The 139,517-nt window shown below is 41.3% G+C and overlaps 2 protein-coding genes across 2 annotated transcripts; one reads left to right on the top strand and one right to left on the bottom strand.

The window, feature by feature from the left end:
- The first annotated feature begins 18,587 nt into the window (after window positions 1-18,587).
- Window positions 18,588-25,997, top strand: LOC117393817 (toll-like receptor 13). Its single transcript, XM_055220995.1, has 4 exons — window positions 18,588-18,619; window positions 21,004-23,541; window positions 24,338-24,455; window positions 25,476-25,997. The coding sequence occupies exons 2-4, from the start codon at window positions 21,045-21,047 to the stop codon at window positions 25,723-25,725; spliced, it is 2,865 nt and encodes a 954-aa protein (XP_055076970.1). The 5' UTR covers window positions 18,588-18,619; window positions 21,004-21,044; the 3' UTR covers window positions 25,726-25,997.
- A 2,756-nt stretch (window positions 25,998-28,753) lies between these two features.
- nav2a (neuron navigator 2a) lies at window positions 28,754-81,717 on the bottom strand. Its single transcript, XM_055220990.1, has 29 exons — window positions 81,614-81,717; window positions 79,417-79,542; window positions 65,474-65,603; window positions 62,566-62,815; window positions 61,071-61,364; window positions 60,622-60,928; window positions 58,000-58,123; window positions 57,112-57,497; window positions 52,803-52,954; window positions 52,301-52,528; window positions 46,085-46,137; window positions 44,005-44,028; window positions 43,263-43,337; window positions 42,526-42,609; window positions 42,039-42,225; window positions 41,300-41,541; window positions 37,733-37,902; window positions 37,173-37,326; window positions 36,042-36,225; window positions 35,680-35,774; window positions 35,500-35,595; window positions 34,701-34,878; window positions 33,990-34,225; window positions 33,765-33,913; window positions 33,326-33,397; window positions 32,966-33,162; window positions 32,554-32,672; window positions 32,234-32,428; window positions 28,754-31,699 (listed from the first exon to the last, which is right to left on the bottom strand). The coding sequence occupies exons 1-29, from the start codon at window positions 81,628-81,630 to the stop codon at window positions 31,580-31,582; spliced, it is 4,644 nt and encodes a 1,547-aa protein (XP_055076965.1). The 5' UTR covers window positions 81,631-81,717; the 3' UTR covers window positions 28,754-31,579.
- Window positions 81,718-139,517: the final 57,800 nt, after the last annotated feature.

Below are 139,517 nucleotides of genomic sequence, written 5' to 3'. Positions count from 1 at the left end.
TGAAGATGACTGAATCCATGTACGCAGTTCAACTTCCAGTTACGTCTAACACTGTTCTTCTACACTCCATGAAAATAACAGCCTTTTTCAGACTTGATGATTGACTTGATGACTTGTGATTCGAATTAGGGTATAACGATAACGAGTAGTAAACTGTTATTTTTTTGACTAGGCATACTATTATTTCGATTGTAAACTGTAAAATGTATTATCTACCAAATTAAGATAAAAAATACTATGATTAAAGGCTTCTAAATTGATACTGACATCAACGGTCTCTGGAGGTGTGATGCTAACTGTAGACACTTGTTAGACTTTAATCTGAGCTTTGTTTTAACACAATCTGACCCTAAAGACCTGACTTAGTTGGAACTACAACAGGTGAGATGATTTGTGCTGTTGAAGTCCTTCTCAAAATTACAGTCACAAGCTAGCTATCATTACAGAACTTTTTTCAGTTGGTCACTCTCACTTTTTGTTAAAAATCAAACCCTTAAACAGGACCATGAACACTCATGTTAATCACAGGCTCCTGAAAATGTGCTGTTTAAATCCAGCTTGTGTTTTTAATTGAGTTTTCAGACAATCTAAAAACTTATCACGCTAATATGTGCATTATGTCACCATGATAACTGATAAACCTTCCGCCATAGACATACATGAAAACACCCCCAGTGTGATGTTACTGCAGAGTAGCAATTTTAAATTGAGAATTTTAAACACATTATCTACCAAATAATAGGGATGTAACAATAACCGAAATGTGATATCGTACTGTCAAAAGTCTCACAGTAATACTGTGGGCCATCACAATATATCAAATTACAAGCTCCTTTACTTAAATGCTTTGTAAAGAGAAGGTAAAAGTAGCATATTTACAATTGTGTTAGCCTCTCCAAAATATCACAATAAATATCGTACTGTATATCATGATAGTACTGTTAGATTTGGATATTACATTATATATACATCCCTGGATATACATCACAACCAAATAAACATTTAAATATGGCAACTGAAGGCTTCTAAATAAATCACATTTATTTTTAAAATGAGAAATTATTCTTTTTTGACATTTTGATTTTAATAATGCCACTGTCTTTGTTATAAAAAGGTCTTTTCATGTGTATTTTAGAGTCTGTCCACATAACAATAATAATTATCAAATACACATATGCTTCTTTTTATTTATTAATTTTTTTCATAATTTTTGTAGTCCTAATTCAAATATTGTTTACAGAACACAACCAGTTTCAAAACGCCTGTCCTAAATATCAAGCCCTCAAAATGAAATACATTTTATTCAAATTAATAATGAGACTTTACAATAAATCAACACATAACTATAGAATAGAAATGAAATGTCTTTGTTGCCAACATTAAATTAGCAAATGATGTCTTTAAATCAGAGTATTTGTTATGCATTTATTGTTCGGCCGATTATCGCATTATCATCATTTATTAATCTTGTTTTGAGCGGTTAGATTTATTGCAGCACTGATCTAACGTTAGACTAAATGTAAGGAAGAGAAGAAAAAAATATTTAACTATTAGCTACCGTTAAGTGATTTATTATGACAGTGGAAAGAGGTAACTAGTTAGCTTAAAATAAATTCGGGTATTAAAGAAAAAAGACTGAACAGTGAAAATAGCAGACAGATTCGAGTTGGCACCGACAGCTGTGCCGGTTCCAGCTCGTTTACCGGAGCTGTCATGCCCACATAACGGTCCATAAAGCTCCACTCACCGCAGACAGAGCGCCGTCCTCTCGCTGCACACCGCGCTGCTCCGCCCGGGTCCGTCAGCTCCTTCCGCGGGGTCCTGAGCGTGTCACAGCCGCGGGATGGGCCACACAGGTCGGTGACGGTCCGTGAGAGCCCGTGGAGCTGCTGGAGGTGGGTGTAACCCCGGCAAAAAGCGCTCCTCCTCTGCCCGCGGTCAGTGCTCCAGAGGCGGCTGTGCACGGCCCGAGACACCGCTCCACTTCGTCGCCGCCATCTTGGAGCAGCTGCTGAGGGAGGTACGGAGCGCCGAGAGAGACAAAAATGGACCAGCGACTTTCACCTGAAATACACCTGCAACTGGGAATGACTTAGGCCTATTTTATAATGATTTTTTTTTATTATTATTAGAAAGAGGAATTTTGTCATCGTTAGACTTCTGTTTAAAACATACACTATATTCCCAAAGACCTTAATTTTATAGGTGCATTCTAACTTTTTGATGGAAGGTCCCCATCCTCCTTGTCTCCATGGAGGCTTTAACTGGAATATCCCACAGTACTGCATTAAATTCTATCTCCATGGGCATAGATAAGACCGGTCCCCACTCACAGGGAAAATGTATTAGTTCATTACAAGGTGTTTTTGATCAGAAAAAATCCTGTTAAAAAAAAGCAATGTAAGTAAGATAAGTTTAGTTCCATAGGAATGGAACATTCCAGGCAAAGCAATAACATGACTTGTAGAGACAAGCACAGAGAGGATGCTCCGTCAGAAATGTTGAAGTGGCTGAAGATATTAGGCTTTAAAATACTTACTAAGTGCAGGGTTGACCACCTGCTTGTACATGGAGATGTTATTGTTTTTGGGGAATAATCTAAATAAAAGATACATTTGTTTAATGCCATACTGTGTAATATTCCAGGCAAAGCAGCATTATTAATATTTCAATGCTAACAAGCATGTAGAGGAAACTGCACCAGAAAAGTTTGCCTACATAGTGCATCTTTAAAATGACACAAGTCAAATCAGCTCTCTTGTGAATTTTTTATAAACAAACTGCCAGTAGAAGATCATCCTATATGTTTTTGCCAACTCTCGCCATATTGTTGCAGTTGCTGGATTTTCAGGATATTCTGACTCAAATTTGTAGCTGGTATGCTTTTAGTTTATGAGATGTAAGAGGATAATGGAAGTTGTCTGTATGAGCTCCATAAAGACACGCCCAGGCTTTGTGTGTGTGGTCTGCAACATGGGACCACTGGATCATGTGACCTGTTCCTGGAAGAGCATTGATCTAAACCATAAACCCTCTCCTCTGCTTCCTCTGCTCCCTCTGACCCTCTTCTCTGCATCCTCTACTCCATCTGACCTTCTCCTCTCTATTCTTTGCTCCTCTTACCCTCTCCTCTGCATTGTCTGCTCCATCTGATCCTCTCCTCTGCATCCCCTGCTCCTTTTGATCCTCTGCTCTGCATCCTCTGCTCCATCTGATCCTCTCCTCTGCTCCTTGGACCCTCTCCTCTAGATCCTCTGCTCCCTTTGACCCTCTCCTCTGCATCCTTCGCAACATGTCTAGATGTCTTATGTATCAGCCACTCCCTTCTCTGGCAAGCCAATACTGCAGCAACATCCTGTATTCTCCCTCTCACCAGGAGGTTGTGGGTTAGACTGTATAATGTGTATGTATGTATGTATGTATGTATGTATGTATGTATGTATGTATGTATGTATGTATGTATGTATAGTTAAGTATTTGAACACCCTGTGATTTTGCATGTTCTCCCACTTAGAAATCATGGAGGGGTCTGAAATTTTCATCTTAGGTGCATGTCCACTATGAGAGACATAATCTAAAAAAATCTGGAAATCACATTGTATGATTTTTTAAATAATTTGTCTGTTACTGCTGCAAATAAGTATTTGAACACCTGGGCAAATCAGTGTTAATATTTGGTACAGTAGCCTTTGTTTGCAATTACAGAGGTTAAACGTTTCCTGTAGTTTTCACCGGGTTTGCACACACTGCAGGAGGGATTTTGGCCCACTCCTCCACACAGATCTTCTCTAGATCAGTCAGGTTTCTGGGCTGTCGCTGAGAAACATGGAGTTTGAGCTCCCTCCAAAGATTTTCTATTGGGTTTAGGTCTGGAGACTGGCTAGGCCACTCCAGAACCTTGATATGCTTCTTAAGGAGCCACTCCTTGGTTATCCTGGCTGTGTGCGTCGGGTCATTGTCATGTTGGAAGACCCAGCCACAACCCATCTTCAATGCTCTAACTGAGGGAAGGAGATTGTTCCCCAAAATCTCGCAATACATGGCCCCGGTCATCCTCTCCTTAATACAGTGCAGTCGTCCTGTCCCATGTGCAGAAAAACGCCCCCAAAGCATGATGCTACCACCCCCATGCTTCACAGTAGGGATGGTGTTCTTTGGATGGGACTCATCATTCTTCTTCCTCCAAACACGGCGAGTGAAATTAAGACCAAAAAGTTCTATTTTGGTCTCATCTGACCACATGACTTTCTCCCATGACTCCTCTGGATCATCCAAATGGTCATTGACAAACTTAAGACGGGCCTGGACATGTGCTGGTTTAAGCAGAGGAACCTTCCGTGTCATGCATGATTTTAAACCATGACGTCTTAATGTATTACTAAAAGTAACCTTGGAAACGGTGGTCCCAGCTCTTTTCAGGTCACTGACCAGCTCCTCCTGTGTAGTTCTGGGTTGATTCCTCACTTTTCTTAGGATCATTGAGACCCCACGAGGTGAGATCTTGCATGGAGCCCCAGTCCGAGGGAGATTGACAGTCATGTTTAGCTTCTTCCATTTTCTAATAATTGCTCCAACAGTGGATCTTTTTTCACTAAGCTGCTTGGCAATTGCACCGTAGCCCTTTCTAGCCTTTTGGAGGTCTACAATTTTGACAGTTCTTTGGTCTTGGCCATGTTAGTAGTTGGAGTCTTACTGATTGTATGGGATGGACAGGTGTCTTTATGTAGCCAACAACCTCAAACAGGTGCTTCTGATTTAGGATAATAAGTGGAGTGCAGGTGGACTTTTTAAAGGTGGACTAATAGGTCTTTGAGGGTCAGAATTCTAGCTGATAGAGAGGTGTTCAAATACTTATTTGCAGCAGTAACATACTAATAAATTATTTTAAAAATCATACCATGTGATTTCCAGATTTTTTTTTTTAGGTTATGTCTCTCGCAGTGGACATGCACATAAGTTTCAGACCCCTCCATGATTTTTAAGTGGGAGAACTTGCAGAATCACAGGGTGTTCAAATACTTATTTGCCTCACTGTATGTATGTATACAGTCTATGGTTAGACTCCTGATCTCTCTGAGTGGACTGTGCATGTCCCGGTTGACATAAGGATTCCTTGGATTTATTGTACAGTTAATAATTGATAAAGTGAGTGTTTTTTGGTACAGACCCATTTAAATCAGCTGTAGACACAAAATGGCAGTTCACTTGCGCAGCTCTGTCACTCTGTTTTGCCTTTTGAATCAAGGTAAAATTATTTCAGAGATGTCCTTTACAAAGTACATGTCTTAATTCACAACATTTATCTTTATTTGAGGAGTTCATAGGATTCATTTTGTTAGAGCTTCAAGATTTTGTTTGTTCTGAGTTCACTCTTTATTGTGGACTTTGAGTTGCTATTGGAGGTAGAAAAGTGCCATAGATTTAAAGATCCTATATTACACAAAATTGACTCCTGTGAGCTTTAAGATATGTTAGCCTGGTGTTCTGTTTTATTCACACATGTTCGAGTGACCCTTTATTATTAGTCTGTCTACATTTCCAAATGCTCTGTTGTACCTTGTGATGTTGTGTAGTTTTCAATTTAAAATCTACCTTTTACCTTTAGTTCAGTTTTAGTTTGGCAATTCTGGGGTAATATCCAAATGATTGTAGTAAAGGCATATGCAGTTTAATAACACAGTCGAGGGCTCCCTGTAGTACCACTCAATGACATCACAAGGTAAACGGTGTGTGTTTGAGAGAAGAACTGTGTGTTAAACATGTGTGAATGAAACAAAACACAACTCCAGGTATGTTTGTGATGAGGAAACAACATTAAGAACAGATCAGCGTAATTTCTATCCTAGTTATGTCAAGTTTTTAAATTTAGTGATGTTTATAGTTTTTCTTCCTGGTTGGCCACGGGCAGCAGGTAGGACATATGTAGAGGTAATTCCATAACTGTTACCTAGCAACCGTAATGTAAAGAAGGGACAAAAACTTGCCTAAGTTACACAATTCAATATTTATGATTACATTAATAATTATGGATAGAGGATGGAGTTTTCTGTGTTGGTGACATAGGCAGAGAGTACTAACTCAGTTCTTCTTCCTGTATTTGTGTACTTTTCTTACTTTCACTTAACTGATGTAAAACTATGATAAATATGTAGGGACAAAAAGTGTGTCCTCTGCATTTGAACCATCACTGAGTGTCTCTGAGTTAAACCTGTCAGGAGCAGTGGGACACCAGATCATGACCTAATCTTGCTCAGGATTACCTTGGGTTGATGGAGGAAATCCAAGTGCCCAGAGGAAACCCACGCAGACACAGGGAGAACATACAAACTCCACACAGAAAGGCTTGGGCTATTAAATATGTATTGTGTATAAATAACTAAATGTTTTAGCTTTAATTGAAAATTGAAAAAAGTTGTAGAATGTGATGATGTCATAATCATAAGATGGAGGGTGGGGTCTATATAACTCCACAGGAGATTCACTGTTTTTGAAAAAAATCTCTAAACTTATGACCCACAAATGTTGAATCTTGTTATATTTCATTAAGGAATTGCCCCACATATAGTAATCTTATGGCTTAAAGATACAGTATGTAACTTTCTGGAGGTGGCACGTCACCTGCATGATTCCATGGAAAGAAAAAGTTAAAACCATACTTCGGAATATTCTCCATGGACATAGATATATTTTATGCCTTAATGTGGAATATTTTAGACAAAGGAGCAAAATTTCCATGGAGACAAGCAGCAGTCTTTTCCAGGACAAATAAGAGTCAGGTTTGTGAAAATGCAAGCCCACTTAGAGTAAGGACAGATGTTTTGTAAGTGCAATAAACACCACCACTCCTTTCATTTTAGTACCGATAAATGCTTTGGCTAAAAGAAAGTTACATACTGTGGCTTTAAAGCTTTAAATCACCACTAGATGAAGAAGCTTAAAGGCCAGGTGAGTTGAGAGGCCAGGTTTTCACAAGCTTTAAACTGAAACTAAACACTTAATCCACTTTAGTCACAACTAAACTGTATATGATGCTTTAATAGCATTATTTACTCTTTCTCTTCATTTTTAAACAACATTAGTTTGAAGTTTGTGCTTCCTCCATATGCCTCTGCAATTTCTAGTTGTTGGGGAAGTCACAAAAGTGGAGTTTGAAGTGTGGATACCTGTTGGACCAATCACACTGTTCCTTACACCTCCAGACCCCGCCCCTCCTCCCCCTTTAGTCCTCCACACCCTGCCCTTCCTCCCCCCTCATTCTCCCCTTTAGTCCCAGTTTATCAGCTTGATTTGAAATGCGGTTGTGTGTGGAGTTTAGGTGTTTCGTCTAATTCTTGTTCATCACAGTAATCTTACCTCCCGAGACATCCTTGAGTGTCTTGAGTGTCCTGTGCCTTGTGTTTTGTGCAGTGGTGGAGTGTCCAGACCTCACAGTCCTGGAGAATGGGACTGTTTTTCTGGCACAGCTCCAGTACCTTTATAAAACGCAGATCACATACCAGTGCTCCTCTGGGTTTTCTTTATATGGTCCCGTCAACCGCACCTGTCTCAAGAGCGGCAGGTGGAGTGGGCCGCACCCCGTCTGTCGGTCGGACTGTAAGAAGCAAAAACAAATTACACAAAACATATTAGGCTGTTTCGAATCATACACTACCACATAAATAATTTATTCATATTTTGTTCACTGTAAACCATCACATGTCTTTAAAGGGCTCATATTACTCTATGTAAAACACAACTCCAGGTATGTTTTTGAGGAGGTAACAACATTATAACATTGCTTAAATCTCACAAGAGTCTATTTTGCATAATACAGGACCTATAGGAGTACAAAAATACAGAATCCCTCTACCTATGTCAACAACATGTAAAACTCCATGCAAAATACAATGACAATTTATGCACAACAAAGGCATTTTTAAACCTTCATTTAACTAAATAAAGGTGTTGTCATTTATTTTTAATTTATCAAATCGTAACTACTACACTAACCTCTATGTATGTCACATCTGCAGCCCGTGTCCAACAAAGTTATGAACTTCATAAAAAAAATAATAAAATAGAAAAAAAAATAGACAAATGTTTTAGTAAATCTTAAATATAATGATGTTAACTATATGTTTTTGTGAAAAGAGTCTAACCTGTCATATGCACTTAAATGTATTTGTGCCATTCATTTCCTGTGTCCTGTCATCTAATTGGCTCGTTCAGCTCTGGCTTTAGTGCACTGCCCAGAGCTGCCGGTGCCCCCTGGTGGCTCAAAGGAGGGTCCGCGGGTCCCGTTGCCTGGAGACAAAGTGAAGTACAGCTGCAAGAACCAGGGCATGATCCTGATTGGCTCAGAGGAGAGGGTGTGTCAAGCGGATGGCCAATGGGAGGGCAGTCAGCCGAGCTGTTACTGTAAGACTGTTGAGTACTTTGAGCATTGACCTTAAGTTAATTTTGTTTTCAAATACAAATAATTCAATATGTATTTGTATTTATTTACCAAAGTAAATGTTTCGGCATATGTACGAAGGGGGCACAGTTCCCACAGCCTTATGTAATAAGTTAAAGTCTCTGTACCTATTTTTTACTGTGTGAAAAACATGAAAAATAGAACTAGTTCATTTTAAGCGGTTTGCAGTGGTCCAAAGTTATTCCTCACCTTATGCATTCAGAGCATCCTAATTATTGAATTTGATGAGTTTTTTAACACTTTTCACAACTCTCCAAAACCAAAGCTCCGAGACCAGAGTTTTGCCATCACGATAGTGCTAACAGCTAGCATGCTAACTGCGTGCTTCCTGATTATCGGACAATGAAATGCTATAGATGCAGACAGGACACTGGACTTATCTCTCTTTCTGTGTTTCAGACCCACACACTCGAGACAAGCCTCTGGAAGTTTCCATGGAGATCAACTATAAACTACAGCAGCACCTAGCAGAGAGAGAGGGTGAGAGGGCAAGAGAGCAGTCTGCTGTATGGGAGAACGAGAGAGAGAGAGAGAGAGAGGGTGAGAGAGCAGTCTATTGTATGGAAGAGAGAGAGAGGGTGAGGGTGAGAGGGAGAGAGAGCAGTCTACTGTATGGGAGAAAGAGAGAGAGAGGGGGTGAGAGGGCGAGAAAGCAGTCTACTGTATGGGAGAACGAGAGAGAGAGAGGGTGAGAGAGCAGTCTACTCTATGGAAGAGAGAGAGAGGGTGAGGGTGAGAGGGAGAGAGAGCAGTCTACCGTATGGGAGAAAGAGAGAGAGAGGGGGTGAGAGGGTGAGAAAGCAGTCTACTGTATGGGAGAGAGAGAGGGTGAGGGTGAGAGGGAGAGAGAGCAGTCTACTGTATGGGAGAAAGAGAGAGAGAGGGTGAGAGGGCGAGAGAGCAGTCTACTGTATGGGAGAAAGAGAGAGAGAGTGAGAGGGCGAGAGAGCAGTCTACTGTATGGGAGAGAGAGAGGGTGAGAGGGAGAGAGAGCAGTCTACTGTATGGGAGAAAGAGAGAGACAGAGGGTGAGAGGGCGAGAGAGCAGTCTACTGTATGGGAGAAAGAGAGAGAGAGTGAGAGGGCGAGAGAGCAGTCTACTGTATGGGAGAAAGAGAGAGAGAGAGAAAAAGATAGGGCGAGAGAGCAGTCTACTGTATGGGAGAGAGAGAGAGGGCGAGAGAGCAGTCTACTGTATGGGAGAGAGCGAGAGGGTGAGAGGGCGAGAGAGCAATCTACTGTATGAGAGAAAGAGAGAGAGAGAAAAAGAAAAAGATAGGGCGAGAGAGCAGTCTACTGTATGGGAGAAAGAGAGAGAGGGTGAGAGGGCAAGAGCAGTCTACTGTATGGGAGAAAGAGAGACTGCGAGAGAGAGGGTGAGAGGGCGAGAGAGCAATCTACTGTATGAGAGAAAGAGAGGGAGGGAGGGTGAGAGGACGAGAGAACAGTCTACTGTATGGGAGAAAGAGAGAGGGTGAGAGGGCGAGAGAGCAGTCTACTGTATGGGAGAAAGAAAGAGAGTGAGGGAGAGGGTGAGAGGGCAAGAGAGCAGTCTACTGCATGAGAGAGAGAGAGAGAGAGAGAGAGAGAGGGAGGAAGAGAGGGTGAGAGAGCAGTATACTGTATGGGAGTATGGGAGGGAGAGGGTGAGAGATAGAGGGAGAGAGCAGTATACTGTAATGGAGACAGAGAGACTACTGTCTCTCTGTCTAAGGCCTGCCCATACAGTCTACTGTATGGGAGAAAGAGAGAGAGGGGGAGAGAGCAGTCTACTCTATGGGAGACAGAGAGAGAGCGAGAGAGAGGGCGAGAGAGCAGTCTACTGTATGAAAGAAAGAGTGGGAGGGAGGGTGAGAGGGCGAGAGAACCATGTACTGTATGGAAGAGAGAGAGAGAGAGGGTGAGAGAGCAGTCTACTGTATGGGAGTATGGGAGGGAGAGAGAGAGGGTGAGAGAGAGATAGAGAGAGGGAGAGAGCAGTATACTGTAACGGAGACAGAGAGAGAGAGAAAGGGTGAGAGGGTGAGAGAGCAGTCTACTGCATGAGAGAGAGAGAGAGAGAGAGGGAGGAAGAGAGGGTGAGAGAGCAGTATACTGTATGGGAGTATGGGAGGGAGAGGGTGAGAGATAGAGGGAGAGAGCAGTATACTGTAATGGAGACAGAGAGAGAAAGAGGGTGCGAGAGCAGTCTACTGTATGGGAGAGGGAGAGAGAGAGACAGAGAGAGAAAGGGTGAGAGGGCGAGAGAGCAGTCTACCGCATGAGAGAGAGAGGGAGGGAGAGAGGGTGAGAGAGCAGTATACTGTATGGGAGAGAGAGAGAGCGATGCATAGATAAACAGATAGAAACAGAGGTTAAGGTTAAAGTTAAGGTACATTTTTGTCCCTTAACCTTGTGTCCTCTACATTTGACCCATCTTTCAGTTTCTCTGGGTTAAACCTGCATTTGACCCATCCCTCAGTGTCCTTCAGCATTTGTTCCATCCAAGCAGCTGTATAATGTCGAATGTTTTGTTTTACAGATGAAAGAAGAATTTCTTTCGGAAGAATTTCTTTCAGAAAACCAACATTTGTTTTGTACGTGGCAGTGGACATGAGCCTCGACCAACCACATTCCAACAACTGTGTCAATGCTCTGAAAGAACTCATAGTTAAGGTACATCCTGTCCCCTCATCTCAGTAACGAGTTACAGGTTAGACTGTGTTCTTTAAAACCACAGAGGAGCACTAAATAAGCAGGATTATACCAATTAATGAATGATGTTTTGTTATTCTTGTTGACAGACTCTAAGCTCTTCTGGGAGTGCTGACTATGTCATCACCTTCTTCACGTCCTCACACTTAAAAACTGCTGTCAGCTCTGCATTCGGTCCTAACAGTTTGTCCATTCTTGATCTTGTAATGTTTCTGGAAAGTGAAAGTAAAGGTGAGTCAAATATAACAATGTTTTAGTATTTCATTTATTCAACTTGGATCCATAGGGACATAAAGATTCAAACTTTATTTTGATACTAACAAATGGACTTGATACTCAATACCAATTCCGTTAGCACAATAATAATAAAAAACACTCTTTAGTTAGACAATAGAATGTGATTTTCAACATTAAATGGTAGTACTTTCTTTTATATTTCCACGTGTCCTTCCATAGTCGTAGTGTTTTTTGGCAATTTTAGTGCAAACTTTTGCAGCTTTCTGGTCAAAAATCTAAGTGTGTGCTGCCTCCAGTGGCCACTGCAATTTCAAGTACTGTGTGACATCATACATGACTGCCTTGATAACAGCTAGGTCTTTCTGATTGCAAACTGACATTGGCATTGGAAAACTGCAGTGTCCAATCGGAGCTGACCTTGCCATATTTATTTATTTATATATTTATTTGACAGGGACAATGCAATCAGACATAGTTACAAAATGAACATTGCAGCTGATGTGATGCATACAGAGTTTATAGCAAGAGCTAATTTTCAACTCTCGTTCCTGGTTGGGCTTTTTTACAATTTACTAATATGCAAAGTATATTAGAACACTTATCCCTTCAAATAGTTACATCAGTGCCCAAATATACATTTAACACTCACACTTTCTCTCACTCACCAACTGTCATACTACTTATTTACAAGTGGGTACAGTTTTGACTCATTTTCAGCCAGTTCTTAACCCTAGAGGTGAACATTTTTAACTCAGAAATGTTCTTTATTTCAATGGGCAGTGAGTTCCACAGTTTGCAGCTCTGGTATGAAAAGGCGGACTGTCCAAAAGAGGTTCTGCGTTGTGGGATTTTACAGTTCTTATTTACAGTGCCTCTTGTCACTCTGGTGCTGTTTAGTCTTTGTATAAATGTACTGAGTGATTCTGGGGCCAAGTTATGAATACACTTAAAACATAATTTAAGAAAACATAAACTAGTAAAACTTTCGAAACTTAATAGATTATATTTTTTAAGGATGTGACAATGATGAAAACTTTGTAGCTGAGGGAGCTGCCTGGGCCCATGTTGTCATGCAGTAGAAGATATGACAAAAAATCATACCATGGATGTACAGCAGGGCTGCCTGATTTGGAATATATTGTCTTATCAATTTAAAACAATTTAGATTTCTTTGTATTGTTTTGGCTATACTCTTAACATGCTTATCAAATTTTAGTTGGGGGTCTAGGACCAACCCAAGATATTTAAAATCGTTAACTACTTGTATTTTATCATTTTGCAAATTTATTTGAAATCTTTGGTCTACATTTAATTTTTTAATAGAAAAACACATAGAAACAGTTTTTGAAAAATGTAGAGTCAGCTTATTTTGAGTTAGCCACTGACTAACCTCAGCCATGCATGCGGACAAAACATCCGCGGCCTGCTCTGGTGTCTTGGCGGGTGCATAAAAAAACTGCGTCATCCGCATAAAGTTGGCAGCGGACACCTGGGCATATCAAAGGCAAGTCATTTATAAACAGACTAAACAGCAATGGTCCCAATATGGAGCCCTGAGGTATGCCCATGCGAATATTTGCAAATGAAGATTTATTTTCGGCCACTTTAACACACTGTTTCCTATCCTGAAGGTAAGAGGCAAACCAACAAATTGCCTCAGGGGCGATTTTGAATAATGTAATTTTTGATAAAAGCAAACTGTCATTAACAGTTTCGAAGGCTTTTTTTAGATCATAAAAGTCGTCACACTAGCGAGTAGCCGATTTTTCTTCAAAATGATTACGTGACGTTGGCGAATCCCAGCTGCCTTAATCACTGATTAAGAAAATAAAATTGGAGAAGGAAGTGTATATGTTACAGTGGGCGTGTACCGGTGGAGGTGAAAATCCACGTAGATCCGAGCAATGACATTTTAAATACAGGAGAATAAAGATTAGTCAAACATGAATCACTCTAAATACAACTTGGTGTGGATAAATGATAAGAGAAACAACGTTAACATGGTAAATAGCTCTGAAAAGTTGATTTTGCAAAATAGGCCTGCTTAAAAAAAACGTTTCAGACTGATATTTTGATATTTGACATTCACCGGCAGTGTGTTGACTGTGTGTTTTTATACTGTGTGTTTTTATACTGTGTGTTTTTAGAGAGGTTACAAACCCACCCAGGGATAGATCTGCACTCGGCTCTTACATCGTTTCTCATAAAAATGACCGCCCTTCAGACTGTTGACTCCAGGAATTTTTCAAAGTACCGACACATGATTCTAGTGTTTTCAAGTGGTGAGATGATTTTTAAGTTCTCTTAATAAAATGTGCTTTAAAGACATGGAAGAGTTTGATTTTAAATTTAAGAAACATGACCTAACTGTGTCTCCAGATCCGAGGTGAACGTGCCCAAATTAAATGCAGCTTTTACTGATAACAATTGTAACGCTGATTTATTCTTGATTCCAAAAAACATTGGACATGATGGACAAGTTATTTATGTTATAATTTGGTGTTTTGGTTCAAGACGATTATCCAGGCAGAAAGCAGAATGAGCCTCACATGAGTCTCTTATTTGTGTTGCCAGTTTCAATACTGAAATCCTGTTGGTTTAAACCTAAAATGCCTCTCTCTGATCTGAATGGTCACTACCTAAACCCCAGCACCTGCAGCCAATCATGAATCAGTGCTAGTGCAGCCTCTGCAGCTCAGTGGGTGAATTCTGGAGGTTCAGAGCTTTCACATAAGGCCTGTCCATAAACTGAGAATGACACACAGTTGTATGTGTCTCTGTCTGCAGGTTAAGGCTCTGGACACACAGGTTCAGTGGTGATTAAAATACCCTTTTAATAAAACTGTAAAAATGCAGACTACAAACTGTTCCTTTAAGTTTGTGTAATTTTCAGGTTGTATGAACTCAGGAGGTAATCCACTGACAGCACTGGAACAAATAAAGTCACTCATTTATATGAATCAACCAAAGGAACGAGAGGAACTGCTAGGTAAATATCTCATAGACTTCTGCTCCTGTCTGCTCCTCTGGCTCTGCTCCTCTGGCTCTGCTCCTCTGGCTCTGCTCCTCTGGCTCTGCTCCTCTGGCTCTGCTCCTCTGGCTCTGCTCCTCTGGCTCTGCTCCTCTGGCTCTGCTCCTCTGGCTCTGCTCCTCCGGCTCTGCTCCTCCGGCTCTGCTCCTCCGGCTCTGCTCCTCCGGCTCTGCTCCTCCGGCTCTGCTCCTCCGGCTCTGCTCCTCCGGCTCTGCTCCTCCGGCTCTGCTCCTCCGGCTCTGCTCCTCCGGCTCTGCTCCTCCGGCTCTGCTCCTGTCGTAACGGGTGAGTGTAGCGGACCAAAGGATGCAGACTCGGGGAATATTTATAGGATTTATTGTAAGGATAGGACAAGTACAAACAGCGGGTGATCCGGAGGTGAGCAGGTGAGCAGGAACACAGGAAACACAGGGACCGGGGACATGAAGGGACCACAGGACGACAGGCAGACCAGACGGGCGTAGGACAGAGCGGGCAGGAGACATCCAGGACCGGAGCACGACAAGAACACAGGGACGACAGGAACGCAGGCAGGAAAGAAGTGACACGACAATGATCTCGCACCGAGTCTCTTCTCCCAGCTCCTTTTATCCACAGCAGGTGTGTTGATTGCGCTGATGGGCTGCAGGTGCACGCAGGAGGAGCCAGGAGCCCAGCCCAGATCTGGCAGGTGAGGGAGGGAAAGAGCAGGACAGGAGTAAAACCAGGAGTGGACAGTGCGGATCATGACAGTACCCCCCCCTAAGGGCCACCTCCTGGTGGCCCAAAAATTTATACGGGTGGGCGGAGGGGAGCCGGATGGAGGGCTAAGATGTCACCGGTTCGGGCTGGCAGACTGTCCAGTGGGGCAACAACGGTCCGGGAAACGGGCGGACGACACAACGAGGTCCCTGGACGGAAAGCTGAGTCCAGCGGAGCTGCGAGGGTCCCACCGAGGGGGCAGAGGACACGAAGAGGTCCCTGGACGGAGAATGATGTCCAGCGGAGCTGCGACTGTCCTGACGAGGGGCAGATGACCCGAGGAGGTCCCTGGACGGGAAACGTGTCCAGCGGAGCTACCACGGTCCAGGCGAGGAGAGGACAGGTTGGGAGTGGACTGGCTGGTACAGGACGGCCAATGGGGAACAGGCCCGTGAACCGGAGACAAACAGGTAAGCAGGGTGGGCTAGTAGTCTTGTCCAATGAACCCCGAGTCCGCTTGGTCCATGGTTGGCGAGATCATTTTGTCGTAACGGGTGAGTGTAGCGGACCAAAGGATGCAGACTCGGGGAATATTTACAGGATTTATTGTATGGATAGGACAAGTACAAACAGCGGGTGATCCGGAGGTGAGCAGGTGAGCAGGAACACAGGAAACACAGGGACCGGGGACATGAAGGGACCACAGGACGACAGGCAGACCAGACGGGCGTAGGACAGAGCGGGCAGGAGACATCCAGGACCGGAGCACGACAAGAACACAGGGACGACAGGAACGCAGGCAGGAAAGAAGTGACACGACAATGATCTCGCGCCGAGTCTCTTCTCCCAGCTCCTTTTATCCACAGCAGGTGTGTTGATTGCGCTGATGGGCTGCAGGTGCACGCAGGAGGAGCCAGGAGCCCAGCCCAGATCTGGCAGGTGAGGGAGGGAAAGAGCAGGACAGGAGTAAAACCAGGAGCGGACAGTGCGGATCATGACAGCTCCTTTGGCTCTGCTCCTCTGGCTCTGCTCCTTTGGCTCTGCTCCTCTGGCTCTGCTCGTCTGTGTCTGCTCCTCTAGCTCTTGTCCTCCGGCTCTGCTCCTCCGGCTCTGCTCCTCCGGCTCTGCTCCTCCGGCTCTGCTCCTCCGGCTCTGCTCCTCCGGCTCTGCTCCTGTCTGCTCCTCTGGCTCTGCTCCTCTGGCTCTGCTCATCTGGCTCTGCTCCTCTGTCTCTGTTCCTCTGGCTCTTGTCCTCTGGCTCTGCTCCTCCGGCTCTGCTCCTCTGGCTCTGCTCCTCCGGCTCTGCTCCTCCGGCTCTGCTCCTCCGGCTCTGCTCCTCCGGCTCTGCTCCTCCAGTTCTGCTCCTGTCTGCTCCTCTGGCTCTTGTCCTCTGGCTCTTGTCCTCTGGCTCTTGTCCTCTGGCTCTTGTCCTCTGGCTCTTGTCCTCTGGCTCTGCTCCTATCTGCTCCTCTGGCTCTGCTCCTTTGGCTCTGCTCCTCTGGCTCTGCTCCTCTGTCTCTGCTCCTCTGGCTCTGCTCCTCTGGCTCTGCTCCTCTGGCTCTGCTCCTCTGTCTCTGCTCCTCTGGCTCTGCTCCTCTGGCTCTGCTCCTATCTGCTCCTCTGTCTCTGCTCCTCTGGCTCTGCTCCTCCGGCTCTGCTCCTCTGGCTCTGCTCCTCTGGCTCTGCTCCTCTGGCTCTGCTCCTGTCTGCTCTTGATCATTTCTTCTGTTTTAGATGTTTTTGTTCTTGGTGTTGGGGATGAGATCTGTGATGAGAATCTTCAGCCTCTTGCTGTTGGATCTGGGGGCAGACATTACTTCAGAGTCCAGAGTGAGGAGCTGAGTCAGGTGTTTCACTCTGATGGTGAGTGCACTCTGAAAAAAATAACATAAAAACGCAAAAGGGGGTATTATGTAAAATTGACTTTGTGGATCTTTCTACCATGTTATAACATTGCTCCCTCGTCAAAAACATGCCTGAAGAGGTTTTATATGTCATCCATGTATATTTGAGTCATCTAGCTCTCCTGGGCCCTATTTGAACCTTCCTGTTGTTGTGAGATCAGCTAAAAGCATTTGTGATCGTTTCTCTTCAAACTCCTCTCTCTCTGCTTCATTAATAGACTATAATGCTTATGATGATACACGAATGTACAGTTTTTGAAGTTTTTCGTTATGAGACGATGGTTGAATCAGTCAAATAAAGACGAGCTTTGTAAATCCGGTATTGGGCTCAAACTTTCTTCAACCCTTTCTCTGAAACTCTGATAAAGCCCATTACGGCCGACGAACCGGTAGTTAGTTTATTTGTGAATTCTATGCTTATACTGCCAGTCTGGAGTTTGGACGTGGACACTGGGATTGCATTTGGACAACTGCAGGAGCTCTATAAACTGTTTCTTTTCAGGCCGATCTGCCTCCCCTGCACCATGGAGACAAACAGAGCCTTAAGACAAATGTTGACCTGCAAACAGCAAGGTGAGAAAACATGATCAGCTGATTCATTAAGACCATACAATCAGACGCCGTTAAACCCTGCAGTTTTAAAGCAGATATGTGGCAAATAAAAAATACAAATTTATTTATATTACCTTTCGAATGAGATCCATAATGAAACAGCTGCCGGTGACCATCCCAGACAGTGGTTTCTCTGTTGTGGTTCAATGTCAGAGCGAAAGATGGCAAAGTGGGCAGGGCTAACAGCTCATTAAAGATGACCTTATGCTTTTGTAATAATCTATGACCATTACTTTATAGTTTGAACATTTGAAGCAATATTGAAACTTTGCATCAGCATTTTCTGGGGTTGCCTTTTAAATAACATTACAGTCACAAGCCAGTTAGCATTAGCCAACTGTGTTTCAGTTAGTCACTCTCACCTTTTATTGTTGAAAATCAAACACCTAAACAGGACCATAAACGCATTGATCACAGGCTCCTGGTAATGTGTCGTTTAAATGCATTTTGTATTTTTTCTCGAGTTTTCAGACTTAATCTTAAAGCTTTTTGGCAGTGTTTGCTAATGTGAGCATTGTGTACCATGGTAACTGCAAACATTCCTCCATACACATACATGCAGACCCCCCCTTCCCCCAACTTGATGTTACTGCAGTCAAGACATGGTGGCCTCAGCTGTTTAAAAATTTAAAGATTATCACTTTGTCGTTGCAGAGGAGCTGCTGATTGGACAAAATGAAAGACTGATGTTTGTGACATGGAAAAATACAAAAACTGTCGAGAAACACATTCAGGTGAAGCTCGGAGCTCAGGTGAGACTCACTGGAGAGGGGCGTGATGGGAGCCGCTTCATCAGTTCTGGTCAGATCACCGATGGACTCTGCCTTATATCTGTCTGAAAGGAGGAGACACTTTCTGACCCATATCTGAAATTCTTTGGTATTCTCAGTGAGAAGTTCCAGCTCTCACTTCCTAAAAAGAAAGGTTTCAGTTTGAGTTTAGTCCAAAGAAGAGGACAGAGGGAGAAAACCACAGATAACAGTCAGGCAACGAGTGATGTCTGAGGTGAGTGCGAGTCCACCACATTCTACACTATACTATCTGTGTCATGTACAACTCTATGGAACATGTACTGTTTGTGACAGAGGTGGGTAGTACATTTACTCCACTTCAGTATTATTTTTATTGAAGTAACGTGCTCTTACTTGAGTAAAAGTTGTGGTGACTCTTTCCACTGTGAGTAAATTTACAAGAGACAAAAGCTTTATGTGAACAATATGAAATGATTTGAACATTTGTGTTTCTTGCACCTCCCTCAGTTATGATTTAGTTTGTCTAATTTTTTGTGTCTGTCTTTTGTAAATATCAGATTTTTTGAATTATTTGATATTTGGTTTATTATGTTAACTTGAAATTATAAATCATATGTTCCTCCTGACAGTTACTCTTCAAGTTACTCTTACTTGAGCAGTAGTTTCACCAAATACTTTTTTACTCTTGAGTCATTTCTTGGACCATTGCTTTGTACTTCAACTTAAGTAATATTGTATGGAAGTAGCGCTACTTGAATACAATTTTTGGTTACTCTATCCATCTCTGGTTTGTGAAAGAAAAAGTCAAAGTTGAACTTTATTATTTTTTGGTGGGGAAATGGCTCCACTATGGTAAGGTATACTTTCAAGTGGGACTAAACACTAAATCTACTTCATTATCACTACTAAACTGTGTATCTGTCATTTTAATAGCACTGTCTACTATTTCTAGTTATTTTGGGCAACTTTAGTGCAAACTCTGTAAATTTGCAGAGTGTGTGCTGCCTCCAGCGGCCACTGCAATTTCAAGTATAAAGTGACATCACATAGGATTGCTCTTATTAAAGGCTTCCTGTAGCTCAAAGAATAGACTTTAAAGCAGCTCTGCTTGTGTATAAGTCTCTCCATGGCCTAGGTCCAAAGTATATCTCCGACATGTTAGTGCCATATGAACCATCTTGCAATTTGAGGACTTCAGGGACCGGCCTCCTGCTGGTGCCCAGAGTCAGGACTAAACATGGGGAATCAGCATTTCAGTTTTATGCAGCAAAAACGTGGAACAGTCTTCCTGAAGATGTGACACAGGCCTGTACTTTGATTTAAATCCAGGCTCAAAACGGTTCTGTTTATCTGTGCATACGACTGAAAGGTTTTTATTCTGCACTCTTCTCCTTTAATGGTAATTTTGTGATGATAAAAGAAACATGGACTGATGGACTTTTATTAGACATAGTAAAGTAACAGGAAAGTATTTGAGAAGTGACAGGAAAGTTTTTTGTAAAGTAATGGGAAAGTTCTTAAACTGAGCAAGACTGTGTTTAAAGAGTGCGAGAGAGAGTTTTTAAAGAGTGCAAACGAGTGGGTGAGAGAGTTGCAGATTGGGTGATTATTTATGTTTTGATTTGTGTGATTTTAATGTCTTTCTTATTCTGTAAAGCACTTTGAATTACCTTGTGTATGAATTGTGCTATACAAATAAACTTGCCTTGCCTTGCCTTAAAGAGAGGTGTTTGTAATCAAAAATAATAGACTTTGGGGCGCAGTTTGAAGTGTGGATTCCTGTTAGACCAATCACACTGTTCATTATAACTCCAGACCCTGCCCCTCCTCTCCCCTCGCTCTCCTCTCGCTCTCCCCTTTAGGTACGACCCAATTTAGCAGTGCTGTCTGAACTGCGGTTGTGGGCGGAGTTCAAGTGTTTATTCCCACTTCAATTAACTTATTTGATTTGCCTGGAAACTTAAGAAAACTTAAGCAAAAACTTGACTTCATTTGTGCTGAGTTTAGAACAAAATTGAACAAATAGAATTCTGATCTATTCATATTCATCAAAGTCTTAATATCATGCACAATTACACTGTGATCTGTATTTCTATGAATAATAACCACAGTATAAAGAAGTGGTCTGAGGTATTCGGCTCATTGAGGTTAGCAGTAATAGAGGTGAATTTTGAGCCGAGTTCCATATTTGGAATTCCGACCACAAGTATCATAGCAACCAAAGAGCCAATCTGGAGCGAGACTGTTGATGGTAACTCCCCTTCCCACCTACACCGCTGGTTTAACAGGGAGTGGGTGCTTAGCAACATTGTCAGTCTTGATAACGCTAGCAGGAGTGACCTCAGGAAAAGTTATCTTTTATTATTAGTTTGTCTACATCTCCAAAGCTCAAAATGTGATGTCATGTAGTGGTAGTTTTTAAGTTAACAGCTCCTTTTACCTTTAGTTCCACAGAGACTGGCAATTCCAGTGATGAAATGATCCAAATGATTGTACTGAAGGTGGAGCACCTCCTGTATTTGAGAGCTTAAATATGCAGGGTTTGTGTGTTAAATGTGTAAATGAAACAAAATACCATTCTGACAAAGAAAATAGCAGTCAAGAGTTTTCACTTCTCTTTCCTGTGTTGTGTTGTAGGAGTAAAGTTGAGACTGTGCTGTCTGTCCAAAGGGCCCTGCATGAGGCTGCTGAGAGCTCATATGAGAAGTGATATGGAGCATGTTGTTTACTTCCTCCTCTTGAGTTACTTCAGCCACAGCGTCGGAGCGTTTTCACTGCAGAGATGCTTCCTCGCCGGTAGAACAGCTATTTGTTCCAATCACAAACTGAGCCAAATCCCCACAGACCTGCCTCACTCTGTGCGCAGCATTGACCTGAGAGGCAACAACATCTCAAACATACAGCTCTCAGACTTTTCAGATTTCCCCAACGTCACTTCGCTAAATCTAAAACACAACGGTATCTCGCACATCGGCAAACTCACTTTTTCTAAACTGACTTCACTCAGACAGCTGATTCTGAGCGATAATAGAATAGAGATACTTATAGAGGAAGTATTTCATGGTCTGTCTAAACTGAAAGAGCTACTGATTGACTCAAATCACATCCAGAGCGTAGAGCCGAACGCCTTTAGACTCCTGAGCAGCCTTACGTTTCTCAATCTGTCCAGCAACAACCTCCGCACCATCTCACAAGTTCATTTACGCCACATGCCTCTTTTAAATCAACTCATTATACGAAACATTAGCATAACTACGTTTAGCTCACCAGATCTGGCAAATACCTCGACTCAAATTAAGTCTCTGGATTTGTCCAGAAACCCGCTTGAGAAGTTTGAGGTATCAGCCGACGTATTTCCTAAACTAAATGAACTTTCCATTGGGGAGCCGACTTTAAAGCCCATCCTGCGCTGGAATGTGCAAAACAGTAGTGTGCTGAGTAATGTGACCACCCTGGACGTCACCGGGATTCGAATGGCTTCTAACAACGAATGGATAAAACTATTTTCAACTTTCAACTCATCCGTAACTCTCCTAAATTTAAACAAAATGAGATTCATGAAACCCGATGTCCTCATAAACCTGTCCTGCTCCTTATCGAAGCTACAACAACTGAAGATACAGAAAAACAGTCTCATAATTGGGCCCAACTTATTTCACACGTGTCATAGTGTTACAAATCTTAACCTGCGTGACAACAATATCAAACGTATAAACGATGGCTCCTTTAGCAGTTTTCGTCGTTTACAGATCCTCATCCTCAGTTATAACAGAATACAGAGAGTCCCATTAGCAACACAAAAACTAACATCCCTGCAAGAACTCGATCTTTCATTTAACCACATCAAAACAATCGGATGTCACGATTTTACCGGACTGGAGAATCTGAAACAACTCGATCTTCAGCAGAACAAGATTACAGTTTTGAGTAACTGCTCCTTCCTCAAAATGAACAAGTTACAAATTTTGAAATTACAGGGAAATTTGATAGCAGAATTTGGTAGTGTGTTCCAAACCAGTTTACCAAATCTCAAGTTGCTTTACTTAGATCGGAACAAACTCACGGAGATAACCCGAGATGTGTTCAGCGGTTTGAAATCGCTCAGGGACTTGTTTTTAGCTCAAAATCAGATCAAAAGGCTGCATAAAGGTTGCTTCTCTGGTCTGACAAAACTGATGGGTCTACAGCTACAGAAGAATGAACTCAAAGACACTGCATTCAACTCTCTCTATTTCGAAGATTTGTTGAATCTGAGGAGACTGGATTTACAAAATAATAACTTTAAAGTCGGGCAAAACTCTCATATAAAGACATCTCCATTTCAAAACTTATCTCGTTTAGACAGTTTACTGATTTCAGGGCGGAGTTCTGCAGGACATACCATTTTGCCTTCAAACTTCCTTCAGGGGTTAAAAAGTTTGTCAGCATTTTCTTGCAAAAAATGGGGACTTTCGAACTTTTCTGAAAACTTCTTCCACCACACGCCTCGTCTCATCTCTCTGGACATCAGTTCCAATGACCTCTTCGAAGTACCTGCAGAAGTTTTCGCTCCAATTCCAAATCTACAGAAACTCCAAATCGGTGACACAAACCTGGGCTCCTTGGACTTTCTGATCAACGCAAACCTGACGAAGCTGACGTTTCTCAATGCACAAAAAAATTCCTTCTCTGTGATCAGCGAGAACATTATCAAGTCTGTACCAAGTCTGCAGGAGTTGGATTTGAAACAGAACTCTTTTACCTGTGACTGTGAGAATGCGTGGCTTGTGAGTTGGATTATAAACGATGAACAGACGCAGGTGAGGGATGCGCATAGCTTCAAGTGTAAGTACCCTCCAGAGCGTAAGGGCTCCACACTTCTGCAGCTAAACGTACAGTCGTGTTTGCTGGATGTAGGCTTTCTCTGCTTCATCTGCAGCTCGTGTTTCACCTCACTGATCCTCGTGGCCACCTTCATTTTCCACTTCAGCAGATTTCAGCTGATGTACGCCTACTACCTCCTCATGGCATGGCTCTTCGACTCAAGAAAGAGGCAGAAGCACGCGGAGTGCCTGTACGATGGTTTTGTGTCGTACAACAGCAAAGACGAGGCTTGGGTGTGTGAGCAGCTGGTGCCGAAGCTGGAACAGGAGCAAGGGTGGAGGCTCTGTTTGCACCACCGAGACTTCCTCCCAGGTGAGAGAAGATAAACCTTTATTTATCCCTCTGTATCTCTAAATTACAGACAGAGGTGGGTAGAGTAACCAAAAATTGTACTCAAGTATTACTCAAGTAGAAGTACAAAGTAGTAGTCCAAGTAAAGTATTTGGCAAATGTACTACTCAAGTAAGAGTAACTTAAAGAGTGACTGTCGGGACCTAGTGAATGTCAGTTTAATGACAAAACATTAAATAATCCACAGAATCTTGTATTTTCAAACACATGAAAATTAACTAAATTAACTAAATCACTAAATCATATCTGATCAAATGTTCAAATAAAATTTCATTTTGTTAACATAAAGCTTTTGTCACTTGCAGACTTACTCAAAGTGGGAAGAGGAACCAAAACTTTAACTCAAGTAAAAGTACTGTTACTTCAATAAAAACAGCAGCTAGAAAAGTATTCTGAAAAGTACAATTTCTTTAAAAAGTTTGCTCAAGTAAATGTAACTGAGTATTATCCACCTCTGATTACAGGTACATCCTCTTTAACAGTAAGAGAGTTAAGCAGTGTGGACATTAAAATCATGTTGCAGAACTGTAGTGATGTGTTTTACAGCTCATAGTAAAGGCGTAATTATATCAAATGAACCAAAAGCTTTTCACAGTGAAACTAATACACCCTAGTTCTTTAGCATACGCAGTATCTGTTATTATTTAAGCCCATTGAAATACCTTCTGTACCATGTGACCTAATGGGGACTGTACCATGTGACCTAATGGGGACTGTACCATGTGACCTAATGGGGACTGTATCATGTGACCTTCAGGGAGGCCCATTGTGGAGAACATCGCTGAAGCTGTTTACAGAAGCAGGAAAACCATCTGTGTGGTGAGCCGCCGGTACCTGCAGAGCGAGTGGTGCTCTAAAGAGTTGCAGCTGGCCAGGTACTGTTGAGCTCAGTGTGTCACCTCTCCACAGTTCTGACTTGTAATTTGGCCCAGTGGCATCACCTATACTTGAAACACAGCAGGCAAAGCAATAATATCTTTGTGGAGACAAGCAGACAAGCAGGCCCTCTACCAGAAATGTTTTGCACACGTATTTCACCCTACGCACGTGTAAAAAGTGCATGTTTTGCACTGCATTAAAAGTGAGTGGATGGTTACAGTGTCCTGTGGAGCAGCACGTCCCACACGTGTAGATTAAAAAAAATAGAGTCCAACCTATTTTTGACTCTTGACACGAGCGCAGGGCACGTATCCTGTTCAAAATACATAGAAAGCATCTGGTGTTGGCTTTGTCCAGTTACCACCAGCAACTATTCCTGGGGCAGTTATGTATTGTTCTAAGGGTCCCAGGTTCAGAAAGACTCCATTTGTGCTCCTGGCATTTGCCGTGGTCTGCCTGTAGAGCCAAATGAAGCCAATTCAGGCTAGCAGTTATACCGGATAGTTTGGCGCCGAGTGCATATATCATGGCAACAAAACAGCCAATCAGGAGCGACAGTGTTGAAGGAACATGCCCCTTCCCTTATCACCGCTGTCAATGACACCTGTGGGAGCGACCTTGGGAAAAGAAGGCATCTGATTGGTCTGTTATTAATGTCCATATCTTGTTTACAGAAAAAAATGCGAAATACAAACACCAGGATCATGTATAGCAGATTAATATGAGCATTTTAATGTCAGAATGATGACCCGGACGGCATCAGTTACAGAGAGAGGGGCGACAGTTTTTCAATAGAAAGTGAATTGGAGTCCATGGAACCACAAACCCACCCATGCTTACTTCCTATTTGGAACATGGCAACTAGCGGGTTAGATACGTCCAGAGATGTCCAGGCTATGGAGCTTACACATGTAAAGGCTGTGACGTACAATGTGTTTGGAACCTAAATATGTCAAATAATGCATGTATGTATGATGTATGATCTGATTAGATACATATCTTTGTGTACGTTGTAGTTTCAGGTTGTTCGATGAGCGTGAGGACGTCTTAATCCTTGTGTTCTTGGAGGACATCCCCTCGTATCATCTGTCCCCGTTTTACCGCATGAAGAAATTGCTCCAGAGACGTACGTACCTGAGCTGGACCCGCGCCCAGGACAACCCACAGCTGTTCTGGGAGAAACTACGGCAAGCGCTAAGGTCCACTAGCACAGGAGTGGAGGAGGAGAGACTACGACTCACTGCTAACTCCTTGTGCAGTGAATGAAGAGTCCTTTTACTGATATCTTGATTAATCATTATTGTGTCTTGTACAGTCATTTAATATGTGATTATAGCATTTTCAAAACAATCAAAGGTAACATGGTGATCTAAATGTGTTATGTGTTAGCAGTAGTGTGTATCAAATGCTCATGAGCAACTTTTCTGTAAGTAATTACCATCAAAAAGTTGTGGGGTCCAGATTATATGACTGCATGTATGTCTAAGAATTTCAGCTGTTACCGTCGTGACGCAATGCACACATTAGCAAACACTGTCAAAAAAAGTAAAAAAATAAATAAATACAAAATGGATTTAAGCAACACGTTTGGATCAGTTACACCAGTTCTATCGGGAGGAATGGAGGATCCCGAGTCATACTGTTTAAAGGCAATGGTACCAAATAACCCTAACCCTTTCCTATTTTACATTGAGATTTTTTTACTAAATAAAGTTTGAAATATGGTGACTGACGTCCTCCAAAATGATACTTTGAGGTGAGGGTTAGGGGTGTTCTACATGTATGTATATGGTGGAATGTTCAGCATTTACCATGGTGACAGAATGCGCATATTAGCAAACAGCCAAAACGTTTTTGACATTTTCAGGAGCCTGTGATCACTATGAGCATTTATGGAGCAGTTAAGGAGGAACAAAAAGGTCAAAGTGACTAAAACTGTTATTGTTACTAAAACAAAAAGGTAAAGCTGTTGCCTCATGCTAGCTAGCTTGTGATTGTAATGTTATTTGAGAAGACTTTGCTAACAGTAAAAATGAGCTTACCTCTTGTAGTTTCAACTAAGTAAGTTCTTTCTGATCAGACTGTGTAGAAATAAAGCTTAGATTAACTAACAAAGCCTCAGACAGAGCAGTGTCTACAGTTAGCATCACACCCCCAGACAATGTTGATGACATCAGCTGCAAAGTATCAATATATATATACTGACAAGCCCAGGCGATACTCACTGTACTGAGCTGTAGTCTGTCTCCAGGTTTTTTTCAGTCTTGACCAGCTCGAAGTTCAGCAAAGCTTCAGAACATGACAGAAACAATCACATATATGAAGTTTACCTGAAATGCTGAAAATTTGTTATGTTTCCATGAGATCACTATTGAGATGACCCTGATGCCCTCCCATCTTCCTATATCCCTGTGTGTCAGAAACAGAGGAAAGGGTCAGAGGAGGATGCAGAGGAGAGGGTGTTTTTAATAAGTGACAAACACAAATTGCCTTATAAATAACGCTCATTTATTAAATCAGAATAAGTTAAGACTACACAGCGATGGGGCCAGTTCAAGTAACAAACGTCTCTACAAAAAGTCCCCAAAATGTCGCCACGATTTTCCAAATATTTACACAAAATTTTACAAATCAAAATTACAGTTTGCAAAGACACATTCATGTAGTAATGCTATGGACAGGTCCTCGAAGGTCACCGTTTAGTTGTGCTTTTAAAAACACATTAAACTCTATGAACAGCCAGGACCATGGTTCATTTGCATAGGACTGAACACTTTCACTGCACACCTGTTCAAAAGTCCCCTCCTCTCAATCGTATGGTTTAAAATCATTTATTTCATCTATATATTTTTATTTTTAACATTTGAGATTCGACTACTACTACTGATGCAACCACAATGTATTTATCATAGCAGTAATTATACCCGTTACTACCAAATATTTAAAATCTGTCAGTAGAAGCAGTAGAAGCAGCTGGTAGTAGTAGTAGCAGTAGTAGTAGCAGTGGTAGTAGTATCCATAGAAGTAGTAATAGTAGTAGTAGTAGTGATAATAGTAGTGGTGGTAGTAGTAGTAGTTGCATTAGAAGGCAGTAATATAAACAGTAGTGGTAGAAGTTGTAGTTGTGGTAGTAGTTATCATAGTGTAGTATCTATAGAAGCAGTGGTGGTGTTATTAGTAGTTGCATAAGTCCCATTAGAAGAAGCAGTAATATAAATAGCAGTAGTAGTAGTAGGCCTCAGTTGCAGCAGAATTAGTAGTAGTAGTAGTAACTGCAGTAGTAGTAATAGAACATAACAGAGGACTTTTGAACATGGAATAAATCTCGCAGCGCCCTCCAGTGTTTTTACTCTAAAACTGTATTTTCCTCAAAAGCCAAAGAACCGTGTGCAAAAAACAATATTATTCAATCAATCATAATTTTTTTTTCCCACTAAAAAAAAAAAAAAAAAAAAAATCCACAAAGTTTGGCCCTAAAACTTCTACACATCAGTATGATACAACATAAAAATACACACAACTGGATAACATGAATTTCGCAAAATGAAAAATGTAAATAAAAGTTAGGGCAAAATATGACATCGTTATTAAAATGAGTCACACTTTACCTGCTACCATTAATACTGTACTACTTTAATTTTTTTTCTCCGTCACTGTTATCTGTTTTAAATCAAAAAATTAAAATAAAAAAATAGACACATTGGCAAAATCTGACCAATTTTTAACAGGATAAAACTGTAAATTTGACCATTATAACTTAGGACCAAAAGTTTTTAAGGCTGCACAAATGACTAAATAACTAAATTTGGCATTTTGAAATGAAATAAATAAACTTTAATATGTGAAAATGAAATACTGTTGATCTATTTTTTAACACAATCGCACAACACTAGAGGGCGCTGTAGTGAACTATCTTTAACATTTTACAATTATGAACCAAGAAGACTTTTTTGTTAGACCATCCGACACTTTAAACATACTTTAAAACTGTTCTTATACTTTCTCACAATGGAACATCCAAAGCAGCGCAGACAGACACAGGACAACATGAGGTAAAACGACTTCTCAAAAATCGCCTTTTTCATTCACAAAAAGCACCAGACGACACAGCGCTACCGTCTCTTTAAAACATGCACCGTGCACTGCAAAAAACACATCTGCGTGAGGCAACAGGACTTCAAAATATTGTTCTGGAGGAAATTTAAAGGGAACTGATACTGATAAGTACACAAAAAGTCGCCACACACTGATATTTCATTGGACTGCCTTGGATAGCATTATCTACTGTTTGTAGTTATTTTTTGGCAACTTTGTAGCTTTCTGGTCAAAAACACCTAAATATAAGTTTGTGCTGCCTCCAGTGGCATCTACAATTTCCAGTAGTTGGTAACATCACTAAAGACCAAGGAGATGGATGAGTTTTAAGCCGTACTGTGGAAGATTATAGCCAAAAGAACATTTCCATGGAAACAAGCAGAAGGAGCCCAAGTAATGTCAGGTTTGTGGCTTTAAGTTTTTCATATATATATACTTATATCCTATTTTTATCTTTGAGTGTCTAGAAAATCATTGTGAATACATATTATGTAAGAAACGCCTTCAAGTATCTAGGTTAGTAAATACATTTTGGTCAAAACAAAATCAGTCTTTCCCTTTCAAGTCTTTTGAACTCATTTAGAAGTGTGTTTTTTGCAGTGCACCCCTCAGCTCAGTAGAAACATCACTATATTAGACTTTATAATGTTAATAATTATAAATGTGTTTTTTACATGTACAAAGTGGAGCCCTGTTCAGAGACATAAAGCACGTTGTTTAAAATAAGGCAAAGTCTGTTCAGCACAGAGATAGTTTTAGAGTTTTAGAGTGTGCTACGGGAGCCTGCGTGGGACAAAACATGTGTGAAACATGGAGAAAAGTCAAAACAGCTTGATATGTGCTTTAACAAGGGATATGACGAAATGTTTTAATACAGAAGCATATTACTGACACAAATTCATACGTTTGATATATTATTATAATTAAAATTAGACAACTTTGCAGTACCTAATTAAAGAGGGGTACTATGCAAGATTCACTTTTTGGAGCTTTCTACCATGTTATAATGTTGTTCTCTCATCAGAAACATGCCTGAAGAGGTTTTATGTCATCCATGCATGTTTGAATAATCTAGCGATCTCTCTTGGGCACTATTCAAACCCTTCTTATGATTAACAGTACGGGCCTGCATAGGACTCCGCCCATGAGTCTACGTCACCAATGCCACTCATGCTCCCACGAGCTGATTGTGTTGTGATGTCACTCTGAATGGGGAGTGACTTAGCACAGGGAGCAAAGTGAGGGTGTCAAAAAGTACCCCATAGAAGTGTAATACCCCCTCTTAAAAACACATTGTAATGTTTTACACCTGTGCTTTAGGCTCTGTGTGCTTCTATTTGGAACTAACTTGTGCTTGTCTGATCAATACTTGTGCCTCAGTGTTAAAGTATGTGATCAATGTGCTGTTCAAAACAGAAAGTTCATCTTCCACAAAGTTTACTGATCCACCTGGTAAATTTCACAGTTATTACATAAATCTAAAACGTAAAGGTCCTATATAAAACAAAATCTATTCTTTTGAGCTTTTAGCCATGTTATAATGTTGTTACCACCACAAAAACAAACCTTCACTGACACTGTTTAAGTAACTCTGCACTTATTAGTCTAGCTACATCTCCAAAGCTCAAAATGCTCTGTTCCACCTAGTGATGTCATTTAGTGGTAGTTTTCAAGTTAACTACCTTTTAGCTTTAGTTCAGTTGAGATTGGCATTTCCAGGGTTGATATTATCCAAATGATTCTCGTGAAGGCGTATGAAGTTTAAAAACTCAATAGAGCACTTCCTGTATTACCACATGACATCACAAGGTGGAACGAGTGTTTTTCCATTTGAGAGTACTCAGCCCAAATGATATGTTTTTGATGGGGGAAACAACGTTATAACAGAAAGCAGTGCAATGTGGGCCATTTAAACATTGGAATTATATTTGATGTGTGAGTAATATGCTTGGTTTGACCACATGGGGGCAGTATAGAGATGGAGGCTGGTGTTAGGGCGATGCTGTTTGAAAATGGCTGGTTTATGAGTTTTATAGAAATCTGATGCAATGATCTTCAATATGCGCTTCGTAAAAATCATTGGGTTTATAAAGACTCCAGGGCCACAGCGGTGAAACTTACAGCAGTTGTATCCAAAGAGGGTGACCTGCACCCAAAACTCTGAGCTTAAATAACTTTTTCTAGTATTATTATTTAAAAAACGTCTAAAACAGTTCAACATTTGTACTCTGGGATCACAACAAGTCCAGGTCTGAACCAAGACTAAAGAAGGACCATCAAAACCTGCTTCAAAGTCTGTTTCAATCAAAGAAACTAGAAAATAGGACCATTGGTAAGGTAGACGTTTAAAGGAAATCTGCCCTCTGCATTTGACCCATTATTCAAGCAGTGCCAACCCAGATCTGAGCCTGGGTCGTGGTTAGGACGACCTAGCTGGAGGATTATTGTGCATGTTCTAGGTTACGGGAGAACCCAGACGAATCCAGACACAGGTAGAACGTTCAAACTCCACACAGAAAGGCCCACATACTCCGGGAATCAAACCCAAAACCTTCTTGCTTTGCGCCTTGATAGTTGACCAGTTCTTCGTTCATTGCAATGTATGTTTAACAAATCACGCTTGTTGAAGAACACACGTGCAATTGTCTCCAGTGAAGAATGTGGATCTAAACCAGGACTAGACCAAGACAACGAAGTCCAAAGTCCAGCACCAAACCAGATCTTGTCCAAAATAAAGCCACAGTTGACCACAGGGTGTCACCTTATTATTTTAGTTTTAGCTTTGACCATGAAGTAAAGTTGAGAGACAGCGAGAACTTGGAGTAGAGATGCTGCTCGTACACATTGACAAAACAGAGACAAGACAAGATCCTGCGTGTGATTGGCTGATTAAAACAGTTTAAATTTCAAGCTGCTTAGATTAGTCAGTTTTAAAGTGTGGACTCCAGCGTTTCGTTGAGCATGTCGCTGAGGTGGGTGTTGTGATTGGTTGCTTTAAATTTTCGGTTGCTGGGATTGGCCGGTTTTAAAGTGTGGACTCCAGCGATTGGTCAAGCAGGTCGTCGTGGTGACTGGTGCTGTCGCTGTCGTAGCTCTGAGGACTGGAGGAGGTGGCGGCTTCTTTCAGACGCAGCAACATGTTCATCTGAAAAACAGACAGAGTTTAAACGCAGGAAGGGCCCATTGTAACAGAAGAGGTAGTCGTCTGGGCAAGATTTTAAAGGTTCACTATGTAACTTTTCTCTCTGTATTAAATTATAGGTGATTTATTGCTCAAAAATTGATACTTTGCAGTGACATCATGCAGCGCGTGTTCTACATGTATCTATATCTATTCACACGTTTGAGCAATCCTTAATTATTAGTCTGTCTACATCTCAAAAGCTAAAGATAAAAAGGGCCTGAAATCATCCAAATGATTCTAGTGAAGTTTTCTGGAGCTTAAAAACCACATGACATCACAAGGTGGAACAGAGTGTTTTCTGTTTGAGAGAAGTACTCTAAATATGCAGTTTTTTTTTCTGTTTATTGTGTGTGAATGAAACAAAACACAACTCCAGGTCTGTTTGTGATGAGGAAACAACATTATAACATATCAGAAAATAGCTCAATACAGGGCCTTTAAGCCTTGTCTGTCGCAGTGCAGATGAGATAACTCTTGTGTATACTCTGGTCTCACCAGGGGGTCGGGCTCACTGTCGCTCTGTGGTGCCTCCTTTCGGCTGCTCTCTCTGGGGGCGCTGTACCCATCGAAGCCCACGTCCTCTGGTCTGAGCTGGAGCAGAGGAGGCCAGTCCGACGGAGCAGACGCCCAGGGATAAGTGTCCATGACCCAGGCACAAGGGTCCTCCCACACTGCCCTCCGACCATACAGCTGTGGAGGAGAGAGGGTTAAACAGGACAGACCAGGACTGACCCAGGACTAAACCAGGACTAAGCCAGGACTAACCCAGGACTAAGCCAGGACTAAACTAGGACTAACCCAGGTCTTTGTCTCACCTGTAGTCCCTCTCGTACTGCCTCTAGCATATATGGGATAATGGAGTAGTTCCATAGGTCGGTGAACCAAACCCGAGACCCTTCCACATCCATGGGACAGGATAGGAACAGACGGGGGCCTACAGGGACAAAAAGCATATTTTTTAATCACATTTTACATCTAAGAGAATCCTGTCACATTTCAGAACATGTCTGTAGAAGTCTAAGATTCAGGATTAGCAGATTTTACAAATAATAATAAAAATGCCAATCTGCACCATCAGCCCCTCTGACCACCAACACAAGACAACATTATGCAAATCATACCAACCTCTAAAGCACAGAGCCTAAAATGTTGTATTTTTATAATTGCATCCATTCATATAGTAATTTCTTGTGTTCTTTCAGCCCTATAAGAATATTCTGTTCTTACCGATGGTGACGTCGGAGGAGCTGTGCGTCTCCAGGAAGCGGTTGAGGTGGTGCCAGACCCGAGGGATCCAGTCCACGATCCGGACCAGATCAGTGTCTCGGGTCCGGCTCTGGATCTCGGTCTCCAGGAGCTTCCTCCGGAGAAATCTGCCCAGGAAGCCCTTCACTGGCTCAGTGTGGTTTGCACACAGCACCCACCTGAGTGAAAATAATATGATCAAGAGTGAATATTAATATTTTATCAGGCTTTTCTTTTTTTTTTCAGAAATTTCAGTTCAGTGAGACAACCTCAAACTCAAAATAAATAATAAATGTTATATCACCCAAATCCAGGCTAACACATCAAGAGACAGAGCTGTACCTGAAGTTGTGGTGTAGCTGCAGATTTGGAGCAGAGGACGTGGCCTGACTCATGGTTCCAATGATGTATGGACTAAAACAGAAACAGTATTTTCGGATAAAGAGATGAAGAATCACTCTAACTTTACATAACAGTATAACATTATATAGAGAGAACCTTTAGCATTTTAGTTTTGTGCATAAAAGAGGTTTGGCATCATACTAAGTTTTTAAATAATTAATATTGTAGTGCAACGTTTAGATCCCATAAAGGAGCCAAAAGTCTCATCACTAGTATGAAGTGAACAGAAGAAGCACCTTAACCCTAATCCAGACTTAGTTTCCTCATCAGGGCAATATAAACAAACTTTAACATGGATAATGATAAAAATCTAAATCATGATCTGGCTCCAAGAAAATCATGATAAAACATAACTAAATCCCTGTATAAAAGTAGTGACCTGTGCTGAGAGCTGCAGCTGAACACTCCATTGAAGATCTCGCCCAAAGAGCTGACATGGTGCAGGTTATCCAAGATCACCACCAGGGGGCAGTCTGCCCCTGAGCCACTGCACTGCTCAGCCAGACCAGACAGGTACTGACGCAGCTCCTGCAACAACAGAGGGTTTAGACCGGGTTTAGACCTTGTTTAGTTCTGGTTCAGTCCTAGTTTAGTGAGTTTATACCTTTCCGGATTTATGGTCGACATTGAAAGTGACAATGGTGTTGGGGGTCAGAGGTTGTTGCTGTAGTAACACCATGAATCGAGCGAGCTGATTGGCCAAGTGGGTCTTGCCTGTTCCACTGGGCCCAGACAGAATGATGCGTCTGTGCTCCTTTAAGAGAGACACAAAGCGCTGCACCATCGGCTTAGGAGTGAGAGAGTCAAACGAGAGGGAGTCCACACTGCCACAAGAGACACCTGAGAGAAAGAGAGAGAGAGAGCGAAAGAGAGAGAGAGAGAAAGAGTTGTACAAAGAACATTACATCATTATTCTAGGGACGCCTGCTCCTTCAGTTGGACCATACACTGTATATACATAGAAGTGGGAATGTGACATCACAGAGCATTTGGCTTCAGTCAAAATTAGCCAATCAAGCCAAATCGCACCTATGCTCACTTCTTGTTTTGAACGCAGCAGGTTCGAAATAGGCTAGCAGGTTAGATATGTCCATTTATACATGTAGTGTCAACCTGCAGCACCAACAGCAGTAGTCATAATTGCATGAGCAGCAGAAACAATGGTTGTAACAGCAGGAGCACCAGGTGCAGTAGAAGTAGCAGTAGTAATAGTAGTAGTAGCATTAGTAGTAGTAGTAGTAGTAGTCGTTGTAGTAACAGCAACAGCAGTAGTGGCAGCTGTAGTAATAGTATTGTAGTAATTGTAGGTGTGTACCTTTGAGCTGGATGTTGATGTGGTTGTTCTCTCCCACCAGATACCCACAGGGGAGCAGCTCTGGAGGGGGAGAGTCTGTGGAGGAGCTGGGTCTATGGACGTCTCCCACACTGTACCCCCCCACACTGTCACAGCCCAGACCCAGCTGAGACACTGGGTCTATGTGACTGATGTACTCCTGAAAGAGTAAAGAGAGGAGAGTCAGATGCCCTCCCACATTCCTGTAGCCCTGTGTCAGATGCCCTTCCACACTTCTGTATCCGCCCACACTGTCACAGCCCAGACATGGGGTCTATGTGACTGATGCACTCCTGAGACAGCAGAGGGAAGAGTCAGATGGCAGGGCATCTGACACACAGGAATCCTTAAATGAGGATATTTCTCATCAGCCAGCCTTCTATGCTTTATAAAAATGTTGTATATTATTTTTTACCAGTGTGCCAAAATTTACATTTAATCTTAAATTCAGCATTTTCAGATATGTAATAATGACAAAGCAACACCATGCAACTTTCTGGAGGTGGCACATCACCTGCATGATTCCATAACAGCAGGAAGTTAACACCATTCTTCGGGACATTCTCCATGGAGATAGATTAGTTTTATGTCATACAGTGAAGGAACAACATTTCCATGGAGCTAAATAAGAGTCAGGTTTGTGTAGATGCAAGCCTGCTCACAGGACGCATGTTTTCTATGTTTTTGAGTACAATGACAAAACACCAAAAAACAAGCTTTTGCTTTAGTGTACTTGGCTAAAAAGGGACTCAGTGAGGCTTTAGCAAACTTTGGTACAAACCTTAAAAAGTCTCCTGACCACTCCGTCCAGAACATCCCATTTGGTTTTCCCGCTCACTCCGATACAGCCAATCAGAAAGCTGCGCCCTCGCCCATCCTGTGGCATTATGTTTTGTTTTAAAATTACATTTAATTTGAATAATAATTAATAATTGAACATTTTCCACACTTTTCCTCATACCTCAGTCCACTTTGCATCTTCATCTAAAGTGACATAGATCTTCACGTGACGTCCCTCTTTCCTCAGACTCTCTCCAGTGTCATCCAAAAGCATGTCTGAAATATCAAGACGCAGAGTTAGATACAGACAAGGACAGTAGTCATTACACACCAGAATACAGGACTAAAGCTCATACTGTTGTTAAAGGTGTACTATATTTATTTGTTAAATATGGGACAGTGCAAATTGATTAACATGTATTAGTACAGCACAGACATAAACCACAGATAATAAAAATAAACAAACAAATCAATAAAAATATCTGTAGCTAAAAGACACGCACAAAAAACTACAAAATTATTCTACATGAGTGAGTGTGTTACCCAGACTGGTGGACTCGCTGGTGGTTAGGTTGATAGTCTGACCCCCAGCTCCAGGCCCCGCTGTGCCCAGAGAAAGGCTCTGTGCTGGGGGAGACGAGGAGATGGAGGCCTGGGAGCCCGTTCTGCTGCTCTGATTCTCCAAACGCAGGCGGTCGTTTTCAATCTTCAGTTTCTCGATCTCCAACTGAAAACACCAAGGCAATTCATTTAGGATATAAATATAAGACACATTCCTGACTGTTGTCCAAATATGAAAGCACAGCACAGAACAGAAGTGTATGAATGTGAAAGGGGAGTTTGGAGTGGACTTTTACTGCTGCTGCTTCACCTGACCACAACAAGAGCAAGTGTAAACACTGATCACACGCTATATGGAGGTTCGCCTTTTGTAGCCTCGTTGTTTCGCAGATTTTTTTAGTTCAATTTTGCATGCTTTTTTACAGCGTATGAATGTGTATTGTCTTGTATTTCCTGATTGCCTGATTCCGTGCTGTGTCTCCTGTGCAGTACAGAAAGCGTTTGTGCCAAATTTACATAAATGTTCGATCAATACTACAGAGGCACGGTCAGAGGAACTGTGAAATACACGTGAGTCACTATTAATTAAACAAGAGAGAAATGTGAGAAAATGTTAATGCCTGTCTGACAAAAGTTTATAAAGTTTGTGGTGAGGGGTTTTACAGCCTTAAAACATTTATAATAATTGTAAAAAATAAAAGTTTGCCTATTGCGGGTTATTTTTAGAACGGAACCATCATAAAATAAAGTGAACATATGACAAACTTTTCTGGCCAGCTACAACCAGTAAATTGTCTTATTTCATCAATTATATGTCCAACTAGGATATCGACTGAACCAATATTTGTAATCTGATACCAGAATTGGTGCCGATATCTGATACCAGATGAATCGGTGCATCCCTAATCCTTAAGCAATATTGTAGTAGCACTAGTCGTAACAGCAGTGGCAACAGCCCTAGTACTATTTCTTGCCTGACGTGCATGAGGTTTATAGCCTCTCAAAGTGTCTGGAGTAGTAGTGGTACTGGTAGCAGTAGTAGCAGCAGCAGCATTAGTAATAGTAGAAGCAGTAGTATCACTAGGAGTAGTAGTAGCAGTGCTTATATCTGACCTGCATGCGGTTCATGGCCTCTCGCAGCTGGTCGAGTTGGTGGGCGGAGCTCAGAGCCTCCAGTCTGATGTCGGTGAGTTTCATTTCTTTTTCTCTGAGCTCAGAACGTAGCTGCATCACCGTCTCTGCCTCTGAGTCCAGACACTCCGACAGTCTGCAGGGAAAGAAAGGAATATAAATCACAATCTCACACACAGAGGAGGAGTCTAACCCACAACCTGACACTGAGAGGAGAAGACAGGACTAAAGCAGGAATAAACCAGGGATGAACCAGGACTAAACCATGAACAAACAGGGTCTGAACTGTGACTAAACCAGACCCAAGCCAGAACCAGAACTAAATCTTAGCCAGATATCTCCCTGATATATATTAGGCTAAATCAGAACTACATCAAGTCCAAGTTAGGACTAAACCAGGTCTAAAGCAGGGTTAACAAACTGAAAAACTCCTTACTCAGACAGCATAACCCCAGTCTAACTTAACTCCTGACTTGAGTAATTGAACCCATCACCTCCTTGTTCTTTGCACACAGACGTACAGTATAAACCACAGGACTCACAGCGAATTGGAGAGTGCATTCCTGATCATGTGACCGGAGGGGGCGGGGCCGTTGTGATGCAGTTGTGGCGAAGCAGGAACAGAGTCGCTCATTTCATCGATGTCCGAGTGAGATGAGGCCGACTTTGGAGACTTCTTTTTACTGAACGCGTGCTTAAACGAACTGCGCAACTGTGAAAGAGAGAAAAAAGACAGGAATATTATAAATGGTAGGGAGGAGGGATGGAGAGATTTCAGAGGGAGAGGGAGGAGAGGGAGAGAAGGGAGAGAAAGAGAGAAAAGAGAGATCAGAGAAGAGGAGGAGGAGAGGGAGGAGAGAGAGGGAGAGGAGAAGGGAAAAAGACAGAAATATAAAGACTACTGAGGAGAGATGAAGGGATTTCAGAGGGGGAGAAGAGAGAGGGGAGAGGGAGAGCTAGAGAATAGACAGAATAATTGTAAAGGTTAGGGACGAGGGATGGATAGATTCCAGAAGATAAAAAAGGAGAGAGAGGAAGAGAGGAGAGAAAGAGAGAAGAGGAGGAAAAAAGAAAAACTGGAATAGTATATAAGTTAGGAAGGAGGGATGGATGAATTTCAGAGGAAAAGAGGAGCAGCAGAAGAGAAAAAAGAAGAAGAGAAAGAAGGGAGTTTGAAAAGGTCTTATGAAAGACACTGAGTTTTATGGGACAAACAGCATTTTCCAGTTTGGTAAAAATTCATTCCTTCAGGTTATAGTACACATTTCATCATCCAAAAAAAAAAAAAAAAATCTGTTAAAAATCGTACGCAAGTTTAGAATTTTGACTTCTTAATTGGAAATGATGACATAAGAAACTGGGTTCACGCAACAACACAGCGTTCTAATCCTCTCATCATTTAAAGTAGTAGTACTCATATCTGACCTGTGTGCGGTTCATGCCTCATACTTCAAATTGTATATTTTTCAATGCAATAAAAACATCTAAAATGAAAAAAAAAAAACACTTCTATTTTAGTGTATTATTTTGGCAAAAAGTTACATATTATGGCTTTAAAATCTGAAAAACAATTGAATGAAACATAATGTAAAGTAGTTTTTAGTGACAATTACATTTCACATGATAAACTCATATCTCCAGCATAAATCCTTATTGGGGCAGGTGTTAGTGCGTTTTGTGTTTTCGAGGCTTTCAACATGTTTGGGTCAGGAGACAAAGTAAAGGGTTAAACGTGTTTGGGTCAGGCGACAAAGTGAAGGGTTAAACGTGTTTGGGTCAGGAGACAAAGTGAAGGGTTAAACGAGTTTGGGTCAGGAGACAAACTAAAGAATTAAACGTGTTTGGGTCAGGAGACAAAGTAAAGGGTTAAACGTGTTTGGGTCAGGAGACAAAGTAAAGGGTTAAACGTGTTGGAGTGAGTCCAACACTCTGGTCTTACCTCATAAACCTACAGCGAATGGAAGCACAGGGTGAAACAGACAAAACATAGTCAGATGTATGCAGGTGATAGAGTGAAGGGAGGAGGAGGAGAAAGGTGAGGGGTGGGTGAGACAGTACAATAAAGAGAGTAAAATAAAAGAGGAGGAGAGAGGCGGAGAGATGGCAGTGGCATTGGAGAAAGAGCTTAGCAGTGAAAGAGAGGAGAGAAAAAGATTGGAGTATGGGGGGAGAGCCAGGTGTCAATGGGGGAGAAAGAGAGTGAAAGGGAGAGAGGAGAAGGAGAGAGAGATAGAGACAGTAGGACGGAGGAGGGGGAGGCAAAGAAGAAAGGGTGGAGAAAGGGGAGGCTAAAAGGGGGGAGAGAGAGGGGAGAGAGAGAGGAGGGGCAAGAAAGAAAGAGTAGGGAGGGGAGGTAAGGGGGAGAGAGAGGGTGGAGAGAGAGAGGGTGGAGAGAGAGAGGGGAAAACAGAGAATGAGGAGAGAGAGAGGAGACAAGGGGAAAGACGGAAGGTCGGTGAGAAAGTTAAACAGAGAAATGGGGTGAGAAAGAGAGAGGGATAGAGAGAGAAAAGTGAGAAAGGAGTAGAATGAGGGGAAGAGGGAGGAGAGAGAAAGACATAAGGCAGAAGGAGGAGAGAGAAGGGAGACAATAAAGAGACCTAATGTTTTCTGCACCTGGACCAGGCTGGCACAGGGAGATAAAAGGGTGCTTATTTTCATTAAAAGATTTGGAAGAGAACACGAGAAGCTAAAAAACTAAACAGAAGGAAGCAAAACAAGGATTCTAGAGAGATAAGTCTAACCTGGGCTACACCTGGTTTAAAACTACATACATTGTTGTTTTGTGCTGATCCTGGATTAGATCAAGTTTCTGCCATAAGTCAGACTTCCTTTAGATCTGGTTTAAACCTGGTTCAAACCTGGTTTAGATCTAGTTTATTCCTGACATTGTCCTGGTTTTAGCTCAGTTCTGCTTTAGACTTGGTTTAGTCCTGGTTTATTACATCTATTATGAAACAGTAAACTGGGTTACAATGGTTTAGTCCTGGTTTAGTTCTGGTTTATCCCTGTCTTTCTCCTGGTTTAGACCTGGTTTAGATCCATTTACATTTTCACATCTATTTCGAACACCAGACTGGGTTAAAACCTGTGTAACTCATACGTCATTGTCTCTGGTCTGTCCTCCAGTGCACAGAATGCTCTTCACAACAGAAAGAAATTAGGAAAAGAGAGTTTAGTTTAAGCCATGTTAGATTCAGATTTAATAACAGCTACGACAGAGTATTAAAGCAGACCTATTGTGCAAAATGGACAGAGCTTTTAACTGTGTTAGCTATTTTCCCCTAACCATTTATTCATCCAAAGTTGTATTTGGAGTGATTCGATCTTTAATTGCTTATTGCCACCATTTTGCCGACCTGCCCCAGTTTTAACAGCCACCAGCATGTGCCCATTGCTCTATACTCTGACTTCACTCTCCAATTTTATATTCTTAATCTGTGAGACATTATGATGGGATATGATGGCAGCATTTTTGGTACAATTGGAGAAAAAACAGAATGCAGTGACGTTTACGCCGATGTTTTCTAACACAGAAGTAAGAGGACTTTTTATTAAGTCAGACATTATAACTATAAAGGAAACATAAGCACAATAGGTCTGCTTTAAAGTTATGGTCTACATTCTAATTTTCTATTTGCAAAACAGAAATGGCTTTGTTCTAATGCAGTTGTTTGATGGTTTTTCCACCAAAGGTATTCTGTCTCGACAATCTGATATGTTATTGAGGGCGCACTTTTGTTTTGCAAATCATTTTTTTAGTATAATTATTTTTCTTTTAAATAAATCCTAAATATATTCACCTTTTCCCCAGTGAAAGAGGCCTGAAGGAGAAACCCACGCCATCAGAAACAAGCAGAGGAAAAATACTTAAAAATTAAACTACTACTACTGCTACCACAACTACAGCTATAACTACCACCACTATTACAACCATAACTACTACTACTGCTACTACTACTACTAATACTACTACTACAGCTTTATTATTAACTTTCTAGTACTTATACGGTTACTTTTCGGCTGCATAATTGACCTACTTTTATTTTTTTGTTTTAGTTATGTTTTAGTTTAGTTTCGTGACAGTACTTGCATGTGTCTATTCTTACCCAGTTCTTCTTGTTCTTCTTGCGGTTGTGTGCGTCGGCGTCCATATTGGATCCAATGCTGGAGTGACTGGTGATGCTGCTCACACTGTCAGATGAGTGCTGTCTGCGGATCCTCAGGTCTGGGGTCGAGGTCTGGTTTGGATTTGAACCAGAATTAGGACCAGGACCTGGACTTGGGTTGGACTGGGTCTGAGATCTGGATTCAGACTTGGTCTGTGACTGTGGGCTCCCATTTTGACCAACTACAAAACACAAAACAATGAAATGAAAGTCTGCTAATTGTCACAGTGAAAACATTTGCAATATATAAAGTCCAGCGAAGGTAGTCCTGACTGGGCCTAGCTCAAGATCTAGAGATGGGCCTCAGGCGATGCAGTGTGGCATTATTGTAAATCTTTTAGGTGGCTCAGTGGGTAGAGCAGGCACATATGCAAATATGCAAATTCTTCCTGTTGTTTTGTTTTTTGTGTCTTGGCGGCACGGTGACTGAGTGCCATCACTCATGTCTCACAGCAAGAAGGTTGGTTCGATCCCCGGGTCACCAGGCCTTTCTGTGTGGAGTTTTTCATGTTTCTCCCCGTGTCTGGATGGGTTTCCTCCGGGTACTCCGGTTTCCCCCATCAACCAAAACATGAACGCCCTTCGAGACAACTGTTGTTGTGATTTTGGGCGTTACAAAAATAAATGAATTGAATTGAATTGAATTGAGTAGTGTGTGTGTGTTTAGAAGTATTTGTACCACTTCTGTCGTTGTTCCTGTCACTGCTCTTGTCGTTGTTTCTGTCGTTGCTCCTGTCATTGCTCCTGTCTGTCCCGTCCTTGCTCAGGTCCTGGGTGTTGATGACTCCGTTAATAGCAGCCTGAGCCACAGCGTTCTGCTTCTTCAACAACTCAATGGTTTTCCTCAGCTCCGTCAGCTCAGAGTCCTGTAAGTACAGGTGTAAGTAGTTATACACACATTTTTATAGTCATACATGTTTTTAGAGACATTACATCGACTTTCATTCATTCCCTGGAGATTGATCCTTACCATAACCAAAGTCACTACATGTTGAATCTGAACCTATTTTATCCCATATTTGAACTTTAAACCATGTTGTTGATCTGATAATACAAGGATTTAAAGTCAACATGAGTAACAGAGCTTTAGACAAAGCAGTGCCTCTAGTGAGCTTGACACCCATGAAGAAATGTTGATTACATCAGTTTAGTATTTTTGTACCAACCTTCTGCTCGGCTGTGAGGGTGAGGCTCTTGAGTCGAATCGTCATGTTTCCCAAACTCTGCTCAAACGCAGCCACAAGATGAGCCTAGAACAAAAACATAAACATGTTTAAAAAGTTGGTACTTTACTTTTATGAGGTATTAACTGTAACACATAACACATTTATATCACCATGTGAACTTTTATTGTTTTGAAAATGGTATATCCACCAAATTCAACATACATTTTATAAGTTTCGCTTTTGTTTTTAGTGCTCTTTCCTCCCTTTGCTCTCCATGCTAAGTCACTCCCCACCAAAGTGACCAGAGCGACATGACAACACAATGAATGTGCATCCTTCTAAATAAACTACTGCGCATCACATTAGGTTTGTGAAGTTGTAGTGTATGTTTTGTATCATGCTTTTATATATTCATTAAAAAGGCCGTGTGGGAGCATGAGTGATCTTGGCTTGTGGACAGAGCCTTGTACAGACTTGTACTGCTAACCGTAAGGAAGATTCAAATAGTGCCTGGGAGAGATCGCTCCTCTTCAGGCATATTTTTTGATGAGGGAGTAACATTATAACATGGTAAAAATCTCCAAAAAGCCTATTTTGAATAATAACCCCTCTTTAATGCCATACTGTGGAACATTCCCATAACATCTTGTGAATCCTCCCACTCAAAAAGTTATGTAATGTACCTTTAAATACAATACAATAATTTGTATAATTTAAGTGTTTATTGTGTTTCTTACGTTGGCACTGAGCTGAGTGGTGAGAGCAGACACTTTCTCCTGAGACGCATCCAGCTCCCGACGCAGTTTGCGAATCTGGAAAAAAATTTATACATTTATTTAAATATTTAAATAACAAAAAAATTACAATATAATATATAAACAATATATATTTATAGTATTTGATTGCTTTATTAACATTATAATTGTATAACTTTATAAATGACAATATATTCAGAATTTTATTTTGCACAGCTAAACCAAAACCTTACTATTGATAAATGGTTATATATTGTTTTATGCCTTCTGTAAGAATAAAAAAAACAAAAGACGCTTTTACAGTCACGTTAAGTGGTAACACGCAGTGGGATTTTGTTCATGTTTTTAACCAGAAACACAGATTTCAAAACGATAAAGATAATTTAAGTCTTAGTTCCAATTTTCCAAGAGTGCCAGTCTAAGCTGAACACCAAGGATAGTTTTATATGTGAGTAAATCCAGGTGTGAGTTCAGACAGGTAAAAGTGCAGACAAGATCTGAAGGAGCGGGAAGTGCTTATTATAACGGCAGATTAAAGAGAGAGGGGAGAAGGAGGATAAAGTGATGGAGGTACAAGGGAGGAATAGAAGGAGGGTGGGGAGAGAGAGAGAGATGAGGAGAGAGGGGGTTGAGAAAGAGATAAGAGGAGAGAGATAGGGGAAAGAAGGGAGATAAAGAGAGGCTGTTTTGAGGAGGAAATGACAGGGTGAAGGGTGGGGCTTACCTCCGACTGAGATTTCTCTTCATTCTGAAACACAAGAACAGAGCATATTAAGTCAGATGCCCTCCCCAGTGCATTGAACCCCACAAACAATAATGAATCAGGAAGATCAAGATCTGTGGTTCAATCTCTGCTTCTGTCATTGTGTCCTTGGGCAACACACGTCACCCACACATAGTTTAAGTGTGAATGTGGTGGTGCAGGTGCAGATTGGCAGATATGGAACTGTGGCAACAGTCAACCATTAGTCCTACTACTGCTACTGCCAAGACAACTACTACTACTACTAGTACTACCGCTACCGCTACTGCCACGACAACTACAACTACTATTACTGCTACTGCTACTGCCATGACAACTACAACTAGAACTACTACTACTGCTACTGCTACTGCCATGACAACTACAACTAGAACTACTACTACTGCTACTGCTACTGCCACGACAACTACAACTACTACTACTACTACTGCTACTGCTACTACCCATTGATACCACAATTATTACTACTGCTACTGCAACTGCCACTACAACTACTACTACAACTGCTACTGCTACTATTACTGCTACTGCCACTACAACTACTACTACTGCTACTATTGCTACTGCTGCTACTACTACTACTGCTACTGCTACTACTACTTGAAGTACTAGTATTGGTTGTTCCAAATTATTTACAGGTGCAACATTATTTTTTATTGATGTACAAATGAACATAAAAGTTGTACTTCTACTACATACTTAAGTAAGCAAAGTCCTTTGTTACGTCACAACAAGTAATTTAAAACAACAGAAAATCATTTTCCATTTTGAATCCATGTTCCTACCGTTTGTTGCCATACGCTGGAGGTGATAGTGGCCATCATTTTGCTTTCTCCCCCCTCCCCTCTCCTCTTTCTCTCTACTTCTCCCCCTCTCCCTCCTCTTTCTCTCTTCTGTTGCCTCCCCCTCTTTTATCTCTCTCTTTAAGTCTTTTCCTTCACCTCCTCCCACTCTCTCCCCCCTCTTTCCCTTTCACTCCCCCTTCTCATTCACCCACTCTCTCCCCCTTCTCTCTGTCTCTCACTTCTTCCCCCTCTCTCCTCCCTTTTCCTCTCTCTCATCTGTTTTTTCTTTCGTTCCCTCTTTCCTCTTTGTCTTTTCACCCTCTCTCCCTCTCTTTCTCTCTCTCCCTTCTCTCTGCTCTCTTAACTCTTCTCCTCTGAACTCACTCCTTCTCTGCTCGTCTGAATGAAAACTGTTACCTGCCCAGGTGAGGTGGAGGGGGCGGGGCTAATGGTGGAGCTACGTTCTGATTGGCTCCTGCTGAGATGCGGGTTGAACCTAATGAACCACTGCAGAAATATGAGATTTAACCCCCGAGGTGCTGTGTCGCTACAACAGTGTCAAATGATTTTACGGGACGAGAGTTAGATTACAGCTACTACAGCAAAAACTCAACTACGACTAAACTAGGACTAAACTAGGACTAAACTAGGACTAAACTAGGTCTGACCAGGACTAAAGCAGAACTAAATCAGGGCTAAACCAGGACTATACCAAGAAAAAAAACAGGACTAAACAAAGACTAAACAGGGACTAAAGCAGGACTAAACCAGGATTAAAACAGGCCTTTAGCAGGAATAAAACAGGACTAAACTAGGTCTGAATCAGAACTGAATCAGGACTGAACCAGGACCAAAGCGTGACCAGAGTAAAGAGTAAGAACTACACCATGCCACTAAATAAGGACTAAACTGTTTGTCCAGTGACAATTTTCTTTTACTATGGATCATACCTGGACAACTGAGGGATGTCACAGATGACTAAACGTGGACTAAATCAGTTCTAAACCAGGTATTTTAGTATCAAGAATGAGCCAAGATTCATGTATCCCAGCTGATCTGATATAAAACTGGATAATAGGATAACAGTATCATTCAACTTTGTCATTTTATATTGAAGTAACATTGCTTTCTCTTGGGTAGAGACTTTCCTGTCCGACTACTTTAATAGGACAGAAATGAACCTTTCCTGAATAGCTTTACAATGATCTTGAGCTGTATCAGAACAAGACCATGGATTTTAGTACCGTGACACTCACCGTGGAGTAGATGGAGGAGGTGCTGGAGACCAGAGACAGAGAGGAGCCATGGACTGAAACACAAAAACACAGCAGAAAATCAGTTCCAAATCTGCATAATGTATCTTTTGGTTCACTCAAATAAACCTGTGATAATGATGCATAAGTTTAAATAAGGCTTTTGTCTCAGTTCCACTGGAATGCGGTGAGACGCCTTGAGGCAGACTGATGGAGCAGTGGCTGTTGTTCTGCGCCTATGTACATTTTGTTTACATTTTAACCCTTTATTTACTCTGTATTCTAGTAGTCTATCTATGATGCTACTGGACACAGGAAATTCTCTTTTTCGGGCATGAACTCAATATTTATCTTACCTCAAACATTTATAGCTGAACCACTGTTCTAGTAGTAGTGGTGGTAGTAGTACTTGCTGTAGTAGTAGTAGTAGTAGTAATAGTAGTAGTAGTAGTAGCAGTACCACCAGTTACTGTATGAGTCTAACCCTGTGTTACTGACTCACATGTGATAATAAAATACAAAGAGATAGATCATATAGTAGTAGAAATAGTAGTAGTGGTAGTAGTTACACTAGCAGTAGTTATAGAAGTCGTACCAGCAGTAGTAGTAGTAACAGGACCACCAGTTACTTTATGAGTCTAACGCTGTGTTAGTGACTCACATGTGATTATAAAATACAAAGAAACAGATCCTATAGTGGTGTCCTAACTAGTAACTACTAGTTAAAGCAGTAGAAGTACCTGCAGTAGCAGTAGTAGCAGTCGCATTAATTACTGCAAGAGTGCTAGCGCTGTTTTATTGACTCATATGTGATTACAAAGCACAAAGATCCTGGAGGAGTGCCATGTGCAGAGCCTCAGTAAAGACTTAGATTAAACATGAGTGTGCAGACAGAGGTTTAACTCTGCAGAACGACAGAACAGTCTCAGATGGATAGAAAGAAATGCCCTGTAGATATTATTCACTCACTCCACACTCAACTAGAGCTCCAACATGAATCACAATCCAAACCAAATCACTGCTGAATGAACGCAATTAGCAAATCACAAAGGCTGTGATATTTGAAGCATCATCTTTTCCTCTACAAACAACAAAATCTCCTGTCTTACTCTGCATAAAAACTGCTAACCCTGTAGTTAAGATCTGTACAAACATGTTCTGAAATGCCCCTGTGCCAGATGCCCTCCCAGTGTGTCAGATGCCCTCCCAGTGTGTCAGATTCCCTTCCCTTCCTGTATATCTCCATAGGGTCTTATTCAGTCTTAGCATTTAAAATGTGACCAGAGCTTGTTGGAAAAATTGCAATTTGATATTTTCCCCAAATAGTTTGGCCCGACACTCAAGGGTGATGAACTGTAACAAAGTCACAGCTGCCCTGGGTCAGACTGACAGACGTAAGGCTGCCAATCTGCACCATCAGCCCCTCCCACCACCAACACACCAAATTCATACTAGGCAACGTAGGGGAAGTGTCTTGCCTAAGGACACACCAAATTTATGCTCTGGGTTTAGGTACAAATATAGTAAAATAAGTAGTACAAATAGTGGAGGAAAAATGAGAGCAAAAGAAAGATAAGAGAGAGAGAGAGAGAAAGAGTGAGAGAAACAGAGAGAAAGAAGAAAAGAGAGAACAAAAAGGAGAGAAAAACAAAAGGGAGAGAGAAAGAGAGAAAGAAAGAAAAAGAGATAAAAAAAGAGAAAAGAAAAAATATGTCCTATACTATTACTGTTTGCTCATTAGGCCTGTGTATGAAACTGACGATAGTATTAAGTATTAGTAGTGGAGTCTATAAAACTCTATGGGAGATTAATTTGGGATTGGGTCCACAAACTTGTCATATTAATCTTATGGCTTAAAGTCATTTCATTGTCATGCCCTTGTCGCCCGAGGACACAACAGTCACGTCTTTGAGATTGAATAATGGCACCACTTTCTGAAGCTATTGTGGAAAAGGAAGACGTTGAACTTTGTGCCAGTTTTTGCTTCATGTGGATAGGCCCAGTAATTACAGAGATATTAACTATAAACTACACATTTTTATCTCTCTGCCATAATATAACACTCTTCCCTCACCTAAAACGTGCTTGAAGAGGTTTGAGATGAGAATTTTCAAAGCAATAAAAGGTAACATGGTGATGTCACGTGGTCATATATGCACTATAGAGCTAAACTTTAACCCTTCGCAGTCTGGTGTGTTATCCTCAGGCCTTTAGCAGCAGACACTCTTGATATTCTAGCCTCCATTTTGTTTTTTGGGGGGTAAGTTTTTCAGCAGGGCGCAACCCAAATGAGCATGACACCTCTGTCTCTTCACTCAACACGAAACTTGATCTAAGACTCCAACAAAAATATGAGTTTCTATGTCCAAAGGTGCGAATACAACCCAATATGAGCTACAGAGAGAAGGAGAGAGGGAGCAGGGGCAAAGAGGAAGGAGGACTATAGGGCTGCAAATTAACTTTTATTAGCGGATTAGACTTTTTTTTTTTTTTTTATACATTAAGACAACAAGACATTTTCAACCAGATAATTGTAAATATATGCAGATAGTACTATATATTTATTCTATAAGCAGCTCTTGAGGTCAAAATAAGTCCGCTGCGTACTCTTGGCATATTGTTGGGTGGTGCTCTGTTAGCATGCTAGTTGTTGTAAGCATCACAGCAAAACCCCACTCTGGTCTCTGAAAATTCTGAAAAGTGTCTATAAACTCATCGTGGTGAATAATTAGGATGTTCAGAATGCATAAAGTAAGTGAGGAGTGACTTTGGGCCACTGCAAACCGTTTAAAATGAAGAACAAGAACCCAATATGATTCACTCCAGCCTTAAAGATTCCACGGTTACTTCTGTGTGTTCTGGCCAGAAGTCCACAGCGGATCAGTGATTAGAGCAGTGGTCCCCCAACCTGAAGCAAAACTCCACTCGGACCAAGTTCTATCATTGTGCCCTTAAGCAAGACACTTAACCCGCATCGCCTAGTATGTGGTGGGACGGACCAACGATCGGCCGTCTGCCCCAGGGAACAATAGGAGTTTACCACCACAGACTATGCACTGAATGAATAATATAGACAGAGGGAGGAGTGAATAAGAGAAAGAGAGGGAGGAGAGAGAAAGAGAGAGAGACAGAAAGGGAGAGGGAGTTAGAGAGAGAGAAAGAATAAGGGAGAGAGAGAGAGAGAGAAAGAAAGGGAGGGAGAGAGAGACAGAGAGAGGGAAAGGGAGAGGGAGGGACAGAGAGAGAGAGAGAGAGGGAGATATAGAGAGGGAGAGAGAGATAGAGAGAAGGAAAGGGAGGGAGAGAGAGGAGATAGAGAGGGAAAGGGAGGGAGAGAGATAGAGAGATGGAAAGGGAGAGGGAGGGACAGAGAGAGAGGGAGAGATAGAGAGGGAAAGGGAGGGAGAGAGAGATAGAGAGAAGGAAAGGGAGAGGGAGGGAGAGAGAGAGAGGGAGATAGAGAGAGAGGGAAAGGGAGGGAGAGAGATAGAGAGATGGAAAGGGAGAGGGAGGGAGAGAGAGAGAAAGAAAAAGGGCAGAGAGAGAAAGAAGGAAAGGGAGAGAGAGATAGAGAGAGGGAAAGGGAGAGGGAGGGAGAGAGAGATAGGGAGAGAGAGAGAGAAGGAAAGGGAGAGGGAGGGAGAGAGAGAGAGGGAAAGGGAGGGAGAGAGAGAGAGTCAGGGAAAGAGAGAGTGCGGGAGAGAGAGAAAGAAAGAGTGAGTGAGGGAGGGAGAGAGGGTCAGGTCTGATCCATGTAATCTGTCTCTTGTTCTGTCTGGGTGGTCTCTTTTATATCATACACTTTATCCCACTTATCATTCACAACATGAAATTAAACTAAATCAAAGGCGTTATAATTATTATGAAGTGTCTACCAGGAATCTCAATGGGATTTCCTAGTTAAATCAAAGTGTAAAGATTAACCATCTACCCGCTAATGTCACTGCATAACTTTTTTTAGTTTGGGACAGGCTCTATTGATACTTTGCAACTGATGTCATCAACATTCCAAGGGGTGTGATGCTAACTGGGGCACTGCTCTGTCTGAAGCTCTGTTACTCAAGTTAGACTTAAAAATGTGCTGTTTAAATCCATGTTGATTTTTAAAAAACTTTTTTGACAGTGTTTGCTAATGTGTGGATTGATAAGAAATTTTACTTCCTAGTTCATAAATGTATTTCTAATCACACTGTAAAAATAATCTAAGCAACAAAATAGTTATGATTTTAAAATTAAAATTGATGGAAACATTTTGTGAAATCATGTACGTGCTTTTTACGGTCTTAAAAACATGAAAAATATAACTAGTTTGCAGTGGTCCAAAGTTATTCCTCACTTACCTGGTGCATTCTGAGCATCCGAATTATTCACCACGATGAGTTTATAAGCTTTTTCACAACCTTTTTCACAACCTTTTGCCGTCACGGTAATGCTAACAACAATTAGCATGCTAACTGTGCACTTTAGACAGACAATTCACAGCAAATTTATTTTAACCTCAATAGGAGCTTATACAATATGTCTGTACTGGGGCAGGAATGGGAAAGATTGGGTACAGGACCTTTAGAAGCAAGTGTTTTTGAATGACTTATGATGTGATGTTTTTCAGGAAACAGCCGATGGAAAAACAACAGGTTTAAATCCTCTTATGGTTTTACACAGAGACTTACACAGGCTAATATCCTCCAAACAAAGAGCTGAGGATTACACAGTTACAGTCACATGAGGAGAGCCTGGAAGGATTGCTCACGTCTATACAGAAACACTGGGACCGCTCACGATCTCTCCAGCTGGGGGGCGCTCCCATCCACAATTTTCATCCTAATCATTTCTGTGCTAAAATTGTCTCTTTAACACTTTAGTTTAGGGACCACACAATATGCCCTGTGCATGGCAACACCCTAGCTAGCTCATTGCGTCTCAAAACTAATGACAACTTTTATTTAAAAAGAAAACTATTAAATAAACAACTTATTGAAATTTTAATTAATTCAAGTATAGAAGTGTTTGTATATGCAGATTCATTCAGTTTGTGTTGTTTTGATATTTATTATGCTGCCTCAAAATTTGCATTAGCGTTACCTTTAGCATTAGCATTACCGTTATAAACACAGAGGAGTCATTCAGTGTAGTTTTCTCCTCCTTTGTGAAGTATTTAACATGTTGTCAGTGACATCCACCTGCACTCTCTGTCAGTGCAACTCAGCAAAAACGACTCAGTGGCTCAGTGGTTAGAGTGTTAGTCCCCCAACCTGAAGGTCAGAGGATCGAGTCCCGCTCGGACCAAGTTCTGTTGTGTCCGTTGGCAAGACACTTCACCCACATTGCCTAGTATGAAATGAGTGTGAATGATAGGTGGTGGTCGGAGGGGCCGATGGCGCAGATTGGCAGCCTTGCTTCTGTCCGTCTGCCCCAGGGCAGCTGTGACTACAATAGTAGCTTACCATCACCAAGTGTGGGGAAATGAATGAATAATGACTTTGAGAGGCTTTGACAAGCCTGTAAAGCGAATTACAAGTGTAAGGCATTATTATTATTATGATACGACTGGACGGGAAGTAGTGACGCTAACAGTGTTAAGTTGCTGTTGTGCAATTGCTGTGTTTCAGATAACATCACAACTAGACCAATAATATTTAATACAGATGGCAACAGCTAAAAATAATGTTAAAATACAGAATTTTGTACAATGTTATCAAAAGATGATGGAAATGCAACATCATCACCTCCTAGAATGTGAAAACACCAATAATCACTTGAGTAGTGGTATTGGTATTGCTCGTTGGTGGTTAATAGGTATCAGTAAGTATTTATAAAACATGCGTATCAAGATTATAGTGTACAAATTACACAATTGTTACACTGTCAAATATATTTCTCAAGTACAAGTAAAAGTACAAATACTTTGAAAACATAAAAGTAAATGTACCTGAGTACTACCCACATCTGATCAAACCTGGGACTGTGCAATTAAACCTGTCATAAACCTGTTTTTGTAGATGTATTTTTTACAGTAATAATATTGGTATTTGCAAATATCAGTTATCAGCCTCAACAGTGGGACATCGGTATCAGATCAAAACATCCATCCCTGACATTATTGATGTGTCAAAGCAATTGTGAGAGCTAGGGATGAATTAGACAGGTCTGAACGCAGACGCCTTTTGCAGTATGAAAATAAGGAACCCCACATTTCATGTGTACGAGCCTTGGTCTCACCTTCCTCAAAGCCGTCCCTGAAGGATCCAGAGCGGCTCATAGTCCGGGTCTTATCGTCCAAAGACATGCAGGAGGTTCGGAGCCTGGACTCAGTCTGGAGCCTGGAGTCGGACTGGAGCCTGGAGTCAGATTGGAGCCTGGAGTCGGACTGGTCCAGAGAGTCCTGCGTCAGGCTGTTGGTCCTGAGACCAGTCAGGCTCATTTGTGCTGCGGAGGTCGGACTGGAGGCTGCAACAAAACACAACAAATATACATGAGTTTAGTCCTGGTTCAGTCCTGGTTTAGCTCTGGTTCAGTCCTGGTTTAGCCCTGATTTAGTTCTGGTTTAGTGCTTTTTTTAGTCCTGGTTTAATCCTGGTTTTGGTCTGGTTTTAGTCATGGTTTTGGTTCTGGTTTAGTCCTGCTTTAGCCAGGTTTAGTCCAGGTTTAGTCCTGGTTTAGTCCTGGTTTAGTCCTGGTTTAGTCCTGGTTTAGTCCTGGTTTAGTCCTGGTTTAGTCTTACCAAAGTTGAACCTTGTTCCTGAAGGGGAGGTGAGGCTGGACCCAGGGGAAAAGGGGGAGGAACCAACAGAGTCCTGAAGTCCGCTGACGGAGTGAGACCTAAGCCAATCACGCGCCTCATCTGGACCTCTGAGCTGAGGGGCAGGACCATACCTAAAGAACGGACCAATCACACGTTAGCACTCAGACAACGCAGCCAGTACAGATGCAGTGAAACTGGTTGGGTTTTTACTTTAACATTTGAGAAAAGACCAAAATCTGAACTTGGAGACACAGGGAGGGCATCTGACACACAGGGACATTTAGTTTTCATAGACATTATATTACAGAATGAGCTCATCACATTAAGCCATCTTTACAACTAAGTATTTGTTAATTATGTATTTTTTTGTAAACCCAACTAGTGTCACGTGCGTAAGATTTTTGCATAAAAATGTGATTAAAAATCAGATATTTGGAAATATTCACAATTAATTATAATTATAAATATTTGAATGAACAAAGTCAGACTTAGTTACATTAGTTGAGCTTGAATCGAACACAGGATCAACGTTCACATTTAAAATCACAAAATCACAACTCAGAGCCACAGAAGCCAAAAGGATTCACTGCAAAAAATACAATCATGAATTACATGAATATTTAAGCAAGTAGTTTTGACTAGTTTAGTCTGAGATGCTATCCATGTATGTTTGAGTAAACTTACTAATTACCTCTTCTGGTGTGTTTTTGATGAGGGAACAACGTTACAACATGGTAGAAATTAGGTAGATGGTAGATTTTTCATAATACCTCCTCTTTAATATATCTTCTTTCTAATAAATTATGTGAAATTTCATAAGATTTAAATCCAAAACAGAAGAGTTATTGTAATAGTTATTTTTCTTGATTAAGCAGAGGTGGTAGAGTATCCAAAAATTGTAGGTAAGAGTAATAGTACTTCAAAAATATATTAGTAAAGTAGAAGTACAAAGTAGTGGTCTGAGAAATTACTCAAGAAAGAGTAAAAAAAGGATTTGGAAAAACTATTATTCAAGTAAGACTAACTTAAAGAGTAACTCGACAGTTTCTCTTTAATAAAAACTGTAATAACATTGTAACTTCTGATTTACAATTTGAAGTGAAATTTTTTTTGAAGGACAAAATATTAAATAATGCACAAAATCAAAAAGAGACAAACTAAATCATATCTGAAGAAGTGGCACAGAAACACAAATGTTCAAATAATTTCATATTGCCGACAAAGTTTTGTCACTTGTAGACTTACAGTGGGAAGAGGAACCACAACTTTTACTGAGAGTACTGTTACTTCAATAAAAATATTACTCAAGTCGGAGACAAATATGCTGCTAGAAAAGCACAATTTCTTTAAAAAGTTACTCACTTAAATTTAAGTGTGAGTACTACCCACCTCTGCTGGTTTGTGTCAAACAATTGTATTTCATTAGTTATTTGTTTTCAGGAGGAGGTTAATAAAATTTATAAAAGTATAACATTGGAACCAGTTAGAAATATCCAAACCAGTCGGATAATCTAGGCCTTAAAATGGAACTAAACACTAAAACATTTTCTTTCTTTTATTTTTTTTTGCTACTAAACTGTGTATGATGTTTTAATAGCATTCTCTACTGTTTCTGCCCCGCCCCTCCTCCCCCTCACTCTCCCCTTTAGTCCTCCAGACCCAGCCCCTCCTCCCCCCTCACTCTCCCCTTTAGTCCTCCAGACCCCGCCCCTCCTCCCCCCTCACTCTCCCCTTTAGTCCTCCAGACCCCGCCCCTCTTCTAGGTAGTACCCGGTTTAGCAGCTCTATTTGAAATGTGGTTTTGGGCAGAGTTTTGTGGTTTTGTCACACATTAATAATAAATAAATCTAAACTAATAAAAACTACTTCAATAATATTTTGAATTCATCTCAGTTGATCTCATAGAGCTGATTATTTTTTTGCAGTGTCAAAAGCACAATTCTTAAAGCCACAGAGTCCACAGACACAGAGTGCACTGGAGCGCAGCGGCCAGCAGGGAGAGCCAGTACCTGAGGGCTTTCTTTGGCAGCGTGTTTCGACCGCCGCTCAATGAACTGAGAATAAACAATTTAAACACAAAAAAATCAAACTATAAAAATAAATAATGAACAAATAAAGGCTTTAAACATGCACAAAATCAACTGGGACAAAATAAAATAAGATAATAATCCTCCACAAAGTATAAGCATGAAATGTTCCACAGTATAGCATTAAGATATCCATTTAATACAGGTTTTTAAATTGCTCAAGATACCTTCTTTCTGGCCTAGCTGTGTCACTAGTTCGTCTCCATGAAAACAGACAATTAACTACTCTGGAACATTCCATGCAAAGCAATAACATCTCCATGGAAACAAGCTGCTATGACAGACCCCTCCATCAGAAAAGTTACACAGTGCACCTTTAAGACAGTGAATCAATGTATAAATATGTCCACTGAAGACAAAAGAAAGTTAGTCTTTATGTTGTGGAGATGACACACTACCACCACCAGGGGGCGACACATAGCACAGGAAAGACCAGGTCGACCACAGACACTGATAAAGGCTCTCAAATGTCCAGATTTTCAAATTTCCCAGGGACAGTGAAAGCGACACAGGAAAACAGCACGGACTAAGCACACTGCACAGGCTGCCACACAGAGCCTGCTTGCTTATAATTAGTTTACTGTAATAAGTAATCAAGTTTACTTCCACTAAACCTTTTGGATTTCAACATCATACTGCAAACATTTGGTTCTATTGGACTGAACGAGAGCTGTGGTGAGCCTCGCCCAAACTACTTTGACCTTCTTGAATACTAAACGCAAGAGAATCTAAAATATATTCACTGTTTATGTAAAAGTAATTTAACACAAACATTGGAGGACTGGATTTGAACCAGTGCCTAATGGAGCCAACCACTTTCTGAAGGATGTTTTTATCTTCTGGTCTATGTTATAAAGTTTTGTCCTCATCATAAACACGGCTGGAGTTGTGTTTTGTTTCATTCACACATGTTTAATGCAAACCCTTTATCACACAAAACACTATATTCCACCTCGTGATGTCATGTGGTAATACAGGAAGTGCTCCAGTGTGTTTTTAAGCTCTATACACCTTCACTAAAATCATTTGGATAATTTCAGTCCTGGAATTGCCAAGTTATACTAAAATAAAGATAAATGGTAGCTGTTAACTTGAAATCTACAACTTAATGACATCACAAGGTGGAACAGAGCATTTTGAGCTTTGGAGATGTAGACAGACTAATAATAAAGAGTTACTCAAACATGTGTGAATCAAACAAAACACAACTCCAGGTATGTTTTTGAGGAGGTAACAAGATTCCAATATGACTAAAAGCTCACAAGAGTCAATTGTGTCTAATTTTTGAGTTGAGACAATGGGTTTGAAGTCTAGTTCTGTGTAGCAGCGTCTGTGTTTGAACCAAAGCCACAGTTTTTACCTTTCCTGTTTCCGTGGCAATGTGTTTCGAGAGAAAAGAGGAGAGGCCGAAGGCGATAGCAGAGGGCTGAAGCCAGAGATAGAGAGAGTCAGGAAAAAGAGATATACAAGAGGAAAGACAGGACTACAAAAGGACTAAACCAGGACTAAATCAGGACTAAAACAGAACTAAACCAGGACTAAAACAGGACTAAACCAGGACTAAATCAGGACTAAATCAGGACTAATACAGGACTAAACTTGTAATAAACCAGGACTACAAGAGGACTACAGCAGGACTAAACCAAGACTAAACTAAGACTGCAGAAGGACTGAAGCCAGAGAAAGAGAGAGTCAGGAAAAAGAAATAAACAAGAGGTAAAACAGGTCCCCAGCAGGACTTAATCAGGACTATAAGAGGACTAAACCAGGACTACAAGAGGACTACAGCAGGACTAAACCAAGACTAAACCAAGACTACATGAGGACTACAGAAGGACTAAACCAGGACTACAAAAGGACTGAACCACGACCCAGATCTGAGCCAGGATTAATTGAAGGACTACAAAGTTGTTCAAGGCTGTATTGAGTCTTTTTGTAGAGTTATTTGGACCAAGATGAAAGTGAAGCATTTTCAACATTTCAATCTGATAAACCCTTCCCCATTTGTGGCACAGAGGTTAGACAATTCTCTGTGTGGAGTTTGCATGTTCTCCCTGTGTTTGTTTGCTCTTTTCAACCTAAAACGATATTCCTCCAGCTAGGTACTCCTAACCAGGATCCAGGCTCAGATCTTACTGCTGCTGACAGGTTTAACAGAGACAGCGAAGGATGGGTCAAATGCAGACGCAGTTAAACCTCACCTGTCGGACATGCCGGCCTTGGTGCTGCCTGTTCGTCCCAGTGCGGTTGTGTCGTCGCGCTGATACGGGGCGCTGCTCACACTCATGTCGATGGACTCACTGCTGGTGTGCATGCTGCTGACGGAGGGGTACCCCATGCTCTCTGACCCACCCGCCCCCAAAAGGCCTTCTCTGCTGGGGCCGGTGGAGCTCAGGGTTCCCTCTCTGCTGGCACCCATGGAGCTTAGGGTCCCATCTCTGCTCGGGCCGTACCCAGAGCTGAGGGTCCCCTCTCTGCTTGGGCCGTACCCAGAGCTGAGGGTCCCGTCCCTGGAGGTGTTTGCGGAGGAGCCCCAGGTTAAACTGCCAGAGGGGCCAGAGGAGTACACGGAGCCTGGGGTAGACGCCTGGAGGGAGGAGAGTCACAGTGGTAAAGAATATGATTTGATGTAGAAAATGTTCAGGATTCTGGCAATTATTTATGGACTAAAGTTCGAGTACTATGAATTTTCTCATGGCTGCGTATGTACTAACGTAGTTTTTGATGCAGAATCCACAATAGAAGACCTTTAACCGAGCAGGTCTTAGTCACTGTGTCAGAGTCAGATTAGAGTGAAGTAATGGTTTAGATAAAGACAGATGTGCAACAAGACCTGTTCTGTCAGGTCTGTGTGAGTCAATGAGATCAAATATGATTCAGACAAATGTATAAACAAAGAAACAACGAGGACAGGGTCAGAGGAGCAGAGCAGAGGGTCAGATGATGCAGAGGAGAGGGTTAGATGGAGCAGAGGAGCAGAGAAGAGGAGCAGAGGATACAGAGAAGAGGATGGAGCAGAGGATGCGAAGAAGAGGGTCAGATAGTCAAAAGATAAAGAGGAGAAAGTCAGATGGAGCTTGACGGATGACCTGTTCGCTGTCTCCATGGTTACTCTCTGTGTTGTTGGCGTGGGGGTTGGAAATTACTGTAGAATTCTTCATGTTTTCGGCTGTCGTCACTGGAGCTTGTTTACTGGGCTTTCCTCCAAACAATCTGTAAGAACAATATAAAATTCCAGTTAAAGTTGAACAAAATTATGAAGAGTTGCTCAAAAACTGCCAGCAAAGGCGTTAACTGCACTCTAACTTTTCTTGTGGATGGTCCAAGACTTGTTTGTCTCTATGGAGATGCTATAATTTTGGCTGGAATGTTCCACAAAATAGCATTAAATATTACCTATAAGCTATCCAATTGAAGGTGTTTTTTAATTACTTTTGCATTCTTATTTTAAGAAGACTCACCTCTCCACAGAGCTGACATATTACTTGGCCTAGTTGTGTCACCTGATTATTAAGGAGATGACAGTTGAATGCCATACTGTAGAATATATGCTGCACTTGATTTTCTTCCATGTATTTGAGCTAAATGTGTCTTGCCCCAGTCCAGATATATTGCGTAAGCAGCTCTTGAGGTTAAAATAAGTCCACTGTGTACTGTTTGTATCTAATTATAAAGTGTTGTATTGTCTGAGAAACAGGAAGAGCATGTAAGCATGGTAGTTGTTGAAAAACTCTGCTCTGCTCTACGTGAAAAGTACTTATAAACTCATCATAGTGAATAATGCATACGGTAAGTGAGGAATAACCTAAAAAGAGCTAGTTCTGTTTTTCATGATTTTGAAACAGAAAAGAAATAGAGACAGCACTTTTAAGTCCAAAACATTTACTGAGAACTGTTCAACTTCAAAATACTATAAGTCAAGTAGAAGTTTTAGTATTTTTTCTGATAAAAGTAACTAATTTCTGGTTGACATGAGACAGGATTAATTTAAGGTTGTCAAAAAATCAGATAATAATCAATACTAAAACTAGTATTGAAACTAGATACTCATTTGAGAAGGTATCGATGCTAAAAAAGTCCCATTCACAGGACAGAATTTAACCTTTCCTGAATAACTTTAAAATGATCATGAGCTTTAACAGAACAAGTACAAGACACACAGACTATTATATGCTCCTGGGATCACAATGAAATCTAGATGACTGAGGGATTACACAGACATAAGGCCACATGGGAATAGAACAGGAAGTACTACCATTTAATGTTGAAAATCACATTCTATTGTCTAAAGAAAGAGTGTTTTTTATTATCACCATGGTATTGGAATCAGTACTGAGTTAAAAAATGTAGTATTGTGACAGGACTAATTGAAAGTTTTAGAAGTTTAAAACGAGCCATTCTTTTGTTTTGGTTTGAAACAATGGAGCATTATTAACACCAGAGCCAAACGTCTAAAGCCATAAAACCATCTCTTTGTTTGAGAGTAACTTAAGATGGTGTTGTGACACGACTGGTGCCCGGATGATCTGCTCCTGCTCTGACATGAACTGAGAAAGAGAGGAGGAAAGAGTAACAAGTTTGTACAGTCATGAGGAAGAGAAAAAGAAAGGGAGAGAGGGGAGAAAGAGAGAGGAGAGAAGGCAAAGACGGAGAAAGAGAGGAGGAAAGTGTAACACGTTTGCACAGTTATGAAGAAGAAAAAGAGGGTTCATGTTAGGTTGAGTTAGGTCAAAGAGAGGGGGAGAGAGGAGAGAGAAAGAAAGACAAAGAGAGAGGTAGTGATAGGAAGAGATGAGCGAAAAGAGAGTGGGAAGAGAGAAAGAGATGAGAAAAGAAAGATAGGAGAGAGAGGAGGAGAGAGACGGTGCAGATTCCCAGGGACGGTGAATATAACACATAGTGACATTGTAACAGTCTGGGTTTGAGGATCAAGATTATGGAGCGAAGAAATCATATTTTAATACTCAAACTCTATTCAAACATCTAGAAGAAGTAAATAAACTGAGCACACAGCAGTAAACACAGACTCTGGAGGAAAAGTGGGTGAAGTGTCTCGGCGACGGACAGAACAACAGTGTGCGCTGATGGGAGGTGGGAAGCTCGGTGGTTTTCAGACTGTAGAATGTGATGATGTCATACTCCCAGATGCAGCAGAGACAGATTTCTCCATTGATCACATTTTATTTTGCCACAAAATATCCAAAAGGTAAATTTACAAATGTTGAACCTGATCATTTCTATTAGTGATTAGACCCAAGAACTCACTGCATTACAATACAAACCTGCATTTGAACTGTATTCATTTTCCCCTCTGTATTAAATATTATTGGTCTATTGATACTTTGCAACTGATGTCATCTACATTTCCCAGGGATGTGATGCTAACTATAAGCACTACTCTGTCTGAAGTTATGTTACTCAAGTTAGACTTCAATTTGAGCTTTGTTTTAACACAAACTGAATGTGTTGTTTAAATCCATTTTGAAATTTTTACTGTCAATTTTTTAAACGTTTTGGCAGTATTTTCTAATGTGTGGATTGTGTCACCATGGTAACTGCTGAACATTCGATCATAGACATATATGCAGAACATGGCAAAGTATTAATAGAATGTTGTGATGTAATCTGAAATGCAGCGATACCAACAGAGGTGCTGTAGTAAATAACTGTATAATATGAATGGCCACACATAAAAAGTAAAGTATTGTTACCTGCGTAACGTGGGCGAGGACATCTGCTGTCTCCCGCCCACATTTCCTGCTGCAGGCTCCGCCCCCTTCTCTCGGTCCGTCTGATTGGTCAGTTTGCCGAGGGGACTGTTCTTATTGGTCACTGAGAGCACGGCTGCCTCGATGCTGCTGGTGGATGAACGGTTTCCATTCCTGGCGGCTGCTCCGGAACGACCCGGCCTTGGCAGACTGCGGTACTGCAGTGTGCCCCGAGCGCTCATGGGTAAGAAGGTGTCGTCATGGTGACCAAGGGAACCACCCACTTCCTGTCCGGACTTCAGACCTCCCCCTGCAGAGGAAACAAGGACACATTTAGTTAAAGAGGGGGTTTTGTACTTACTCAAATGTTATGAGACAGAACTGGTATTAAATTGAAAACTAGATTTGTCTGTTAGTAAATGTATATTGTGAATCCATCGGTCTGTTCTTACCTGCAGTGAGAGACCTGTTTCCAGACTTGGGCAGCTTCCCGAGTGTGGCTGACCCGCTGGTGATGGTGGCTCCACTGGCTGTGACCAGGGTGCCGGACTTTTTGAACCCGAAAGAGGAGCCCGAGTTTGAGGTTCGGGATGAAAGCGTGCTAGACGGAGGCTCTGGAAGTGTCTGGCTCATGGGCACGTTTGCAGAGCTCCGATTTGAACAGAGCGAAGTCTTTTTGAGTTCATCCACCTCAGAGGAAGAAGACACGCTGCTCCTCTCTGACACTTTCACATCGTCAGTTTTAGCTGAAAAATAAACTAAATATTTATCAAAATTCTACAATATTTCTACAATTTGTAAAAGCTATTTCTTTTCCTAATTACATTCACAAACTCTTTAGCTTTTTGATTTGATATTTACTGATAATCTGGGTGCTGGGTCTCATGCTCTGTGCAGCACATACATGTCAATAAAGTATGCAGTACTTCTGTATTTTGGATGTGAACAGAAGAGGAGCGAGCTTTATGCAGAGCACCCTCCTCTGGCATGAGGGGTGGCTGCACACGGAGCCACTCCTGCTCAACAATCAGTCAACTGACCCACACTCTGAAATAGGCCTGGGAAGTATCACCTCCTGGAGGGAAAAGTGGAGTGACTGTATACAGTCTAATGCTCCGCATCTGTACTAATATTTGTAGAAGCAGATGTATGATGTATTTTATTATATTTTATCTATTTACTTAAGCGTTTATTTGTGTCTTGTTCATAAACTGTATATATAAATGAACATAGCTAACCCACTAGCTACTGCATTACAAATAGGAAGTGAGTATTCAGCTCCATCGGCTCTGGCTCCAATTCACTTTCTATTGAATCTCCGATTTCTATTTCTATTTTCTCTGTAACTGCTGCAGTCAGACTTGTCCTTTTGGTCTTAAAATATTAGTTTTAACCTGTTGTACATGGGTGTGAAGGGGTGTTACCTTCAACAGCCTTGCTCATGATTAGCTCTTTGGTTGCAATGATACACACTGGGCTCTAAATTCTCCCCTAAAACTACTAGCCTCAATTGGGTTCATTTGGCTGAAGCTGAACGTTGTGGTGTTGGTGATGTCACGCTCCCTTAGTCCACTTCTTTATACAGTCTACGGTCATAAGACCTATTTGAATCCCATTTTTCAAGAGCAGTGGTCCTCAAACCAAGTAGAAAATAGTTTAGTATTTTTCTATTTTTTTTTTTTTTTTTTTTGTAAAAAGCCTTCAACTGGGCTAAAACAGCTTAGAATAGATTGCTACAGAAGTTCTAAAAACAAGGACTAACCCAAAGGAGGACAGAATTTTGATTAAAATTGATTCTAAATAAAACACAAAAATGTAAGAGGAGCCTGCGTGTCACCAGAACTGATCTAGGGCATTCTTGTTCTACTGCTGCTGTTTCAACACTGTAATTTCCACATGGTGAGACGCATAAAGGTTCTCTTGGTTCTCTTATCTTGTGTGCAATACCTGTGTGTTGTCCCTTGCTGGCGCTGTTCCCATTGCTGGCTGTAGAGCTGGTGCTATTGGTCTTGGTTCTGGGGGAAGTGACTCCAATCTGTGCGCTCATGCCACGCCTCCAGGAGCCGGTCTGGGCCACGGTCTGGGCTGATCCCTGGGTCTTTCTCCCTGGACCTCTGGAGCTTTGGTCCAGGTCTGGTCCAGAGTCTGAGGTCCACTGTCCTGAAGAGGCCACACGCTTCTCTGCATCTGTCACCGGCTGAAAACAAGAGAGAGAGGGGGTTTAAAGGCGCACTTTGGGACTTTTCTGGAGAGTTCACCACCTGCTTTAGTGCTGGTTTAGTCCTGGATCAATCCTGTTTTAGTCCTCATTCTTGGTTCCCTCTGTGTATGGAGAGTATTGTTGCAGAAGGAGATGGTTTAGTCCTGATTCAGATCTGATTTAGGTCTAGTTTAGTCAGGTTCTTATTGCTTTCTCTAGTATTGCATGTAACTCATCTATCTTCATTAGGTCTGCAAGATGAATCAAAATCACAATTTGAATGGACGCAATTAGCAAAACTAAATGGCTGCAGTTTTTGAAGAACCATAATTTCCTCCAAAAACAGCTAAATTTCCTGTCTTTTTCCGCATAAAAATGTCTAACCCTGTAGTTTAGATCAGTACAAACATGTTCTGAAATGTGATTCTTGTATTAGTTTGTCAGTTCAAATTTCAGTCTTTTTGTTTTTCTGGATGTGTTTAAAATGTGAAGTTTCAACAGAATCCTTTTATTAAAACATAAATCTCAAATGTAATCGCAATCATAACGCTTGTCAAAAACATAGCAATAAGATACTTTTTCCAAATCGTTCAGCCTGAAGGTGTCCCTGTGTGTCAGATGCCCTCCTGTCTCCACGGGGTCTTATTCTGCAGAAAAGTTGCTAACCCTGTAGTTTAGACCTCTACAAACATGTCCTGAAGTGCATGGGATTCTTGGATTAAAGTTCATATTTCAGTCTTGACACAGATGTGAATGTTTAGATTATGCTTTGTGAGCAAAATCTTGATAGTAAATGTAATGTGAGATACGCGTTAGCCCTGATTTAGTCCTGATTTAACTCTGGTTTATACCTGGTTCAGTCCTGGTTCAGTCTTGGTTTAGTCCTGGCTTAATCCTGGTTTAGTCCTGGTTTAGTCCTGGTTTAGTCCTGGTTTAGTTTTGGCTTAATCCTGGTTTAGTCCTGGTTTATTCTAGACAGACAAATGACCCACAGAGAAGCTTTTAGAGTTGCTGGATCATGTTTGTACTTAAACCTGAACTGGGGCTGTTTACGAGCGGTTGCTAAGTGTTTGCTAATGACTGTGGAGTTTTATGGTCTGCACTGGAACACAAATAGAGCAGCTTATAGGCAGCACTAAACCAGGACTGAACCAGGACAAAACCAGGACTGAACCAGTACAAAATCAGGACTGAAACATGGCTGAACAGTACTAAAACCAGGACCAAACCAGGACTAAACCAGGGCTAAACCAGGATTAAGCCAGGACTAAAAGCAGGACTGAGCCAGGACTGAACAAAGACTAAACCTGGGCTAAACCAGAACTGAGCCAGATCTAAACGAGGAGTAAACCAGAACTGAACCAGGACTAAACCAAACCTGGTTGGGGTCAGATGTAGTTCAGTGGGACATTCCAATCTGAGGAATTCTCTCTCCAGTCTCACATGAGCCAAGCGTGATCCAGGTCAGATTCAAAAACCACAAGGTATAACAACTATACCACACAATTATACTTTACAACAAATAATACGGCTAAGAATTTGTTCTGGTTTAGTCCTAGTTCAGTCTTAGTTCAGTCCCGGCTTAGTCCTAGTTTAGACCCTGTGTAGTCCTGGTTTAATCCTGGTTCAGTCTTTTTGAGTCTTTGTGAACTGCTTTGTGAATTGCTCATCTCCACCTGGACTTTTTGTTGACAATTTAAACAGAAAATGAAACATAATATTATAAGAGAGAAGGAAAGAGAGGGATGAAGGTGAGAGACAGTTAAAGGGGGGTGAGGGGGAAAGAGAGACAGATTAAGAAGGAGGGATGACAGAGGGAGGGAAGAAAGGAACAGTGAAAGGTAGACAGAGAGAGGAGAAGAGAGAGAAAGGATAAAGAGGGATGGAGAAGTGAGGGATAGAGGGAGAGAATGAAGAGGGAGAGAGAGAGAGCGAGAGGGGGAGAGAGAGAGAGAGAGAGAGAGAGAGAGAGAGGGTTTAATAAAGTCTCTGTGGATTGTAATAACAGCTAGTGTTTGTTTTTAAATCCTTAGAGTTCAGCAGTATAACAGACTGTCTCACCTGTCTGAGTGGTCTAGTCCTGGTCGTGGCCTTGTTTAGTCCTGGTTCAGTCCTGGTTTAGTCTTGGTTTAGTCCTGGTTTAGTCCTGGTTTAGTCCTGGTTCTTGGTGTCACGTGTTTTCTCTGTGTCTGGGGAGTACTGTTGTAGGAGGAGATGGTTTAGTCCTGGTTTAGTCTTGGTTTAGTCCTGGTTTAGTCCTGGTTTAGTCCTGGTTCAGTCCTGGTTTAGTCCTGGTTCAAACCTGGTTCAGACCTGGTTCTTGGTTCTTGGTCTCACATGAGAGCTGAGATATTTCCTCTGTGTGTGAGGGGTGTTGTTATAGGAGGAGATGGTTTAGTCCTGATTTAGTCCTGATTTAGTCCTGGTTTATTCCTGGTTTAGTCCTGGTTTAGTCCTGATTTAGTCCTGGTTTATTCCTGGTTTAGTCCTGGTTTAGTCCTGGTTTAGTCCTGGTTTAGTCCTGGTTTAGTCCTGATTTAGTCCTGGTTTAGTCCTGGTTTAGTCCTGGTTTAGTCCTGGTTTAGTCCTGGTTTAGTCCTGGTTTAGTCCTGGTTCAGACCTGGTTCAGACCTGGTTCTTGGTTCTTGGTCTCACCTGAGAGCTGAGATGTTTCCTCTGTGTGTGAGGGGTGTTGTTATAGGAGGAGATGGACGAGCTCGTGTTGATGTCGTCTGTGTCGATGTTGTCACTGACTCCACTGCTCACAGAACTGCTGTCGTCCCAACTGCACAAAACAAAACCATAAAAATTATTATCTCTGAAATGGCTTCAAGTATTGGTTTCACTGCAACCTGAACCATGGGCTTAACCACCGTAGAGTTTGTTTAGGCTAAGGTGGCACAAATACTTTCTACATTAATAATTTTGTTTCATATAATTTGTGGAGTTCGAATGTGACTTATTACCTGTATTTTATATTTACGCATTCTTTTTGAACAATGTGGGCCACCATTATATCTTCTGTTAATGGGAAACACTGGCTTAACATTGGGATGATCACAATAGAAGGCCTGAAATTGGGGACACAAAACCCCCAAACCCCTAAACCAGAAACATGCTTATATTTTAGTCTCTTTTTTGGTTAAGAAGCTACATACTGTGACTTTAATAATGAAAACAATGAGTTTATGAAGGTGACCAGTCCAAAACCAGGTCTAAACCAGAGACTAAACCAGGTCTAAATCAGGTCTAAACCAAGTCTTCCAGGCTGTTATATACTGGTGTAAATTAATATTCCATCTCCATATCTCCCCTCCCTCCACTCTCTCTCTGTTTGTGAATGGGCCTGTCTGTCACTACACAAAAGAGGATGACTTCATCGCGTTGCGTTCAAGGCCAGTGGGTTCAGACACATGCTGAGTTCAAACTAAAATAATGGACGTATATTCAAGCTAACGTCTAGCATGACTGATGCGAATTTGGTAAATGACTCAAACTGGGAAAGAACAGGATCACTGCGCTCAGAGCCGAGGTGCATTCAGGGTAGGGTCGTCATGATAGAAAAATATTAAACTTGATATCGCTACTAAGGAATAGGCTTGATACTCAATACCAATTGTGATACCACGATGATAACAAAAACACTCTTTCTTTAGACGGTAGAACGTGATTTTCAACATTAAATGGTAGTACGTTCTTTTCTATCGTGATGCGTTCAGGGTCGTGGTGCGTCGCAGTGCAGTGGGTTTACACAGCATCCTCTGCCCTCATAGGAAGCACAGCGGATATAACTGTCAACATCCAACTGACACCAAACAGAAGAGACACACTGAGCCAATGTTTGTCTATGAAAGAGTCTGCGTGTATGACTCATTATAACACAAACTCACTCACCAATATTATAAACGACATTTGGGAAAACTGGTTATGAATAAACTAAAGATGCACTGTGTAGCTTTTGTAGTGGGGGTTTCTGGCATCTCCATGGAGCTGTTATGGTTTTGTTGGAATGTTCCGAAGCATGGCCATGAACAATAGGTCGAATCCTCCAGCTAAGGTAGTCCTGACTCAAGCTCAAGATCTGGAGATGGATCCCACTGCTCCTGACAAGTTTAACCCAGAAACACTGCTGGATGGGTCAAATACTGAGGGCAAATTTCCCTACAGGGACAATGAAAGTTAACCTTATCCTATTAAAGGCGTTTTTATTGCTTAAGAAATGCCTTTGTTTTGAAACCTGCATTTTTACTGTTAGTGGACTTGCCTCTCCACAGATCTGACTTTGCCAAACCCACTCATTCCACTAGACCTACTTAACATAATTATATTTAAGATTTTAGTAGTTTTTATAATTTTGTTAAGTTCATCATTTTAGTTCCTGGTTGGACACAGGCAGCAGATATGACATAGGAGAAAATTCATAACGGTTGCGTAGCAATCATACTGTAATTAAGGGCTGAAGGTCGAATTTGACGGGTGGGGTGATGCTAACTAAAGGCCTTGCACTGTCTGAAGCTCCATGGCTCAAGTTAGACTTTGTTTTATCACAATCTGACCATAATGAACTGACTTATCTGGAACTACAACAGGTGAGCTGATGTGTGCTGTTAAACAAGTCCCTCTCAATAACGTTAACGATCACAAGCTAGCTAGCATTAGCCAACAGTCATTCAGTAAGTCACCGTCACCTTTTTGTTGAGTTTTTAGACTTAAAACTTTTTTGACAGAGTTTGCTAATGTGTGCATTGTGTCACCACGGAAGCTGCTGAACATTCTACTATAAACATACATGTAGAACACCCCCAACGTGATGTCACTGCAAAGTATTAGACTAATACAAATAAACAACGACTTTATTTAGTTAAATGAAGGTCAGAAAAAAGCCTTTGTTGTCTGTAAATTGCCTCTGTATTGTAGTTTTAAGGAAGTTGTAGATAAAAGGATTCTGCCACTTGATGAAACTCTGACTGATAAATATTACCACAGGTACGATTCCACCAAACCAAGTTAGATAAAAAAACAAACAAACAAACATGAAAACCAGTCTTATGCACTTTAAGAATTTGAAGTTAGTTTTGCATGGCAACCGGGGCTCAGAATAAGCCTGGATTACTGAGAGAGGATCAGTTTGAATGAAACTAGGCCATCTGATACGCTCCATAAAAACTATTGTGAAAAGAACTTTGAAGTGACAAGTCCATTCACAAAACAGAGCTATGCGGACCAGGACTGAACCAGGGCTAAAGCAGGACTAAAACAGAAGTAAAACAGGTCTAAACCAGGACTGAACCAGGACTAAAACAGGACTAAAACGGAAGTAAAGTAGGACTAAAACAGAAGTAAAACAGGCCTAAACCAGGACTGAACCTGGACTAAAACGGGACTAAAACAGAACTAAAGCAGGACTAAAACAGAAGTAAAACAGGCCTAAACCAGGACTGAACCAGGACTAAATCAGAAGTGAAACAGGCCTAAAGCAGAACTAAACGAGAACAGAACCAGGACCAGCTGGTCTAAAACAGAACAAAATCAGGACTGACGCAGAACTAAAAACAGGACTAAACTAGAACTGAACCAGGACTAAGCCAAGACAGAACCAAAACTAAACCAGGACTGAAGTAGTAGTAAAACAAGACAAAAAACAGGACTGAACCAGGACTAAATCAGAACTGAAGCAGGAATAAAGCAGGTCTAAATCAGGACTAAAATAGGCCTAAATATGGACTAAACCACTCCAGAACCAGGACTAAAACAGGACTGAACCAGCCTTAATCAGATCTAAACCAGGACTTCAGAGGGATCTTCTGGACCAAACCGCAAAAGGGGGATTCCCAAAGTCAGGACTTAATTATCACTGTCACAGAACATGGCTCCCAAATCTGAAGATCTCAAAGTGTCTGGAGAGGAGAAATATGGGACCCCCATAAATACAGCAGACAGCCAAATCACACACACTGTACGAACAAAATGGAGTCCAGCACTTAAAACGATTACTGCAAGCTTCTGAAGCTAGAAAGATTCACACTAGTGTTGTTATGTTGCTAAAATTTCAAACCCAATTTCGATACTAAGGAATAAGCTTGATACTCAATACCGACACGATGATAATGAAAAGAACACTCTTTCTTTAAACAATAGAATGTGATTTTCAGTATTAGACTGTAGTACTCTCTTATTATTTAAGGCAACTAAATACACACACTGTACATTTAATCATCATAGGCAATTTATTTTCTACAGCTATACTTAAAAGTGAACTGTGTAACTTTTCTGGGAGAAGATCTGCTACCTGAGCTATCCATGGAGACAAGCAGGTAATGCGAACAGGCCAAGTTACAGGTCAGATCTGAGGAGAGGTGACCCCATTCAGAGTAGTAATGAGTATTTTACAATGCATGTTTTTAGCAATAGAACCAGCTGTAATTGAATACATGCTGGACAGGTTTAATAAGTTTAATGCCATATTGTGACACATTCCAGGCAAAGCAATAATATCTCCATGGAGACAAGCAGTATCCAATCAACAAAGAAGAAATGTATTGACAGTTCGTGCTGAAAGGGTTTTATATCAGCCCTGCATTTCCATTGAGTTTGCATGGCATTTCCATAGAGTTTGCATTACGACAAAGAGCCCACTACAAACTATACACTTATAGTAACACACAAGAGTTTTGGCTTCGTACTAGTTCAGTCCTGGTTTAGTTCTGGTTCAGTCCTGGTTTAGTCCTGGTTTTGTCCTGGTCTAGTCTTGGTGTTGCTCTGGTTTAGCCCTACTATAGTCCTGATTTAGACTGTGTTTAACCCAGAATAAATCTGTGGTTCAGACCTTCTTTAGTCCTGTTCAGTCCTGGTTCAGTCCTGGTTTAGTACTGGTTTAGTCCAGGTTTAGATTTTCTATAAACCAAGCTTTTGCCCTGGTTTATTCCTGTTTTTTCTCTGGGTTAGCCATGCACCAGTCTGGGTTTAGTCGCTGCGTTAGACCTGGTTTAGTCCTTGTTCAGTTTCTGGTTCCAACCTTCTTTAGAACTATTCACTCTTGGTTTAGTCCATTTCAGTCCTGGTTTAATCCTGGTTTAGTCCTTCTTTAATCCTAGTTTAGCACTCGTTTAGCCATGCTCCAGTCCGGGTTAGTAATGTTCACTCCTGGTTTAGTCCTGTTCAGTCCTGGTTTAGACCGTCTTTAGTTCCTGCTTTAGACCTGTTCAACTCTATTCAATATAAAAACGTTATTTTGAGTTAGACAGTAATTCATCAAACACAGTGAAAAGGCAAAAACCAGTGACCAAAATTATAGCCACAATCTTCAGCAGAGTCAGAATCTCCCACTTAAATAAATATCTGTCTATAAATACAGGTTGGTTAGTAAAAAAATCCCCCAAAACTAAAACTGTTACCATGCCAAGAAAACTATTTGCAAACCATTACTGAATACTAAACCAAGCATATACCTGTAGTTCAATATTACTAGTATTATTATTTGTAAATGATTGACTTTAAAGAGAGGGTATTTTACTTGGAGCATAACATATTTAGATCACCATGTTACCATTTATTGTTTTGAAAATGCTACATTCACTGAAAACAATGTATTAGTATGTTTTATAAGTTTCAAGAGAGTCCCCCTTCCTTTGCTCCCTGCGTTAAGTTACTCCCCCTTCAGAGTACTGTACTGCTGACAGTAACAGGAATGTTTGATTAGGGCTTGGGAGAGATTGCTAGATTACTCAAACGTGCATGTATGACATAAAACCTCTTCAGGTATAGTTTTGATAAGGGAACAACTTTAAAATGAGTGTTGTTCTAATACCTCTTTAAAAAAAATTCAGTCTGATGATGCTTGGCCTGCATACTGAGGCCAGTCCAATACAGCATAGTATGAAGTAGTCTAAGGCTATGCAATTTGTTACAGTACAAGAGTAAAAAATAAAATACCATCTTTAAATCTACAAGAATAAAAGAGATTTTGAGGACTGAAGTGTTCTAAGTATAGTGGTCTTGATGATAAGTTGTACTGATTTAGGCCGTGTTCACACCACAAATGTGCTAAAGTTTGTTTGATCCAGATCGATTTGTGGGCTTTATTTTTTCCGTATTCGTATTTGTACTTATCGTATTCTCACTGCACATTTGGCCAGTGGACTATAAAAGTAAACAAATACATGTGTATAACAATCAGCACATTCATTAGACAGAACTGACGGGGGGGCGGGGCAAATCAGAGGTAAATACAGCTTTAATTAGGCTCTGATAAGTGAGAATAAAAGAAGAGGACAATTATAAAGCAGCAGCCCAGTATTTATTTTTGTTGATCAAAGAGACAAACGGCTGGACGCAGTTAATGGCTTACAGTTTGTTAATGCTCCAGAGTTGAAGTAAAAGATACTCAGGTCCAAACCGACAGTGCACAAACCAGGGGCTGAGATTCAGACTGAACAGAGCAGCTTGTGGTGAGGCGGCAGGTGTCTCTGCCAGCAGAAAACCACAGACCAAGAGCACACGGGAACATGGGGTTCACTTGAGCTGAATCGGGCCATCCCTCTGGACCAGGGATTTCCCGGGCCGTTAGGCTAACCATGCGCTAACACAAAGGACTGCTCGCTCTGTCTTTTCTATCATCATCAGCATGTTTTAAGTGTCCGCAGAGCCTCAACATTCTGTATTTAACCTGTTCTGAGTGTTAGCGGTAGCATTACCTAAAGCGGCAGTGCTATGGGATCAGTGATTTGGTCTGAGTACCGATACGATACCTGAAAAATCTGGGATATCAGAGCAGTTTCCAATACCAATATTGGGATCGGAACAACCCTAGTCAAAACTAAAAAGCTCTAGAAAGGCTCTAAGTCAATTTTGCACTACAGAAAGGACACTACATAAGTTAATATTACTTTATCTGAGTACACTGACATTTTTGATTAGTAAAAATCACAATGGGAGTAAGGGATTTACTGTCATTTGAAATACTGGAGGAAAAAATACTTCTGACATGTGTTACTTAATTGTCCAAAACAAAACTAACATATCTTTGAGCAAAATGTGTCTTGTTCCAGTACAGATATATTGTATAAGCAGGTCTTGAGGTCAAAATAAGTCCACTGTGTACTGTATGAATATAAAGCATAACCTCTAGTCCCTGAGAGCTGTGAAAAGTGCTTATAAACTCATAGTGGTGAATAATTACGATGCTTAGAATGCATAAGATAAGTGAGGAATAACTTTCGACCACTGCAAACTGTTTAAAATGAACTACTTCTGTTTTTCATGTTTTTTTAATACAGTAAAAATCTGATTTAGTAACTTTAAGATTTTGCACAAGATAAAGCTAGTTTTCCCAGCTAACCCCTGGTCCCTGAACGCATCGTGTACCTGGAGGGGGGGTCCCGGTTGCTGTGGGAACCAGAGCAGCGAGGAAAGAAGCCGATTGGTCCAGACAACTTCATGACTTTGTTTAAAATGTCAAAACAAAAAACAAAAATAATCCTCTAAAAAGGTTAAATGTTCTCCATTATGGTGGTACAAGAAAGTCCCGGTTTAGTCCTGACTTAGACCTGTTTCATTACTGATGTAGTTCACTCCTTGTTTATTCCTGGTTGAGTTCTGGCTTAGTCCTGATTCTGTCCTTATTTAGCCCTGGTTTAGTCCATGGTTTTGGTCCCGGTTCAGTCCTGGTTTAGACCTGGTCCAGTCCTACTTCAGTCCTGGTTCAGCACTGGTGTAGCAGTGGTTTAGTCCCTGGTTTAGTCCTGATTTGGCCTGGTTTAGCCCTGCTCCAGCCCTAATTTAGGCTGTCATTAGTTCCTGCATTAGACCAGTTTTAAATCCTCTTTCGTCCTGATTTAGTCCTGGTTTAGTCCGGTCTCTGTGGGGTGAGAGTGTTCTGCAGACTGAGGTTTGCATAGAGCCAATGGGGGCGGGGCTAAATCCAAAGGTCCCTCCCCTCTGCAAACATTAACCCCCTCAATGCCAAATCTCACACCAAAACTAAACCCACTTTTACTTTTTGGTCAAAAAATACCACACAGTCTGGGAATCGAACTCTGCATTGCCTCGTTATGAGATACAAATCACAGTGACACTGAAGCAGATGCCCTCCCTGAACCACAACAAAACTAAGACAAAACCAAAACTAAACCAGGACTAAACCAGGACTGAATCAGGAGTAAACCACTAAACCATAAAGAAAACCAAGACTGCACCAGAAGTCAATAAGCTCTAAACAAGTATTAAACTAGGACTAAACCAGACTAAACCAGGACTAAACCAGGACTAATGCCAAACCGGAACTAGACCAGTATTAGACCAGGACTAGCCCAGTTCCAATCTCGAACTAAACCAGGACTTTCCCTACTTTAACCTTGTGTGTGTCTAAACTTTCTCCAGTCTTCCTAAAATAGTCCCTGGTCTCTCCCCGAGTCTGGATCAAAGCGAGTCTAACCCGGGATCCCAGACTGGCCCTGCCCACTCGGTCTAAACGGGACCTCAGACTGGGAGTGAGACCAGAACCAAGACCGGGACTGAGACCAGGACTGAGACCAGGACCGAGAACAAGACTGAGACCAGGACTGAGACTAGAACTGAGACCACGACTGAGACTAGGACGAGGTCTGGCACCAGGACTGAGACCAGGACCGAGACCAGAACTGAGACCAGGACCGAGACCAGGACCGAGACCAAGACTGAGACCAGGACTGAGACCAGGACCGAGACCAAGACTGAGGTCAGGACTGAGACCAGGACCGAGACTAGGACGAGGTCTGGCACCAGGACTGAGACCGGGACTTAGACAAAGACTGAGACCAGGACTGAGACCAGGACCAAGACCAGGAGCTAGACTCTAATTACAGAGCTGCGGCAGATCTGGCAACGCACCCCGCCGTTAGCCACCGCGAGAAGTAACAACCAATCAGAACACAGCAATCCCAACCCAGCTAAATTTGTCATCCACGAAGACAAGATAATATGAAAACTCTTTACATGAACTTAACTTGGATTAAATTAGAGTTATGAAAAGTATCAAAAATCAGACAGTAAACGATACAAAAACGAATATTGAAACTAAACACTCATTTGAGTAGGTATCAATATCACAGAACAGAAATGAACCTTTTTTGAATAGCTTTAGAATGACAGTATGGGCCACAGAGAAGTGCAGTTTAAATAAGGCTAACAACAGTAGCTGCTACAGGCCAAAGCTGGTTTGTTGTTTATTGAATGCGACTTTAGCACTGAATAGGATTTAAAAACCCAAAGCACTTCTGGATTACCACCTGATGATGCCACAAGGTGAAATAGAGTGTTGTGAACTGTGCAGAGGCAGACAGATTACTCCCCCCTCTCTCTCTCTCTCTGTGACTGATCTCTCCTAACCTTTGCCCTTTCACCTTTCACCCCAGAGCGTTCTAAAATGGAGTTCCTCTGGCAGACGACAGACGCTGCAGTGGAATGTCCCCTCACTGTCCCCCCTCGGTCTCTAGCTAGCACTCTCGCCTCACAGCCAAACGGTTCCCGGTTCCACTCCCGTGTCTTTCTATGAGTTTGCATGTTCTCCCTATGTTTTTGGTTTCTCCCATCAACCCAAAACATGCAAAAAAGGTCAAATCCTCCAGCTAAGGTAGTCCTGGAGATGGGTCCCACTGCTCCTGACAGTTCCTTCCTGACACTGAAGGATGGGTCAAATGCAGAGGACACATTTCCTTATGGGGAAAATAAAGTGTATCTTATTATTTAACATCTAAAACCCCTTTACTTCAAACTATGTCAGAGCTTAGTGCTCTATTGATTTGACCTGTTTTTCATACACAACATAAAACACAAAATACCAAAGATAAAATGTCCAAATTAACTTTGTGACCCAAGAACCAACTATACTGTGCAGTATCCAGATTTATGGACTAAACAAGGACTAAAGCAGGACTAAACTAGGACTAAATGTTATCAATCCTGCAGCTCTAACTGATAGTCCTGGTTTAGATCTAGACTTGAGTCGGTCTCATTCAGGACTCAGAATCGGCTCAGTGTTTTGTTGACACATTAAACAGGCCAAAGAAAAGCCTTTTGTGTGGGTGCAAAGACAGTGTTGCCAAAGAGCACAAAGGCACATTCCACACAGTCCTTTGACAGTCCAGTCTCCAGATCCAAGACCTGGTCCAGACCCAGATCTGAACTCATGTGAGTCAGAATCCCAGAACTGAAGCCAAGTTATGTGGGGTGTAGACCAGGACTGAACCAGGACTAAACCAGCATTATTACAAATTAAACCAAGACTAAAACAGGACTAAACCAAGACTAAACCAGGACTGAACCAAGACTATACCAAGACTTAACCAAGACCTAAACAAGGACCTAAACCAAGACTAAACCAGATCCAAACTCTGACTATAGAACTATATCTTTGAACTAAAAAGAGAGAAAAAGTTCTCTTTACAGGCACTGGAATTATTTAAAATTATGCAAAAATAGCAATAGTTCTGTTGAAAAATAGCTCACTTTAAATATAGTTTTAAGCCAGTGCTCTAAAAGTTCAGTGGTTTATGACTTGTCGTAGAGCTCATTTCTCATTCCAGCACAGAGGTGAGAATGGAGCGCTCTGAGTGGAGTTAGTTTTGACAAAGAGGTGACAAATTCTGCAGGTTTTACTAAGACAAAGGGGAATCAGACAGGAGCAGAGAGGAGCAGAGCCAGAGGAGCAGAGCCAGAGGAGCAGAGCCAGAGGAGCAGAGCCAGAGGAGCAGAGACAGAGGAGCAGAGACAGAGGAGCGCAGAGACAGAGGAGCGCAGGAGCAGAGCCAGAGGAGCAGAGGAGCAAAGCCAGAGGAGCAGAGCCAGGAGTAGTAGTAGCAGTAGTAGCAATAGAGGTAGCAAAAGTGAGTAGTAGTATCATTAGCAGTAGCAGTTGTAGTAGCAGTAGTTGTTATAGCAGTATTTACAGATGTAGGAGGATATTCAGTTACAGAAACCTAAACAATAAACAAAGGGAAAGTCGTGTGAGGTGAATCCAACATGGCTGACAGAGGTGTGCGGTCTGCAACGTTTATGGAGAGAGAGAAAGGGAAAGAGGAGGACAGAGAGGGAGAAAGAGAAATGGAGATAAAGAGGGAGAGGTTGGAATGAAAAGAGAGAGGGAGGGTAAAAAGAAAGAGGGAAAAGTAAATGGGAGCGGTGTGGGAGAGGGGAGGTAGAGAAAGTGAAGAGAGAGAGAGGGAGGGAGAGATAGAAGAGCAGTGGCGTGGAAGAGTCTGGGATATCCTGATCAGATGTGGTTATGATTATGAATATACTCTGAGATATTATATGAGAGAGAAGGAGGGAGAGAGATGGATGGAGGTGGAGGTGGGGACAGTCTTTGGTGCTGACAGACACAGACAGCGCTCAGATGGATGGATGTAAAGTTAGACTCGGGTTAAGATTTCATTCACTCCTAGCAAAAGTAAAAAGGTTACACTTGCGCATTAAAGGTCCCAAGAGTGTTTATGTCTACTTAATTTTGTAGGATAATAATGATTGTAAATGACTTTTACACAAATCAAGAAGCAGCTGAAAAACGTTTTAAAAAATTACAGGAAGTAGTGAGTTCCTGATCAAACAGACGACATCACACTGGGAGAATTCTGTCCAAAAGTTTTTTTATATTTGTATTTCTCATATAATAATCTCTGTGTACATTAGAGGAGTTTTGGCCCAGTGTACAGTTTGTTTGTTTATTTATTTATTTATTTATGGAGCTCCTTAGTGTGATGTCATGATTTCCAACCAGGAAGTAAAATTTGAAACCTAAAAAATGCCCAAACATTTGTAACATTTTTGGTAAAATCTTTTTGAACCTTAAGCTGAATAGTTGGTGCTGAGGTGATAACATATGAGGATCTAAAATAAGAAATACACAAATCATATAGAGGTCAGTTAGGTGTGTTTTGCCCAAGGACACAATGTCTGTATGACAGTAAATTTAATTCAAAGCCCTAGCTGTTTAAGACCTGCTTTAGTCCTGCTTTAGTTCTGCTTTAGTTCTGCTTTAGTCCTGGTTTAAATATGGTTAAGTCCTGCTTTAGACCTGCTTTGGACCTGCTTTAGACCTGCTTTAGTCCTGCTTTAGACCTGCTTTAGACCTGCTTTAGTCCTGCTTTAGTCCTGCTTTAGTCCTGCTTTAGTCCTGCTTTAGACCTGCTTTAGTCCTGCTTTAGTCCTGCTTTAGTCCTGCTTTAGTCCTGCTTTAGACCTGCTTTAGTCCTGCTTTAGTCCTGCTTTAGTCCTGCTTTAGTCCTGCTTTAGTCCTGCTTTAGACCTGCTTTAGTCCTGCTTTAGACCTGCTTTAGACCTGCTTTAGTCCTGCTTTAGTCCTGCTTTAGACCTGGTCTTAGTTTAGTTCTCCTTTTGTTTTGTTTTAGTTCCGCCTATTGACTTTGGTATTTAGACATTTCTTTGTTTAACTGTCTGTGTTTGCCTTTTAGCTCTGCTCCTGTGACTAGGTCTGAACCAGGACTAAATCAGGTTTTAACCAGAACAAAACCAGGTCAGAACCAGGAGTAAACCAGGTCTTAACATGGACTAAACCTGGATTAAATCTTAATTAGGACTCAGGACTTAGTATATAAATTATTAGCAGAATTATTTGTCGAAAAGGTGTGTCTGCAGATTATTTAAACATGCATGAATCACTCTAAATACAACTTGGAAAAACAATTATAACATATTTACAGAGGGGGTATTTGACTTCTGTGGTGTATTAACTGTAATACATAACATATTTAGATCAACATTTGTACCATTTTACCTTTTATTGTTTTGAAAATGCTAAATTCTCTAAAAACAACGTATTAAAAGTTGTATTTTCCTTCAGAGCACAATCACCGTGTATCCTGCTAATGAAACTACTGCACATCACATCAGGTTTGTCAAGTTGTAGTGTATTGCACCATGTTTTTGTATATTTATGAAAAATGGGGGTGCAGAAGCATGGGAACATAGGCTTATGGGTGGAGTCTGGTAACTGTAAGGAGGGTTCAAACGGTAGAAACAACTGTAGAAAGCTCCAAAAAGCTCCAAAAGTCCATTTCGTTTAATATCCCCTCTTTAAAAGCTCTTAAAAGTCTATTTTGCAGAATATGTCTCCTTTAAACAAGGTGAACAGACTGTCAGCAGGTGATGAAGGCTCCATGTGTTTATATTTACTGAACCTCAAACCGTGTCACTAAAGGGCTTTGAACAGCTGACCTCAGGAGCAAAGGGCAACCGCTCACTGCATATTTTACACTTTAACTAACCACAGATGCCCTCCCGTACTCCAATATCCCTGTGTGTCAGATGCCCTCCCATCCTCTTATATCCGTGTAGTGTTAGACTAAGATGCGGACAGTCCAAATGTCTCTAGTTAATCTGCAGAGAAAAACATTTGTGGATTTTATTAATGGTAAAAATAAGTTGCCATAGTAACCTTTGAAACTTGAGTACAGCCTTGTTTAGAACTAAATGCTGAGATCTTTAACTCTCCTTTCTTACATCCTAACTTTTACTTCCTGCCTCCTAGCTCCTAAGTCCTCAGGTGTGGCTCATTTCCTCACTCTTGACCTTTGACTTTTTGCGCCTTTTCATCCCCTGAAAATTTAACCCCTACAGGCCTACTACTACTACTACTTCTACTACTATTGCCGCTACTACTACTGCTGTTACTGCTAGTACTGCAACTACTACTACATTTGCAGCCATTAATTTATGAATAAGTACTCCATGTGGTCTGCTTTATTCTTTGTTTGATGTATTAATACATTTTATGATCAAAGATGTTCCTACATTTGATAAAAGGGAGTTTGCAGAAGCTTTGACTTTGTTCTAAATGAAAGACTCACTGATAATACTTTATATTTGAGGTCTAATTAGAATTTGAAAGAACAGACAAAGATCCAACGTCTGCACTGAAGAGGGAACCACTTTGTAAAAAGTGAAATAACAAGAATAAGATAGATTATCTGCAGGATAATTGAAAGATGTGAATTAGTCATGGTTCAGTAGTGGTTCAGTCCTGGTTTAGTCCTGGTTTAGTCCTGGTTTAGTCCTGGTTTAGTCCTGGTTTAGTCCTGGTTTAGTCCTGGTTTAGTCCTGGTTTAGTCCTGGTTTAGTCCTGGTTTAGTCCTGTTTCAGTCCTGGTTTAGTCCTAGTTTAGTTCTGGTTTAATACTGTTTCAGTCCTGGTTATTCCTGGTTTAGTCCTGGTTTAATCCTGGTCTAGTCTTGGTTTGGTCCTAGTTTAGTCCTGGTTTAATCCTGGTCTAGTCTTGGTTTAGTCATAGCCTGATTCATTCCTTTGACTCACTCTCTTTGTTGCTTAATAAACAGCTGAACTGAACGACATTTTAGATTTGAACAAGTTTCAACACAAAATGATTTATGACCAAACATCACAGTCATAAATTCCATGTTTTAATGTAAGCTTTAAAATGATTAGCAAATTTGTCTACAATGAATCCTCAGCTCCTCTGACACTCTCCTCTGCATCCTCTGCTTTATCTGACCCTCTTTTCCTCTTCCTCTGTTCCTGTTTCTCCTCCTCCTCCTTTCCTCTTCGTCCTCCTCTTCCTCCTCCTGCACATGCACAATAGAGTTTCATACCTGTCTGCGTCTCCCTGTCCCATGGAGTTGTGGTGCAATGTCTCTCTCACGGCGGACATGTTGGAGAGGTCGTGGAGGCGGTGCAGACGTCGCGTGTACAGACCCAGCCCTCCGTCTGTCAGGTAACTGCAAGAAAACACACAGCTTAAATCTTAAATCTATTTTTTGACCTTTCTACCATGTTATAACGTTCCCTCATCAAACACATGCCTGAAGAGTTTTTAGATGTCCTCCGTGCATGTTTGAGTAATCTAGTAATCTCTCCTATGGTCTATTTCAATCCGGCGTGACGTGCAGTAGTTTCATTAGTGGGAAACACACTGATTGTGTTGTGATGTGAAGGGGGAGTGACTTAGCATGAAGAGCAAAGGGTCAATAAAAAGTAACATGGTGATCTAAATATGTTTTGTGTTAGCGGTTAATACCCCAGAGAAGTAAAATACCCTCCATTTAAGAAATAAAATATGTTTGTTTGAATGTTGCAAATAGTGTGCAGTTTTTAAATCCACGAACAACGACGGGATAGAATTTGAAGACGGGAAATATTTGAACTTGTAAATATGAAATAGGTGACGAAAAAAGTGCACTAAAAGCCAATGAAGGCCAAAGTAATGCATGACGTGTCCACTTTAAAGATGCACTATGTAGCTTTTCACGTCAAGGGATCTGCGACCTGCTTGTTTCCATGGAGATGTTTGTTTGCTTGCTTGCCTGGAATGTTCCACAATATGGTATTAAATATAAATATCTTGCATCTGATTTTTATTCTTTATTTATTAATTTGAAAAACATGCATTCTTACTGTGAGTGGGTTTACCTCTCCACAGATCTGACCTGCACCCTGGACTAGTGTGTCTCCATGGAGATGTTAATGTGTTGTCTGTAATGTTCCACAGTATGGCACTGCAAATCTGTTTATAATTTTTCATTACACTTGTTTTTACTGCTCAAAAATAGCTTGAAAAACATGTATTCTTGTGGCCTGGTGGTATCAATCAACTGTCTCCATGGCGATACACAGGTTTAATGTCATACTGTGTAAAATATCGACGAAGCATTTACATAGAGACAAGCAGGCAGCAGATCTTCCACCAGAAAAGTTACATACTGCAGCTTTAAAGTTGAACTATTCTGCAAACCATGTTATAGTTGTTTCCTTCTTATTGACCCTCTGAACTTTCCATAAACAGTTAGATCTTTGTCCCTCTCCGTCTCTCGTTTCTCTCAGCAGCAGCACTCATAAAATTATTTCTCAAATGTGTTCATCACCATCAGAGCTTTTAGCCCGTTATTTAAACAGGAAGTCAATGCCATTTATCACTGTACCAACATTTACAACTCGAGAGAAAGAGGGAGGAAAAATCTGAAAATCTAAAAATATCATCTCTGAAATGTGTGGGAACTCTGTGGTCCATTCATGAGGGTTTAGTCCTGGTTTAGACCTGGTTTAGAACTGGTTTAGACCTGGTATAGACCTGGTTTAGTGCTGGTTCAGTCCTACTTTAGTCTTGCTTCAGTCCTGGTTTAGTTCAGGTTTATCTGAAATGTGTGGGAACTCTATGGTCCATTCATCAGGATCAGGAGTCAGTGAGCAGAGACAGAGGCTTTACACAAACAACAAAGACTGAACAGACACTGGGTTCAAACTGTGCGGGCCAAAAGTGGGTCAAAAATGCACGACAGGTTTAAAGCTGCACTTTGTAACTTTTCTAGCTTGTCTCCTTGGAGATGTCATTGCTTTGCCTGCAATGTTTTACAATATAACATTGCATTTATCTACTGTCAAAGAGACAGGTAGCCAAGGTTTCAGGTCAGATCTGTGGCAAGGGGTGACCACCATAGTAAGAATTTATGTTTGTGATTGTACTTTTTGCAATAAAACACCTGTAATTGAATAATCACACTATGCTTAAATGATACAGAATACAGGACTTTTAAGCTAATCATAATGACTAAATATTATTATAAAACAATGTCCTCAGTGACACTCAGTAGGTCTTAGATGAGTCTTAGAAATACTTTAGACCTGGGTTTAGTTACAGAGCTTTAATCAAGCTTTAGTCCTTGTTGATTACAGTTTAGTCCTGGTTTAATCCTGATTCAGTCCTTGTTTAGTCCTGCTTTAGTCCTGCTTTAGTCCTGGTTCAGTCTTGCTTCAGTCTGGGTTTAGTCCTGTATTTTCTTTATATTCCCTTACCTTTCTGCCTTAAACATGGCTCAAAGTTTTCATTTGGTATTTATCTCCACAAAAAAACATCTTATTTAAATCCCTTTGGTGCAAGATCCATTCTGCAGCATGTCTGTGGCTCCAAGTCTTGGTTTAGTCCTGGTTTAGTCCCTGGTTCAGCCCCTGGTTTAATCCTTGATTTAGTCCCTGGTTTGGTCCTGGTCTAGTTATAGTTGGTCCGTGTGGCTCTGAGCTGTTTCTCTGCTCCACATGGAACTAGTTGCAGGTGGGAGGGGCCTAATGCAAAATAGGTGGGCAAAGTTTACAGAGAGATAGTCCTGGTTTAGCCCCAGTTTATTCCCTGTTAGTCCCGGTTTAGTTCTGGTTTAGATCCAAAAGATTGAGCCTTCCCTCAGGGCAGGAACAAAGGTGGGGGTTGTGCAGGTGAGTCTGTATATAAGGAGGAAGAGACCTGGTTTAGTCCTGTTTTAGTCCTGGTTTACTTCTGGTTTGGTCCTGGTTTAGTTCTGATTTAGTCCTAGTGTACTAGACCTGATTTAGACCTGGTTTTAGTCCTGGTTTAGTTCTGGTTTTAGTCCTGGTTTAGTCCTGGTTTAGTCCTGGTTTAGACCTGGTTTAGACCTGGTTTAGACCTGGTTTAGACCTGGTTTAGACCTGGTTTAGTCCTGGTTTAGACCTGGTTTAGACCTGGTTTAGTTCTGGTTTAGTACTGTTTTAGACATGGTTTAGACCTGGTTTAGTTCTGGTTTAGTACTGTTTTAGACATGGTTTAGACCTGGTTTAGTTCTGATTTAGTCCTGGTTTAGTTCTGGTTTAGACCTGTTTTAGACCTGGTTTAGTCCTGGTTTAGTCCTGGTTTAGACCTGGTTTAGTCCTAGTTTAGACCTGGTTTAGTCCTAGTTTAGACCTGGTTTAGTTCTGGTTTAGTACTGTTTCAGACATGGTTTAAACCTGGTTTAGTCCTAGTTTAGACTTGGTTTAGTTCTGGTTTAGACCTGGTTTAGACTTGGTTTAGTTCTGGTTTAGTCCTGGTTTAGTCCTGGTTTAGTCCTGGCTTAGACCTGGTTTAGTCCTGGTTTAGACCTGGTTTAGTCCTGGTTTATAAAGAGGAACTGAACCATTGCCATTACTTATTTTGACATTTACAGACTGTCCACAGAAAGATGCTACTTCTCTATTGCTTAAAAGTTGTATCAACAAAACAAAAAAAATCACGTTCATGCCCTGAATGAAAAACTATTATCTAAAAATCAACAACGATCTCTCCTGATATGAACTCCCCTGACATGAACTCTCCTAAAGGATCTTAATCCAATAACAGCAGAGTCTGGCAGCGGCAGCACCACTGCACTCTGGTACACACAGAAAGTGGTTTAACTGTACACAGCCCGAGGCGAGAGAGGGAGGAGGTGGAGGAGGGAGGGGGAGAGGTGGAGGAGGGGGGTTAGGAGAGTGAGTGGGGGAGCGAGGGAGGGAGGGAGGGAAGTGAAGAGACAGCGGGAGAGATAATGGGGAGAGGTGAGTATGTGGGAGAAGGTGGAGCGAGGGAGATAGAGAGGGAGAGACAGGGGGAGAGAGGGACGGAGAGGGGGAGAGGGAAGGACAAAATGAGACAGAGGGGATGAAGGAGAAAGGAAGAGGTGAGTGGGTGAATGAGAAAGCGAGAGGTAAGTGGAGAAATGAGTGTGTAGGGGAGGGTAGGGAGAAGGGGAGAGACAGGGAGGGGGAGTGTGTGAAGAAGGAGGGAAGACAGTGATGAAGGAGAGGGAGGAGGAGAGGTATGGAGGTAAGAGGAGTGGGTGAGTAAGGGAAGGGGAGTGAAGTGGGTGAGGGAGGATAGGGCAGAGGAAGAGCTGAGTGTAGGGGGAAGAGAGAGGGAGCAGTGGGGAGGTGAAAAAGGTGAGGGAGGAGAAGAGGTGAAAAGGTTGAGAAGGGGGAGAGGAGGAGGAGGAACAGAGGGGAGCGTATGGGTGAGGGAGAAGCAGGGCAAGGGAGGAGGAGAGGGAGAAGTAAGGGAGAGGGAGGGGGAGGAGTGGGTGTTGAAGAGGGAGGGAGTGAGAGGAGGGAGAGGTGAGAGAGAGGGGGAGAGGGTTATATGAGAGAGAGCTGAGGATGAGGTGAGAGGTGAGGGTAGAGGGAAGGAGTGAGAAAGGAGAGAGAGGGAAAGAGAGAGGATGGGGAAGACGGGTGAGAGAGGGGGAGAGGTGAAGACATGAGGAGGAGGGGTGAGTCTGACTCTCTCTCCAGTTTGACTTTGGGAAATCAGTCAAATCTGTCTGAGGTCCTAAAACAGCGGAGGTCCTAAAAAGCAGCAGATTAACGACGTTTATAAGTTTAACAAGTTTATAAAGACACAGCACGAGAGCTCTCTGGTTCAACTCTCAGAATGTGTGGGGCCAAAAGTGGAGTTTGCACGTTCTCAATAGGGTTTTTAAAAGTATCGAAAATCAGGTACTAAAACTAATATCGAGCGATTACACAGATGTAAGGCCACATGGGAATATAAAAGAAAGTACTATTTTTTAATCTTGAAAATCATTTTAGTGATGCTGTGGCCAAGATGACTGTTTACAACTTTTCATATTGTTTAAACCTTAAAGCTGGACTATGAAACTTTTTCTACCCTTTACTCCACATTTGTTGTTACTTTGCCTGTAATGTTCCACAACACAGCATTTTCCATCTCGAGACAACCAGATAGCACCACAAGATACAAGGTCAGCTCTATAGAGAGGTGAGCCCACTTTTTTGAGCAATAAAAATACCCTGTAATTGAATAAAAGATAAACAACATTACAGGCAAAGCAGTAACAAGAACATGAAGACAAGCTTGTGACTGACCCTCCTCCAGAAAAGTGACACAGTGTGGCTTTAATGACACAGACAGAAACAAAGGCAGACATAGAGGAATGTTTAAACCTGTTTGAACAAAGGCGTGACTGTTAAACTGTGCCTCTGACCCTGTGGAGGCTGTGCTGCCCTCTTGTGGACACAGTGAAACAGTACAGCCCCACTGGATGTGGTGTATACAATGCTTACTGAAACACTGAAAGTTTATGCAAATATTATTTCGGAGTATAATAGTATGACAGTGTGGAAATGTAATCCAAAGTATTGATAGTTTGTGACATCACGCTGGGGGTTCAACATGTATGTCTATGGTGGAATGTTCAGCAGTTACCATGGAGACACAACGCACACATTAGCAAAGACTGCCAAAAATGTTTTTAAATAGTCTGAAAACTTCAGAAAAAATCGAAAAGGGATTTAAACAGCACAGTGATCAATCTGAGCGTTCATGGTCCTGTTTAGGTGTTTGATATTCAACAAAAAGGTGAGAGTGACTCAAAAAGGGTTGGCTAATGCTAGCTAGCTTGGGACTGCAATTTTTTGTGTGAGAGACATGTTTAACAGCACAAATCAGCTCTCCTGTTGTAGTTCCAACTAAGTCAGTGCTTTCTGGTTAGATTAACGTCTAATAGAGCTTCTGACAGAGTAGCGCCTACAGTTAGCATAGGACGCCCAGGGAATGTTGATGACATACATTACTTTAAGGATTTTTGCTTCTAATCAGATATAGCATTTTGACTTTAGTTGCTCCCTACTGTGCCTCTTCCTGCTCCTGTACAGCTGTTGAGCCTCTGCAGTCAAAAATACGCTGCTATGCTAATGTTGCTAATGTCAACAAAAGCAGAAATTCACTGTCAAATGTTGCTTCATTAACTGTTAAAATAGTAACAAAATTGGTCTTGCATTCTGGCTGATTTGAGCCCTTTCTGAGTTTTTATTACTTGGTTGAGTCTTTACTGTAATATACTGGTCATTGTTTTTCTGACTTGACACCTGGAATGTGCATCCAATGTTTAACTTTGAGATTACATCATTCCGAAATCCGAGTTATGGTCTCTGAGGGCATCTGGAATGGAGTATTAGTCATTCTGCAACTCAAATAAACTGTCTCTTACCCGCTGGTGACATCATCAGTCCGCGCCAGATTCTTGCTCAGCACGTCTCCGTCGCTCATGTATCCTGTCATCTCCATGGCCACACCCTCCAGCTCCTCCTCATCTCCCATTGGCTCAGAGCCCTCCCCAGCCCCGCCCCTTCCGGTCAGTTGGCGCTTCAGGTGCGCCGCGTACATGTATCGCCCTGATCCCGCCCCCCTACAGCTGTTAGCCAACGAGGGTGCGTCCCCAGCTTGGAGGCGGGGCACAGCTGAGCCTAGTCTCCATGATGCTGACAGGTGTGGGCGGGACAACAGGCTCCGCCCACTGTTAGAGTCTGAGGCGTCGAATGAAGCGTCCAGAGAGCTGAAAGACAGAAACAATAATAAAATGTTTTAAAACAGTACAATTACATAACCTGTTTCATTTGATTTATCGCCACCACACACAAGTTTTGTCGCAAAATGGACTAATAAAGACTATTTCATCATGTGAGCTTTTGAAGATCTAAAAAAATAAGAAAAAAAATTGTCATTTCTTTGAGGGGGCTTGTGTCTCCACAGACCTGACTTGTAATGTTTCTGATAAAGGGTTATCAACCTGCTCGTATCCTTGGCTATGTTCTGACTTGGCATGGCATAAAACTATCTATCTTCATGGAGAATGTTCCAGAGTTTAGTTTTAACTTTCTATCTCCATGGAAACAAAATATTACAGTGTGCTGCTTCAATAAGGTCCAATATTAAGCTAAATTGACTCTTGTGAGCTTTAAGTCATGTTGCAATGTTGCTACCTCCTCAAAAACATACCTGGAGTTGTTTTGTTTCATTCACACATGTCTGAGTAATTAGTCTGTCTACATCTCCAAACCTCAAAATGCTCTGTTCCAGCTTGGGATGTCATGTAGTTATCCCAAGGTGGAACTGAGTGGTTTTTCAAGTTAACAGCTACGTTTACCATTAGTCCAGAAGAGATTGGCAATTTCAGGGCTGACATTATTAAAATGATTCTAGTGAAGGTGTGTGGAGTTTAAAAACACAGTGGAGCACTTCCTGTGTTATAACATGACATCATAAGGTGGAACAGACCGTTTGAGACAAGAACTAAATAAGCAGGATTTGTGTGTTAAACATGTGTGAATGAAACAAAACACAATTCCAAGTATATTTTTGATGAGGAAACAACAGATCAGAAAAAAGAGTAATATGGGCCACTTTAAACAGTGTATCTGTGTGTGATTAAAGGTCCATGTTTGTACCTGTGTGTGAGCTGAGTCCCTCTCAGACTGGACATCGTCTCTTCCAGATTCTGTCTAAGATCTGCGATGTTTTTAACCGTCCTCAAACGCCTCGTCTCTGCGTCCTCGCCTGTAAAAGAAAACATACATAAAATCATATATAGATTTGAGGAAAAACATCTGCACTTTTTGTTCTGTTTAAAATGGAGATTCAAAGATCTCTATTCTCTTTATTATTATTATTATTATTATTATTATTCTCTTTATTATTATTCTCTTTATTATTATTATTATTATTATTAAATTTAATAAAGAATATTTTTTGACTCATAGCACCAAAAGTCAAACCTAAATCAGATCACAAACTAGTATTGAAACTAGATACTCATTTGAGCATTTGGTATCAATACCAAAAAAGGACAGAAATGAATCTTAGAATGATCTTGAGCTGTATCAGAACAAGTATACGACACATAGACTAGTAAACACCCATGGACCACTCGTATAAGCCCCACAGACCTGTTAGATCTTCGATAGATGTGAGGTTGTGTTTGGAGTCTCGCCCGTCACTGTTCACCTCGGCCTCTTGAGATCTGAAAATAAAAATATGAATTTAAACTAAAGTGAAAACCAAAGATCTGCAACACATGAATTGGGCTAAGCTAACATCCTAACGTGAGTCGAGTGAAGCAATATTTACTGATGACGAAAACCGACCAATCACAGCGCAGATCGACCTTGACTTTTGCAAGAGGAAAATAAATAACTCCTTTTATTTCCTACAGCTTTTAAAGGGCCTGCATTGCATTTTCTGATTTATGTTATGTTATTTCCTCATCAAAAACATTGTTGTGTTTTGCTTCAATCACACACAACACAAACCCTGTACATTTAGTTCTTCACTCAAACAGAAAACACTCCACCTTGTGATGTCATGTGGTAATACAGGAAGTGCGTCACTGTGATTTTAAACTCCACACACCTTCACTAGAATCATTTGGATCATTTCAGCCCTGGAATTGCCAATCTCCACTTAACTAAACATAAAAGAAGCTGTTAACTGAAAACTACCACTTCATGACATCACAAGGTGGAACAGAGCATTTTGAGCTTTGGAGATGTAGACAGACTAATAATAAAGAGTTACTCAAATGTGTGAATGAAACAAAACACAACTTCAGGTCTGTTTCTTGAGGAAGTAACAACTTTATAACATGGATTTAAGATCAAAGTCAGTTCTGTCTAATATAGGACCTTTAAAGCTGCAATATATAACTTTTTGGTGGGGGATTTTCCATTTAAATGTGATTACTTTGGCTGGAATAAAGCTAAACTATCTTATTTTTATTCAATTACAGGTGTTTTTATTGCTAAAATCTGCTTGTTTCCATGGAGACAAGTAGATAGATGTAATGCTATAGTCTGAGTGTGCTGTCTGCATCTAATTATAAAGCATTGGATTGTCCGAGAATCAGGAAGCGCGCTTTAGCATGCTAGTTGTTGTTATCTTTACCGTAGTCAAACCAAGTCATAATTAAAAAAAACATAAAAACCTGTCATTTGCACCTTAACAGCTCATAAAAGTAGAATAACAAGTCTGCTTTTCTCACCTGTACATGAAGGGGGCGACGGTGGCCATGTTGGGGTGGCAGTGCAGTTGTTGGTTCTGGGGCAGTTGAACGCTCACTGTATTCGACGCTGTGCTCTGTGTAGTACCTGCGGCAGCGACACAAGGGGCGCTGTTTCCTGCTCTCTGCCCCTCAGTGGAGCCCAGACTGGAGCCGGAGTCTCTGTCCGCAGCCCCTTTGGACACCAGATGCCCTCCCAGACGTGCGCTTTTTGGACGCTCCAACACCTCCTTAGATGATTTCACAATCTGATTTTTCGCTCCTGGTTTTGGAATCCCACTTTGCACTTCCTTTTTTGTGACTTTCCCGCCTTTTGGAATAAAACTGGCGATTTTCGACGTGCGTTTGTTGCAATCCGAATCCAACATTTCGTCTTTTGATTCGTCGACTTTAATCTCGGGCGTAGGAACTCTTTTTGAGGAATCTTTAACTTTACTTTTGTCTTTTTCTGGTGCTTTTACAGAACTTTTCTTAGCTGTTAGCGCCCGGCTAAACGTCCTTTGCGCAATTCCTTTTAGTGCTATTTTGGGACTGCTAGCCGTCGCAGGATTCGCTCCATTTGTTGCTGGTCGGACATTCCCATTGTCAACTTCCAATGAATCCGTATTTGAAGAAGATTCAGTTAATTTTACTGAAGTAGCATTTTCCGTAGACGATTTTGATGCACTTTTGCTGTTAAATAGTTTGAGTTTTTCGAGCATAGACTTCTGGGATGCGACTTTGGGCGGGGCATCTGAAGTTTTTGCGCTGGTTTCATGTGTTTTGGTCGAACAGGAAGTTGAAGTGGAGTTTTTGTTTGTAGATTTGTTCCTCCACGGTTTGCTGCTGGCGTTGGGCTGAGGGATGGCTGTGTTGTTGTTGGACGAAGAGGAAGGGGGTGGGACCAGAGCGGAGTAGGAGGTAGCTGATTGGACGCTGGTCGAGACAGGTGAGTGCTCAGTCATCGCCGATGGATGGCAGGTCAGACCCTCGGAAGAATCTGAAAAGAAAAGAGATAAATAATAAGTTTAAGGTCCTTAGCCAAAACTGACTCTTGTGAGCTTTGAGCCATGTTATAATGCTATTCTCTCGTCAAAAACAGACCTGGAGTTGTGTTTTGTTTCATTCACACATGTTTGACACATGTTCCACTTAGTGATGTCATGAAGCAACATTATTTCAGTAGTGATTGGCAGTTCCAGGGCTGAAATCATCCAAATGATTATAGTTAAGGTGTATGTATTACCACATGAGTGTTTTCTGTTTGAGAGAAGAACTCTCTAAATATGCAGGGGGTTTGTCTGTTTAACGTGTGTGAATGAAACAAAACACAACTCCAGGTATGTTTGTGATGAAGAAACAACATTATGATCATAAAATAGCGTAATTTGAGCTCATTTAAAATGCAAAATAGGCTTTTCTGGAAAGTTCCACAGTATGGCATAAATCCATCATAGACAAGCAGACAACGCCATTAGACCAAATGACAGGTTGGTCAGGTCACAGAAAGAATGTCGTTTATCAAAGTATTTCTGAACAATAAAAACACCTGAAATTGGACAAATGTAAGATTTTAATGTTCCAGGAAAAACAGTAACATCTCCATGGAAACAAGCAGGTGGCAGAAACCAGAAAACTTACATAATGCACTTTCAAAATGTAATACATTTTTGGCACGATCTTGTCAGTTAGTTGCAGAACTGAAAGGAGTCCATCCCACAACCTCCTCACTGAGAGAAAGAGACAGGCTAACCACTCTGCCACAGTAACAGTGTACACAGACGAAGCCGTATAAGGACTTTGTTTAAAAATGTTTAACGTTTTACCAATGAGTCGCGTGTTTATAGAGACCAACCCAGGACCACCTCTGATCATGTTCACACTGCTGCATCTCACCAAATAGCTCTTTTGAAGCTACGCACAATTCTAATCTCGTTCAAATCTGTCATTTAAAAAAGTTGCAAAAAGGGTAAAAAAAATAGTTATTGTAGTCGTGTAATCTTCCAAACAATGTTAAGCAGACCTATTCTGCAAAATGGTCTTTTCAGAGCTTTTAACCATGTTATAGTTGTTTCCCTTCACCAGCTACTCATCCATAGTTGTATTTGGAGTGATTCGCGCATGTTTAATCGCTTATTTTCAAGACGCCATATTGCCAATCTGCCTCCATTTTCATCGCCACCGGTACAAACCCAGTGACGTACGGACTTCATTCTCATTCTCATTTTCATTCATTCTCCATTTTGTTTTCTTAATCGACTGATACTCGTAGGATTCTGCAGCATTGTGTAGTCATTTTGGTACAAATGAAAAAAAAATCCTCTGCTATCTAGTGTGATGTGCATCTGTACATAAGAGGAGCTGACAGCATGTGGCGCTTTGTTGTGATGATGTTTAAGGCGACGTCAGCTCCCATTGGGCACTGCAGTTTTCTAACACAGAAGTCACTGCCACTTGTTTCTTTTATCAAGAGGTTTTAGATCAATATTGCAATTTAAAATGTGGAAATTATAACATAATGATCCACGGATGCCATAGGTTATAACTACAGAGCAAACACAAGCACAATATGTCTGATTTAACTTTACAGTCCATTCACTTCATACTTAAACCTCAAATAAGACATTTTAACATGTTTTGGTACATTTCTTTCAATGATTTCTCTGATGTTGGAAATTCTTGAAATAATTCTGAACCCTGTGACTCTAAAGTTTTCCTAAATCATACAAAATTCTGAATATTTACATCATAGTTTTGCAATAAAAATCAAACTAAAACTGAAACTGAAAAACAAACAGTAAAAATGTGTTTATAATGATCAATACATTTGTAGACACTGCATCTGAACTGACCTAAGTTATCATTCTACGAGACAATTTTCCCTACGCAGTTTTGCATTTGCATAAAAAAATCTTCTTATGTTATGCTGTTGTGACCAGGTACGACGTTTGAGAAAGATTTAAACTGAGAGGAAAACAAACTCACCGCGAAGAGACGTTTGAACGCAGAGCTGTGAGAGCGACAGAGTTTGAATATTCAAAACCAACCGACTCAGGACAGAGAGAGAGGAGAGGAGGGGAGGGGGGAGAGAAGACGGAGAGGGAGGGACAGAGAAGAGAGGAGAGACGGGGGGAAAGCAGGAAGAGAGAGAGAAGGAGGCAGGGATAAGAGGAGTCAGAGAGAGGAGGGAAGAAGGGAAGGGGGAGAGGGAGGGAAAGAGAGAGAGAGGAAATATATGAGAGCAAGAGGCAAGGAGAGGAAGAGGAGAGGGTGAGGGGAGGAGAAAAAGAGAGGGGAAGGGAAAGGGTGTCAGAGGGGAAAAGGGAAAATAGAGGGAAAGGGAGGGAGGGATGGAGAGAGGAGGGGAGAGAGGGGGGAGAGAGAGAGCGCTGAACCAAAACATGAATGTGCCCCAGTCATAAAAGTGCAACTGTCAAAGTCTAAAACAGAGGCGGCCCCAGAGGAACGACCTGTTTAAGTCTGGAGCCGAGAGAGAGAGATAGAGAGGAGAGGGAGGCTCACAAACTGGAGAAAGAGGGAGGGAGAGAAAGAGGAGAGGAGGGAGAGAGAGAGCGAGAGAGAGAGAAAGGAGGGACAAAAGGGATTCACAAACTGGAGAGGGAGAGACAGAGACAGAGAAGGGAAAGAGAGAGAGAGAAGGAGGAGGGAAATAGAGAGAAAGAGGGACGGAGGAAGAAAGAGGGATTCAGAAAGGGAGAGGGGAAGGGGGAGAGAGAAAGGATAGAGAGAGATTCATAGACTGACGTGTGTCACCTCGTCTGAGTCAAACATTCACACAGCAGTGGTGCAGTGGTTAGTTCTTTCCTCACAGCCAGACAGCTCATGGTTTGAGTCTGCATGTTCTCCCTGTGTCTACCACCTACACATATGCTACTAAACACCTGTTACAAAAGTAAAGCCATAACTATTTAAATTATTATTATTATTATTATTATTATTATTATTATTATTATTATTATTATTATTATTATTATTATTATTATTTGCATATTTATGTAATTGCTTGTGCTGCCTGGATTTTGTTGTAGTTCTGTTGTGGTGTCTGTTGTATTATCAGTGTGGGTGTGGTACATGTACATCCTCGCGTCTGTTTGCCCTCTGTAAAAAAAACAAACAAACAGACAAAACCAGTCCAGCTCCTCTAGGGGTCCTGGGTTTGGAAATCACTAGGAAACAGGATCCTTAAAGAGGGAATATTTTACTTCTAAGGGGTAACAAATAACACGTTTAGATGACCACGTTACCTTTTATTGATTTTAAAATGCTATATTTGCCAGAAACAACATTTGCTCTCCCCTTTGCTCTCCGCCCTAAGTCGCTCCCCCTTCAGAGTGACATCCCAACACAATCAGCTAATGAAGCTACTGCACATCACATCAGGTTTGTAAAATTGTTGTGTACAGTTTTGTTTCATGTTTTTGTATATTTACAGAGAATTGTCGTGTGGGAGCATGGGTGACATAGGCTTGTGGGCGGAGCACTGCTTACAGCTAACCATAAGGAGTGTTCGACTAGGGCCTGGGAGAGAGCGCTAACATACTCAAACATGTACGGATGACATAAAACCTCTTCAAGTATGTTTTTGATGAGGGAACAACATTATAACATGGTAGAAAGCTCAAAAAAGTCAATTTTGCATATATCTTATCGTTAAACGTCCTCCGTACATGCAGTGTGAGTGAGTCTTGGTGGTGACATTCAGGTCAGTTAAAGTTTTGTGAGGATCTCATTTTAATGTCTAACCAGCCTCAGGTCTAAGTCCAGAGTCTGTAGAAGAGTGACCACAGTCTGGACTGGTCAACCAGGTCTGACAATAAATTAAACCAGTTTATCTGAAACTAACCTCATCTTTCAGCTCATTATTTAATCAATTAGTGTTGTCACGATGCTCAAATTTCAAACTTGATTTCCGTACTAACAAATACACTCGGTACTCAATACCATTCCAATCCAAAAAAGTCAACATATATATTTAAAATGATCTGTGTAAAATTCTTTGTATTTGACCCATACTTTAGTGCTCTCCTTGGGACTTCTGTGCTCACGAGTCAGCAAGTTCACCAAACCATCTGATCCTGCTCGGTTTGACCCAGATTCTACGCTTGACCCGGTAAAGTTCTGCACGTTTTGTCTCAATAATGCCCCTCTTCACTCCCTACCCCAACCCCTCTCACCGCTCCCTCACCCATCCAAACCACCCATTCATAATCACTCTAACCCACTTTCTTCAAACGCTAAACGCTAGCACGGCTAATTGGGTACTAATCACTTCCTAATGGTGGCATTGTTAAGCTAAATGCTAACCACAGAACAGTAAAACGTGCTATTTCAGTCTTGTTTAAGTGCTAGTTTTGTTCTCTTTTGGACCAGGTTTAGCTCTGATTTAGTCCTAGTAGAATCCTGGTGTAGACCTGGTTTAGTCCTGGTTGAGACCTGATTTGGTTTTGGTTTAGTCCTGCTTTAGTCCTGTTTTAGTCTTGGTTTAGACTTAGTTTAGACCTGGATTACATCCGATTTAGATCCACGGCTTAGACAAGTCCTAGTTTAGTCCTGGTTTAGTCCTGGTTTAGCCCCGGTTTAGCCCTGGTTCAGTCTTGGTTTAGCCCTGGTCTAGTCCTGGTTTAGCCCTGGTTTAGTCCTGGTTTAGTCCTACTTTGGTTTTAGTTTAGTCCTGGTTTAGCCCTGGTTTAGCCCTGGTTTAGCCCTAGTTAGGTCTTGGTTTAGACTGGGTTTAGAACTGATTTGATTCCAGTATCCATCCGGGTTTAGACCAGGCTTAGACAAGTCCTAGTTTAGTCCTGGTTCAGTCCTGGTTTAGCCCTGGTTTAGACTGGGTTTAGTCCTGGTTTAACCCTGGTTTAGCCCTGGTTCAGTCTTGGTTTAGCCCTGGTCTAGTCCTGGTTAAACCCTTGTTTAGTCCTGGTTTAGCCCTGGTTTAGCCCTGGTTTAGCCCTGGTTTAGCCCTGGTTTAGTCCTGGTTAAATCTTGGTTTAGTCCGGGTTTAGTCCTAGTTTAGTCCTGGTTTAGTCCTGGTTAATCCGGGTTTAGTCCTAGTTTAGCCCTGGTTTAGTCCTGGTCTAGTCCAGGTTTAGTCCTAGTTTAGCCCTGGTTTAGTCCTAGTTTAGCCCTGGTTTAGTCCTGGTCTAGTCCAGGTTTAGTCCTAGTTTAGTCCTGGTTTAGTCCTGGTTAAATCCTGGTTTAGTCCTAGTTTAGCCCTGGTTTAGTCCGGGTTTAGTCCGGGTTTAGTCCTAGTTTAGTCCTGGTTTAGTCCTGGTTTAGTCCTGGTTTAGCCCTGGTTTAGTCCTGGTTTAGTCCTACTTTGGTTTTAGTTGAGTCCTGGTTCAGTCTTTATTCCAAAACTATTTTCTTTAAAAATAAAAATGCCAAAATGAGTTTCTTTTAAATGATCAGGTTTCTTTTTTCTCTAAATGTAATTACACCCAACAGTTCAGGAAGTGCTTAAACTGTGTCTGAAATAGAAACGTCTAAAAACAACGTGGGACCTCTGACCCTGTGCCTTCGAGCAAAACGTCAAACGAACTCAAACCCTCAACTCACTGTGGTCTCAACGAAAGGAAACAGGACGAAGTATTTATGACCAAATGGACTATTATAGAGACAGATAAGAGAGGAGAGACAGAGGGAGGAGGAGGGAGGAGGAGGGGGAGAGAGAGGGAGGAAACAGGGAGGATGAGAAAGAGGAGGAGAGAATGAAAGAGAGAAATGCTGGAGAGAGGGAGAAGAGAGAGGAATACGGGGGAGAGGAGGGTGAGAGGAGGGAGAGACAGAGGGATGAGAGAAAAAAACAGGGTGAGGAGAAAAGAGACAGAGAGGAAATGGACTACTACATGGACAGATGAGAGGAAGGGGGTGAGAGAGGGACAGGGAAATGGGGGAAAGATCGAGGAGGGGTGGAGGGGGAAGAGGGAGGAGAGAGGGAGAGAAAGAGAGCAGCGGGGTGAGGAGCAAAGGAACGGCGAACATGAAAGGGAGAAAGAGGGAGAAAGAGAGCAAAAGAGACGGGAGGAAGAGAAAGGGAAAGAGGGAGATGAGGCAGGGAGGAATAGAGATAAAAAGAGGGGGACTGGTGGAATAAAGAGAGATAAATAGAGGTGGATTCTCTGAGTTAAACATGACAGGAGCAGTAGGACCCATCTCCAGACCTTGAGCTAGTCTTGGTCAGGACTACCTCAGCTGGAGCATTTGACCCGGTGTACATGTTTTGGGTTAATGGGGCAGACCTGAGCGCCCAGAGGAAACCCATCCAGACACAGGGAGAACACGCAAACTCCACACAACTAGCCACTCAACCACCGTGCTGCCAATGAGGCTAAAAAGACGGTAGTGAGTTAGCAGTGAAGTGAAGGGAATAACTGGTCAGAATAAGCCCAGTGAATGAGAATGGACTTTAAAATCCCACCTGATGATGTCACAAGGTGGAACAGTATTTTTAACTTTAATGTCGATCTGCAGGATTACTCAAACCTGCATTAAAACTGAAATACAAGAACAACTGTTTCACCACATGACCCAAAGTAACTCTCTTCTCCTCGTATTGACAGATCACAGTTGCTGATTGTAGTTTTAGAATAAATTTCATGAACGTTAACAATGTAGACTTTCAATTAGTGCAATTTAACACAAAAATAGTCAACTTTGTTCCTCCAAACTCTTGTGTCTGCTCCAAACCTCATGCATTTACTGACAGAGGATTGGCTGTAGACCTGTGCGTTAAAACACCTAAAGATGATCACTGATACATGACTGAACCTAATAAAGTCATTTATCGCATGAACTCAAAGCTCAAATAGTCGATCAGAATCTAAGGTTTAAAATATGTTTATCAAAGCGTCTCTCACCTGATCCACAGCAGTTTCCTCATAAACTGTGTCAGTGCATTCCTCTGTTCCTCTGCTAATGTGAGAGCGACTCACAAGTGTCAGACCAACCAGAACACGATGATTACACGCAAAGAGAGAGAGAGAGAGAGAGAGGGAGGGAGAGGGGGAGAGGGGGTGGAAGAAGGAGAGGAGGAGGGGAAAGAGAGGAACAAGGAGTCAGAGAAAAAGAGGTAGACAGAGGGGAAAAGAGAGGGAGGAGGGGAGAGCAGGGGAGAGAGAGAGGAGGAGGAGGAAGGGGAAGAGGGATGGAGAGAGGGGAAAAAGAAGAGAGAAAGGAGGGGTGAGAAAGAGATAGGGAGAAAGAGATAATGAGGGAGGGGGGGAGAAAACAGAGAGAAGAAGGGATGTATTACGGGGAGGGGAAGGAAAGACAGAGGAAGGGACAAGGGAAGAGAGGAGAAAGAGAGTGACAGAGAGAGAGAAAGGCAGAGAGGAGAGAAAGCGGGAAAAAGAGGGGGAGGTAGAGGGGAGGTAGAGGAGCATGTCTGAGCTCGTGTCACTGCCTCTGGGTCGACTTCAGCTCAGGAAGAATCTGTTACCTCTGTCTTTTAAGTACTTATAGTTCAAACTGGAATGTACTGACCTCAAATACTGTTACTAATACTTCAAACATGTACTGCACTCAAATTCTGCTACTGCAAAATAAAAAAATACTACTATTGTTAAACATACTGCTACTGCAAATATACTGTTTTCAAATACTACTACTAATAAGTCAAACATGTACTGCACTCAGATATTGCAAAAATACTGCTACTGCAATTTACTGTTACTCTGAAGCCAGAGCAAAAGTAGATGAATATTTAAACTATAATCACAGTTAACCAGGTCCTAATCCAAGTCTAAAGCAGCACTGAAGCAGCACTGAAGCAGGACTGAAGCAGGTGTTTTAGTTTTAAACTGTGTGGTCTCATTCTGGCCTGTTTAAACTGAGCAGCGTGACTCAAAAACAGAAAAACATCTTTAACAAGTTTAAAAGCAGGTCATGAGACACACTCTTCTCTCAGTCTGAGGAGGGCGCTGCACTGGATATTACAGTAGCAGTCCCTTTAAACATCCAAACATGTTTACTCTGGACTTAGGGTAAATAAGTAATGCCCTGGCACACACACATTTGCCCCAACGCTCTGAACTACTGCAGCCTTAACCAGATGGACCAGTGTGTTTAAGTGGGATACAGGGGTTAGTACAGAAACATTTTCAACTCAAATCCCGAATAACCAAATTTGGCCTGTGTCCTACATTTCTCTATTAGCAGCAGAGACTCTGATCAGCAGCAAGACGTAAAGAGCGCGCGGCATTTAGTGTTCACCGCAGTGTTGGGGCTTGTGTGACGTGAAGAAGGAGCAGCTCTGTGAGGAGCAGCTCTTCGGCCAACTCATATTTTTTGAACCTTCTTGCAATGTTTATACATGTTAAGGCGCTGACAACTGCTGTTACAGAGTGTGGGCCCTCGTGTGTGCAGTTGTGTGTGTGTGTCTTAATGTGTCAGTCAGTCTGCCCCAGGGCGGCTGTGGCTCTCTAACCAGGACCAAAGTGTGACCTGCTTAAATTGTCAATGTAGCAAAACTGCTGCTACACCAAAAGTACCACAGATACTACATGTACTGTATCTATCTTCACATATAGTCCTTGGGCTCCTTCACAGTCCCACAGGCTTACACTGGCGCCTGCTCCCTGTGTGAGCTTGTGACTGAAGTCAATGTAATTTTCTGTGCAGTTTAATCTAATAGTGTTATTTCAGTCACACACTTCAGCTCAGATACACAGAGCCGTCTCACCAGTGACACAGTGACACAGATACAACACAACACTGTAGTGATGAGATAAACAGGTCTGCAGCAGTACCAGAAAACCAGTTCAAACTGTCCACTCTTTAGTCCAGTCTGGTTTTGGGTCTAGTCTTTGGGCCAGTCTTTGGTTGGTTTTTCTCTTTTACCTCTAATGGCTAACTTTGGTCTTACTGTCTTTAGTGGTTTAGTCCTGGTTCAGTCCTGGTTCAGTCCTGGTTCAGTCCTGGTTCAGTCCTGGTTCAGTCCTGGTTCAGTCCTGGTTTAGTCCTGGTTCAGTCCTGGTTCAGTCCTGGTTCAGTCCTGGTTCAGTCCTGGTTCAGTCCTGGTTTAGGCTCTTACCTCTAGCGGCTGGTGCTTTGGCCTTGCTGTCAAACACTTGGCTGCGGCGGTTACAGTTGGACCCGATCCGGCCCGAGGACTCTGCAGTCGGGACTCGAGACCCAGTAGGACCTGGGAGTCTGAGGACAGAATCAGAACCAGAGACCGGGTCAGACCCAACAAATTCAGACCTAAACATAAGACTTTGTTAGGAGGGGCTCAAGCTGCACACTGGAAAAAAAAAAAACAAGGGGGTGAAGCGAAAAGGAATAAAGAGGAATGTCTCTGAGAGATTGATTTTTGTCTTTAGTCTGTGTGCCGTGTGTGCTTTTAGTATCAATGTATCGATCCAATACTGGTATCAGATACTGGTTCCAATCCTGAAAAATTTGCTGGATCGGATACTGGATTCCAAATATCGGTCCAGTCAATGTCCTGGTTGGACATATAAATTGATGTTATAAGACTATTCACTGGCCCAGAAAGTATCATAATGTTTGAACTTTTGTTTATACAAAGTTGTAGTTAAGATAAATAGCAGCCACATAACACATTTGGATCAGTTTTGTATTATGCTATTTTTGTTTAAAGGAAATAAATATCATTTTCGTCTCTGCACTGGTATTGTTTGATATTGGATATTGGCAGATACTTAAAGCCATAGTATGAAAATCGGTATCAGAACTGAAACAGCTGGATCTGTACATCCCTGTTCTTATTTTACTTATATGATTATGTGTTGCATCTCACTGATCTTTAATGTCTCTGTCATGTGCATGGACTGGATGTTTTGTGTCTATGTCCTGTTTTCTGTCTTGCCATCAATCTGTCAATGGAACTACAGACGAAAATGAGCCTGTCTAACTCTGGCACATTTACATCTGTACTAACACAAGATGATTAATGTGCACTGCCCCATATTCAATACATAAATATGAAAAATTACGTTTATGAATTGAATTAAAATGTATTTACTTACAACCTACGTGATTAGGCTTTTATATATATATATATATATATATATATATATATATATATATATATATATATATATATATATATATATATATATATATATATATATATATAAATATATATATATATATATATATATATAAATATATATATATATATATATATATATATATATATATATATATATATATATATATATATATATATATATAAGAGATACTCAATTTAACAGGTATCAATACTGAAAAAACAGTTGTAATCTTTATCAACACCAGTATAGAACCACATGGTAACTTAAAGAAAGCACTTTACTTTTATTTTGTGTGGAAAATTACACTTTATTATCCAAGTGTTTTTTTAAACATTGTGGTATTGAAATTAGTAAAGAGTATTGAGCCTTTTCCTTAGTTTCAAAATGTTAGTACCGTGGCAACACCACTAACAACTCAGGTTCAGTTGTGATTGCAGCACCTTTTAAAAACAATGCTACATAGAGCACCTTTTCTATTTAAGGCTTACATAGAAAAGGAAGACTCAAGAAGACTTGAGCTTAAATTTTAAACTCAAGTCTTCTTTTTTAATTCAGTTAATTTGACCATGTAAAACATGTTATATCCAGAAGGGGGCGCTGTTTCACTTCAGAGCACATGTACAAACAACCAAACTGTTCATGCTTCACCAGAGAAAAATCAAAATATTAATATAAATTAGACTCAAAATCCACATGCAACAAAATCTGTCAGAAATGAAACATTTTTGCGACATAAAGTCAAATAATTCACACAGATCCATCTTATAAACCTCTTTGTTCAAATCAATTATTAATAAAACATTTTGTAAAAGGGGGAGGGGTAAAATCAAGCAGCTGTGAAGTGTCAGAATGGGGTCATGTAGAGGTCACAGCCAAACACAGCCTGGAGCTACATTAGAGTTAGCTCCTCATGCAGTTGATCACAGCATTAGCATAGAAACTGCCTTTGAGCAGACACACCAAGCTAAGGCTAATAATGATGCTAAGGAGATGTTATCTGATCAGAGGCAGGTTTATGTTTAGTCTTGGTTAAATCCTGGTTCAGTCCTGATTTAGTCCCGGTTTAGACCTCAGTCCTGCTTCAGTCCTGGTTTAGTCCTGATTAAATCCTGGTTTATTCCTGATTTAATCCTGATTCAGTCCTGGTTTAGTCCTGGTTAAATCCTGGCTAAATCCTGGTTCAGTTCTGGTTTAGTCCTGGTTTAGTCCTGGCTTAGTCCTGGTTAAATCCTGGCTAAATCCTGGTTCAGTTCTGGTTTAGTCCTGGTTTAGTCCTGGTTAAATCCTGGTTAAATCCTGGTTTAGTCCTGATTAAAGGAGGTTAAAGTGATGCAGGTTTAATCAGAGACATGCAGATGATCTGACCGGGTCTTTTTGGAGCCCAGGGAAAACTTGAGCAGTTTACTCTGAGAAGAATCACTGAGGAGAGAGAGAAAGAGGGAGAAAAGATGAGAGAGCAGAAAGGGAAAGAAGGAGAAAGACAAGAGGGAAAGAGAGAGAGAGATATGGATATTTATGAACAGGATAGAGCACAACAGGGAGAAACAGTGACAGGGGGGTCGGATGATGCTTCGGAAGAAGGCTGCTCATAAACATGTCAAGGTTAAAAAACAACCTTCTTGTCTTTAAAAAAAAACCTCATGAAATCAGGGTCAAAAGGTCTTTACATTATAGCTCTAACACTGTAACTAGAGAGGACAAGGAAGTTGAAGTGTTTTGCCCTGAGACACAACATCACTCTAAGATCTGGATCCAGAATTAATACCCAATGTATTGAACTGATGATATTAGTATCAGAGCAGCGCCTCCCTAGTTTTGATTGACATGAAGTCGATGCAGTTCATCTCATAGTTACGGCTACACAATGTTTTAAGTGTCTGATTTTGCATTTCTGCTGTTATTGTAGCAATGCTTTATTTAAAGGTCCCATATTATGTAAATTGACGCTTGTGTGCTTTAAACCATGTCATAATGTTGTTACCTCCTCAAAAACATACCTGGAGTTGTGTTTTGTTTCATTCACACATGTTTGAGTAATCCTGTATTAATAGTCTGTCTACATCTCCAAAGCTCAAAATGCTCTGTTCCACCTTGCGATGTCATGAAGCAGTAGTTTTTGAGTTAACGGCTACCTTTTACTTTTAGTTCAGTGGAGATTGGCGATTCGAGGTCTGATATTATCCAGATAATTGTAATGAAGGTGTATGAAGTTTAAAAAAACAGCAGAGCCCTTCCTGTATTTCCACAAGAACTCAGCCTTAATATGCAGCTTTGTGTGTAATGGGCTTGACACACGGGGAGCGACTAACGACAGCGTGCAGCGACACTCATCGCATAGGCTTCAAAATCGAACACACGGGCAGCGACAAATTGCAGCGACGAGCGGCAGCTTGTCACGTCGCGCTCTGTTCCAGAGCAGATCGTGAGCCTCCGACACGTCTGATTGGCTGTTTATTTGGAGGGAATTTTGAGGTTAATAGCGGTAGATGGGAAAAAGACGCTAAAATGAAATCTCGTAAAGTTTTGCCTCATTTGACAAAAATATTACAATTGGTTGCACTCTACAAAACAAAAAAAAAGTGATCCTGGGTCCACCCTATTCTGCAGCTAATTCTGTTTAATGTAAAAACCTTAAACAAATATATTTTTTTAATGTTGAATCAGTCTTTAATACATTTGGTTATTAGCCTCCATAAATGTATCTGAATTAACAAATTTGCACATGTTAACTTACCACTCATATTCACCCTGGCACCAACGAGTTCCCAGGCAGCTGCTTTTTTGATATATCTCGGTAGTCTCTTTGAGATATGTCAAAAAAAATTGGGAAATCCGACACCGTGAGTATAATTTTCTCCTCCATGATGTTTCTGAAGTGGACAGTGCATTGGCTCGTCAATCAAACTCTCGCTGATTGGCTGTTGTGCAGGCGACAGCAATAAAAGTAGAACGTTTTTCAACTTTCATTAGTCGCGTCGCAGGCCCGCGTGTGCACGTCGACATGCACGAGCGCGAGGTTTTCACGTGCACGACTTTCGCTTGTCGCGGAGGTGAGAGAGATGAGCGATTTTCGCAGAGTCGCACAGAGACCATTGAAAATAAATGGAGAGCGAGCGACGCCGCTCCCCGTGTGTCGAGCCCATTACATGTGTGAAGGAAACAAAACACAACTCCAGGTCTGTTTTTGACGAGGAAACAACATTATAACAGATCAGAACATAGTGCAATATCGGCCCTTTAAACTGCAACTTCTTAAGGAGGTGTAACAAAATCAGAATTTAGCCTTTCCAGACCAATCCGATCATGACTCACCTGGACTGCATGTCTGAGTGCGCGGAGGGCCCCTGTGCTGTGTGCTTTTGTCCAGTGGAGGGCGCCCCATGCGGAGACGACAGGTGCGACGGGTGCAGAGATGACAGTTGCGGGGGCGCGCTGCTGTGCTGTGTCAGAGGGGGGTGGGAGGGGTGAGGGGGGTGGGAGGGTTGAGAGGGGGTCTTCTGCTGCTGCTGTTTAAACCGTGACAGACTGAAGAATAGGCCCAAGATCGCCTTCAGATTCCCATTACCGATCTCTGAGGAAATACAAAGGAAATCATGAGGACAGGAGGGCATCTGACACACAGGGAGGGCATCTGGCAGACAGGGATATAAGAGGATGGGAGGGCATCTGAGTTTCTAACCTTCTGAGGACAGTCCCTGGATGTTGACCCCTTTTGCTGCGAGGAAACTGAGACAAGCGTCGATGTTCTCGATCTGAAACACAAAACACAAAACATTTACATCTGATTTACATGAAAACTACAGAGAGAAAGATGGAGAGAGGGAGGGACAGAGACAGAGAGAGGTAGGGGGAGAGAACAGAGAGGAGGGAGAGCTCTGCGGTCACTGCTCAAATGATTAACCTCTCAATGAAGTGAGCAATGCAAAATCAGGTCATAATAATGATATAATGAATAATGATCCATTATATAGAGTGCTCTTTGGACTGTGTGCTGTCAGGCTCAATAACAGTCATGTGCTCAAAAAAAGATCTGACCATATTCTGAGGCCATTTACCCTAATTACAGCCTACAACTATAAACTCAGTCACATTACTACAGGCCAGCCGATAGCCACACAGTGTAAATATCTTAAAACAAAACACTCTCAAGCTAACTGCAACTGACAGGTTTAACCCAGAGAAACTGGAGGATGGGACAAATGCAGAGGTCACTTTCATTTACAGGAATAAAAGTCTAAAGTCTACAGTGTCATAAAAACGTGTGAGCAAAGTTTACCAACTGTTTGAAATGCAGCCCAGCACACGTGACATAGTTCACAATAAACGCTGTAAATGTAAGACAGAGCAACGGTCTGATCATGTGATAAACCATGACATCATCTGAGCCGCTATTTCATTACAGTGTCTGTGTGAAAATGGGTTTATGGAGTTATAAACGTGAAAGTGAAAGTTACTACTTCTCCTATATGTGTGTGCATATGTGTGAAAATGTGTGAGAGTGTGTGTGACTGAATTAGCTCCGCTGGCTTACAGTGACAGTAGTTTGTTCATATAGTTCAGCATTATTGTTGTTGACAGAGAGAACCAGGACAGGTGCACAGAATCACAACGACTGATATATAAAAAAAATAATAATAATGGTATTTTAATAATCTGGATTATACAGACTCTAAAACTCACATGAAAAGACCTTTTTACAACCTAGATTGACCTCTGTGTGTCCCCAAATACACGGCAAACTTCTACAAATATAACTTTTATGGGAGTTTTTAGCTTTTACTGTTTATGGTATAATTTCATGTTTTGGTTCTCAAGACAATTATCCAATCCGAAAACAGAATATGCCAACACCCCCTACTCTCTAACGCCTTCTACAGGAACGCATCCCACGTGTGTGATAAGGTGTAAGCTCCCTCATCTCCATTTATGCTCCTTGGATGCTAGTGCTGGTGTTTTTTACTTTCAGCATGATTGACACTGGCATTGTTCATGATGTGATTTTGTCTCTTGGCGGAGGGCTTCCCCTACTCTGTGGCAAAACCAAGTAAAGAAGCCTACAACACGTCACTACACCATCACATGACGCTTCTGAGGAAGGCCACAGGAAGTGAAAGATGAAAGCAAGTAAACAAACGCTGCTGTCTGACAAAAAGAATGGCAAATTTGACGTGTAAATCTCAAGGCAGAATGAACCTTGGTGATGAGATGATGAGATGAGAAAACCTTGTGTGTCCTATCCTCACAGAGCGTCACAGGCAGGAGCTCAGGGTATGACCCGTGATGGTCTATGGAATGTTTTTAGCAGTGGGGGATAAATATAATACTTTACAACGTCAAACATCAATTTTAGATGGACAACTTATGAAGGAAAAGGTGCAAAGCTGCAGGCACCGAAACTTAGAAGGTAAAGAGCCTAATTAATGTGAGCACCGATTGGTTTGTTAATACTGTGAAGCATTGTCCCTCTTGTCAACTTTGTATACCGTAGTTTTAAAAAGTAATTCATCCAATCAACAATGAATATGTAAACAATATAAAACAGTTTGATGTTTAAATGCTAGAATATACTTGTGGTGTAAATTGACGCTCTTAAAAATAGGCACATTTGCAGTTTTGCGACGTTCCAGGTAATACTTTTTAAAACTGTAAGAGCGCAGACTACATACAGCTCTTTTAAACCAAAATGTTAAAGCAATACACTCCACACACTGGGCTGGTAAACTACTTCTGTCTCCAAAATTCGCCATCGAGCCCTCTGTCCATCATCAAACACTGAGGCAGAGAGGATGAAGTGTCTTGCCTAAGGACACAACAGCAGTATGCACAGGTCAGAGCTGGGATTGAACCCAGATGCTTACAAAGTCTTGTTGCGTTCTGCACACTCTGAGGTACATGCTTCTGTAAACTGATGGAGATGAGTCAACAGTCACAATCATGAAATCCAATGTTTAAATTAATCCATATTCAGTCGCCAAAAGTTCCATCCACAGGACAGAAATGAACCTTTACTGAACATCTTTAGAATAATCTTGAGCTGTATCAGAACAAGTATAAGACATATAGACTAGTATACACCCATGGACCACTACGGAAACTACCTGGACGACTGAGGGATTACACAGATATAAGGCCACATGGGAATAGAAAAGAAAGTACTGCCATTTAATGTTGAAAATCACAGTCTATTGTCTAAATAAAGAGTGATATTAGAATCTGTATCGAGTCTATTCCAAAATCGAGTGTGAAATGTTTGCATCGTGACAGCACTAGTCCATTCTGACGCTATATTTATCCAACCACAACTTCTGCAGATTAACTAGAGACATTTGACCCACCCCATCTCCGTTAAAGACAAACAAATAAAAGTACGGTAGGGCATCTGAAATATTTTAAACCCACCAGTGAATCCAGTTCTTACCTCTCTGCCCTCTGCTCCTGTTGTGTCTCGGTGTAGAATGAATGTGTTACAATCAACTCCCAATAAAACCTGAGCAAACACAGCTCGTCCAATCGCAGTACAGACACTGATGCACCAGGAAGTAAACCAGAAAGTAAACACACTTCTGGAAGCCTGGATTTTAAATGGACTTTTCCAGAATATTATAAACCTAAATTAGTCCTACGCTAGTCTTTGAGCCATTTTGCAAGAGGATGTTCAGTACAACGTGGAAAAAAAGAGTCAAAAACAATACAGCTGTCACAAATGGCATGTCTATTTCATAAGTTATAAATATACTGTAATGGGAAATGGAATCAGGAAGTTTGTAAATATGTTGAAATTAGAAAAAAAAAGTTGCTAGGGACACTAAAAAGAGGAAAAAATATGTATCCTAGACATAGTGAAAAAACATTTTATATCTTGGCTAGTAAAAGTTTACTACAGTAAGAATGAAAATAGTTAAAGAAATCCGTGTTTTAGCCCTAGTACTAGTAGTAGGAGTAGTAGTAGTAGTAGTAGTACTTGTATCAGTTAGTAAAGGTGCGTAATGTTATAGCGCAGTGTCAGCTGGTCTGTAGTTACATAAACACAGACGTGGCAGGTGTGAAAACATTACAAGTACTGATGTAGCACCAGCAGGGGGCAGAAAGGAGGTGGTACTTTTCACAGTACGGGTCTGCGAGTTTGTACAGAAGAGAGTATCGTAGCGTTAACACCGGCGCAGGTGTAAAAACATGAGGCACTGCTAAAACTGTAGTAGGGCTGAACGCTTTGGTAAAAAATATCTGGGTGTGATTTTTTTCAGAGAAGCACTGTGTGATTGTGATTAGATTTGAGATTTATGTTTTAATAAGTTCACATTTTAAGCACGTCTAGAAGAACTGACAAAAAGACTGACATCTGAACTGACAAACTAATACAAGAATCACATTTCAGAACATGTGTAAATGAGTAAATGTGCTGTGTAGTCTTCCAGTTCAGTGCATTTCTGTTCAGTTCAGAGCTATGGGGCCACAGCTGCTAGAGACCTGCTCATGTTTTGATCTGACACAGAGACTGATAAAGCTGAGGTTTAGATTAACATAATGACTCTCGTGCACCTGCCCCCTGCTCCTGTCACTCTGCTCCTGTCGACTGCACCTGCCCCTCATGATATTAGCACATTGTAGAATCTTTATAGTTTAACCTGAGCTGGAGACAGGTCATAATTCTCATGTGGGATTTGCTGTTTAACCATCAGACTTCAGATGTGTTGACCCGGTTTATGGTTAATATCTCTGTAATTACTGGGCCTATCCATATGAAACAAAAATTGGCAAAGTTCAACGTCTTCTCTATAAATGAAGTGGTGAAAATTTTGCACCTTTGTCACAGAAATTAACAAAGCAAAATAATATCCATATCTATTGAATGAGCAAAAATCAAAAAAGATATTGCTGTGAACAGGGAGCTGAGATGTTAATTTTATTTTAAGTGGTGTCATTATTCAATCTGAAAAAACATAATGAGTAAACTTAAATTAATACATTTGTCAGGACCCAATTCCTGACAAGTAATGATACTTTTTGAAAGACTTTTAATAGGACCTATATTACACAAACTGGATTCTTGTGAGCTTTAAACCATGTTATTTGTTACCTTCTCAAAAACAGACCTGAAGTAGTGTTTTGTTTCATTCACATATGTTTGAGTAATTCTTTATTATTAGTCTGTCGACATCTCTAAAGCTCAAAATCCTCTGTTCCACCTTGTGATGCCATGAAGTGGTAGTTTTCAAGTTAACAGCTCCTTTTACCTTTAGTTCAGTAGAGATTGGTAATTCCAGAGCTGAAATTATCCAAATGATTCTAGTGAAGGCAGTCATACCCAAAGTCTGGCCCGGGGGCCAATTGCAGCCCGTGTACAAATTTCCACTGGCCCACAGCCACTGGAATAAAAATATATGTTGACCAGTGTAAAATATACATGTACAAGCAATATTATATTTCACCAGAAATATAATATTGCTTGCGCTCTCGCTGACTTTTATGGCCAACTGGATAAAGACAGGTTTAAAGAAATTCTAACCTTTCCTAAGAAAATGCTGAGTTTGTTTGGTTCGACATATTTGTGTGAAAAGACATTCTCGGTTATGAACTTTAATGGGAAACGTGCGAGGACAAGACTAACTGACCCTCACCTGCGTGACGTTTTGCGTGATGTTTTGCCTGATGTTTTGTGTGACGTTTTGGACCTGGTGTATGGAGTTTAAAAACAGAGTGGAGCCTCCAGTGTTACCACATGACATCATTAGGTGGAAAGGAGTTTTCAGTTTGAGTTATAGCCTAAATATGCAGGCTTTGTGTGTTAAACATGTATAAATGAAAGACAACACAACTCCAGGTCTGTTTGTGATGAGGAAACATATATATAAACATATTATGACATAGATCAAAATAGTGTAATATGGGCTCTTTAATAAATCTATATGTTAATTGTGTAACATGAAGACAGTTTGATAAGCCATTTCACTGGTTCCTGACCTCAGCTGCTGGGGGTCTGGAGGAGAGGGGGGCTCCACACTCCCTCTCCCCAGTGACAGAGCTCCGTGTGGGGGTGGAGATGTGGGCCAGTGTGCCAGCTGAGGGCTATTCTTGGAGCCCTGCCCAAACACCAGACTCACACTCCTCAAATTCACCGCATTGTTTCTCCATTCTCCACAAACAGAGAATCTGAAACCTCGGTCTTCAAGATTGATCACAATTGAAATCACTATTTGCTGCAGTTCTTGAAGTACCATAATTTCCTCCACAAACACCAAAATCTAGGTCTGTACAAACATATATTGAAATGTTCCAGTGTGTCAGATGCCCTCCCTGTGTCTCCATGGGGTCTTATTCTAACACTGTAGTTTAGATCCGGACAAACTTCTGAAATGTGATTCTTGTATTAGTTCTTCGGTTCAGATTTCAGTCTTTTTCTCAGTTCTACTGGATGAGTTTAAAATGTGAACTTTGAACAGAAATTTCAAATCTAATCACAATCCTCACATTTAGATACTTTTTCCAAAATCCACAACATCTGCTGTTTAACTACAGACATTTGACCTACCCCTATCTCAGTCGAACACTACAGGGATATAGAAGGATGGGAGGGCATCTGACACAAAGGGATATAGGAGGATGGGAGGGCATCTGGGATACAAGCATATAGGACGAGAGTTACTTTCCCTCCCATAGACTTACAATTACCTCCAGCTGCTGTTTGAACTCAACTTGATTTAAAATGGGACTTTTTGCTTTTGTGGAGGTAAAACTTTGCCTTTTCCCATCATCCCTAAGCTCACCGCGAGGCTTTCAAGTGCCGCCCGCAGAGTCTGAGCTTGAGGTTTCACCCAAAAACCACAGGAACAAAAATACTACAAGTACTACTACTACAAACACTACTGCAGCCACTTTCCCATCTGCTCCTGCCCAGAAACAAGCACAAAAACTGGGGTTCAAAACGACCAGAGGAGGAACGAGGGAGGGAGGAACCAGGACTAGACCGGGACTAGACCAGGACTAAAGCAGGACTGAACCCAGACTGAACCAGGACTGAATGAGGACTGAACCCAGACTGAACCAGGACTGAATGAGGACTGAACCAAGACTGAACCAGGACTGAATGAGGACTGAACCCAGACTGAACCAGGACTGAATGAGGACTGAACCCAGACTGAACCAGGACTGAATGAGGACTGAACCAAGACTGAACCAGGACTATACCAGAACTGAACCAGGACTGAACCAGGACAGGACCAGAGCTAAAACAGGGACAAAACCAGGACTAAGCCATGATAAAGCTCAGGTCTAATTCAGAACTAAACCAAGACCAAAACCTCTAAACATGTCTCCAGATCTGGTCCATAATCCGGGCTGTATTAGTGGTTATGGTTTAAGGACTCAGACGTTTGCAGAGTTTAAACCACATGAAGAGAACAGCCAGAGGAGACAGGTTTTTAAAGACCACAGAGTCCTGGCCCATAGTGAAATAGACTACTGTTCAAAACTGTGGAGGGACGGCGGAGCTTAGAGACCACGAGACACAAGAAAAATGGTAAAAGTGGCAGATTATAGAGATAATGCTAATATTGTGCATTTTGTTTTGAAGAATATGACCAATGGGTATATGGTTTATGTTAAAAGAAAATGCTGAAGAAAGAGTGGATGGTAAAATAAGAATGGAAAAAAAAACATTTAACTTCTAAATAAGGGCATAGCATGACATTTCTGGACTATGACCGTTGTTTTGGTCATAGTTTTAGCCCATCTTGAGACCAAATGTGGACTTGGTTTGCTCCTGTTCTAGTCCTGGTTTAGTCCTGCTCTAGTCCAGATTTAGTTCCGGGTTTAGTCCCAGGTTAGTCCCGTGTGGCGTGATGTGGCTGAGTTACCAACGTTTAGTATGCTAACCACACACTTTCTAATTGTTTGACAATAAAACGCTTTATAATTAGATGCAGACAGCACACGGTGGACTTATTCTGACCTCAAGAGCTGCTTTTATATGGAAAGTATCAGGAACAGGCCCTTTCACTGAATTTAACAAAAATTCCATCACACTTTCAGTAGAATTTCGTTTCTACAGCCCAAAATCACAACAGAGGTTTACAACAGAAATCTGATCTGACTGAAAAACTGAAAACACAACAATGAAACAAACAAAGAGTTAAATGCGATTGTTCCAGATGATGGTGTAACTCGACCGGTGTCATTATCACATGATTAAACATCAGCTGTTTGTGTCCAGTGGAAGATTTAAACTTTCCCACTGAACAAAAGTCTCATTGATCTGTAAACTCTGTAGACCTCTGCACTGATCACACTCATAGAGATACTGTTTCACCAGGTTTAAGCAACACTGAAGGAGTATATTTATGACTTAAGATGAGCAGAATTCAGAACATTAACCTGTTCAGATGTTGACACTACTCTACCATGTTAAAATGTTCCCTCGTCAAAAACACACCTGAAGAGGTTTTAGATGTCATCCATGCATGTTTGAGTAATCTAGTGAATCTATTCTATTCTAACCCTCCTTACTGTTAGTAGTATATGCCTGTACAAGACTACGCCCACAAGCCTATATCACCCATGCTCCCACAAAGCCATTATACATAAATATGCAAAAGCAGGATGCAAAACAATACACTACAACTTCACAAACCTGATGTGATGTGCAGTATTTTCACTAGTGGGATGATTGTGTTGTGATAGTGCTCTGATGGGGGAGTGACTTCTTAGTGCGATGAATTACCAATATATGACCCTAAACTACAGTGTTACTGACGTGTTTCTATATTTCTGAGTAGTCCAAGCTGGAATAACAATAAGATTCTCTATTCTAAAAAAAACACTCAAAAGAAGATATTAATAAGTCATCTATACTTCAAAAACAAGCTTGAAAGTTTACACTGGTTTAATATGTTTTTTCAAGCTTAATTCAATTTTGTATTTCAAAAACATGTTGAATTACGTTGTGAGATAACAGTGGTTGTTAGTTCATGTCAAATTTCATGGAAATTAGTAAATCTTTGTCTAAACATTTTAAACTAACTCAAATAAACATTAATATTTTTAGTTAAATGAGGTCTATTTTGTAAAACTTTGCACTTTTTGTTTTTAGCCATGTTATAGCTATTTCCTTCTCATTGAGCCTCTGAAGTTGTATTTAGAGTGATTCATGTTGATTCATGTGAGTAATATTTATTTTCCTGTATTCAAGACGTCATTGCTCTGATCTACCCCTGTTTTCATTTCCTTCAGCAATTTTATTTTCTTAATCATTGACATTAAACTATTTAAATTAATAATACTCACATTTAAAAGAGTTTTTAACAATCTCTTACCATCTGAGAGCGACTGCGCGGGCTGCCATGGATCTCCCCGATCTTCTCATTGGCTGAAAAATCCAAAACAGAAGCAGAGAAGGATTGTGGGTAAAACTGAGTGATATTCAGCGATAAGAGAGAAAGAAGAGGAGAGGAGAGAGGGAGAGGAATGAAAGTGCAAATGCAACAAATGGACTGAACCAAACCAGGAGGAGGCAGGAGGGGAGGGGCTAAGAGTGGGCTCGTGGTTTTAGGAAACTCCAATGATCAGTTACTTATTCTGTATAAAAGCTCTACTTTACTTACTAAACTACCGGTAATACTTATTCTGTATTAGTATGTCAGTCTTTTTGTCAGTTATTTTCAACGCAGTTATTAAAACATAATTGTAAATCTGATCGCTAATCGATATTTATCGCAAATCGTTCAATCCTAGGTCACAATTTAGATTTTTTAAAAGCTCTACTACCCAACTTTTTGAGAGGAGAGTACGCCAAGAATGTTCCAATTATCTATCTTACAGTTAATCAATTACAGCTGTTATATTGCTCAAAAATACCTTGACAAACATGTGTTCTTACTGTGACTGTGCCCTCCACTCCACAGATTTGACGTGCAACTTGGCCTGGAGACATCTGCTTATATCAATGGAAAAAGCAGATGATTCCAGCAAGTTATAGGTCTAATCTGTGAAGAAGCGAGTCATCTGACCCTGTCCTCTGAAAGTCTCGCTCCTCCCTTTGTTTACTCTCTCCTGCGTGGGGTGTTTTAAATGTGAAGAACAGGTGACAATCTAAAGGTTATTTTAAACAAGACGTCAGCTGTCACCGAGCTCTTAAAGAGAGAGAACGCAACAAACATGAGAGTCATAAGGGTCAGAGGGTCAGAGGATACAGAGGAGAGGGTCAGATGGAGCAGAGCACAGTAAAAGTATTTGTAAAATTATTTTCCGTACCTACGACCTGTATAATCTGGGCCAGCAGAACTCCGTCGCTCACGTCGGTCTGGAGGTCTCTGATCAGACGCCTGTGTCCAGACTTCGACAGGTAATGGTTCGCCCAGTCTGTGTAGATCTGTGGAAATAAAAACATAAAGATATTTAAAATACTCACAGAACCACTACAATAAGGCTCCTAAAATGCAGTGCTATGTGTACCATGAACAGGGCAGACACACTAAACAAGAGGACTCTGACCATCATTACAGGCTCGGTTCTTCTCGAGTGAGTTGGTTTAACATAGAAAGGGCCGGAAACTTGAAGCTAGAGCCACAAAATGTTTTCTTGACACGTTTATGGCAGTTTGAAGAGGAAGCTGCTCTCGTTAAGGGTTTTAATTATCCCAGTTAAATTAAATATATTTGTACACAACAGAGTAAGAAAAAACATACACTCAAGTATCAGTCCTGAACTTTGAAAAGAGGAAAGCTCAAGTGAAATGTGGGGATCCAAGAAATCGTAAAAACAAATACTTCTCAAGTAAGAGTAACTTAAAGAGTGACATCTGATTTATGATTTGAACTGAATGTAAATAGAAAGACAAAACATTACATAATGCACAAAAAAAAATCTAAATCTTACTCAAATAACTCAGTACTGTTACACCGGACAATATATTATTCAAATAAGAGTACTGTGACTTCTATATAGTATTAATGTTACTCTAGAAAAAGTACAAGACAAAATGAAGATATTACCAGAGAAAAACTAGGGAAAGTGACTTTTAGGCCTACTTAAAAAAAAGCCAACTATAATTATTTTTTAAACTGTAGTCAAAGTTGTACTCAATGCCCTGATTTAGTTCTGATTTAACCCTTGTTCATCCTGGACTGGAGCAGGTCCAGTTCTGGTTCTGTTTCATGGTTAAGAGTACGGTCCTGGTTACATTTGATTTAGCTCCTGGTTTAAACCTAGTTAAATCTGGTTTGTTGTTATTTATTATTTCTGGTTTAGTCCTGGTTTATTATTGCTTTAGTCACTCTTAGTCCTGGTTTAGTGCTTACATGATTTGTCTAATCATGGTCCTGGCTTAGTTCTGATTTACCCCCAGTTTTAGACCTGGTTTAGTCTTGTTTTAGTCTAGTTCATTTCAGTTTTAATACCGGTTTTAGTCCTGGTTTAGTCCTGTTATAGTCCTGGTCTAGTCCTGGTCTAATCCTGATTTAGTCCTGTTTTAGTCCTGCTTTAGTCCTGTTTTAGTCCTGTTTTAGTCCTGCTTTAGTCCTGCTTTAGTCCTGCTTTAGTCCTGCTTTAGTCCTGCTTTAGTCCTGCTTTAGTCCTGTTTTAGTCTTGGTCTAATTACAGTTTCAGTCCTGGTCTAGTCCCAGCCTTGAGCACACTCCACTCTCTGCTCCATTCAAACTCTAAACAAGCACTTGCCTGGTCTGGTTTAGTCCTGCTTTAGTCTTGCTTTAGTTTAGACCCAGTTTAAGTCCTGGTCTAGCCCTGCTTCAGTCCTGTACCAGTCCCGTTTTAGTCCTGGTCTAGTCCTGTTTTAGTCCTGGTCTAGTCCTGTTTTAGTCCTGTATCAGTCCTGGTCTAGTCCCAGTCTTAAGCACACTCTAATGTCTGGTCCATTCAAACTCTAAACAAATACTTTCCTAGTCCTGGTTTAGTCCTGGTTTAGTCCTAGTTTAGTCCTGGTTTAGTCCTGGTCTAACTCCAGTCTCAGTCCTGGTCTAGTCTCAGTCTTGAGCACACTCCACTCTCTGCTCCATTCAAACTCTAAACAAACACTTGCCTGTGTCTCTGGTCCAAAGTGTCTCATAAAACCCAAAATGCACTTTACAAATCCATCAGCACTCAGCACCACAAAAGACGATCATTTTACGAGCGCCCGAACGCCTCGCCGCTGCACCACAAAGCAGCGTACAAATTTACGACGTCAACCAGCCCCCGAATGTCCCGCGAGGAGACCAGGAGCACCACCGCTTTGTTGGGGGTGACTGGCCCCGTATTCAAATAAGGGCTATTGTGTGAAACGGGGGCAAGAGCAGAGGGGAGGGGGGCAAAAGAAGACAAGAGGGAGGAGGGCAAGAGAAGAGGGGGTCAATGTGAATGGGACAGAAGAGAGAGAGAAAAGTAAGATAGAGAGAGACACAGAGAGAGAGAGAGAGAGAGGTGGGTGTGAATGGGACAGAAGAGAGAGAGAGAAAAGTAAGAGAGAGAGAGACAGAGAGAGGTGGGTGTGAATGGGACAGAAGGGGGTGAGAGCAAGAGAGAGAAGTAAGAGAGAGAGAAAGAGAGAGAAGGGGGTAGGGGTGAATGGGATAGAAGAGAGGTGTGAGAGAGAAAAGTAAGAGAGGGAGAAAGAGAGAGAGAGGTGGGTGTGAATGGGACAAAAGGGGGTGAGAGAGAGAGAAGTAAGAGAGAGAGAAAGAGAGAGGGGAGGATGGGGGTGAATGAGACAGACGGGAGGTAAGAGAGAAGTAAAAGAGGGAGAAAGAGAGAGAAAGAGGTGAGTGTGAATGGAACTGAGGGGGTAAGAGAGAGAAAGAGAGATAAAGAGAGAGAGAGAGAGAGATAGGGTAAACAGGGTAAGAACGAGGGGGGTCTCGGGTAAAGAGAGAGAGAAGTAGTAAAGGGGAGCAAGACGTGATAAGGAAAGAGTGGACAGAGGAAGAGAGAAAAAGAGAGTGGGGGCAGAAAAGGGTGAGAGAGATCAGGGTAAACGTGAATGGGACAGCGAGCTAAGAGAGAGAGGAAGCATGGGGTATGGGAATGAGAGAAAATGAGAGGGGGGTGATAAGAGAGAGAGAGAGAGACAGAGAAAGAGAGGAAAACAGAGAGAAAGATAGAGAGGGGGTTATGGGGCAAGAGAATGAGAAACGATAAATGAGAGAAGGCAAGAGAGAAACAGAGACAGAGCAGGATAGAGAGAAGGAGAGAGAGAGATGGGAGAGGAAGGGGGTACAAAAGAGGAGGGGGTGGAAGGAATCGGGGGCAGTTATAATTGGCCAAATGTTATGTCATAGAGAGGTAGAAAGAGAGAGGGAAGAGAGAGAGTGAGAGAAGGGAGAGAAAGGTATACTTTTTATATTGGGGCTAACATATTACACTGAAGTTATGCTTGAAATGTTAACTGTTTTAATCAGTTTTAGACTAATTTCCTCACCCTGTTGCTAGGTAAAAACGAGAATAAAGTTTAAACTGTAGAAAAACGCAATGAATTCAAGTCACTTCAAACAGTAACAGCACTAAAGGTGCACCAGAACTAGGACTAAATCTGGACCAAACCACCACTAAATGCTGAAGTTTAGATCGGCACAAACATGTTTTGAAAATGTGAACTTTGAATAGAATCCTTTTATTAAAACATAAATCACAAATATCTAATCACAATGCTCGTGTAAGTCAGTGTAAGTTAACAGGACTAAAATGTAAAGACCTGTCAGAGTAATGAGAGGACAAAGATGGGAAAGTCCACTCGAACCTGTTTAAGCCTTTATAATGACAGACACTCTAAGATCCTCTATGGAACAGATGAGTCACTCTGCAGCTGTGTGAGATCAGGAGTCTAACCTGCAACCTTCTCACTGAGCGCAGGAGACAGGATAACCACTCTGCCACAGTAATTTACAGTAGTGGTATTATTAGCATTAGCATTAGCACCTGTCAAACGTCTCATTTAGAAACACTGACACCAGAGACCAGGCTATTCCTGTGTCACATTCCATACAACCAGGACTAAACCTGGACTAAACTGGGACTAAATCAGGGCTAAACTTGGACTAAACACATGTAAAAGAATGACCAAATATAAAGTTCAACATCATTTAAGAGCAAATTCCTAGATCTAGTCCAAAACCTGGCTTTGGACCTGGGTTTGGACTTGTTTTTTGCCCAGACTTGCCCAGATCTGAGCTGTTTGATTGACAGCTCAGAGTTTAACCTTGTCATTACCAGAACTGTCCCACTTAAACATTCCAGATGGGGACTCCTCCTACAGTCAGAGGGGTGAAGTGTCTGGCCCAGTGACACAACAACAAAAAGATGAGTTGGAAGAAAATATAGAACCACCAACTATTTTATTTTAAATTTAAGGTAAAGTAGGGTTGTCAAGTATGTAAAATCAGATAATACAATATGATACGTGATCTATCTATGAAAACTAGTATTGAAACTAGATACTCATTTGAGCAGGCATCGATACGGGACAGAAATGAACCTTTCCTGAATAGCTTTAGAATGATCTTGAGCTGTATCAGAACACTCTGGAACCTACTGACAACTGAGGGATTACACAGATATAAGGCCACATGGGAATATAAAAAAGTACTACCATTTAATGTTGAAAATCACATTCTATTGTCTAAAGAGTGTTTTTTATTATTATTGTTGTATCAGAATCGGTATCAAGGTTCGAATCTATTCCATAGTATCAAAATCGGGTTTGAAATGTTAGTATCGTAACAACACTAGTGTAAGGTCTGTCACCTGCTTGATGCTTTCCTATAGTCAGAGGTGAAGTGTCTGGCCCAATGGCATGACAACAACAAACTAAACTGAAGGAACAACCAACCAACATAAAGGTCCACCATGTAATGTTTCAGGTGGAGGGCTTGACACCTGCATGATGCCATGCCCCACAGTATGTCATCAAACCATCCAGGTCAGATCTGTGGAGAGGCAAAGACATGTTTTTCAAAGTATTTTTGAGAAATAAAACACCTGCAATTCATGAAATGCAAGGTAATGCTATACTTTGGGTCATTCCAGGAAAAGCAACAACATCTCAGAGACAAGCAAGTGTCAGACCCTTACCCAAAAAGTTACACAGTGCACCTTTAAAGAGAGGTTATTTTACTTCTACGGGGTATTAACTGCTAACACACAACATATTTAGATCACCATGTTACCTTTTATTGTTTTGAAAATGCTATATTCAGCGAAAATAATGTGTTAACATGTCTAATAAGTGTCACTTTCACTTTTAGTGTTTTAAGTACTCCCTTCCTTTTGGTCTCTGTGCTAAGTCACTCCTGTTAATGAAACTACTGCACATCACATCAGGTTTGTGAAGTTGTAGTGTATGATTTCTATTCTGTTTTTGCTATTTATTTATGAAAAATGGCTGTGTGGGAGCATGGGTGATGTACGCTTATGAGCTGAGCCCTTACAGCTGACTGTATGTAGAGTTAGAATAGGGTCCTGCAAAGATCGCTAGATTACTCAAACATGAATGATACATCTAAAACCTCTTCAGTAATGTTTATGATGAGGTAACAATATAACATGGTCAAAAGTTCCAAACAGGGGCTAGTGGAGGCCTAAAAATATTTTCAGAAACCCTAAAATGAAGAGGAGACTTCAGTATCTGCAGAAATGTCCCGTGTTTTGCAGTGGTATCAGCAGCAGCATTTAAATGAGTTGATCTGAGATCACTCCTCTCTCTCTCTGCACACACATCTCTCTCTCGTCTGTGGAGCAGGCACCAGTGTGTAAATATAGCCTCATAGGCAATGCATAAGTAATTAGGCTTATAGTGTAGTATTAGCAAAGTGAAATGGTCCTAATATCCTCCTGCTTTATGTTGTACATAACACAATGAGAACCCCATGTTCATTCAAGTACAGCCACAGGAAAAACAACTATAGAAGAGTGAAGAACAGAGAGAAAGACAGGGAGAGAGAGAGAGAGAGAGAGAGAGGACAGAGAAAGAAAGAGAGAGAAAAAGAGAGGGAGAGAGAAAAGGACAGAGAAAGAGAGAGAAAGAACGAGAGACAGAGCAAGCAAGAGAGAAACAGCAAGAGAGAGAAAGAGAGAGAAAAGGAGAGATTATTTTTTCGTTTTAGTTTAGTTTAATACAATAGTATTAGTATAGTTTATAGTATCTATAGGAAGGACTGAGGAGGACTAACAATAGGCCACAGACTACAAAGCAAGGCATGACTGAAACATCTAGCGCTAGTTGAGAACCATCTAAAGAGATAGACTATCTAAAGAGATAGACTGATATAAAGTAATGGAGAGAAATGGATAAGAAAGAGTGTTCACTGTGTTGGAGCACATTGTATGTTACCCCCTAGGTACTAAGTACCCCTAAATTTGAAAGCCAAGATTCGCCCCTGGTTCAAAAGTGTATTTTGTATAATACCCCTCTCTAAATGTGCCTGGCTCTGTGCCTTCTCACATTATTGTAGCATTTCATTGGATGAGACTTAAATGGCTGCTGTGGTTGTATTTTCCAGTGAAGTCATGCTGAAGGTGTTAATGGAGCAAATACTATGACGTTTACTGCCTCATTACTTTAAATGGGAAAAGTGTAGAGTCTATGGTTTAAACAGGAGGTCAGGACCGGGGCACGAGCTGTGGAAATACACACATGTTGGGTCTAAATGCTTTGTGAGGACTTAAGACTATATCCCATCAGCCAACCCAACATTACTGTCATGATCCCTGTTTATTGTTCTCCTGTGCTGTGCTCCCTCCTCCCTCACCTGCCTGTCTCCGGAGCTGGCTGGAGTCCTTGCTCCTCCTGCGCTCACCTGCATCCCATCTACGCAATCAACATCACCTGCTATGGAAAGGAGTCAGGACCAGACACTCGGCGCCGGAACGTCCGCGTGTTACACGTGAATACAACTGCTTGGCTTATTATCTTGGTATTTTTGTAAACCTTTTGGCTCATTGGAATTTTTGATCTTCCCCAGACCTCTGCCCGAGAACCAGCTCCGGAACCCCCGCGCCTGCACCTGCACATCTACCCTGGTATGATCCCATGTTGTCCTCGTCTTGCACTCGTGTATCTCCCTGGTCACAGACCCGCACCCACGCTCCCCAGCACCTCTGGATCTATGAACTATGACTAACCTGTTGCACCATTCTGTGAAGCATCCTCTTTCCCTGGCCTTGTGGATTAATGAACTTTGATTTCTATTTGCACATTTTTGTGAATAAAACTCTGTTAAACCTTCGTGAGTTGCGCAGTTTTGGTCCCTCCGTCTTGCTGGTTACGACAATTACAGGCCCTGTACTCAATATCTCCCATGTATTTGAGCAAAATGTGCCCCAGTACAGATAGCATCTAATAATTAAGTGTTTTATTTGAGAACGACTGTGTGCATTAGCATGATAGCTGTTGCTAGCTTTACCATGATGACAAAACTCTGCTCTGGCCTCTGAGGGTTGTGAAATGTGCTCATAAACTCATCACGGTGAAAAATTAGGATGCTCTGAATGCCTAAAGTAAGTGAGGAGTAACTGTGGACTGCTGCAAACCATTTTCAAAAACTATTACTGTTTTTAAGACAGTAAAAATCAGGTACAGAGTCTTTAATGAACCCTTACCTTAACATGTGCAGATTGCTTTTATTGCTGAATCTTTCCAAGTTTCAAATTAATGTTTGAATGTGCTTTTGTGCATATGAGCGTTTGGGACAATGTTTATAATCTTAGATTTGTGTTCAATCTTAAACTCCTCTATATGTTTCCTCTTTAATCTCTTACCGATTTGTAGTTCTGACAGGAGAAGTGGCTGTAGCTGCGCACGGGGACCTGCACATCGAGGAAAGCCTCCATATGAGACTGGGCATAAACATCCACCACGCTCCCCTCGAAGTCAGACACGAACCAGGGAAGATCTAGGGACTGAATAACAGATGCAATCCAGGATATGAGGCTCTGAGCTGGGCATAAGCATACACCAGGCTCCCCTCAAAGTCAGGGAAGAGCAGCAAAAGATCCAGAGAGATCCAGGGACTTAGTCTCAGAGGTAACCCAGAATATGAGGCTCAGAGATGGGCATAAATGTCCACCGATGTCCCCCTTATCAGTAAAGAACCAGAACATAACCAGGGACCCAAAAGTAACCCAGCATTTGAGCTTCTTCACTGGGTAAAACAACGACCAAGCTGCTTTTAAACTCAGAGTAACTTCAGAGATATCCAGAGACAAAAGGTTGGATGCGAACCACGGAGCTGGGTAAAAATCTCCTCTACACTCCCTTAAACGATATCAAGGTAGAACCACAAATGTCCAGAGACCAGATAACTGTGGCAAGCCAGGAGAGGAGCCTCTGAATTGGGCATAATTGTTCACCAGATCAGGGTAGGGATCCAAAAAATGCATGGATTTAGAACCTCAAATGCACCAAGGACCAAATCACAGACGCAACCCAGGATACGAGCCTCCAGGCTGGGCAAAAATGTCCACCAAGCTCCCCTTATGAGAAAAGAACCAGAGAGAATCCAGGGACATGAAGGCAAAAGTAACCCAGCAGAAAAGCCTCCAAGCTGGGTATAAACACCCACCAGGCTCCCTTAAACTCCAGTTAACTTGAGATAAAGATCCAGAGAGATCTAGGGAGCTGACCTCCGCAGTAACCCAGGAAAAGTGTCTCAGAGCTGGGTACAAACCTCCACCTCGCTTCCCTTAAGGAGTAAATATAGACAAGTCTCCAGTGACAGGTCTTTTTAAAATAGACTTTTTAAAACTTCCTCCGTCAACCACTTCAAGTAAAGATTCAGGTTTCAGATGCCCTCCCATCTTCCTATCCCTATGTGTCAGATGCCCTCCCATCTTCCTATCCCTGTGTGTCAGATGCCCTCCCATCCTCCTGTCCCTGTGTGTCAGATGCCCTCCCATCCGCCTACATCCCTGTGAGTCAGATGCCCTCCCATCCTAAAGTGTAAATTAACAGTATTCACTGAAGTCCATTAGTTGCTGGTAAAAAGTCTGTCTGATCCTGGTATTGATTCAGGCCATCTGCTTTCTACAACATACAAGACTGTAGGGACTCGTGGCTCCAGACCGGGACTAAAACAGACTAAAGACCAGACTAAAGACTAGACCATGACTAGGACCTGGTGTAGACTGGATCAATAGTCCTGGCTGCGATCCATCTGTTTCCTGAAGTGAGGCAGCTAAACCGTGCAATCAGCCCCTTTAACTACCAATCACACGCAGGAGTATGCACTAGTCAGAGCTGAGACTGAACCACAAACCTTTAGGTGAGGTGAACTATTAATCCCTGTGAGATAATGTGTCCTCTGAATTCGTCCCATCTTTCAGTGTCTCTGGGTTAACCCTGTCAGGAGCAGTGGGACCTATCTCCAGATCTTGAGCTAGTCTTGGTCAGCTGGAGGATTTAACCTTTTTTTTGGGTTAATGGAGGAAACCAGAATGCCCCGAGGAAAGACACAGAGAGAACATGCAAACTCCACACAGCTCAGGCAACCCAGGAGTTGAACCAGGAACCTTCTTGCTCTGAGGGCAAACGCTCTTACCACTGAGAGTTTTCATTCCGAACAGAGGAACAGACACAAGGGAGAGAGAGGAGATGGAGCAGAGGGGAGGATGGAGAGAGAAATAGAGAGAGAGAAGAGAGAGGAAAGAGACCAGAGAGTAGCTGGGGAGAGAAAGAGAGAGAGGAGGAGAGGGGGAGAGGGGGTTAAAGGGGTAGAGGTCCAGATGGCTGATGGTTGGATGATGGATGAGCTCAGAGCAGCAGAAGGCAGCGTCATTACTGACACATTACACAGAATTTGAATTATCACTATATTTATGATCTGATTTTAAACCAGGACTAAAACCAGGGCTAAACCAGGAATCCACCAGGGAATAAACCAGGACTAAACCAGGGACTAAAACAGGACTAAACCAGGACTAAATCAGTACTGAATCAGGACTAAACCAGGGAATAAACCAGGGCTGAACCAGGACTAAACCAGGACTAAATCAGTACTGAATCGGGACTAAACCAGGGAATAAACCAGGACCAAACCAGGACTAAATCAGTACTGAATCAGGACTAAACCAGGGAATAAACCAGGACCAAACCAGGACTAAATCAGTACTGAATCAGGACTAAACAAGGGAATAAACCAGGACTAAATCAGGACTAAACCAGGACTAAATCAGGACTAAACCAGGGAATAAACCAAGACTAAACCAGGGAATAAACCAGGACTAAACCAGGACTAAATCTGTACTGAATCTGGACGAAACCAGGGAATAAGCCAGAACTAAACCAGGACTAAACCAGGGACTAAATCAAGACTAAACCAGGACTAAACCAGGACTGAACTAAGAAATAAACCTGTATTTTATGTCACAAAGGTTTTAAACACAGCTGAATAATGTCTTTCATGTTATATTTCTGTCTAAGAAATTTTTGTCAACTTTTCAATTCATTCATTAGTAGAATGTCATTTCAGTCATTTTTTCATAATGAGTCACAAATGATGTCCAAACTTTAAAAACAGGAATGTCTAAGATAACATTTAAAAATAACTTACATACTAATACCAAGACATGTATTTGCAACAGTTCCCAGAGTAATTGTCAGATTAAATAAACCACAACGCTTTGGTTCAGCTGCTCTTGGTCCTGGTCTGGCCCAGTTTTAGTGCTGGTCTGGTCCAGCTTTTTAGTCCTGGTCTTGTCCAGGGTTTTCACGTGCACAGTCTCACGTGCATGCTCGTGGTTCTAAAGTGGGTTTGGCTCAGACCAGAGACCTCAGAAACCAGATCAAACAAGAGCTCCTACTATTAATACAACTACTACAACAACAACAACTACTACCACTACTACTGCTACTGCTGCTACTACTGCTACTAGAGGCTACTCTGAACTATTTAAGTAGCGTAAGAGTAATCTTTTGACAAAACGATTGTTAAAAATAATAATAATAAGAAATATTTATAAGAATAATTGCAGTCACCAAAGAAGTGAATCATGGACTAAAGCAGATCTAAACAGGTACTAAACCAGGACTAAACCTGGACTAAACCAGGACTAAACCTGGACTAAACCAGGACTAAACAAAAAATAAACAAGAACTAGAACAGGACTAAACCAGGACTGAACAAAACTAAATCAGGGCTAAACTAGGTCTAACCCAATGGACAAAATGATGTCTAGACCAACACCAAACTAGAACTGAACTTGGTCTAAACCAATGGACCAAACCAATACTGAACCAATAAATAAAATCACACTAAACTAGAACTAAAGCAAGACTAAAGCAGGTCTAAACAAGGACTAAACCAGGTCTAAAAGAGGTCTAAACAAACAAGGAATAAACCAAGCCTAAACTATGACAAAACCACGACTATAACAAAGACTAAATTAGGACTAAATCACGACTAAACCAGGACTAAACCGGGACTAAACCAGAACTAAACCGGGACTAATCCAGGACTAAACGGGACTAAACCAGGACTAAACCAGGACGAAATCGGGACTAAATCAGAACTAAACCGGGACTAAACCAGGACTAAACCAGGACTAAACCGGGACTAAACCAGGACTAAACCGGGACTAAACCGGGACTAAACCAGGACTAAACCAGGACTAAACCAGAACTAAACCGGGACTAAACCAGGACAAAACCGGGAGTAAACCAGGACTAAACCAGGATCAAACCAGGACTAAACCAAGACTAACCCATTGCCCAATTCTCCCTGTATCTTGTGAATTGAATTAACTGTTCTGAATATTCATGATGTCTGTGGCGTGAGATAAGGTCACATGACTCGGCTGAGGTCACATGACTCTGATGACATGATGTCATGATTAAACCAGGAAGCAGCGGTTTGGACGATGGAGATAAGGGTTTATGAGTTTCCTGCAGAGTCTGTGTTTTGGGCCTTATCAGCTTCCGTAGAGACGCAGGAGGAGGAGGGAGAGATGGAGATGAGGATAAACGAGGTAAATGAATACATCAAAATGAAAGGAGAAGATTTGGAGGATTAACTAAACACAAAATAATTAAGGTAAGAGAAAATAACAAAACAAAAACTGAACGCGGTCTTTCTGTGTGGAGACTAGCTCAAGATCTGGAGATGGGTCCCACTGCTCCTGACCGGTGTAACCCCAGAGACACTGAAGGAAGTGCAGAGGATGAATTTCCCTCACAAGCTCAAATAAGTATCCGGTTTAGTATAAATTAGTATCTGATTTTCGATACTTTTGACAACCCTACAAGGAATTGATAAAGAACATCTCAAAAGTGTGACGAAACAGAGATAAAAATAGAAATAGAAAACCAGGCATTAAACCAGGACTGGGCAGGGGACGATTATTGTGACCAAAATAATTCCAGTTAATGTCAAATCAATGACTATCATCATTATTAAAATAGCTGACAGTTTAAATGCAATGGAAATATGTGCGTCATGTACTTTTTTATGCTGAAAAGACATAAAACTTGAATTACTGTCTTCTTTTTTCCCTTCTTTCCAAACCAGGACTAAATACAAACTGAGAACTGAGAACGAAGACTAAAGAAGGATTTTATCAGAACTAGAGATTGGCCGATATGGGTTTTTCTCATTTCTGCTGCAATAATCACCAAAAGTTAAAACTGTTCAAAAACTTGTACATAATATAAAATACTTTGTTTCGTACCAGTTTCATGCTGAAGTTGTTCTGCTCCCAGCGACAGAGCATCCTGTCTGTGGAGGTCATGTCTCCACCTGCTCCAATTCACATCATCCCACAAAAATCTACAAGAATTTAACAAAAATTTTACACAAACAAAAAATGCCAAAATTTATATATATATAAAAAAGGAAAATATAATAAAAAATTACATCTCACCCTAAAAAATAAAAAATCACACCTCATGCCACAAAAGTATGCAACAATCTAAAATAATTTATGAAAAATCTACAAAAAAAATCCAAAATATCTCATCTCAAAAAAATATGCATGAATATGAAAGAGCTGACCAAAATTTCATACCACAAAATATTAAAAAATATGTCAAATATTTACAGTAAATCTGAGAAAAAAATCCAAATCTCATCCAACAAAAATATCCAAAAATCTGCCAAAACTTACTATGAAATCTGAGACAAATGTACAAAAAACCCAAATCATATTATCCCACAAACTTATCCAAAATGTACCTAAAATCTAATAGCGCATCTCATCCCACAACAGTATAGAAAAATATGGCAAACTTTACACAAAATCTAAAGAAATAAATCCCGAAATCTCCAGAAATTCCGCTTAGTCCATGAAGGAAAACATTTAGGATCCTTAAAGTGCAGCTGAGGAGGTCGAACGGTGAGGACGGCTTAAAGCTCTATGAGGGATCAGATTTGGGAAAAAGGAGAGAGAGAGAGGAGAGAGGAGGGAAGGAGAGAGAAAGATAGAGAGAAAGGGGGAGGGGCTGTTTGCTCCGCCCTGCACATGGAAAAGGCGGGGTTAATGAATGAATGAAAAATGTGGTTTGGTGCAGACTTACTACTGAAAGAGAGCACATGGAGTTTAGTCCTGGTTTAGTCCTGGTTTAGTCCTGGTTTAGTCCTGGTTTAGTCCTGGTTTAGTCCTGGTTTAGTCCTGGTTTAGTCCTGGTTTAGTCCTGGTTCAGTCATGCTGGTGTAGTCCTGCTGGTTTAGTCCTGGTTCTGTCTTGTTGTAATCCTGGTTTGGTCCTAGTTTAGTCCTGGTTCAGTCCTGGTGTAGTCCTGGTTTGGTCTGGATTTACTCCTGGTTCAGTCCTGGTTTAGTCCTGCTGGTCTAGTTATGCTGGTTTAGTCCTGGTTCAGTCCTGCTGGTCTAGTCTTGCTGGTTCAGTCCTGGTTCAGTCCTGGTTTGGTCCTGGTTTGGTCCGGGTTTACTCCAGGTTCAGTCCTGGGTTAGTCCTGCTGATCCAGTCCTAGTTCAATCCTGGGTTAGTCCTGGTTTAGTCCTGGTTCAGTCCTGTTGTAGTCCTGGTTCAATCTTGTTTTAGTCATGGTTCAGTCCTGGTCTGACCCCTGCTGATGCTTCACTTTGTGTTTGTGAATAGAGAGGCTCATGGCTGAATAGACACTCCCCCTCCCCCCCGTGTCCCTCTCTCCCCCCTCTCTCCCCCCTCCACCCCCCGCTGCCCCAAACCTCTCACAATAAATACTTCTGGACACCTCAGCTTTGAAGTTTCTGCTTAGTTTAAAGGAGATATATTCTGCAAACTGGACTTTTCAGAGCTTTGAACCATGTTATAGTATAGTCCTTCTAATTGACCATCTGAAGTTGTATTTCCAGTGATTCGTGTTTGAATAATCTTTACTCTCCTGTATTCAAGACGTCATTGCTCTGATCAACCCGTTTTCATCGCCACGGTACACGCCCACTGTGACCTGCGCACTTCTTTCCAGCAAAGGTCATCCTGACCAAGACTAGCTCAAGATCTGAAGATGGGTCCCACTGCTCCTCACAGGTTTAACCCAGAGACACTAAAGCTTGGGTCAAATGCAGGTTTAAGGGGGGGCAATAAAGTGTACCTTGACCTCATTGCTTTGCCTGGAATGTTCCACAGTATAGCATTAAAACTATCAATCTCCATGGAGACAAGGTGATGACCTCTACTTGGCCTGATACTAGCAAGCCAAGAAGAGGTCAGTTCTGTGGAGAGGGGGCATTGCTCACAGTAAGAATTTTTGATCAACAAAAACAACTTTTATGAAATAAATTTAAGATTGATAAGTTTGATTCCATACTGTGGAACATGTCACATTAGAACAGGGTTAATGCCCCACTGCAGGACATTTCATCACATTAGAAGCAGACTAAAATGAAAATATTGGTGCATTTTAAACAACACTTTTTCTGTGACATGAGATGACTGACATAAAAGGCAAACTCCAAACCTCAGAGTGTATTTTTGACCCCTCTAAGCTGCCGTAGCCTCACAAACCACACGCACATGACCCTTCTGGGCTCCTGTAGCTGAGGTCTGGACCACAAGAGTATAATGACAGGGAACAAGAGAGACAAGAAAAGAGGGAGAGGGAGAGAGGGAGAGAGAAGGAGAGAGAGGGAGAGAATTAAAAGGAGGGAGGGGGGAAGAGGAAAAGAGAGGGAGAGAATGGGGGGGGAGAGAGAATAACAGCTGTTCAGTAAAAACTACAACTTCCAGAAAACAGACCAAAACAAGCTCACCATCCTCCACTACTGCACTGATCTTTCTGAGAATTACTGAACCCTCAGTGTTTACTGCAAATGTTTTCATCACAGCAGCAGCGTACATAAATAACCCAAACACTGTACATGAGTGAAAGGACTGCTGCAGAATGAAAAGCTGCACTAAACCTGCACATGTATCTACGGTCTACACACTACAGATCCACGGGTTTATTCATGGCTGATGACAATATTGATTATTTAGAATCCAGTGAAACCGATGGCTGATATTTTTGGGCAGATTTTGCTCATTTTCCCCAAATTTTGTAATTTTAAATTACAAAAATCTCACCCACAGCCATTTTTACCACAAACCTAAAAGAGAGCAGTGTAGTTACGTTTGTGCAGTTATCTCTTCACACTAAAGTGTTCAAAGGAAGCTTTATGTGTATTCTTCAGGCAGCAAAAACAAAATATCGACCTGAGCTGGAGATGTAAGGCTAATAGTCAAAGTGCTAAAAAGTATAAATATCAGCCAACTGATATATCGGTCTCTCTCTATTGCGCACGTATCATCTCTGAAAGGTTTACACATGAAGCAACTCCAACGCAATAGAAGCACATGTGGACAGAGCAGGTAAATAAATAAATATTATGCCTGAAGAGGTTTTACATGTCATGTCACCCAAGCACGTTTCAGTAACACTGGGCCTGATTCACTTGATCCTTATGGTTAGTTGCGAGTTTCTGTGAAATGCTCAGCCCACAAGCCTACGTCGCAAAATTTAAGTGAAACTCATAAAACATGTTAATATGTTGTTTTTGGCAAATATAGTATTTTCTAAACAATAAAACATAACACAGTGATCTAAATCCGTTATGTGTTACAGTTAATACCCCATAGAAGTCAAATACTCCCTCTTTAACCAATTTAGATGTAGCCAGTACCACATTTAGACTAAATGGTGTAGGTCAGTATAATACATATTTCATTTAGAAGTCCTCTTATGTTAGTGACAGAGACAGGACCGGATCTAACCCAGTCTCTCCTGGGACCTGAGCTAACTTCATCTGACAATCTCAACTGGTTTTAGTGAGAAACCAGAGACCCCCAGGAGGGGGGGGGGGGGGTCAGAACCAGGAAACGGGAGGTCAGAGGTGAAGTGCCCAATTAGAGTCCACTGTCCTGGGTCAACGAGGAGATGACAGGACCTTCTGCTCTGGATGGACCTGTTTGAGATCTGTCTCTGTACAGTATATAAGATTATTACTGTTACAGTGAGCTACAGCAGAGCCACAGCTGCCCTGACAAACACGATTTTGGATACTCAATACCGATTCTGATACCACGATGATAATTACGAACACTCTTTCTTTAGACAATAGAATGTGATTTTCAACATTAAATGGTAGTACTTTCTTTTATATTCCCATATGGCCTTATATGTGTGTAATCCCTCAGTGGTCCAGGTAGGTTCCATAGTGGTCCATGGGTCTATACTAGTCTGTGTGTCTTACACTTCTGTTCTGATACAGCTCAAAATCATTCTAAAGTTGTTCAGGAAAAGTTAATTTCTGTCCTGTGAATGGGACTTTTTTAGTATTGATACCTGCTCAAATGATTATCTAGTTTTGACACTAGTTAATATTTTTGACAACCCCAGTAAGAACAAGTGTCAAGTATCAGACAGGAAGTACAGCAGACAGACAGGAAGTGAGGGCACACAGAGGAAGTAGATCAGATGGAGACAGATGAGGTCATTATCAGGAGATTTGTGAGATGATGTAATGTGATTTTAAACCAGGACTAAACCAGAACTAAATCAGGAGGAAACCAGGATTTAAGGATCAGTTTCAAACCCTTAGAAAAGTCCCCAGACCCATTTTCAGACACAAAAGTGAAGCAGGGGGGACCACCTATGCACAGCCATTATTGCCTGGTAAATCCAGAACAATATTTTTCTGTATTTTTCATACAGATTGATGTCAGTCTGGTCCCCACATTCTCTGCTGCGTCTGAAGCCTGGTCAAACGTGATTATCCAATCAGATTTGTTTATTTTTGTGACACATGTGAAATGAAGGAGCTCATTGGTCAACAATGATTTAGAAATAAAATCTAATTTATCTTATATATATATATATATATATATATATATATATATATATATATATATATATATATATATATATATATACACACACACATGTATATATATATACACACACACATATATATATATATACATATATATATATATATATACACACATGTATATATATATACACACACACACATATATATATATATACATATATATATATATATACACACACACACACGTGTGTATATATACGTATACATGCATGTGGCCCTAGGGCCGTAGTTTGCCCATGTCTCACTTAGGATTTCGCTCATTTATTCTACAGAAATCCGCCGTGTTTTTCAGCCCCCTGTGATTTTTTTTTTTTTTTTTTGTGACATTGGTGACCAGTCTCACATAATACCTTGGCCGTATTGATGTGTTTATTCTGGATCCCAGGCAACAGCCTCATCCCAAAGAGTCATATAGTCACTCACACGGCTCCTTCTTAAGTTTATAATAGATACATGTGCAAGAGTTTGATTTTTGTCACAAAGTTCTGCTTTTATAATCTGCATATTTATGAGAAAAAAAGTTTTGTAATGCAGCTTTAAATGTCCTTCAAGATCCCTCTCTCTCACTGTATTGATTATAAATCATCACAGATTGGATTTGTCTCCTGTTCAGATACTGCCCCAGGACAACACCCCCCCTCCTCTTTTTTTCTCTTCATCCCTCTACCCCCCCCTTCCTTTCTCTCTCTATTTCCTTCTATCTGCCCTCTCTTTTTATCTTTCTCGCCCCATTTTCCTCACCCCACCCTCCCCATCTCTCTTTATCTCCTTTCCTCCACTTTTTTCATTCCCTTTTCTCTCTCTATCTTTTTCTCCCTCTACTCCATTCTTTATTCTCTCTCGTTCTCCTGCCCTCTCTCATCTCTGTCTTTCTCCATTTCTCTCCATCTCCCCTCTCTACATATTTCACTTGTCCCTTTTCCTAACTCCATCCTTCGTCTTTCCCTCTTCTCCCTCTCTCCTCTTCTCTCTCTTCTCCCTCCATCTTCCCTCTCGCCATCTCTTTCTCTCTTCCTTCCTCCATCTCCCTTTCTCTCTCTCTATTAGTTTTTCTCTTTTTTCATCTTTCTCTCTCTCCTTTCTTCCCCCCCTCCTTCTCTCTCTTTTCCATGACAATAGCCTCACATCTGTCGGGGATCAGCTGTTCTTAATCATCTCTGCCTTAATGATCACGTTTTCTTGTTTGAACAGAAACACAGGGTTTTAATGAGCACAAGTCGACTTCATTTCATTGATTAACTATAGATTTAAACGTGTTTCTGTCCATTAACCACAAAGGACTAAATAAAACCAAGTCTAAACCAAGGACTGAACTGGGACAAAAAGAGATACAGAGGAGGAACAGAGAATACATGGTACAGAGGAGCAGAGGATGCAGAGGAGAAGGTCAGAGGAGCAGAAGAGGCAGGAGAGTGGGTCAGAGGAGCAGATCGGGCAGAGGAGAGGGTCAGAGGAGAAGAGGAGAGGGTCAGAGCAGGCAGAGGAGAGGGGCAGAGGAGCAGAGGAGGCAGAGGAGAGGGGCAAATGAGACGGGCAGAGGAGACGGTCAGAGGAGGCAGAGGAGAGGGTCAGAGGAGGCAGAGGAGAGGGTCAGTGGGGACAGAGGAGAGGGTCAGAAGAGAAGAGGGTCAAAGAAGGCAGAGGAGCAGGTCAGAGGAGGCAGAGGGGCAGAAGAGAGGGTCAGAGGAGGCAGAGGAGAGGGTCAGGAGAGAAGAGGAGAGGGTCAGAGGAGGCAGAGGAGCAGAAGAGAGGGTCAGAGGATAGAGGTAGAGGCACAGAGGAGGCAGAGAAGAGGGTCTGAGGAGGCAGAGGAGAGGGTCAGAGGAGGCAGAGAAGAGGGTCAGAGGAGGCAGAGAAGAGGGTCAGAGGAGGCAGAGGAGAGGGTCAGAGGAGGCAGAGAAGAGGGTCAGAGGAGAGAGTCAGAGGAGGCAGAGGAGAGGGGGAGAGGAGTAGAGGAGAGGGTCAGAGGAGGCAGAGGAGAGGGTCAGAGAAGGCAGAGGAGAGGGTCAGAGAGAGGAGAGGGTCAGAGGAGGCAGAGGAGAGGGTCAGAGGAGGCAGAGGAGAGGGGGAGAGGAGTAGAGGAGAGGGTCAGAGGAGGCAGAGGAGAGGGTCAGAGGAGGCAGAGGAGAGGGGGAGAGGAGTAGAGGAGAGGGTCAGAGGAGGCAGAGAAGAGGGTCAGAGGAGGCAGAGGAGAGGGTCAGAGGAGGCAGAGAAGAGGGTCAGAGGAGAGAGTCAGAGGAGGCAGAGGAGAGGGGGAGAGGAGTAGAGGAGAGGGTCAGAGGAGGCAGAGGAGAGGGTCAGAGAAGGCAGAGGAGAGGGTCAGAGAGAGGAGAGGGTCAGAGGAGGCAGAGGAGAGGGGGAGAGGAGTAGAGGAGAGGGTCAGAGGAGGCAGAGGAGAGGGGGAGAGGAGTAGAGGAGAGGGTCAGAGGAGGCAGAGGAGAGGGGGAGAGGAGTAGAGGAGAGGGTCAGAGGAGGCAGAGGAGAGGGTCAGAGGAGGCAGAGGAGAGGGTCAGAGGTGCAGAAATGTAGTTTGAGTTTACATTAGATGCAGTTGCTCAAGTTTGCAGCAGAGGGCAGCATTACACAGTGTAGACTGAACAGAGCAGCTGTAAATTAGGGCAAAGGTCAAAGCTCTATCTCTGTGTCTCAGATGCCCTCCCATCCTCCTGTCTCCCTGTGTGTCCTCCCATTCTCCAATATCCCTGCATCAGATGCCCACCCATCCTCTTACATCCCTCTGCATCAGATGCCCTCCCTTCCTCCTGTATCCTTGTGCGTCAGATGCCCTCCCATCCTCCTTCCTTGTGCATCAGATGCCCTCCCATCCTCCTTCCTTGTGTGATAGATGCCCTCCCATCCTCCTTCCTTGTGTGTCAGATGCCCTCCCATCCTCCTTTCTGTGTCAGATGCAGCTGAATAAATGCAAGACAGATAGGTTTAATGTCATACTGTGGAACCTTACATGCAAAGCAAAAACATCTCCATGCATACAAGCAGATAGCGGCCCCTGCACTAGAAAAGTTACATAATGCTCCTTTAAATAGTTTCTACCAAGAGTGCATTTGAAAATGTATGAAAATAATTGTGATAAAACTGAGCTAGTGAAAGATGGAGGTGGATCTGACTCAGAGCTGACTCAACCAACCCACTGCCTGTGTTACTGTGGCAGAGTGGTTAGCCTCTCCTCCTCTCACCAGGAGGTTGTGGGTTAGACTCCTGATCTCTCTAAGTGGAGCATGCATGTTCTCTCTGTGTTACTATGGCAGAGTGGTTAGCCTGAGGTTAGCGCATGACCAAATTGAAGGAGACAGGGACAGAGGAGAAAGAGGACACAGAAGTGGGTCAGAACATACTAACCCTAAAACCAGCAACAACAGAAATGAGTGGTGTGCTTTATAACAAACCCGTTTACAAAGACATGTTTACCCGAAATGTGTGTGCAACCTACAAACCAAATCAAATGACTCAAATTTAAAAGACAAAAGAGCAGACTTACTTAGATAACAGAAAAAATGTACAATGAGGTTCATCTGGTCATCCCATCATTTATTTTAATAGATTATTTTTGCAGACCAGTGTTTAGGTCGTTTTCACACTGACAGTTTGTATGTGGCAAAAACTCAGGGAACTACTCGTCCACCCAAAAGAAAAGATTATAGAACTGGAGCACAAATGTCATATACAAAATACCCCATATGGCTCAAGACACCACCAGTTTTTGTGCTTATTTTCAAGACACCATAATGTTGATCAACCCGTTTTCATCCCCACCGGTAAACATCCGCTGTGACGCGCTTATTTCGTTCTCCAGTTTAATTTTCTTAATCTGTGATACTCATAGGGATCGGCAACATCATGTAGTGACACAAACGCAAAAAAAAAATCCTTTATTCTCTAGTGTGATGTGCATCTGTCCATATGAGCGGCCGATAGCTCATATGGACATTGTTGTTATGATGTTTACGGCGACGTCAGCTCCCATTGGACACCGCAGTCTTCTAACACAGTCAGCGAACTTGTTTCTTTTATTAAGTTGTTTTAGATCAATATTACAATTTTAAATGTGCAAATTATACCATAATGATCCACAGGTGTCAGAGGTTATAACTAGAGCAAACACAAGCAGAGTATGTCTGCCTTATCGCTATCTGCACAAACTACAAAATCCACCATTGGAATAATCAAAACAGTGAATATGTCAAAAGTATTGCATAAAGTTTAAATTCCTCTAAAGAAAACTGTCACAAAATAATTTAGTAAAAGACACCAAAAAAATACTTACGTGGCTATATCGAAACAGCAGCCCACATTGATATCAATACTGTATTATAAAATTCTGTATGACATTGTGTTGTCCTGATACAAAAATTTCAAACTCAATTTCGATACTAAGAAATAGACTCGATACTCAATAATGATTCTGATACCACGATGACAATAAAGTCAATACGTTCTTTTAAATTCCCATGTGGCCTTATATCTGTGTAATCCTTCAGTCGTCCAGGTAGGTTCCATACTGGTCCATGGGTGTGTACTATAGTCTATGTGTCTTATACTTGTTCTGATACAGCTCAAGATCATTCTAAAGTTATTCAAGAAGGGTTCATTTCTGTCCTGTGAATGTGACTTCTTTTAGCATCAATACCTGCTCAAATAAGTATCTAGTTTTGATACTAATTTTAGTATCGATTAGTATCTGTGGTATTTTTGATACTTTTGAAAACCCCATTATATTACTGTTGGGTTTTTTTTGTGATGTGGAACCTATCAGGACCTTTTGTATAAGGACTATTTCAATTATTCACATCTTTTTTGAGTTTGAAAAAGAAATTTTTCCCCAAAACATGATGTCACTGACCTGCATGCTGCCTCCATTCTCCGACCCTTCGCTTTTCTCAGGTTTAGTTAATCCTGATTTAGTCTCTGGTTCAGTCTCAAGTCCCAAATCTGATCCAGCTTTAGTCCTGGTCTGGTCTCTCTCAGTGCAAGCCCCTGTTTCCTCCCTCTGCTTTCCTTTAGCTGAGCTTTGACCCTTTACATTTGCCGTAGCTGTAGTTTTTTGAGACTTGTTGCTCTTCACAGGTGTAGTTTTGATGTTTAGCGGTAGAGCAGAGGGTCTGGTGGGTTTTTGGGGGATTGGCAAAGCGCTGTGGACTGGTTTGGGTTTCGGAAGTCCAGATTTCATCTTGATCCCAACCAGGAGAGAGGGCATCTTCAGCAAAAAACAGGAAATACAAAACTTTCCCTCCTCTTCGCCAGGTTTGGCCCCAGAATCTTGGATAAATGCATTTGGGAATTCATTTTAATTAAACCTTAAAAATAATCAAAACAAGTCTGGGACAGAAACCACAACTGAGAACATCTTTGGGGAAAAAAAAAAAAAAAAAGAAAAAATTCCCTTTCTTTGAAAATATGTTGTCAATTCTTGGTTAAAATTTATGTCTTCTTCATTTAAAAAATTAACTTCCAAATTACTGTGAAAAGGTACGTGAAAATCCCCTCCAAAAAAAATCACTATTTACTATTAATTTTATTTTTGTTTGAAATGTATTAAATAAAATGGATTCTACAAATACGCAAAATTAACAACATGGAATTCATAAACTGGACAATTTTTTAGGCAAATTTTAAGATATTCATTTTCATCTTAAATTTTCCATAACTTGTGGTTTTGCGTTGAGAAAAACGTGACAATTCTTGAGCCAATCTGTTGATCACAGCAGGCTGTCGGATCTGCAGATTTAAGGCAGCCCTGGTGGCACCTGTTCAGGAATTCATGCCAAAACTTAGGGCCACCTTAAGAGACATATATGTGTCAGCTCTGTTTATATGTAGACGTCTGTAAGAAAAATGATCTTGAGCCACAATGATCTTTTTTTTGTTTTTTTGTTGTTGTTTTTTTTGTAAATGTAAAAAAACAATAAAAGCTCTTGACTTGATATATATATATATATTTTTTAAAATGTAATTAAAAATTACATTTTTCAAATTAAAATTGAAACTTGAAAAAGTAAAATTGTAAAAGGTTTTAGGTATAAACTGTAATGAAAAGCACGTATCCCAAAAATAAAAATTAAAAAAATATTAATTTGTGGCTGAAATAAACATAACATTTATTTAAAATTTAAAATTAATTTGCAATTTGTCTTAACAATAATAGCTACATATTTAAACCACACACGTTTATATTTTTATCATATTTGTACAATTTGTTCATTGACAAATATTTAAATAAATATTGTGTAAATTCCTGAAAAATCTATTAAATTATTAAAATTTTGTAATGTCAACCAGAAAATTTTCAATATATATATATATAGAGAGAGATTTTTTTTTTTTTTGACTAATCAGCTGTTGCATCCAGATAGACACGATATTTGTACATATATACAAATCTAGGTTTAAAATCAAAATACAACATTTCAGAAAATGTTTTTTTTTACAAAATGCAGAATCCAATCTACTGTTCAGGGATATACAGTAAAAAAATATTAAATTTTTTAAGAATGAAAAATGCAATTTATCATTTGAATATACAATAGTGTATTTATCATCCAAATGTGTAGCTTATTTAGTAAACAAATCCCGGTTTAAAATCAAAACAAAAATTAAGAAAGAAAGAACTATTCATTATCTCTGTATCTGACCCAAACTGCACCCACAAAACTACACCTGCAGGGGGAGTTCATGCAAAAACTACTAATTATACAGCAAAAAGTACTAGGAAATAATGTTTTTGTATAAAGACAAATGCAACTTGTCAATCGTGAGTTTAATCTGACCCGTATTTTATTGTTATATTTAAATAACAATAAAATACCAAGCTCACTGTCTCTCTTCTTCTTTCTGCTGTCGTCTCATATAAATCCTTATCATCGTAATAAAATGATTAGTTAACGAATACAGATTTTGATAGACTAAGACTCCATCAACTGATTAATTGATTAAATAACTAAAGGAAAACAGCTCTATTTTCAGGAATGCAGAATCCAGTCTGTAGTGAATAAAAAAAAAATCTAAAAATGAAAAACAGCTGACAAATTACTCCATTTGAATCTGCAATAAATACAATCTATTTACGAACCAAATGTAAAGGGAGACCGCAAAAAAATTCAAATCCAAATTCATCTGACAGGTCCAAAATGCTTCCGGGCTTATACAGGAAAATGAATGACAATTGGATTCAAGAAGAAATTCCGAGCGTTGTTCCTTCCAAATTGAAGCGACCGATTGAGAACAAATCCATATTTCAAATCCAGATGAACGTTTAGTGAAATCTCCCGAAGGTTTCGTTACATCTGTGTGTTCCCGTGTCCTTCCTCTGAGCTGCACGTTAGCCGAGCGCTAGCCGGTGTTTTCTGCTCCTGTCTGCTACTGTGAGACTGTTTTTCAAATGCAGAGGAAAGAGAGGGAGAGGAGGAGAGGAGAGAAGGGAGGAGGGAGGGAACAGGAGGAGGGAGAGAAAGAGAGGGAGGAGGAGGAGTCTATAGTGCAAGACTGTTTTTCAAATGTAGACGAAAGAGAGAAGAGAGGAGAAGAGAGAGAAGAGGAGAGAAAAGAAAGGAGAGGAGGGAGAGAGATAGAAGGAGAGAGAAAGGGAGGGAGTAAGGATGCAGAGGGGAGAGAGAAGGAGGAACACTGGAGAGAGGAGGTGATGGGGAAAAGGGCAGACAGAAGAGAGAGAGAAAAAGAAGGAGCAGGATGGAAAAGAGAGAAAAAGCGGGAGGGACGGAGGGAGGGAGGAAGAGATGGAGGAGAGATAGAGAGAGAGGTAGAGGTGAGGAGGGAGGGAGGAGAAGGGGGGGACCTGATGAGGTTTTGAAATACACACATAAACATCACAACAGTCACAACAGAATGATGTTTCCTCTCTCCTTTCCTCGTTTTCTCTGTACTTGTATCCTCGTCTCCTCTATCTCCTCTATCTCCTTGTTTCCTTGGCTACTCATCTCCTCGTTTCCTCATCTCCCTGTTTCCTTGTCTCTTTCAGTGTGTGCCCTTGGTTCCTTTCCTAGCTCCTTGTGTGTGCGGTGAGACAGGAGAGAGGGGGTAAACCAGGACTAGCGCAGGAGTAAAGCAGGTGTAACTGAACCAGGACTGAACCAGGACTGAACCAGGACTAAACCAAGACTAAATCTAGACTAAACCAGGACTGAACCAGGACTGAACCAGGAGGGAATAAAGGAGGACTACAGGAGAACTAAGCAGAAACCAGGAACCAAAATTAAACCAGGATTGAAACACAGGACTGAACCAGGACTAGACCAGGGCTAAAACAGAACTGAACCAGTACTTAATCATGAACATACTTGGTCCCTCCCCCATAATATCTCAAATAGCTGCATCGTTTAAATGAAATACGTCCTTTAAACTTATTTGAGTTGTGATAGTAAACACTGTGGATCTTTAGAATAAGCCAATTATAAAAGAGCCTCTCATAACGATGACTGGAGACATTTATCCAGTTAGAGGAACACCGAGTTCACTGAGATTCTCCAGTGCAGAGACAGGGGAGGTATTTAGGTACGCTTCAGTTAGCAGCTTCAATTAGCACAAGCTTCAATTAGCATGAGCTTCAGTCAACACAAGCAACAAAATAATTTTAAGATTTTTATAATAAGAAGTTTATTTCAGTCAGTGTCAATATTTATATTATATTTTTTGGATTTGAAATGAGCATGAGCCTCAACACCAAGACGTACCTGCTCACAGGCTTTTTGTGAAAAAATCTAAAATAATCTATATTACAAAAGTCATTCATATTTCGATGGTCACATATAAAAGGCCTATGTAGAAAATTCAGAAATGTATTTAAACCTGGAATCATTTGTCCTGACTTTGAACTTGAACTCATCCCATCATTTAATGTTTATGAAATCACAGAAATGTGTGTGTCCATAATCCCATTAAAGATCTATGTCGGGTTATTCAGATATGAGCACATTAGCATTAGCATTAGCAGGATTAGCATAACAGGATTAACACAAAGCGAGTCCATTCAGAGATTAAACCAGGCATTTACATAAACCTGACAATTCATTCGTCTGAGACACATTTGGACAATACACAATTTCTGTGCATTTATGGAGAAATTTTAAATTATGTTTATATTTTTTTAGGATAAAGATAGGAGAGAAGATAAAAAGGTATAAACTAATATAGGGAAGAAAACAGGGACTAAACCAGGACAAATCACAGCCAAACCAGGACTAAAACAGATCTAAACCAGGAGAAAACTAGGACTAAACCAGGACAAATCACAGCCAAACCAGGACTAAAACAGATCTAAACCAGGAGAAAACTAGGACTAAACCAAGGACTAAAACAGGGACTAAAACAAGTCTAAACTAGGACTAAACCAGAGCTAAAACAGGGACTAAAACAGGGGCTAAACCAGAACTAAACCAGGACAGTAATAATCACAGGTAATCACTGAAACTGTCTCTATTCTTAATTATCAAAATGTAATTAATATGAAATACCAGACAAACGTGTGACATTGTTTTCTTTAATTAAGGACAAACCACGACTGACCCACGACTCTCAAACCGTGTTTACAGAAGACACAGCAGACGAGTGGTGTTTTTATACTAAGCTTCAGTAGAGCAGAAACAGAGACGCGATCTGACATTTAAACCTCCTCCCATCCCCCTACCACTCTACAGCGCCACCTACACACCACACCATAACACAGCTAATCAAATGTTTCTCTGATCATTTCTGTCAGTGGAAAGCTCCATTCTCACGCTCTATTTATCCAACCACACCACAATATCTGGGAGGGCATCTGACACAACACAACATCTAC

Source organism: Periophthalmus magnuspinnatus, chromosome 3 (assembly GCF_009829125.3).
Source record: "Periophthalmus magnuspinnatus isolate fPerMag1 chromosome 3, fPerMag1.2.pri, whole genome shotgun sequence".
Lineage (NCBI taxonomy): Eukaryota > Metazoa > Chordata > Actinopteri > Gobiiformes > Gobiidae > Periophthalmus > Periophthalmus magnuspinnatus.
Note: the sequence above shows the minus strand (reverse complement) of the source record. Positions and strands in the feature narration are given on the sequence as shown.

What these genes read in the sequence shown, in the direction of transcription:
- LOC117393817 (XM_055220995.1), top strand. Translation starts at nt 21,045, where the DNA reads ATGAGGCTGCTGAGAGCTCATATGAGAAGTGATATGGAGCATGTTGTT. An exon ending in CCACCGAGACTTCCTCCCAG is followed by an intron (nt 23,542 to 24,337) that starts GTGAGAGAAGAT and finishes TGTGACCTTCAG; the next exon opens with GGAGGCCCATTGTGGAGAAC. An exon ending in AAAGAGTTGCAGCTGGCCAG is followed by an intron (nt 24,456 to 25,475) that starts GTACTGTTGAGC and finishes TGTACGTTGTAG; the next exon opens with TTTCAGGTTGTTCGATGAGC.
- nav2a (XM_055220990.1), bottom strand. An exon ending in CCACTCAGCTCAGTGCCAAC is followed by an intron (nt 42,610 to 43,262) that starts GTAAGAAACACA and finishes TTTTTGTTCTAG; the next exon opens with GCTCATCTTGTGGCTGCGTT. An exon ending in CCCTCACAGCCGAGCAGAAG is followed by an intron (nt 42,226 to 42,525) that starts GTTGGTACAAAA and finishes CTGTACTTACAG; the next exon opens with GACTCTGAGCTGACGGAGCT.